General features: G+C 44.9%; 1 protein-coding gene and 2 long non-coding RNA genes across 5 annotated transcripts in view; all 3 read left to right on the top strand.

Moving 5' to 3' along the window:
• The first annotated feature begins 18,753 nt into the window (after positions 1 to 18,753).
• SH3TC2 (SH3 domain and tetratricopeptide repeats 2) lies at positions 18,754 to 74,526 on the top strand. 2 transcript variants are annotated; one of them, XM_033095696.1, is made up of 17 exons: positions 18,754 to 18,902; positions 29,117 to 29,215; positions 32,661 to 32,788; positions 35,694 to 35,799; positions 37,445 to 37,588; positions 38,650 to 38,851; positions 39,626 to 39,699; positions 41,951 to 42,146; positions 49,442 to 49,575; positions 52,212 to 52,253; positions 52,377 to 54,074; positions 54,163 to 54,343; positions 66,474 to 66,624; positions 68,688 to 68,810; positions 69,961 to 70,111; positions 71,872 to 72,068; positions 73,699 to 74,526. In XM_033095696.1, exons 1-17 carry the CDS (start codon positions 18,851 to 18,853, stop codon positions 73,888 to 73,890), a joined length of 3,870 nt encoding a protein of 1,289 aa, XP_032951587.1. In that variant the 5' UTR covers positions 18,754 to 18,850; the 3' UTR covers positions 73,891 to 74,526. The 2 variants fall into 2 exon arrangements, with proteins under 2 accessions (XP_032951587.1, XP_032951588.1); XM_033095697.1 differs by having other exon boundaries at positions 18,768 to 18,902; positions 32,661 to 32,770.
• Positions 74,527 to 97,695: 23,169 nt separating this feature from the next.
• Positions 97,696 to 118,888, top strand: LOC117016516 (uncharacterized). The gene is made up of 5 exons (XR_004421916.1): positions 97,696 to 97,800; positions 102,157 to 102,296; positions 105,954 to 106,040; positions 116,255 to 116,418; positions 118,808 to 118,888. It is a non-coding gene; the product is annotated as an uncharacterized LOC117016516 (long non-coding RNA).
• A 5,521-nt stretch (positions 118,889 to 124,409) lies between these two features.
• Positions 124,410 to 137,602, top strand: part of LOC117016517 (uncharacterized) — a 21,871-nt gene continuing 8,678 nt past the window's right edge. For both annotated transcript variants that reach the window (XR_004421917.1, XR_004421918.1), the window contains exons 1-2: positions 124,410 to 124,480; positions 130,073 to 130,268. This is a non-coding gene — a long non-coding RNA (uncharacterized LOC117016517). The remainder of the gene's footprint in view (positions 124,481 to 130,072; positions 130,269 to 137,602) is intronic.

The raw sequence follows: 137,602 nt of genomic DNA, 5'->3' as shown, positions 1-137,602 counted from the left end.
TCCTTCATTACTGACTTGCTCTACTGTGTTATTAGTTGCCCCTTCCAGACGTTTATTGGGTTTCAGTCAATAAATGTCTGTTTTAATATCTGTACCCTAGAGCTGAATGCGTGGTCCCATCAGCCGGTCCAGAGTACAACAGGATTTGCCATCTTGTTTTCTTACTCAGTAGTTCTCCCTGTGGGGTCTAAATTGCATGGGTGTGTGGTAGCCTCTCTTACGGAATATTCATGCTTGAAACTGGAGGGCTCCTAATACTCTGACATGTTTCTTTTATGCGTTTTTTTTTTTAAAGCCATTTTCCCCACTTGTACTTGTATCATAGTATTTTTGAGTGTATTTTGAGTTAAGCTTTTTGTATTTATTTCATTTGCTTATCTTCCTGAGACATTTCCTTCAAGCTTTTTGAGATCATGGTGAATTCTAATTCTGTTTTTTCATGTGTCCTTTATCCTCCCTCCCCAATAACTTTGATTAGTTTGTGTCCAGGACTCCCTCACCAAGTCCCCTAAACGTCTCTCAATACTCTTCACTTTGCTCTCCCTGCACGACCACAGCTCGTTTGAGCTGCCTTCATGGAATCTTAGCTGGTCCTACATCTATTCCTGTCCTTTCCAGGTTTTTCACTACACCAAAGCCAGGCTAATCTCTACAAAACAGAGAAATCATTGACAACATCCATTGCCTAAACCCATTCAACACTTCTATTGCTTATAGCCCCTATGTGCTCCACCGGCGTCATACATCCTCATTCATTCATTCATTCATTCATTCATTCATTCATTCATTCATTTACTATTTCTCAGTACCTAATATGTGCTAGGCACAGTTCTAGGCACTGGGGATACAGCTGTGGGCAAACTCCTAACAAATTCTGTGTCCTCATGGAGCTTCCATTCCAGCACGTGAACGCGGCTCCTCGTGGCTTCCTGCACGCTCTGCTCGTTGGCCTTTCATTCCCTCACACTAGTCACTGTCCCTCCTGGCACAGGACCGCTGAGGGACATGCTGGTCCCTCTCTCTGGAATTCTTTTTCCTCCTTTCTTTGTCCATATAACTCCGACTTATCTTTCAGAGATTAGCTTAAGAGTCACTTCTGTAGGGAAGCCTTTCCTAATGTCCCTGCCGAGATGAAACTCCTCTTTTATATGCTCTTGTAGTATTTACCGTCCTCCCCGGCACAGCCCTTATTGTACAATCATTTGTATGACACTTTAATTGTGGGTTCTGTGAGGGCAGCAGCTCTGTTTTCACCCAGTCTTACTAGTGCTCAGTACAGAGTAGGTATTCATTCAATATTATTTAAAGGACTGAATTTGTGACTTCATCCAAGACTTTAATAAATATTGACCTGAAATGGAATGAATGCTGAGACTGAGAAGTTGCTCAGAAAATCGCATCCAAGGAAGCATTAAGTAACTTATTAGTGGTCATTATTAGTCATAAATCTGTCTAACCTTATTTGCATTCAGCCCATATTTTTTCCATCTCATTGGCGAGATCTCATGGAAGGCTTTTCTAGGGAGGCTCACTATATCAACTGCATTTCCCTGCTCTGCTGACTGTCCCAAATGGAAAAGAGGCTGGTGTGTGCGACCATTTTTGTGTGCACTTGTAGCCTTATACCTGGTCCTCCACTTTCTCACCTGTAGGACCAAACTGGAATGAAGCTCCTCTGAATCTCCTTTCTGACTAGGCCCCGTGCTTGGGCTCTGTCCGGGGTCCACTTAGTCCAGTTTTAGCAAGAATCCTGCTGAGTCAGTTTAGCAAAAAGCCCCCACTCAGTACCTAATCATCCTTTCTATCGGATCCAATTCTTTCTATCGGACTCTTGCCTGCCTTCAGCACGAATCCTCTTGAGCAGGTCTCGCAACCATCCCTGAAGTTTCCTCTTAGCAATTTTCCATTTACTGACCCCCATTCTGCCCCTTCAATAAAGCTCCACTCGTCCTGGTTATATTCAGAGTTGAGTCTGATCGCTCTCCCCTATTGCAAAACCCCTTTGCAGTCCTATTTGAATAAAATCTTCCTGATCAGGTTTAACAAGTATCATGAATAATTTTTCTTTAAAAAATGATCAAGTCTAAAGACCTCTGACTTCTCATCACAAATCGTGGGGGCCAGAAGACTGTAAAACCACACTTTAATTAAAAGGGAGAGATCGTCAGAGTTGATTTTTAAAACAGTGAGACCCAATGATATACTATTCCCTAGATATATACTTTAAATATTAAGATAGGTTAATATTTTTCACATGGATTGAAAAAGATGTGAAAACTAATGACAAGAAGGCTGCAGTGGCTACAACAGTACACAGAAGACATACAGTCATTCCTGGGTGTGCTGAATAATAGAGCTTTAAAATATACAAAGAAGAAATTGAGAAACAGAAAATTAAAGGGAGAAACAGAAATTCTATAATCACAGCTGGAGATTTTAACACCTCTTAGCAATTAAAAGTACAAAAAAAATCACACACAACTGAAAGAACACAAAAAGTCAGTATAAATAAAGACGATCTGAAGACTCTCAATCATCTTGACATAATCAATATTCATCGAACATGATAGCCTATAATTATGGACATTTTTCCTCTGCTTGTGGTACGTTTACCAAGCTAGACCACGTGTGTGGAAGAATATGACCTGTGTGCAAACTCATACCTCATCTGCCATCTGCTGTCTAGACACCACATCCAAATATATCTTTGTAAGGATGTTAACTTTTACTGTGACATTTACTTGGTTACAAATCTTCCATCACGCTCCATCACTCATTAACCAACCTTGTAGTTAAACTAACTACACGGTTAATTTAAATCTCTGACCACAAAAATGCTTCCTAATCTGGCTGGCATTATTTTCACCACGGCCCATCGTCATGACTCACAATATTATACTCCATATATTATATATTATACTCCAATATTATACTCCATATGGTTTCGGGGGGCCATAATGGACATGGACTCTGTATGATTTGCCAAACATACATTGCATGTTTGACTGCCAAGCCTTCATCCGTTTCTTTCCCACTGCTTTCTATGCCCCCTCCCCACCTCCCACATCTTCAGTATTTTCTGCATCTTCCCAGGTTCAGCTCAGCTATCTTTTCCTTCGTGGTGTAAATCCTCTGATTGCTAAGGCTGAGGATCTCTCTCTCTCTTTCTCTCTCTCTCCTCCTCCTCTCTCCTGAGCTCCACTGAATTGGGTTCCTATGTCACCTATGACATGCTGGTTCTATTAGGTGATTGTTGATAAATGATCTGGCCTGGAGGAGAAAGGACATTTGGACCATGGCTAGTTACAGTCAAACGCAGAAGTTTGGGCAAGCATGGAGCAGGCAGGCAGAGACAACCGCTTCCTAGCTCAGCCAATCTGTGGGATTTGACATGGAGGAATTAATCTGGCTCTAAAAATCGCAAGAATTAAATTCCTGAAGAGGATGTGGAGAGTTGGCTCTTGAAAGATCTTGAATTGCCTGTAAATAAACCTGAAGCAAATGTGAACCATTCCTCTGAACTTCCATGTGAAAATGGGGCTTCTTTGTCCCCAGGGAGACCCTTCTTTATTAGATAACCAGACAAAATTGGTAAACAATTATTGATCACTTACTAAATGCAAGGTACTGAGGTAGATGTACAATTGATGGATTTTAAAAAATAAGAGCAAAGAAGCAGTTCAAATTATAAAAGTCCCAGAGACCCTATGCCACAGCTTTGGGAAGGAGAGAGGGAATTTATCTGCTCACAGCAGGCTCTGGCTGCAGGGTTTATCCAGAGGGATGTTGGGACTCATGCTGTGTACACAGCACAGAACTGCTATTGTGGGAAACGGTTCTCTTACCCTCCCCACGTAGCCTAATTAATTTATCCCATTTTAGCGGGCTTGGTTGTAGGGGATACGCTCTCACCCTGAAGGCCATCAGCCCCTATATTGCAGTGGTGGCATGAGACCTTCTCCTGTTTCCACAGTGTCACCTGAGGGGCCCAATGCACCAGATGGCACACTCGGTAGGAAAGAGGAAAGTGAGCCAGGAGACAGGCAGCGAAGAGGAGAGGAGAGAACTGGCTCATTGCATCCCCACAAAGCACTCTCTAGGTTACAGACATCCCTGAAACACAGCGATCAGGAAAGCCCCAGCCAGCGTGTGGAAGCCCTGGGAATCATTCCTGTGTGCTATGCCGCTGTGTGGCCACTGGGTGTCACTCTTAGCCTATGTTTGTGTGGTGTCAGGTTTCTGAAGATGGTCCAGCACTGGCTGAAGCCTCCATCCTTTTCCCACCGGTTCCCTCCCTGTCTGATGTATCTCCCCTGGAAGGCTTTACTGACTACAGAGGCAGTATATTGAGAATGAAATTATCCCAGAAGCGGACTTCTGACCTGCACGTGGAAAAGTAGCCCGTTTGTCATGGAAGCAAACAGAGGCCAGCTTCAGTAACTAATTGTACAGCAGCAGCGCGAAAACAAGCTCTTAAAACAGAAATATTTCATTGATTTTATCATTCAGCATTGTTATTTCCTTCTTTCTATATTCTTTGTTTTTTATTTTTTAATTTAGGTTCTTATATTTTTATTTAATTATTTCATTCTATAAAATTGAACAGTTAGATGAAATAGAAATTAAATCCAGAAAGGATGAGGAGAAAGACCGGAACAGATAAAATCTTTAAAGAAATAGAAGTTATGTTTGTAAAAAATCTATTATTTTCATTTAGCTTTTTCAGAAGTTGGTGTGCTTTTTTAAAAATGTGAATATTCATATCTTCAATTCTGGAATATTCTTGGTCATATTTCATGTGAATGTTGACGCTCAGTCTCTCCTCCTGGAAGTTCGTATTAGAGTGTGTTGGGCATCTCATTCTATCCTTCATCGTGGTTGGTTAATTCTTGTTTCTCTCTGCTACATTCTGGGTGATTTCTGCACATGTGTGTTCAGGTTCACTGTCTTTCTCTCTGCTATGCTGACTCTTTTGTTTATCCTTCCCAGTGATCCGTAATTGCAGTTGCCTTGTTTTTTGTTTTTAGGAGTTTTATTTGGTTATTTATCAAATTTATCTGTTCCTTTCCCCATGATGCACTATTCCTTCAGTATGGTTCCTAATTTTTTAATTCTTTTAAATCATTTTACCTTGCTTATTCTAGTTCTCTTTCATTTCCAGTTCCTTTATTTTCCATGATTGCAATGCTCATTCACTGGCTGGTTGCATCTGCTGGTTTTCGCTTTTGGTAATTCATTTCGTTGTGTGATCTGTATCTCTTTAAGTATAAACTACTCTGAACTACGCTTCAACATATAAAAATAAATGAGCTTCTCATGAACTGTACACTGTGAAAGTATCCGTATAGAGTAGTTTTTGCAATTGTTTGTCGTCTTTCTAGAGAATTAGTATCACTAACTCCCCTGGCTGGGATTCCCGCAGAGTGCATGGTCAGTGCAGGTCCTATATCTTCTCAAGGGGCCGGCCTAGGTGTCTGACAGACAGATGTGTAGCTTCTTCAGGGTGTCCTTGGAAGGTGGAACGAAGTGTTCTAATTCCTTTTTGCTAGAATGGCAGCACTTCCAGGCTTCAAGCTTTATGCAGGGATCAGCTTTCCAGCTCTATTTCCCATAGGCCCAAGGTCATCTCTAGTAAGAGAGGTGGGGTGAGCATTAGAGGACCAGCTCCAGCTCCAAGGACCAATGTTTTGTCTGAGTTCATGGCATCTGCTCCCATTCACCCATAGAACTTTGATCTCTGTGCTCGTTTCTGGACCCCAGGGATTTCCCTTTCTTTCTTTAAAGCTATTAGATTGGTGCAAAAGTAATTGTGGTTTAGAAGGTTAAAAATAATTGCAAAAACCCAATTACTTTTGCACCAACCTAATAAACATATATTAATATATTTCCCTTTGTCACATTCTTATCCCACCTGGTTTTTGAGTAATTCAGTTTATCTTCTGGTTTTCTGATCAGAGAATTTTCAAACAGGGTCATCTGAGCTGTAAGGAAGAAGGATAAGTGCGAAAGCTACTGATACCGTCCCCACTCCACACCCTGCCCTCTACCCTGCTTCAAACATGTGAGCTCTTGTGTCCTGCTCTATAACAGCCTAGCTATGTGGCAAGGACTTCATCATTTTGTGCCTCAGTTTCTCCATCTGTGAAAAGGGAATAATAACAGTGCTGCCTCCCAGGACTGTTTTGAGGATTAAATGAGATAACATACAGAAAACACTTAGGTCAGTGCCTGGTTTACAATAAGCACTCAGTAAGTGACCTTTGTTGTTAATTACTGAGCTCCAGGTTCAAGTTCTTTAAAAAAACAGAATGGTTCAGATCTGGGGCTAAAGACTATCTAGATACATTCTAGACGGGAGACTTTCTAGAAGAACTTCTAGTTTGAAAATTCTTTACTCCCATGTTAACTCTATGGTAGGAAAGTTAGTTTCAGCCAAGCTTGGGTGGGCATAAAGATCTCTGTTGTTCGTGATCATTTTCTTCCAGCCCTGACATTCCTTCAACCCCACTTCCCACCCCTGAGCAATTCTATTCTTTTCTCAATGATTCAATGAACTTGTTGTCAGTTGTACAAGCTTCCTTCTGACTAGAGTCAGACTTGCTTCATGATTTCTCAATATTGTGTCACCTCTTCTTAGATTTTTCGCTGAAATCACCTAACTATAAAGAAATTTTACTGAATGGTCCCTTCCTAACCTTTACATTTATGGTAACCTCTTCTACATTTCTCTTGAAGTTGGGAAGCATGTTGTCTCAAGGAAAGGATGGGGTGAAGGGAAGGGCCTTGCTTTGTTTAAGGAGAGAAGGTACTGTGGGGAGGGGCATTTTCATCTCTTTTTAGTTCAACCCAGGTCTGTACCAATGAGCAAGTGACAGCTTGTCTTACTTGGGAGAATGGCTACATTATGAGCCAATGAGATTCAGCCATGAGCAATGAGGGTTGATGGTCTCCTACCACGTCCCAGGGTGAAGTGCAGAAAGTGGCAGGTCTAAGGCCTTGCGCAGACACTGTCTGTTCCTAGTATCTTCTAAAGGCTTGTAAGGATCTGAACGAAAGTATTTTCAAAGCAGCATAAAATTCATACACGAAGGCAACAGGGTCTTGAATCCTTTTCCTTTATTCCAGGCTGAGATTAATTTTCTTCTCTATGACCAAACATTTTCCCCAAACAGTTGTGTGAACTGTTTAATGAAACACTCCCAATACCTCCCAGCACCTCACAATTAACAAAATTCTCCCAGGGATACCGTGTTTCCCTGAAAATGAGACTTAGCCGGACAATGAGCTCTAATGCATCATTTGGAGCAAAAATTAGTATAAAACCCGGTCTTATATTATATAAGACCCAGTCTTATTGTACAATAAGACTGGGTCTTATATTAATTTTTGCTCCAAAAGACGTATTAGAGCTGATTGTCCGGCTAGGTCTTATTTTCGGGGAGACACAGTAGTTCTGATTTTTCCCCTGGCAATCATTCTGGAAAGCCTACCAGGCAGGGTTCCATTCCCATTTGATAGCTGATGAGCTCTGCCCTTGGACCAACTGCTCAGCCTCTCAGCCTCACATGGAGGCAGGGGCAGACTCAGGCTTGGAGGTGGGGCCCTCATCTCTCTTTGTCTAAAATTCTTTCCACCTGCACCAGCTGGATGCTGATGAATTAGGTTCTTATGAGAGATCATTGAACCCTGGGCCATTTAAAAGCCCCAGATAACTTCTATTGGGAAAACAATCTTCCTTTCCCTGCGCCATTATAGGACACGATGAAAAGGGTCAGAGAAATAAAATGCTGCACCCCTGAGAATGCCCAGAACAGTTGGTGGCCACCAGGAAGGTGCAAGAGGCAGCCTGAGGGTGTGGGGGGGAATTCTCTGTGGGGTTCATCTGGAAAAGTCGTCAGAAGAAAAGATCTTGGCTCGCTCCTTTCAAGGGAATGGACTGGAGACCTGGGGAGCAGAGGACCTCTTTGTTTACAAGTTGGTTTTGAACTTCACTTAGATTCCAGGAAGAGAGATTAAGAACGCTCACCCAGAAACAGGAAGCATTTTCTAGATATTGGAAAACCACATGGTGACAGCTTTGGGCCACACTTATTCTGCCTTTATCAAGGGGAAAGAGGAAAGGTTTTTGGGCCAACTTCCTCTGTGGCTGTCACCTCACCTGTCCCAGGCTGCCAGGGCTGCCCTCACTAGGGCTCTCTTCTTCCCAAAAGCCCCCATCTTTCTAACTTGAAGATCCAGCCACCCGTCAAGTGAAATGGGCCAAGTCAGAGTTGTCATTCTCACAATGTGTGGCAATTCTTGTGCCGAGAGTGAAGCAGTGAGTAAATTAATATGTGTATAGAGGTCTGACAATTCAGTTCGCGAACTTGTTGCGGCGATGTTGCTAACCTTTTTTGATATCAGAGGGATTATCCATTATGAATTTGTACCAACGGGACAAACAGTCAACCAAGTTTACTATTTGGAACTGCTGAAAAGACTGCATAAATAGTTAGATGACCTGAACTTTTCGCCAACAATTTATGGCTCTTGAATCAGACAATGCACCAGCTCACACGGCACTGTCTGTGAGGGAGTTTTTATCCAGTAAACAAATCACTGTATTGGTACACCCTCCCTATTCACATTGATCTGGCCCCCAATGACTTCTTTCTTTACCCGAAGATAAAGGAAATATTGAAAGGAAGACATTTTGATGACCTTCAGGACATCAAGAGTAATATGACGACAGCTCTGATGGCCATTCCAGAAAGAATTCAAATTCCAAAATTGCTTTGAAGGGTGGACTAGATGCTGGCATCAGTGCATAGCTTCCCAAGGGGAATACTTCGAAGGTGACCGTAGTGATATTCAGCGATGAGGTGTGTAGCACTTTTTCTAGGATGAATCTGCGACCTTAATTGTCTGACCTCATATTCTGTTCTAGCTCATGTTGCTGTGACACAGAGCTCTCTCCTGGGCTTAGCTTGATTTAATAGTTTCTTTTCCCCGATGACTGAGAAACAAGGCAGACGTGGTAAGTGTCGTAGAGTTTGCCTAGATTCCCACCTATCATAACTTGCCCACTCCTTCCCCCTCCTGGAAGCTTTCAGGTGGGCAGCTCTTAGCTGAGTCCTTTTCTGGGGCTCGCCTGGACCTGAAGAGTGCCACCCCCAAGTCATGCTTCCTTCTGGGCCAGACTGCCCTCATGGCTGGTCATTACAGGGAAGTAACCAGTCCAGTGACGGGTTGTTACCTGTTGCCCTTTTGCCAGGACACCTCTGAAGGGCCATGCCCACTGCTGAGCTCCCTGGGAACCAGCTGAGGACTCTCTTGGGTCTGCAGTGCCTCCCACTCCTCCCTCTGCCCAGTCCTAGTTCCCTCCTCCCCACCCAAGTGGATCCTGTGAGCGTCTCCGTAAGCTTCCTGATTACCAATCTTCATCTCAGAGGCTCTTCTTGGGAACTGACCCACTATACAGGCTTTCTGAATTGGGGAAGAAATCTGAAACATGAGTGGGAAAGATCAATATTCAGATTGATTTCATCTGCTTGGAACGTAGAGCCCAGTTTGAGAGGGTAAAGCTTTTTGGATCAATGTAAACTTGGGTTATATAGCTTTAAAAGATTCATTTGTACAAATACAAGACATAAGATAGTTTGGCAGGCATTTATGTGAAAAAGAACTAAGGGATTCCTTAATTTTTTAGTTCGTTCATTCATTCACTCATTCACGTAGGAGTACCTATTGTACATCAGGCACTGTGCCACCCCTTGGGGGGAGGGGACACGGAAACATGAGGAGGGAGATGATAAACAGCCAGACTATGATGGCTGTGAACTAAATAAAGAGGGGGCAGAAACAGGGAATAAAAGGGGCACCTCTCAGCATAGGTGACATTGAAAGTAAGACTGATGAGAGATCTGCACAGTTTTCTTGTACAGAAGCTGGGGTACAGTCAGAAATAAGGGACTCAGAGGTCTGCAGGGTCACTGATCCCAACCCATGCTAACCGGAGGCCTCCAGACATTGAAGGAACGGCGGCCGGGGGAGTCGCTGGCGGCCTCAGTGCTCCAAGTGTAGTTCAAGGACAAGCATGCAGGCACCCCCAGCAGGCTCCCGTGGGAGCGTCTGACCCTTCACCCTACACCCGGGTTAGGAGCTGCGTTTTACTGGTCCCAGGTGTATTTGTTTCCTATGGCTGCTGTAACCAATTACAGATTTACTGGCTTCAAACAACACACATTTATTATTTTATACTTCTGGAAGTCAGTGGCTCTTCCTGGGCTGTGATCAAAGTGTCGGTTGGCAGAGCTGTGTTCCTCTTGGAAATTCTAGGGGAGAATCCATTCATTCCTTGATTTTTCTGGCTTTTAGAGGCTTCCCAAATTGCTTGGCTCATGGTGCCTTCTTCCGTCTAAAGCCAACATTGTAGTAGTATTTTCAAATCTCTGTCTCTGATTCTGACCTCTGCCTCTAGTTCTGTCATCACATCTTCTGACTCAGACCCTCCTACCTCCACTTGTAAGGACCCTTGTGATTATATCTAGATAATCCTGACAATCTCCCCTTCTCAAATTCCTTAACTGAATTATAGCAAGAGTCCCTTTAGCATGTAAAGTAACACATTCACAGGTTCTGGGGGTTAGCACATACTTGGGGGGCCATATTCTGCCTATCTCCCCAGATAATTCCCGTCCATATTACAGTTTGAGAAGCCGTGGCCCACTGTATGTAAATGGTTTTTCTTTCCTACTTTCCCTGGATGCTCATGTCCTGTTGAAACCTCTTAAATTAAGTGCCTGTATGATAAACTTGTTTTGCTCATTTGCTGGACTCCTGCACATATATGATTCTGTGTAGGTTGAAATAATTCTGATCTTTATTATTAGACAGATATTGCTCGAGGGAGGCGTCGGGGGACTGTGTTTATGTATCTATTTCATGTCCTCCTGGATGTCTTAAGTGGGGAAAGTTACTGTGTGTGCCGGTACAGGCTGGAACGTTTGAGGAAATCCATCTCTGCCAATTACTGGCAATAAGACCTTAGGGAAGTCGCTTGATTTCTCTCAGCGACTTACAAAATGGTGGGTACAACGCCTCTGTCATGGATATGGGGTGAAGATGTCGTGGGATAAAGGATTTTATCAACAGGGAACGCCTGTCAAATAATAAGTTGTGACTTGGTTATTTGTGGATGCTGAACCTGGAGGAATGAAAGGGACCCTCTCAGATTCCTTTCACTGAGAAAGCCGGAGTGTCCCTGCATGTGCTTCCCCCTTGGGATTAAGGCTTTTAATTAACGGTATGGATCAGAAGATTAACAAATGAGAGCTGGGCGAATGGACCCCTGAAATCTACACCTGGGCCTGTCCCTCATCCTTGCGAAGGAAACCACGGTGACATTACTTGCTGAAATCTGGATGCGCATTAGAATTATGCAGAAAGGGTCTAAAAGAAGACCTCCAGGGATTCTGCCTCCAGAGATTCTGATTCACTGGGCCTGGGCAAGGTCTCGGTATCTGAATTTTGATAAATCTCTCTAGGTGAATAGTGAGCTATCTCCTGACTCATCAGGCTGGTGGAAGCTTGGGATCCATTAGCAGAGATACCGTAAGTGGAACAAAGGAGGGGACAGAGCCTCAGAGCTGTGAACAGCTCACACAGCTGTGTTGGACAGTTGGATGCAGATCTGGGTACCTCACTTCCAGAGGAACCTGGGCAAAGTCTTCACAGGAGCAAGACCCACGTGGTGTGGGGACTCGACGCTTCATTACATAAGGAAGAGGGGTTGCATCGAAGGGGAAATGGCTCACTTGCTCAAGGTCATCCAGTGACATTTAACAATGAAAATGCCTAGGAAAGAAAAGAGAGAGAGAGACACACACACACACACACAAAACATTTCTTTTTGCTTTAAACAGATTTGTTAGATCACAAAGTCAAATACCATAATGATGAAAACAGTTGAGCACACGATTTTATCTTTCTTTCTTGAGTAAACAGCTTGTAAAACTCATGTCTTTGAAACTGTTGGCCAGTCGAGGAGTAAGGACAGAAATGCAGTTAGGGTGGCCTAGGCAGGATGCCTCGGCCTGAGGTGACCTGAAGGATTCTTGCTGATTATCTCCGAGGACAGGAGGGTCTGGTTTTTCTTGGATGCATTTCCTTGTAGGCTTTCTGGTTGGAACTGAGATTTTTGTCTCTGTCACAGCCAACAGGCACATTCTGTTCGCCTAGGATGCCCCTTCTTCCTCAGAATTCTGCAAGCTTCAGATGTACGGAGAAGACTAGTGGAACAGTGATTGCACGTGCACGCATGTGCACACACATGTGCACACACATTTGCAAGATTTACACAAGTGAAAAACTAACACCTACGAAAACTTTTTAAATCCTCACAACCATTTTGTGACGCAGAACACTTTTGTTATCTTCATTTAATAATGATAATTATTATTGTTATTTACTAAGGAGGAAATAGGTGAAAAAGTATACAATTTGAGAATGGCAGAGCCAAGATTTGAACTCTGATCTTCTGACCACAAATCTACGCCCCAATAGACCACTGAGAGGCAGACATATCAGAGGGGTGCTAAGATTTCTGTTACCCTCTTAGCCAATAGCTTCTGATCCTTTTGCCCAGAGAAAAAGACCAGCCCAAGAACTGGGAGGTGCTGGGGTAGGGAAGGGTGTGTCCTTGGTGTAATCCAGGTGAATAACTGTGCAATCTGCCCTTGGTTTTAGCGTTTGAGCAAACGTGCAGCGTTTTCGAGAAGAGAAGAGGCTTTCTCTGCTACCTTTCTTCCCCCAAAATAAGACCTATCTGGACCATCAGCTCTAATGCGTCTTTTGGAGCAAAAATTAATATAAGACCTGGTCTTATTTTAATATAATAAAAATTAGGTATCTGAATTTTGATACCTAATTATATTATTATATTTTAATATAATAAAAATAAGACTGGGTCTTATATAATATAATATAATACCTGGTATAATATAGTATAATATAATTCTGGGTCTTATATTAATTTTTGCTCCAAAATACGCATTAGAGCTGATGGTCCGGCTAGGTCTTATTTTCGGGGAAACACGGTATTACCCAGGATTCCCAGCAAGAGTGAAGGCCCTCTAAACAGGTCGCTGGTCAGATGGAGACACTTGAGCAGGGGAGGAGAGTATAAAGGCCATGTCTAGAAGGCCACATTCACAGAAGACAGTGCAGCTGTATTCATGGCATCAGCTCAGAAGATGATCCTGCTGGTAAAAAGTACCCTATTCTGACCAGCAGCCTCTTTCAGCTCTAGGCAGTGCCCTCTGAGGGAGGGCCATCAAACACTGTGGGAGCTGTGGGACCTTCTGTTACTGGAGTACACCTTCTTCCTTCTCAGATACTGGGGACATTGTGTCTGACCTTCTCCAGCTGGTAATAGCACGAGACTCATCCTGCGTGTTAGGCCAAGAGTAATAGCTTGAAACCTGCCCGTGGCAACCTCCCACCGGACTCCGACACGTTGTGTTTACATGTACATTTCTCCTCCTTTTTATCTTCTTCCACTTTCTTCTCTTTGTTCACATATTTTTGTATTTATTATGACACCATCACTAAACATTCTAGCTGAAAAACTTGTCATAACACATAAGCACATAAAATAAAAAGACGCCATATCCCTTTTCCCCTTACCCCTGCCCCTACTCCCATTTCTTACCTGTGTCTGCTCTGCTCTCCGCTGATGCCCTCAGCCCAGTGCTGGCAGCCCAGAGAGGGCTCTCATTTTGTGGAGTCAATAAATGGGTCACCATCATCCGGCTGGTGTGATCCTTTTCCTATACATTCAAAGTCATGCACAGTTTACTTTTGTCCATAAATGTGATGCATACATACTGTATGCACTGTATGCAAATTTCTTTAATTTTTGCTTCATAATATGTCTTAGAGCTCTCTCCTTGCTCCGTATGGAGACCAGCTTCATTCTTTTTCACTGCTGGCTAAACACACCATCATTACTTGACCACTCCCATGTTGATGGGCGTTGAAGTTGCTTCCATTTCTCACTATTTCCAGCCATGCTGCTTGCCCAGGCCTCTTGTTGCCCAGGTGAGAGGAAAGAGCGGAGGTGGACTCGCTGGTGGATGGAAGGGTTCCTCCTTCCCATCCCCTTCACTGGGTCAGATGCCTGGAAACCTCAGTTTCTCTGAAAGATAAGCTGGGCCGAGAGAAATTCCTTTCCCTGGGAGTGGTGGGGAGTGTCAGTCCTGGGCTTGCCTCCTGTTCTTGGCAAACACACACACACACACACACACACACACACACACACACACACACACACACACACACACACTATCCCAGGCTCTCACTAGGGAATTTCATTGTGGAACATGAACCGATTAGTGGAAACATGTTTTGAGAAGCACGTGGAACTGAGCGTCCTGAGGTTTGATTTCTAATAGAGGCTTTGCCACAAAATTGGCTAAAAGTGTAGCACAGATGACTTTGTCTGTCTGAGCCTGTTTCTTTACCTTTAAATGGGTCGGGAGGAGAGCGATGTGTGAGGAGTGGACACATCACTTGTTTAAGGACACTTTTACTGCTCACCTTCCCGGCTGAGGCTTCGGCTGCCTGCTCTCGTTCGCAGGTTTGCTGTGGGAGCCAAGAAATGGGAGACTGACATTTTGGAGAGAGCAGTGAGCCTTCTGGGGTGAGGTCAGAGCCAGCAGCTTGGTGATTTCTGCCCTGGTCGGTGGGCAGGTCAGCAGCCCTGCCTTCTCCCCTGGAGCTGCTGGGCCAGTTCCTCAGTGGCCCTTGGCGAGGGCACGTTTCCCGTCCCTTGCAGAGAAAAGTCTGGAGAACACCTCACTCGAGGCCTGGTCCTCTGCACCTTCTCATGGCTGCCAGGTGATACAGCCGCAGGTGCTGACAGAGAGAGCGTCAGGCACTGTCCCGAGTGCTGGGGACCATGGCCCTGGAGTCACCCTGCCCGGGCTGGAACCTGGACTGTCCTGTGTGCTGTCAGCTGAGTGAGTGGGACAAGTCACTCACATTTAGTTTCCGTATCTTTAAGTAGGTGGGTGAAGATTAAATGTAGACTTTTCACATGAGCACATAATCAAAGCTCAGTAAGCATTTATTGTTATTTTATTATAAGTGCTTGAGGGAAAAAATGGACAAATGATGAATGAACCAGAAATTAAGAGGCTTACATTTCTGCTACTGGTTCCATTCAACATTATTCCTACAGCTCATTCAGATGGAATGACTGTGCCCCAAACTTGTTTCCAATGTAATCCTAGCACTTTTGCTAATGGCTCTTCCTCGATCTGGCATGCTCTTCCCAGCCTATTTCTGCCTGTCAAAAGTGCTTCAAGGCCCTTCGTCACATGCCACCTCCTCCATGAAGCTTTCTTTGCTTTTCCCTTTGGGATGTGCTCACTTTCTCCTCATGTTTGCAGTATTAGCTCTATATACTGATGATTCACAAGTTTACGTTTCCAGCAGAAGATGAATAAATGATACGTTGTTCTTGTCTTTCATGGGGTCTGCATTTGTTTCCTAGGTCTGCCCTTACAAGTACTATAAATGGTGTGGCTTGAAACAACAGAAATTTATTGTGTCATAATTTTGGAGGCTGGAAGTCCAAAATCACGGCGTCTTCCTGGCGACGCTCCCTACGACATCTGTAAGGGGAACCCTTCGCTGTGTCTTCCTAGTTTCTGGTGGTTTTCTTGCTAGTCCGTGGCTTGCAAGTGCCCCTCTCTACTCTTTCCCTTCGTTGTCACATGGGCTTCTCCATGTCTCTATTTCTTCACAGGGTGGTTTTCTGTTTGTTTGTTTGTTTATATTAATAAGAACACAAGTTCTGTTGTTTAGGGGCCAACCCTACTCCAGTATGAACTCATCTTAACTTAAATAATTATATCTACAACAATCCTATTTCCAAATAAAGTCATATTCTGAGATACTGGGGGTTAAGTCTTCAATATATCATTTTTGGGGACCACAATTTTACCCATAACATAGTCGTTCAGTTTTTCTCTTGAATTATCATACCCAAACATATCTTATATCCCAATTAGATTATAAATTTTCCAAGAACAACAATTTAATTGTACATCTGAAGGGGCTATCCAGCTGCTTTTGGGCTGGATTTGGTCAGCAGGCATGTTTTTCTGCCCTGGAGCACTGGCCCACAAAGTGCTTGGGAAGATTTCCTGAATTAGTTTGTAAATAGTTAAAAGTTGGGAAACTTCAGCTGGAAATCTGGATGTCTGGTTTCCATGACAACTACGAATGTCTGGCCAGCACTCCAGGGGACATTACACCACGTTCCTCATTGCCTGAAGCCTAGCAGGGCTTCTCCTTAGACGGGACAGTGCCTTCCTTGTACCACATATATAGCCTATCGGTTCTGTGTCTCTGGAGAACCTTGACTAATACACTCTTCATTGAAATATATATATCTAATACCTAAGCCTTTCTTACCACCTCCACCTCTGCCACTCGGGTTCAAGCCATTATCATCTCTCTCCTGGATGTTACAATGGCTGCATACCTGTACTCCCAGCTGACCCTTTAAAACCATAAGTCAGTCGTGTGACTCTTCTCTTTACATCCTCCATTGGCACCCATCTCACTGAGAGTAAAAGATGACGTCCTTACGTGGCTTTCAAGGTTGTACACAATCTGACCTCCTGCTGCTTTCTCTGATCTCATTGCTAGACCCTGCACCGCCTCACTGGACTCCAAGCACACATGCTTTTCCTTTAACATGCCATGCATGTTCCAGCCTCAGGGCTTTTGCACCTATTACTTGTCTCTTGTCCAGAAAGCTCTCTGTTCTGGCTAATTCATCTGAGCTACCCGGAAGCAGAACAGCACTGGTTTCTTGCATCTCAGAAGAGATGACTTTATCCAGGATGGACCATTCATTTCAGATTTGCCAAAATGTGTGTCATCAGGGTGTCATCTATGACCAATGACCTTCCATGGATTGGTCTTGATCATTTACAATGTCTGATCTCTGTTGCTGCACCTGTAAAAGAGCGGTGTGCAGGCAAGTTAGGGACGAATGGTAAATCTGAGCATTTGTTGTCTTGTTGTCGCAAGGTACACCATGGTTTCTCTCCACTGTCTGATTCTCACGTACCTCCCAAAGTTTTGAGTGGCTGCGTTCTAAAGATACCCTTCCCCTTTTATCTTGGGCCCAAGAAAACATCTTAATTCATACTTAAAACACTGTGCTTTGGTGAAGGAAAAGGCAGGGGACACGTTATAGGAAGTGCATACTTTAAACATCCTCCTTGGTGGCACTGCGATCAGAGAGAGTCTGTGCCCCTGGCGTCCCCTGCCCCTGCTCCAGCCCGATCCTTTCTCAGTGTGCTCACGGAAAGAGCCCGTAATCAGAAAAGTGAAGCTCCTGGGCGGTGGCATCAAGTAGACCTGGCGCAAGTCCTGAATCTGACATTCGTAGATGGTAGGGCCTTAGACACGTTATACAACCCTCTTCATTAGTTTCCTCACCTACAAAACAGAGATGATAATGCCTACATTGTGGGATTTAAATGAAGTCATGGGTAAAGAGTGCCTGGCCTGTGGTAAACATTCAGTAACTGGGAATCAAGACGACTCAGGTTTGAAACTGAAGACAGACGTCAGCGACATGGTTGAGAGGCTGTCACCTGGGGCTGAGCTGATGAGGTGTGTGGTGGACACTCCTGACCAGTCCAGTGAGACTGACCCCTGAGCCATCCTTCGCACTGTCACCCCAGTGCTCCTCCCAGCATTTAAACTTCACTAGGCCATTTCCCTCCTTAAAATGCTTGTGAGAGTGACCTCAAGTTCAGCCTCCAAGTAGCCGTCAGGACCCTGCCTTCTCTCGGCCCACACCTCCTCACTCTTTGGACCACTCACCATGGACCTTTGCTCTTGGCATTAAAGAAACGTTAAGTAATTCGCCCTTGAGCTTGGTTGTTAGACAACTCGTGCCTCTGTCTAATTTTGTTGGCATTTAGCCATATTTTCTCCATTTCCTTTGCGAGATGTCATGGGAAGTTTTCTGAAATTCAGCCACGCTGTGTCAACTGTATTTCCCTGCTCTGCTGACTATTCAAAATGGAAAAGAGGTTGGCCTGTGCGACGAGTGTTTTGTGCATACTTGTAGCCTTAACATACCTGGTCCTCCCCCTTCTCACCTGTAAGGTGCTGGGCTACATCAGGCGATTTCCCGGAACCCTTCTGACCGACCTTGGGAGCCAGTGCTGGGGCTTTGCACCTTCCCCAGCAAGAAGGCGGCTCATTGACGCTGGTGGGGTTGAGGTCAGATGCGGCGCTCACAGCTCCAGCTCCAGCTTCCCGGCTTCATGAAGATAGCCAGAGGAGGTGTTTGCAGAGAGAGAGGCTGGGTGGGGATCGCTTTCTCTGCTGCTGCACCCGGACTCAGCGGGGCCAAGTCAGTCAGGGAGGGAGCAAGAACAGCAGTCTGATTCCTGGGATGCTCTCTGCCCTCCTCCTCCGCGCTGGCTGCCCCCACAGGAACCAAACTGTGTCTCTCAATCCTAGAATGCCAGGAATGTGCCACAGCCTGATAGGCATGAAGCAATCTGCAGAGAGGCAGGGAGGAGCTCTGCTCCCAGTCGGAGGCCTGGCCGTGCAAAGGCTATGGGGCCTGAGGGCTGGGCAGCCCCTCCCATCCTCCCTGGGCCTCCCGCTGCAGCCGGGATTTCAAAGGCTGCTTTGTGCATTGCAGCGGGGCCTTGGTCTCTGTGTGCCAGGGAGGAGGCGGGAGGAGGTACACCGTGGGGAGGCTGTCCCCTCCCAGGGCTCTTCTGGCTGGTGTTCCCAGGGCTCTCGGCCCGGGGAGGATGGTGCACACATGGGTGGCTGCTTCTGCATCCCCGGGGAGCTGAGACTGTCCTTGGGCCCAGGTGAGTTTCCTGGGGGGCCCTGGCCTATGTCTTGCCCGATTCGGTAGGTCCAGTGAGGGTTCAGTGGTCTGCTGGTTTGGGGAAAGGGCTCTCCCAAAGATGGGGAGATGGCTGTACTTTCTGGCTCCCTCTTTTCCTATGTTAGCGTTTGTCATTCTGGCTTTGCAAAAAGGGAGTAAAGCCTGGGCAGCATCTACTTTCCTGCAGAGAGCAGCTTAGAGCTGGCTTTGCAAGGAGCAGTGCTGCTCTTGGCTGCCACTCCCAGGGTGTAACTAAGCCCTTCCTTCCTTTTTTCCCAGGATTCCCTAGGTCAGGAAGAAAGCTCAGGCTGTGAGTTCCTCTGGGGCCCATACGTGGTCATAAACTTGGCCTCAGTCCCTAAACCCTATTTTTGTCAGGGTTTCTGTTATTGGAGAAAAACAGGCAGTTTCCTGCCTCCTACCTGTTAACAATGTGATGTATTTTTTTGTACGTCAACTTGAGGCCACAGAGGGTTGTTGCTCTAAGAAATTGTCAAGTCATAGAAACTTGACATTGGGTGACCAACCATCTGGGTTTGCCTGGGACCGACGACTTTCCCAGGATGCAGTCAGTGCTAAAATTGGGCCAGTCCCAGGCAAATCAAGATGGTTGGTCACCCTAATGCAAGCTCCTTGCTTCTTTTCAGAGCAAGACCAAGGTGGGGCCCTGTGGTCACGCAAATGGCATTTATCAGAGTGATTGGCAGCTTTGGGGATTTGGGGGAGAGAGTGGACTGGGGGAGGACTAGTGGAGAGATAGAAGAGCATCACACCAAGGAACCACTCCCAGCCTTTGTTAGCATTCCATGTCTTCCTGGAGTACCGCCACAGTGCCTTGGAGGGGAGCCCAGGAGAACCCGTAGACAAGGCTTCGGCTCTCTGACAGATGACCTCCCCCTGGGAGTCTTGTTACCTGGGCTCAGCAATGTGGAAGCACTAGAGGTCTTCAAAGCAAACTGGAAGCACCCATGTTCTGCTTCCTCCCCTTCAAGTCCCAGCCTGGGCACCTTGGAACGTCCAACAGGGAGAGGCTCCCAGACTGAGGCTACCCTGGACCTAAAATTATAAGTAAACAAACCCCCCAAACAATACCGTGCAACAGGCATCTCCAGCTTAATGACCTGGCCTTTGAGGCCAGCGTGTCTGGGTTTGATCTTGGTTCTTTGACTTGCCTTGAACAATTTATTTAGCCTTTCTAAGTTTCAGTTTCCTCCTCTGTGGATTTTGTGATATAATTGTGTCTTCTTCATAGGATTGTGGTGGGGATTACGATGCATGTGAAACACTTGAAACATCCTGGCACACAGTTAATTAAGCACAAGAAATATTAGCCATATTAAGTACATTTCCATGGCTCTAGCACATTACACACACTCTCTCTCTAGGCCTCTGTTTGCTCATCTATAAAATGAGGGGGTTGTTAACTTGGCCTTTGGAGGTGTCTTGGGACCTCTGCTCCTGCTCCCTGACCCCCAGCTACAAATGGAGCAGCTCTGCTTCTGTTTGACATCTGGCCTTCAGCCCAAGATTTCATGTAAAAGAATTCCATAGCTCAAAACAAACAAACAAACAAACACTGAAGAAGGCATTATTGAAGTTCTTCAACCCTATCACTCAATTATTTTATTGTTTCACCTGACTTTGCTATTAATAATTGGTTGGCATCTGAGATTCACTTTTTCACCAAGAGTTAGCTTGCTGTTTATTTCTACTGAGGCTTTTCATGAGATCCTTCCATTTTGTTCTGCGTACTTGTCAGGCCTTTCCCTAGGGCTGTTGATGTAGGCGGAGTAGGTCTGAGGCTAGGTGACATAAACATCCCCTTCTAAGGGCCCCTATTTATCCTAGAGAAATGGAACAAAGTATGAGATACATCACTTACTAGTTGGGGTCACTTACTAGTTGTGTGACTTTGGGCCTGTCTCTGATATTCTTTGAATCTGTCAACTGAGAGTAAATGCAACAGGAGACTTTGGCTAGAAATAAATGATAAAGATTTATTCAAGGGCCTTCGGGTTTGCAAACTGTAAACACAAGTAGGCAATAGACAGAGGGTTCCAAAGAAGGCAGAAAAGCCAAGTGTTCTTGTAGTAAAGAGGACATTCTTGAGAAGAACCAGGCCTGCGTCCTTAGGCTCGGGTGATCCTCTAGTGGTCTAGACAATGGAAGCCAGGTGACTCGGATGCAGGAAGATTCTTTCCTTAGTACTTCAGGGGATAATCAGGGTGTTATCTGGAGGTTCAGTGGATATTCAGGTAATGATACAAGACTGGGAAGTTCAAGGTGTAAGTTCTCAGGTTCATTAGAACAACAGAATTGTTTCCTCATCCCTCCACCAACTTGATTTTATTAGGTTGGTGCAGAAGTCGTTGCGATTTAAAAGGTTAAAAAAATGGCAAAACTACAATTACTTTTGCACCAACCTAATAGTAATTTAGCAGCTTGACTCTAGTGACTTCATTTTATTTCTTTACTCTATTCCTCAAAACTCAGTTTTCCTGTCTGTAAACTGGATCTAATGGTAGTATCTATTACTTGGAGCGTTTGTAAGGATTAATTCAGATAATTCATCTCATGGGTTCAGCACAGGGTCTGGCTTCCGATAACCCCTCCGTAAATGTGGGCTGTTTTATTGTTAGCAAACAGGGACCATTCTCACATTCCTTTTTCCTAATTCCTGACTCCATTGGAATAGGAGTCTGTGCTCATGTTTCTTTGGCTGCTGCTGTCTGTTTAGGTAGGAGTAAACAGCGAGTATCAACAGTCCTCAGGGGTAAGGGAGGCAGGAAAGGAGAAGGTTCTTGATGAAACTGAGCCTTGGACCGCTCGCTGCCCAGCTGGTTTGCTGCTGTGTGACGCAATGAGTAATGTTGGTTCTGACGACCCCAGGCATGCTGCATTCTTACACATGGAGGCGGCCAGCAGCGTTTGCTCCCTTTGCTAGTTCTTATTTGCTCATGTAACTCTCCCAATTGCTGTACTCCCTATCCTCTGACTATATATATATATATATATATATATATATATATGGCATTAATTATTATTCAGCTTCAGCTTCAGCATGAGGAATAGAGTCAATGGAACTGTAACAGCTACATATGATGTCAGAAGGGTAGTAGATTGGGGGTGGGGGGTTATCACTTTGTGAGGGATATAAATGTCTAACTATTACATTGTTTTGTACACCTGAATCTAATAATAAAAAATAAAATAAAATAAAATAAAATAAATAAAAACCTGAAAGGAATTCAGTAAAAAAGAAAGAGCAGATCACAATTGTTCATTTCCCCTTGGTCAGATTTTGGAACCATGCACACAACTCACTGCAAAGGAAGCTTAGAAATAGACTTTAGCTAGCCAGTCATGTGCCTGGTTAAAATTTGTATTTGGGAAAAAAAGGAAAGGAAAAAGGGGAGAATGGATTTTGGGGGACATGTAGCAATCTCTGCCACACAGACTATACACAAGGCTCTGTAATTTGCTTCTTTCATAATATCCCTCCACATCAATAATTATAGAGCCAATGGGGTTTAATAGCTGCCTAATGTCTCCTTGTATAGTTCTAATGTATTCAACTAGTCCTATATTGGTGGACATTCAGGTTAAGTCCATCTTTGTATTCCCATAAAATTTCTTCAATAAACATGCTTGTTCATAGGAAAAAAAAAGAAAATCTCCCAATTGCACGAGGTGAGATGGTGAATTTCTGGTCAGTTGCCATCATCTCTGACTTCCTGGACCTTAAGTGTTCTTGCCATTGTTTAATAAAGTGTAGTTGCTCACTTACGATTATAGAGTAAGTCATGTCAAAGTTTGTCAGCTTAAAAGCTTCTAGCACTTTCCCTTTATCTTCAATACATTCTTGAAGAAATTTGACAGACTTATACCATTAAACAGAGGATGTGGGAGAGATACTTGTCAAATTGCCTACCTACATCAGTTGTTAGTGTTTGTAACTTCCCTTTCAACCTTTTAGGTAAATATGAATCATTAGTATAATAATAGGAGATTGAAGGTAGGTGCTGACAATAGTAAATGATGCTTCACATTTGAGGCATTTTGAACACACTGATAATAGATAATATTAGAACAAGAAACCCACCATCTAGCATTAGTAAATTTCTATTTTATACCATATTAGCTTCAGAAGTTCTTTATTTTTCTCCCACTTTTTGAAAAAATAAAGCATTACAGATACAATTAGGGTCCCCTGGTAGTTCTTCTCAATTTCGTTTCCTTTTTTCCCTTCCCAAAGTTAATCACTTTCATGAATTCAGTGGTTTTGTGCTTTTATTACCTATTCATCGCAAAAAATTTATCTTGAAAATTTTAAAAATTAAACAAAATCATATCATTATGCAACTTGCTTCTCCCCCAACATTGTTATCTAAGCTATATCCGTGTAGATAAGTGTAGCTATAATTTTTATTCGATATGTGTCCCAGTAAGAACAGCGTTTGGGTTTACATCATACAAACTGTTGGTGGTATGCTTGTCAGGTCAAAGAAGGAAAAAATATGTGGATGGAGGAAAAAAGCATGCAGGGAAAAGTTTACTGTTTAGTTTTCTTCGTAAAGTTGGGGTAGGTGGGTGGGTAGGAGCAAAAAGAAACTGAGAGAGGAGAAATGGGAGTGAATTCTCATTTCCACCAAGTTTCTTTGAATTAGGTGTTTCCTGGATTAAGATTCTAGACCTCAGATTTCTGAGGTCAGGTTAATGTAGTGGAAACAGCAAGGTCTGCATCCAGTGATCTGTATGGCCCCTGAGTCTCTTTCTAACTTTCTGTTTGACTTTGGTAAAAATCATTACTCTTCTCTGGGCCTTAGTTTCTCAACAGTAAAATTAGGAGGGAAAAAAAATGATCTCTTAAATTCCTTCTAACATTCATTTTCTTTGACCATTGCCTCTTATTTTTATCTCTCATATTCAATATGTTGAGATGCCTTCTCTTTTCTTACATTAAAATAGATCATTCACTCCATTCCCTCACCTCTCATTTGCCAAGATCACAGTCCACATGGATCGCCACAAGTTTTTCCATTGGTTTTCTTGCCTTTCTCTGTCCTTCTTCTGCCACTCCAGGTAGAATTTCCACTTTTATTACACTACTCCCAAGCTCAAGAATATTTCATGACTCCCTTTTGCTTGCTGTATCCATTCTAATTTCTCTGCCTTCCTTACGATACTCTCCCTGTCCTGGCTTTACCATATTTATCAAGTTTAGCCCCATGGTCACCCACCTCTTTGGAACATAACAGGCTGGCCTTTGCCATCTTAGATGCATGCAAAACTCATTCACTCCTATCCTACTGATCTCCTTACTGGTAATCCTGCTTTCCCCCACCCATATAAATTTACCAAGAAAAGAAAAAGGGAGCCACAGACTGGGGGATAATATTTGTAAACCATATGTCTGATGCTTTTATACAGAACATTAAAAAAACAAACAAACAACACCTCTTGTAACTCAGTAATGAAAATGTAACAATTAAAATGGGGCAAAATGTACAGACACTTTTATTTAGAAAATATATGAATGACAAATAAGCACATGAAAAAAATGCTCAGCATCATCAGTTATTAAGGAAATGCAAATTGAAGCAATGAGATACAACCGAGCACCTACAGAATGATTAAAATGAGAAGACCGATTCTATCAAGTGTTGGTGAGGATGTGGAGCAACTGGAACTCTCACACATTGCTAATAAGAATGAAAAATGGTACAGCCACGTTGAAAAGTAGTTTGGCAGTTTTTAAATAAATTTCAATGTTTTTTGAATTGAGTGTTAGTAACTTTTTCTGACTACTACTACTACTACTACTACTACTACTACTACTACTAATGAAACTAGCTTCCAGAAAGTAATTTATTGACTCATAAAAGGAAAAGTCCAGGGATTGTTTGCTTCAGGTTGACTAGATCAAGATATTCAAATGATGTTATTATGAAGTTATCTTTCCTAAGCTCTGTTTGTACTGCGTTGGCCTCAACCATAGGTAGGCTTTCTCCCTGTGGTGGGCCCCACAGCCCCGGCTGTCCTATTCATAGTTACACGTGCAGTGGAAAGACTTCTTTTCTTCCTGAAAAGTGCTGATGAGGGTCCTAGGACCAATTTTCATTGGCTTAACATCGTTTGCATGGCTATGGCACAGCCTAACTTGATTGGCGTGTGTCTCAGTCACGTGTCCACGCCTGGAGCTAGGGTTGGAGTTAGCCCAGCTGAACCACATAGACTGGGTTCGCATGGGTCACATGCCTGACAAGGGGTTGAGTCCAGGGCCGTCAGATTGCAAAGTCTTTATTCCTAGCCACTTCTCCACTTGCCTCTAGTGTTAGAAAGCAAAGGCATGACCATTACAGAATATTTGGAAAGTAGACAAAAATATAGGAAAGATAATTAAAAATGGCTAAGCAATAGCCACCATGGACCTTTTGGGTTACTTCCAAAACATCATGTATTTTTCCTACAGTACTTCATTCTGTATGATAGTTTTTTTGTTGCCTTGAATCATCTCTGGTTTTTTTTTCAAGGCCCAGCTTAAGTGTTCAAATTCCATGTCGAAATATAATTCCGTGTGTAAAAATGCTTTGTAAAATGTAAATCCCTGTGCAACTATTAACTGCTCTTCCTATTACAGAGCTCATGCTCATGTTCCAGATTCCTTATTGTTTCTCAGGGAGCTGGTTTCTGGCTCATGGGTCCCAGGACATCTGGTGAATTGGCTCTCTCTATGCCTGAGACTCTCACACTGGAGAGGACATCAGAAATCCCCAAGGTGCTGATTAAAAACATACACCTCTAGGCTCTACTTCTAAGTATTCTGAGGTAGAAGAGGTAGAGAAGGGCACATTTTTATCAAAATTTACCATTCACACAGAATTATGCACTAAATCATATGGGCACAGCTTGGTACAGAATTTTTACAAGATGAAAATGCCCATGTATGATGCTTCCTGTGGCAGCAATTCATTTATTCTCATTGCTGTATTATATGTAATTGTACATACTATCATTTACTTACCCATTCTAGTGTGGATGGACATTTGCATTGTTGCCAGGTTGTGGCTGCTATGAATACTGCTGCTCTGAATGTTTTACTGGATGTATTTTGGTGAATATATGTGTGTACTATTTTGGGTACGTACCTAGGAGGGTAATTGCTGAATCTTATGCATATGTATGTATGTATGCATTTGTTCAGCCTGAATTGATGTGGTCAAACAGTTTTATGAAATGAAAAATTTCAAAACTTATTCTCACACTTGCCATATCTATTATAGGAGTTCTAGTTGCTGTGTATCCTTACAAACACTTGGCTTTCTGTGTCTTTTTCATTTTAGCCAGTCTATGTAATGGTGTTCCATTGTGATTTTAATTTTCATTTCTCTGATGAGCGTGAGAAAATTTTCATAAATTTATTGGCCATTTGAATATTATCTTTGATAAAATGCCTATTCAAGCCTTTTACCCACTTTTGTAGAAGGTTGCCTATCAATTTCTTAAAGACTTTTCGTATTTTTTTCATATAGTTTGGATTTTACTCTTTGATAAATATACATCTTTTTTTACATTTTCTTCTATTCTGTCACCTTTCACTCTCTTAATTGCATCTTTTGATTGACAGGAGTTTTTAATTTTAATGTATTCCAATTTATCCATTTTGTCTTTGTGGGTAGTGTTTTTTCCATTCTGTTTTAAGAAATCACTGGCTACTCCAAGTCATGCAGATGTTATTCTATATTTTTCTATAAGTTCTTTTGTATCGGTATCTTTTACAAAACAAGCACCTACAAGTCAGTAATTCTGATGCAGACAGTCCACAAATCATGTTCTGTGAAACTCTGCGATTTTCTGCTGCAAACCTCACCCATCCTTTCAGGGCTGCGCACCCAACCTCTCCCCGCAATCAGGGTCGTCATCTTGGGCTTCCTTCTTCAAGGTGGACTTACTTCATGGGCCCTCATCATCCTCAGGTTGTTGTCTCTTCTTATGCAGTCCTGCTTCAGAGACACACTCTCAAAACTTGCCAAGGCTGAGTGTAAATGGGTGACCTGTCAGTGTGGGGATCGTGATGGCCAGAGAACATGTGCCCTGTAGAGGGGCAGCAACCATTCAGCCTCCACTGACTGTTGTTGCCACGTGAGAATGAAGGCCCCAGATCTTCTAGTTCTCAAAGTACAGCCAAGCATCCAGGTTATGCAAAATATCCTGATTTCTAAATAATGTCAAGCAATTCAAACTTTAAAACTTCACTGTGTGGGCAAAAAAAAAGAAAAAAAATGTTTGTGAGTTTTTTATGGCCTGTGGCTTCTGGTCTACCAGTTTCCAAATTCTGTGTTGGAGTAGAGGAGCAGGCTGCCACTCCAGGTGTGATCCTGGGACCAGCAGGGATATCGCCTATCCCTTAGAAACGTAGGACGTCAGGCTCAGCTACTGAGGCAGAATCTGCATGTTAATAAATATTTCCAGGTACTGTCCCTGCACATTAAAGTTTGAGAACCACCAATGTAGACATGTGGTTCTTAACGCTGACTAAAATTAGAAGCATTTGGGGAACTTAAAAAAAATCCCTGTGGCTGGGCTGTATTACAAACCTCATAAATCAGCGTTTCTGGAGATGAGCCCTCGGCACTGGTATTTTCAAAAAGCAACCTGGATGATTCAAATAGGCTAGGATTAAGAAGCACTCATTTAGAGCAATCCCTCCTTTATGGGTGGGAAAAGTGAAATCTGAGAAAATGGACACATGAAATGTCTTGCCCAAGGTCGCTTAACTAATGATGTATGGGAGAATCTGATTGTTCTCAAACTCGTATCTCATGATTCCCAAGCCAGTGTCTTTTTGCTACAGTTACTTTTAGTTCCTGGGGGCAGAACTACGAAAAGATCCTGTTCAACTAGAGTTCATTACTGCCAGCTTTCCAGCTAAGCTGCTTAGTTTTCAGCACTGAACCCTAACGAGATTTACTGGATGAAGAGCTGTGAGCTGATGGGCCCCTCCTTCTGCCTATTCAAGCCAAAACCACTTTATTCTCCCTGTTCATCACCAAAAAGTACTGTTTTTGTAATGACGAAATGGGAGGGCTTCCGCTTGGATCTCAAAATCGAGCTGCATAGGCGCAGAGGAGGCGTAGCCACCATGCAACAAGATGAGGATTTGGGTTCAGCATTAACCGGCAGTGACTGCATGGAACATGATTGCTCTGTCACTTAGCACATGCAGCGTGGGCTGCATCAACAGAAGCTCAGGTCCAGAATGCAAACCTGGTGGGCCTACTTGACTTTGACCCACCACCATTGTACAAGCGAAGAAAATGGGAGGATTAAATGAGTGGTTGAGCCAAGATTGCTAACCCCTCTTTTCGGGACCAGGCAATATAATATTCTCACCCCATAGTATAGTCCTTGAGCAGTTTCATAGTCAAAAGAACAGAGTAAGCAAATGTAATGTATTAAGGACTTGCATTCTCTTGTTGTATTTTGAGGATACGATGAAAGAGGCCTACAATCCATAGTAATACTTGTGAAATTCCCTTCTTCTATATCTATTGTCTCATGTTTTATAGTAACCCTCTCCTCTTTTCAACTCTTTGCCATCAAAATCACCTCCTCCCTAATCTTTTTTCTCCTTTTCATTCCAGTTCTACAGGTGCAAAGACAGGAATATTTTGGAAAGCCAGGGATGAGAGAAGTCCCATACAGGACTCTATTTAGTGAGCAGACAGAAGGATAGTCTGGGGACAATCATACAGTTCAGGGTCACTACAACTATGCCCCAGCCATCTCTCTAATGATGCCACTCTCCTTTGCTCTGGTGCAGCACTTCCGATACCCACCCGTTGACCTTAAACCTTGCTGTAGTCAGATCTATAATGACCTTGTAGGCTCAACATGTATTGAGCACCTTCAGTGTACTAAGCCGTGGGACTCCGTCTGATCTCTGGGTAGGAATCTGCTTTTATTTTAATCAAATGGAGACACGTCGACTGCTGCAGGATTGAGATAACATGTATGACAGTTTTTTTTTGATAACAGTTGAGTACTAAATACTTATAAGGCAATGGTGATAACAATTAGAATTCGTCCATGCCACCAGCCGTGGAGAAAAATGATCACTTGACCAAAACTCGCAGTTCTTACTTATAACTTGTTTACACTTTCACCAATGAGTTTTCATTTGATCTCCTCCAGGTAAAGAAACTCCTTCCAAGCATCCAGCCATATCGAGTGAGTTTACATCCTCACCTGAAGAGAAGGAAAAATGTTTCCTGCCACAGAACATGATTCCAGGTATCTAAACCCCAAAGACAAGCTCTATTAAATAATGTTTTCCCGTGTAGGATATTGCAGTAACCCCTTTATCTTTCCCATCTGCAGCCTCCCTCCCCCTGTATCTTTTCTAGGACCATCACCAAATGCATCTTCGGAGGCATGACCTTGACTACGATATTCTCTTGCTCACAAATCTTCCAATGCTCTCCATGGCCTGCGAGATTCATTTAAACCTTCTTAGGCTGACACTCAAAACTCTTCACCATTTGGCACATAGTAGGAGCACCATACATATTTCCTGTATTAGGGAAAGTATATCATAGATTAGATTTTAAGGTACCAGAGGGCAGGGATAAATTTTTTTTGAATGATTGTGTGTTCTATGTAGCACCTAAAAGAATTATTTGTACATAGCTTGTGTTCAGAAAATGTTTGGTAAATAAATACTTACATACATAGTTGAATAAATACACGTATGGAGTATTCACATTTGTATTCTGTATAATACCTAACAGTACCTTGTACATAGTAGGTCTCAACAAATATTTGTTGAATAAGTGAATAAAAGCTTGAATATGTGAGGTGACATTGGCTGAGTAAAAGGGCATCTGTATGAATCTTTCAGAAGCAGAAAAAGATTTTGAAATTAATGTGAAAAAAAATTGTATTCTCAATACACGCCTCTCACAAGGTTTCCCCTTAAGAGACCTCAGTGAAGCTGGCACAGGGAGAGTTGTCATCAGAGAGAGCTACACCTGGGCTGAACCTGGTAACGGAAACTCTGAGAAGACTCAATTTCTGTTGTATAGTAACAGGCACCATTTTCAAGGGCAAACTATGTGCCAAACATATGCTAAGAGGTTCTCATCCTCACGTGCTCACCTCTAGGACGTGGCACTACGCTCCCCATTTCGAAAGTGGCAAACAGAGTCTCAGAGAGGGAGGCGACTTCCCCACTGCCCCACAGGTAATACGTGAGGAGGAAGGGACTCAAACCTCAGTTCTCATTCAGACCACGATGCTCCGTCCAGACTTGGACTTCTCCCCAGCAGATGAAATATAGACGTGTGAAAGAAATGTACATTATGAATGTTTTCAAAGACATACATCATTTAAATAGATATCACATAAATGTCATACGGGGTTCTTTCTTTTCCCAACTTCAAATTCTATCCAACTGCTTGGCTGACAATGAGAAAAACGTTGCCCTTCATTTCTTTCTATTGTGTCAATCTACTTATCTGTCTGTCAGCTTGGGCCAGCCCCGCAAAAAGCTGAATCACCATCTGTTGTTTCGTGAACACAGTGGAGTCAGCATTTTGCTTTATCAGTGCGTGAAGGCCAATGAGCAAGGGGCACGTGGAGGTGAAACTTAATCGACCGAGGCCGAACTTGTTCCTCTTTCAGCGTTTTCCTCCGTGGTGCTGTTTGTTTCCAGGAAGGTCATGCGAGTGAGAAGGGGAGACTCAGCTCCTGCTGCCAACCTCTCCTGTATGCGGAAGAGTCGCAGACGGAATCAATCAGATACATTATCATGATGAAATGACCAGTTTTCAGAAGGATTAAAAAAAAAAAAAAGACAAAATACAGTTTACGCTAAAACTAGAGTGACCTTGATTTATTCCGTCAGGTGATGCAGAGGGCAGAGTGGATCCCTCCGTGAGCCCCGAGGAGGCTTGGCTCTGAGTATTAGCCCTCATTGGTTGAGGTCTCAAAAGAAGTTTTTCTTATGAAATCCAGCTATTTTGAGTTCCACATCCATGGATTCACGTGCGTGGCAATGGGATTTATACCGAAGGGGCTGTCATTCATCAGCGGCTATTCCGAGAGAGATTCTAGAGGGGATTTGGGATCATGTTTTAGAATGGCAGGAGAGGCAAGTTTGGTGAAAAGGAATCACAGACCCAAAGTCAAGGTTAATTACAGTGTGACAAAATGAGGGCAGTGAGAGCAATAATTGCTGGAGTACCGGGGTGGGAGTGGGGAATTTGCAAGGGGCACAGCTAATGTTTATTGAACATTTAGTAGGTACTGGGCAGCAAGCAAAATCTTTCCATGCATAATGTCATTTAGTAAGCCTCTAAAACCCCTGTGGGATAGGTACTGTAAAAGGCATTTTGCTAATGAGCAATGTCAAGCATAGAGAGGCAATTAACTGCTCTGGGTGGCAGAGTTCACAAGGGCAGAGCCAGGCCTTAAGCCCAGGTCTGCGTGACTCCTCCCCCGGGGCTTCCCCTCCTCCTAGAGATCAGCTTGCAGGGAGGCTACCAGATGAGGGTTGGACCCGGACTACTGAACATGGAGGGTTTGGATGCGATTAGAACACTGGCCAGGGAGGAATGGACGGGAACACACATCCAGCCAAAGTTCACACCAACGGCAGGTCAGTTGGGCATGTCCTATGGAGCCGGTCTGCAGCCACAGCATTCTCAGGACTTCTAGGGTAGAGATAGGCCTTTCAAAGGCAGGAGTCCAGAAGTACCTTGTGGGCCCAGGCCAGCGTGAGAGGGGCCGTCTCTAATGTGCTCAGGAGTTTGAGAAGGCCCTGGCAAGTTGGGGCTAGAAGAGAGACTTCTCTGATTATCCATTTCAACACCTTCTTGGTTTATTGTGTTTGGTAATTATTGACAGCATTGCTACTTATTGTCCAAAGAAGACACACGGCAACGTGTGATTATAAGGTGAACCTCCCAAGTGTGGCTTTTCCTGACACACTATCCAAAGTCGTACCCCACCCTCCAGCTGCTCCATCGCTCTTCTCTTTATCGTGTTAGATTTTTTTCACAGCACTTTTCTCCATCTGAAATTATTGTGCTCATGGAACTCGTTACTTGCCGAGAATACAAGCTCCATGAGAACAGGGATCATATCTAGTTTGTTTTCTGCTGTATCCCAGCACTTAAAACAGCTTCCGCTCAAGTGTTGGTTGGAATGAATGTGCATTTTGAAGACATTAAAGATAGACTTTACTGCATTAACCAATAACCCTGACAAAGATTAATAAATGCATTATTAGAAACAGGTTAGAAAAAATATGTGTCTGTATTTATAATGCATAAAGTATACAATACTGATGACATTTCATAAATTTGCCATAAATATATAAATAGTATTCGTTCAAAACTGTCACAAACTATCCACAGGGGGAAATACCTGTCCTAGCTAGTTCTGTGTCGCCACAGTGTCAGGCAGTGTAGGAATAAACCTCGCTCAAGCAGAAATCACCACCCAAGTGCAGCAACTTTTGGGATTCCAGAACATTCCCGAGCTTCAGCTTTTTTGTTTTTTCTCCTGAGGGGATGGTTTAAAGAAGGCTCTTGGATCGTTAAGATCACCTGTAATCTCTAATTCACAAGGACAATCCATTCAGGGTTTAGGTGCGGGAAGCATTGGGGCTTATCTAATTCCTTCTTCCCTTTTATTGCATTTCCAGCCTCATCCTTCTCCCTCTGTTCTCTTTAAGACCTGACACTCTCCTTCAGTGTGAAGAGCCGCTCCAGGAGATGTGTCAATGGCCCCTTGCAGGAAGCAGCCAGGAGGCGGCTCTGGGCGCTGGAGAATCAGGACCAGGAGGTGCGTGCTCTGTTTAAGGTGAGTGTGGGTCGGGCCGTGCAAACGCTGTCCCTGCCTTGTGTCCGGCTGGGGCAGGCTCCATAGCACCGAGGACAGCGCCCGGAACAAAGTAGGCCCTCTGGAAAGCATCGGACTGAACAACTGAGCAAAAGGAAATATACACATTCTCTGCTCAACAGGAACGGGCAGGAACTCGGAATTGGGGCACGCTCTGGAGTGGCAGAGTCAGGGAAAACTTGGGTTCCAATCTGCCACTCCTAGCTGTGTGATCCTCTCCAAGTTACTTAGTCTCCGTAGAATGGGAGTCATTATGATACCTTCCTCATTAATAAGATATGTTTTTTTAACGTGGTGAATTTGAATTTTATTGTTTTTTTTATTGTGATAAAATATACCTAATGTAAAATTACAATTTTAATCATTTTAAGTGTACATCTCACCGGCAGTAAGTGCTTTCACATTGTCGTGCAACCATCACCACGATCTAGTCCAGCACTGTTTCATCATCCCAAACTGAAACTCTGTACACACTAAACAGACACTGGTCATCACTAAGTATACTTTTTTCCCCAAGTACCAAAATTACCAATCAAAAATTAATAACCATACATAGTAGAATGAGAGGAGGAAAAGGCAATAAAGTGAATAAACCAATTCCTCCTCTTTCCTAGTGGGAAGATAGTATCTTCAATTATTAAACCAAGGAAGAAGAGAGTGTAAGCAAACTGTTGACAGTTTAGGAGGTATTTACTAGGAGAACTAAAGTCAAAATTGGTTAAAAGTTGTTGCACCGAGAGGTGGGCGGAGGAGAATATTACTTTGCATAATACACTACTATGTTCTAGTTATTTTTGCAGTCTCGGCATTCATTTGATACACTTGAAAAATAGAAACGTGCTCTATTAATCTGTCATGGGACAGAAAAGCTCACATCTGGTTGGTTGGGAGGAGTAAATGAGACCGTGTCTGTAGAGAGCTTGACACATGCACGGGTGGTGGTATGTGCTCCATACATAGTAGATAAATGATAAATAGGGAAATGTTTTTGTTTTTAAATTTCCAGGATGCAGGACCTGGGCACTGGCTTCTAACTGTCACCACAGGGTTGCATTTAATTTGGGTCACTGTTGGCGTGGGCAGGAGCTGGGTTTGGTTGAGCACGCTGGCCGGCTGGGCTGAGGCTGGAGCCCAGCAAGCTTGTGGGGAAAGCTGAGGCCCAGAAGTCAGCTGGACCTGTGATTCGTCAGCGTGCCGCAGCACGCTCACAGGGGACTCGAGCAATGGCTTAACCTGTCTCTGCGCCAGCCTCTTGATTTTAAAACAAGGATAATGCCGCTTTCTATTAAACCTGAAATGCCATTTGATTACAAATTGCACCATTATTTTTTTTACCTCCAAGAAAGTAAATAAATGCTGCCAATTAAGTGTGATGCCATGTTTCCTTATTTTTTTTTTTTTCAGAAATGGTTAAATGGGGTAAAAGTGCATGTTAGAGTAGATTAAGTACTGTAATGGTACTCTTTTCCTAGGGTTATTGTGAGAGTAAGTGAGTTATTGCTCATAAAAGCTCTTGGTGAAGTGCTCGGCAATTAGTAAATTCTCTGTAAATCAATTTTTGCTTAGAACCCCTTGCCTGATTACCAGAATCTATATTCTCCAAGGAGCTTGGCATCCTGGGACATGGCAGAGCATTCAAGTTCTGACTTCTCCAATGGAAGATCCTTCTACCCTTTTCTTCTTTCCCCAAGGTTCTCCCAGTTCAGGATTCCAGGGGTTGATCTTTGATGGCGAGACCTGGCCTGTGGGGGAGAGGGACTTTCTGATGAAACACTCTTTACAGTCAACTCCAGAGGCTTGGGCAAGCGGCAGAGAAAGATTCTAGGGGAAAACCAAATCTGGGCAGTGACTCAGGCCTGTTTTTCAGGTTTTAAGGAAGAAAAACGTGGGGAGGGCTTGTAAGCCTCCTCTTGCTCTGCTTGTGAACATGTAAATTGGCGCAGCCTTTCTGGAGGGCAGTTTGGCTCCTGCATTTTAGGATTGAAAATGAGATATCCTTGCATTTCCAATTACACTTCTTGGAATTACTTGTGGCAAAACAATCAAAGATGTGTACAAAGATTTAGGTATAGGATATTTATCACAGTACTGTTTAGGGGAGTAAAAAAATTAAAACAACTCAAATATTTAACCACAAAGAAATGTTAAGAATAAATTATGTGACTGCAACAATGGTATATGTCAGCATTAAAAATAATGTAGATCATTTAATGACATGGGAGGGGGATCCCAAAATATTGTTTAGTGACAAAAGATTACAAAACAATTTATGTAGTGTGATGCTATTTATATCAAAACAGTTACATAGAAACTCACATAAAGGAAAAAAGATGCAAAGTTAATTCACAAAAGTGTTAACATTGATCATCTGTAGTAGGAGGAGGGATTGATTTTTACTTTTGTGTGCTTTGGTGTTTCCGTTTTCCAGCTTCATAAAAATAATTACAGACATAGATTCACAGTCAATTTGCCTCCAAGGTGCCTCCTTTGATTTATCTTCCACCCTTCCCCATACACCTTTTTTTCTTTTTTACACAAAAGGTGGCATTCTCTGCACACAGTTCTACACTCTGGTTTCTTTTTGTCACTGCCATTGTTCCATTGAGCAGTGTATATTTGGAGGCTGTGTCAGTGCATAAGGGTTTCTTCATGTTTTACATTTTTATGGCTGCATGATATCAGAATATATCTGATTCATTTTAACCAGACTCCTATTGATGGACATTTAGGTTGTTTCCTTGTTTGGTGGGTGTGATGTAAAATTCAACACCACAATCAAGAAATCTATACAAAGCATTTTGTACCTATGTGAGCTTCTTAACAGGACACTGTCATCCCAGACTGACTCACTGTCCTCTTTCCTCAGGACCTCTCAGCCAGGTTGGTGGGCATCCAGTCCCAGGAGGCCCAGTTCCTCATCACCTTCAAGACCATGGAGGAAATCTGGAGGTTCTCCACCTACCTAAACTTAGGTATGACACGGAGCTGACAGGTGCAAGAGCACCTAGGTCACAGTTCAGCCAATTTGGATGGCTTGACATTAAGGAATTGGTTTGGCTCAGAGAATTAAAAGAAGTAGAGCTCTAACTTGGATAGTTAACTTTGGAAACAGCCCAACCTGCCTGGAACTAAATCTAAAGCAAATAGTAACTATTACTCTAAAATGCCGTGTGCAACACTTTTTTATATTGATGGAGAGACTTCTTTACTAGACAGTCAATCAATTGGCAAATAGTTATTGGTCATCAACTAAATTCAAAGTACTGAGATGGATGTGAACTTGGTTTAAAAAACAATAAGGCATCAGTTTTGAGTAAGATCAAAGTAGCGGCTTAAAATGCTAAAATTCTGGATATTTTATCCCATGTTTTTGGGAAAGAGTCAGAGAGAGTGATGGGGACTTATCTGTTACAGGGGCCCCAGGTTGCAGGGTTTTCTAGAAAGCAAAGGAGGGTATTGGGCACAGCACCAGTACCGCTGTGGTGGGAAATGTTTCACCTACCTTCTCCATGGAGAATAATGTGTGACAGCAAAGGTAAGGTTACTAAGCAAAAGCAGGTAAAGCAAGAGGAGACCACCTGACTTGCTACACTTTGTACACCTCCCAGAAAATGTTGGGCTCCATACAGACTTACATTGGAAGCAACCTGGTGCAAGGGCTCACAGCTAGAACGTACACGTTCTCCTCCTGTCAGCATGGTGGTTTTCTGCTCTCCACACCACACATCTTCTGCTGTGCACATTAGAAACCCTCACTATTCATTGTGTTCCATGCCAGCATCACATGGGGACATGGTAGAAAAATAGAATGCTGGGCCTCCCCCCACATCTACTGAACCAGCATCTGTACTGTAATAAGGTCCTCAAGTGATTTGTGTACATTAAAGTACGAGAAGCACAATTAACGAAGATACACAAGGCCTAATCAGTATAATGGAGAGTCAGAATGGAAAGAGATGGGTTTTTGCCACTTAAGAAGTAGAGGAAGTCTCAAAAGAAGCAAAATTTTAATACGAATACTTTAGATGTATAGGCATGTTTGCAATACTATTCATAATTGTTAAAATTTTGTGGTTTGCATAGTTTGTAGTCTGGTTTTAACAAGGGAGAGCTTACTGGGCATGGGTGAGACAGAGGGTTAGAGTGGGGAGGTTGAAATAAATCCTGACTCCTTTGTGGTCTATGGAGAACCCCTGTCCCAGCCCCTGCGTTATCAGAGGTACAGGAATTTGAGCCTCATGTCAGGAGAACTCTAAGGGGGAGCCAGGAACTCCCAGAATCAAACTGTAATCTTGGAGATTCCTCCATGGATGTATTTTAGAAAAAGGTAATTGGGTTTGGTCATCTCATTATGCATTTATGGAGACCCATAATATGTTAAAAATAGTAAATATCACTTAATATGACTGGCGTTTCCCAACAGATGCTGAGAAGAGTCAGTTCATTCTGGAAATTTTGTAGCTACCCCTTTCGCGTTGGTCTAATTCCAGTTCAGTGGGGACGAGTTGAGGATGGAGATCTGGGAGGGAACGTCAGGAGGGAGTTTGCTCACCTCCTCTGTGCTCAGCTAAGGGCAGCGAGCGTGTCGTTCAGGAAATTGTTGGCTTCCCTTCTTAGGCTTCGTATCTGCATGTCTGGAGCATCTTCTCTTTGACCACAAGTACTGGCTCAACTGCAGATTGGTGGAGGATACAGAGATCCAAGTGTCAGTAGATGATAAACACCTGGAAACAATGTTCCTGGGACTCCTGACACATGAAGGTGAGCATGGAGGAGGGGTGAGGATGGGGGTCTTATCTGGATATTTATTATCGGGGTCCATGAGATAATTAGGATACGAAGAGAGACAAAAGCCATTCAAACATCATAATAGTCACAAATGAACCAAGTTGTTATTACAGTGTTCCAAACTTTTCTCTCAGTTCGACATGGGCATCCTATAAACAGCTATGCTGGCCAGTCTCACTGATGGTCCGATGTGAGAATCACTTGGGGAGTTTGCAGAAGTGTCCGTGCCAGGGCTCCACCCAGGCCAGTTAGACCTCCAGAAGTGGGGGCCCAAGCTTTTGTATTTTCTGAAAGTTGCCCAGGTAATTCCAATGTGCATCCAAGACTGAGAATCACTTTTCTAAACGTCTGATATAACTTGATTGTAATATGAAATTGCAAATCTTGCAAAACCCAAAAGATTTCATGAGATTGAAGAAAGGGATAATGGGGGACTGCTGGAAGCACCCACCAATTTGTTTGCAAGGGAGGATCTGATCAAGTCTACATGTGACCAGTCAATAGCTGACGATGTCATAGACTCAGCAGACAGCCCAATTTGCATAGAATCTTTTGCAGAACGGTTCTCTTTATGACTGCATTGCACAAATCATACATGAAGGAAAGAGTGTCGTACTGTGTGCCTGTAAAATATAGTCGGAGAAATCACATTCACACAAATCAACGTCACTTATCCTTTGTTGGTCCTAAGATTTAAGTGTAAAATTACAATGAGAACTGAAGTTCTGTTAAATATATTTTCATAAGTTTTTGTTTCATTTTTTTCCAAGGTGAAGTCCCAATTAAGCCTTGGTCTCATGAATTACTCAGAACCTTTGGTGTCTATTTTCAGTGACTTCCCTGTCAGTGGCTTTTTTCCTGGTACCGGCTTTCCTGGGATGACAAGCATCTCCTGTAGTGCTTCCCCCTCGTCTGACTGTACTTTACTCCCAGGAAGAAACGTGTCTGGGCTCTGGAGAGCGTTATCATCATTAGATAATCCCTTTTCACTTCCTGCTGCTACTCCTTGGAAGGGCTTTTCTCATTCTCTACAGGCCACTTCTTCTGCCGAGCCACGTGCTCCGTGGCGCAGCCAGCCGAGAAGGAAGGCGAGTGTTTGACCCTTTGTGAGAACGAGTTAATCTCAGTGAAGATAGCTGAAGGCGGGTCGGAGTGGGAAGGCGTGTCTTTGGTGACTGGTCAGCGGGGCCTGGTACAGGTGTCAGCCCTGGAACCCCTGCCGCTCCCTTTCCACCAGTGAGTAGCCACCCGCCTCCTGCGAGAGGGTCCCAGAGCACACTGATATCTGCAGAACAGGATAGCCATGCTTGCAGACACAGGCATCCACGGGCCAGGGAGGGAAGAAAATCTGGGTAGTTTTTTTGCTTTTGTTATTATTTTTTTTATTAGTCAACATTTGCACCATTTGATGAAATGGGAGACAACTCTAAATTTCATTGGATATTGTACCTAAGAGGAAATATACGGCCTGGTCTCCAGTGTAGTATTTATCAGTGTAAGGACTGGGGACCATTTGTATCAGAATCATTGGGGATTTTACTACAAATTTAGATCCCCTGGCCCTTCTCAGACTTTCTTGGAGTTGGAGCCAGGAATTTTATATAAGCTCCCCTTAAACATAAGGGCATTTTTTTCACACTAAAATGTGAGAAATCCTGCTGGAAGACACTGTGAACTCAAACATAGAGAGTAACAACAAAACTTACGCAAGCTGGGGGCCTGTGTGTGGCTCGGGCAGAGAATTTGACAGTGAGAATGGAAGGGATCCTTTGTGAGTTAACTGACAAACTAATGGCAGAGCCAGAAACATGACAGGCCATCTGAACTCCTCCCCTTTTCACAGTGCCCGATATAAAGTAAATTTTCAGTAAATGCCTGCCATCATTAGAATAAGAGTATTAAGAATAATACTTATCATCGTCACCGTAATTGTTATTTAAATGGACTATTCTGCTCACTGTTCTAATTTTTTGAAATCCACGTTTACAAACCCCATGTTTCCATTGACAGATGGTTCCTAAAGAATTATCCAGGAAGCTGTGGCCTTTCCAGGAAGAGGGATGGTACAGGCTCCTATCAGATCGGTATGGCTGAATTGAAGAGTCTGTATTGTCAGGGAGATAACATTGCCCTGCCTCCTCATTTTGTCCACAGGGCTGGAGTCAGTTGATCTGAATTCCTGTCTCACTTCTGGGTTTCCTTGCCTATAAAAGGAGAGGTCTTAATCCAGAGCTATCGATACAAATGCCCAAAGGGGCAGGCAGAACACACAGATGCATGAAGGCCTGGATGGAAGATGTTAGAGATGGGTAGGGAACAGGGATTTAAAGATGTGTGGGTGAAAAAGAAGCCTGGCGTGGGCGTGCAGGCTGCCTGTTTTCAATCTCTGAAAAAAGTGGTTTTAATTTCCCTTAGTGTTTTATGAAATTAACCTTGAATTTAGGAAGAGTAAGAATGCCTGGCACATAGTGGGTACTCAGTAAATATTTGTTGAATAAATGAATGAAATACACACACACACTCACATAGACTTGTAAATATATATGTATCTAGTAGATAATAAATTTCAATATTTTCAAGTCATCTAGAATATACAGTCCTTTCATCTTCATTCTTAGAGCCTCCCAGCACAAAGTACAATTTTGTAAGTTCTAAGCCCAAATAAAACTTAAAAAAATAAACAGAGGGCATTGTGGAGCCCAGACATTACATCTAATTAATAGTCGGCAGTAAGTAAGATTTTAAGCTATCTGAGGCAATGTGGCCTTGTAGATAGGAACATGGAGCTGGGAAATGTGTTCTGGGCCCAGATTCTGACTCCACAACTTAAAACCAGTGTGCGCTCGGCCAATACCCGTGCCTCACTAATGCCAAAACTTCCTCCTTAGTAAGTTTCACCATAAAACCAACGTCAAATATTGTCATGAGAACTAAACTAAATGACATCTGTCAATCACTTAGGACAGTTTTCTCACATTGTAAGTATTTAACACATTGTAGATTCTATTAGCCCACAAAGTGGTGGGAATTTCTGATCTTGAAGACATGATCAATAGAAACTTGATAAATAATGTCAGAAAAACAAGAAAGCCAGTAATTTTAGCAGAGGATCTAAAGCAAATATGGAAACCAAGGCACATTAAACAAACGAACAAACAAACAAACGACCGTTAGCTCAACAAAAGGAGGATTTGTAGAAAGAAGGGATACTTCTAATTCTAGACCCTCTCTGTGCCTCTCCTACTTTTTAATCTATAAAAAGGGGATTCTGATAGCTGCTCTCTCTCCTGAACTTTTGGGGATCCGGGGGAAATCTGAATAAACAAACATACATGTGCTTTGCAAGTTGGACATTACAATGCTCATAAATATGTCATTACTAGATCCTAGCTAGGCAACTTATCAAGCTGGGTAATGACCATAACCGGAAGGGGAGACTTCAAGATCCCTTTGGGTCATCCGCAGTTTTCTGTTCACCAGTGATATGAGGCTAACATTTATTGAGGGTTGACTGGGTACCAGGCATTCTGCACTTTATCTCTTTGACTCTTCCTAACATTTACGAAAGACAAGTGTTCTTATTATCCCCATTTTACAGTTGGGGAGATTGAGGGTCATAGTGGCCAAAGGAGCTGGAAGGAGACGGATAGATCCTACAATGGTTCTCACCCTGGCCTGTGGATTTGTGCAAACCACGATGAAGTGTTTACATGATAATGGCCAGTCAGACTAAGTAGGACAATATACCGTGTTTCCCCGAAAATAAAACCTAGCCGGACCATCAGCTCTAGACCCGGTATTATATTATTATATTATATTATATTATATTATATTATATTATATTATATTATATTATATTATATTATACTATATTATATTATACTCAGTCTTACATTATATTAAAAATGGGTCTTATATTAATTTTTGCTCCAAAAGACGCATTAGAGCTGATGGTCTGGGTAGATCTTATTTTCAGGGAAACATGGGAATGAACTTTCCAGTTTTCCGTAAGCTAAATTTATTCAGTTTTAAGATATATCCAGTATTCTGAGATGATCTTTCCTATATTTGCGAAAACATCTTTTGTTCTATAAAATGATGGTGAAAGTGGATGGTAGTTTGTTTTGTTGGATGTCCTAGTTTGGGAAAATGAAAAGCCAGTGACCCTGTGTCTTCCCTGCCAATTTCTTTTTTGGGGGGAGTAGGGAAATTTTACTGGTCCTTGAGATTCTAAAGTGTGGGTGCCCCTCGTTTTGTATGATATACATTGAAAGCTAGTGGAAGTCTCAGCTCTGTCTGCCTTGTTTAGTTGACCTGTGTGCTATTTCCCCACAGGCAGAGGAAAATGTAAGGCCTGGAAGGAATATGAGAGGGCAGAAATGGATGAACTGAATTTCCACCAGGGAGAAAGCATCGAAATCATCGGCTTTGTCATCCCTGGGCTTCCGTGGTTCATTGGCAAGTCTGCGTGCTCAGGAGAGGTGGGCTTTGTCCCCACCAGGAACGTAGATCCTGATTCTTATTCCCCAATGTGAGTATGCTAGAGAGACCCTCTGAGAAGTCCTGGAGCGGGGCTGCCTTCCCCAGTGCTCCCGCCCCATCTGGGCAGGTTTGCAGATGAACTCCAGGGCTCCCTGGTACCATGGAGCCAGAGGAGCACATTCTGACAAGCAAAGCTGACACACGAGTGATAGGTGCAAGGCAATTCTGTTTGTTTCAAAAGGTGGTTACGGGGCCTTCCTCTGTGTGAGGAGAGAAGCACAGCCCGAGACAGAGGCCTGCTGTTGGGCCCTGAGTATGCAGTGTTGGTGTTTGCGTTCTGCCACTCATCCTATCTGATGAAGGGGCCCATCAAGGCAAGAACACACGCGGAGCCTGTAGGTTACAGCTTAGTCAATGGAGAGTCCCTCCCATTAGGTCTGTCTGCTGCGATCTTAGTGTGTGAAGTCGGTGTTGGCCCGGAGGGTAGAGTGCATCTTTTACTCTTTTCTGCCTTGACTCCAGAAGAGCTGGTTCTGAGGAGCCCAGACGGCCAGCCTGCCCACCCACCCTGTCACGGAGGGCCAGAACTCCCCAGCACTGTGCAGTCTCTCTGGGGTGGGCTTCCTGCACAGGGATTGGAAATGGCAGGAAGCCTGGGCCCAGGAAGTAGTACGAGAGGGAATACAGCGCTGGCTGCTAACACTGGCGCCATAACCCTCCACACCAGGAAAATGGCCCGGGGAATATCTAAGGTTCCCAACACTCAGACTGGAAACCCTTCTCTTGTGGGAAAGAGCCACTGAGGAGAGTGGACCGAGCGCAGAGCTCTAAGCCCTGCCTTTTGTAGGGGGAGGAGACGATAGGTCCTTTTCCCCACAGAAATGTGGGGACCCAAATAACTCTCAACAAGGAAGATCACTCACTGAGCTCCAGGAGGGGGTGGGGTCCTGTAGGAGTTTATAAGGAAAAGGGTATCAAGAGAACTTTCATGAACAAGGTGACATTGGAGTTTGGCTCTGCACCATGTAAGACATTTCAACAGATGTAAATGGGCAGAGGAGGTGACAGGTGGGAAAGTGAGGGAATGGAGAGTAACGACTCATGTTTTTTGAGAAGCAGGGTACCACCAGGAGGACACTGGTGTGGCAAAGTCTCAATGGAGCCATGATATGGAAGACAGGGAAGGCCTGTGCCAGGGCCTGTCCTTCACCTGCAGAGAATGGGGAGCCCCTGAGTGTCTCTGAGCAAGGGTGACATGATGTGGCTGGAACTTCTCTTGGAAGCTGACCCTGGCTTTGGGGGAGGTATGCATGTGAGGGAGAGAACCTGGGGCAGGACAGCAGTGAAAAGGCTAAGACCAAGGGCACTTGAGAAGGGGCAGAAGGAATGCAGAGGAGAGGGCACGGCGGAGGACCAATCGAGGAGAATTTAAAGATTCTGGGAGTTTTGCAAACGTACCTGTGTTCAACCCCTAGATGTTCTATCGCATTGGTCTGGGTGAGGCCTGGGCAGCGGTGGTTATGAAAGCTCCCCAGACGGGGCCAGTGTTTGGCCAAGGTGAGACCACTGCTCAAAGTGGAAGTGGAGTGAGGACACAGGAGTGAAAGGGCTGGACTCAGGGCCTTGGGTCTGGAACCCCAGAATCCTGACCTTAAATCCAATAAGTGCTGCAGCCGAGGTCCTGGAGAAAAAAGGAGACTAAAGAGAACAGAGCCTTGGTGGGCAAGAACCATTTACAGAGAAGAGGAAGAAAGAATGTAGCAAAGGAGACAGGGGAGTCCTCTGAGAGGGAGCGACCAGCACAGGGGAAGAAGGGGGATGCTTAACACTGTCAAAGTCCTTTGGGATTGGCCTCTGGGAGGCCACTGGTCATTGAGAGGTCACTGGTCATTGGGAGGCAGCGCAGCTTAGTAATCAAGAGTGAATTCTAGAGCAACACTGCTGGAAAGGCGTTTCTGGGCATGTGAGCACATCATGTGTCTCCATTAGCTTAGTCGCTGTGTGACTTTGGATAAATGTATTTGTTTCTCTATGTCTCAATTTTCATCTGTAAAATGTATACAATATTCGTATTTGCCCATAGGATTGTTGTGAGTCTCAAGGAGCTAATACATGTAAGGTACTTACAATGGTGCCTGGAACCATGTGTGGGTGTGTCTTTTTGTGATGAATATGTATTGGCTCTTATTAGTGCTGTTACTGCTCTGGGTGGTAATCTTTGAGAGGCCGTTTTAATAGGATATCATGGGTAGGCGTCACATTTCATAAATTATGTTTGGACTTCAGCACCTCATGCCTCGCCCCAAATGACAATAACTCAGCACCACTAAATTAATTTATCCCATTTTAGCGGGCTTGGTTGTAGGGGATGCGCTCTCACCCTGAAGGCCATCAGCCCCTGTATTGCAGTGGTGGCATGAGACCTCCTGTTTCCACAGTGTCACCTGAGGGACCCAATGCACCAGATGGCACACTCGGTAGGAAAGAGGAAAGTGAGCCAGGAGACAGGCAGCGAAGAGGAGAGGAGAGAACTGGCTCATTGCATCCCCACAAAGCACTCTCTAGGTTACAGACATCCCTGAAACACAGCGATCAGGAAAGCCCCAGCCAGCGTGTGGAAGCCCTGGGAATCATTCCTGTGTGCTATGCCGCTGTGTGGCCACTGGGTGTCACTCTTAGCCTATGTTTGTGTGGTGTCAGGTTTCTGAAGATGGTCCAGCACTGGCTGAAGCCTCCATCCTCTTCCCACAGGTTCCCTGTCTGGTATACTACTCCTTAAAGTGTGCGTGTGTGTGTGTGCGTGTGCGTGTGCGTGTGCGTGTGTGTGTGTGTGTGTGTGTGTGTGTGTGTATTCATTCATTCATTCAACCAAACAGGACGTATATTGAGAGTGAAATTCCTCAGAAGCTATTTTCTGATTCAGATTTACTCTGTGCCTCTGACACATGGGAAAGGGATCCTGCTAGTCCACAGAAGCAAATTTGTGGGTTTCCTTTTTTAGAGCACAGATTTCAACATCAGCTAGTTTCACAGCAACAGGATCTGGAAGACCAGCTCTTAAACCTTGAGGCAGGCATTCTCTCTTAACAGGCATCATATTTCTATTTGGCCAAAGTGACTTCAGGGACCCCAGAGCTTTTGAGAAGGACAGAATTCCACACCCTTCGTGTTCAAAAAAAAGTTTTATTTTTTTAAATTGATCAGTGTGTGTGCGTGTGCGTGTGTGTGTATGTGTGTGTGTGTGTGTGTGTGTGTGTTAAAGGAAAAATGTCTTTGGATATAACTGAAGACACTTTTTTCCCTCTTCCTACTCTCATCCTCTGGCCCCGATTCCCACCCCAGAGGCAAACTCTACTTGGGGGTAATATGTATGTTTCCAGTCCTTATTCTGATACATTTAAAAATAGATATTGTTCCATACACAAAAAATACTATGGTTCTGTGTATTTAAATGTTTTCACTGCAACTGGCCTTTTTCTCAGTTGACTTTATAAATTTAGGATTTATTGCCATTGTAGCAGTGGTAGTTCACTTTAATAAAGTGTTTACTTAAAGGAAATTTATATACTTAAATGCCTAAATTTAAGATTGAAAGATTAATGCACTCAAAACCAGAAAAAAGAACATAGGAGAAAAACCAGTATTTCATAGTATTAAACATTAAAAAAATTTATTTCTCTTACATCCCCTCTTTTGTCCTTCATATTGTTTATCAATGTCTTCTTTGTAATTCCTTTCCTTGTGGCATCTAGTTTTGCTGATGAGAAGTTTGCTTCTAGTCTCATAGCATTTCTTGGCAGGTAGGCAGTTTTTTCCTCACCTGTTGATTTTTTTTAAGATTTCTTTTTTGTTATTGGTGTTTTGCAATTTGCTATTCATCTAGATGTGGTATATTCTATTATATATTTATAGTAAGTTGTCCACTTCTTCATGTGGTATGTCTTCTAGTAGTTATTTCAGTGGAGATCTGTGAGTTGTAAATACTCTGTATTTAGTCCTTGTTGGTCTGAAATGTACTTAAAATATACTCTTGAATGATAATTTACCTAGTTGCAGAATCACATCTTCAAAGTGTGGAGGGAAAAATAACTATTAATATAAAATTTCAAATCTATTTTTCCAGGGTTTTGTCTATTAGTCTTTTCAGAGAACCACTTTTTCTTTTGTTGACCACCTTTATTGTTTCTTTCCTATTTCATGAATTTCATATTTACCTTTATTACTTTCTCTGTTTTTACTTCATTAATTTGTGTTCTTATCCTTTATATTTGACTCTTTCATCTCATAAATTGGACAATTAAGTAATTAAGCTAACTGAACTCAGAAAGAAGGATTAAGAGAAGTAGAAAACATGAAAAGACCTATAATCTTAAAGAAATGAAAATCATGTTTAAAAATTATATTGTTTTTATTCATTTTGCTCAGGAGTTGGTGTGGTTCTTCATTTTGAAGACTCATGTCTTTCTCCAATTCTGGAAAATTCTCAGTCATTCTCCCTTTGAATATTGCCTCTCTCTCATTGTGTTTAGTCTCTCTTCTGGAATGCCTACTAGAGGTGTGTTGGACTTGTCATTCTTTCCACAATCTTGCTTCATCAGTTCTTTTATATTTTTCATCTTTTGTTCACTCTAGGCTGCATTCTGAGTGAGTTCCTCAGAACAATCTTTAGTTTCACTAACTTTCCCCTCTGCTGGGACTAAACCCATTGTTTAACTCACTGATGTAGTCCTGAGTTTCCATGCCTTTATTTTTATTTCTAGAATTTGTATTTTGCTCATTTTCACATACGCTTGTTTCCACTCACAATGTTCCATATTTTTATTATAACTTCCACTTGCTCTGTTTATTTCAGCATTTAAACCATACTTTTTTTTATAAATTCATCTTCAGGTTATTATTTTATATAGTTTTTGTCATGTTAATTTACTTATTTGTGCATCTGCTGACTCTCTTTGTCAGTAGTTCATTTTCTTTCATGGTTAGTATTTTTGGTTATGTGAATGAATTTTCAATATTTTAAAAGACGGTCTTTGCGTGAAACCTGGCCTGAAGAAAGCATCCCAGCAGAGCAGTTTTTGGCATTTGCTTTCTCTGAAAACTTAGGCACTGAATGGTCCAAGGCCTTGTGTTTTAATGTTAAGTTTTCTGATTGTCGTATCTACACCGTGCAGTGTAAATTCAGATCCCACACCTTCTAATGGTGTAAGCCTAGGTTTTTAAATTTTTTTCTAGGGACTCAGATAGATACAGTGTGTGTTCTTGGCAGGCAGGTTTTTCAATCCCCTCTTTATGAAAGTTGCAGCCCTTCCAGATTTCAGGCTATAGGGAGCTCTCAGCTTCCCTGTTTCACACAAGTCCACAGTCACATCTGTCCCTGGGTGGCATTACAAGGTCAGCTCTAGCTCTGGTGGCATTACAGGTCCCCGCTGAGAAGCCCGAGGGACTCTGGCCCATCTGTTCTCCTTACCAACTTGTCTTTGTTTTCTTCTTTTGTTTCTGGCTCCCAGGAATTTCCCTCTCTTCTTCAAAGTTAAAGTATCTGTTCAAATATTTATCTTTGTCATATTTTATCCAGTATTTGTCTGTGCATGTGCGTGAGAATAGCCCTGTGGGGGGCACTTCAGCCTGCCATATTTCTGGAAGCCCCACCACACTCCTTTAACCCCGTCCTAAGGCTAGGAAAGCCCTTACGTAATTTGTCAAGCTTCTTGGACTCTTGTCTGACTACCTGGGCCTCAGGATGTTAGCAGAGCAGCTGTGAGGCAGTGGGCGAGAGACAGAAGACCTCGGCTTCAGTCTCAGTGTTACCACTTTCTAGCTGTGCCATTCTGAGCTTATCACTGAAACTTCCTGAATCTTCATTTACGAACGTGGATAAAAATACCACATCATAGGGTTGTTATGAAGAGTAAATGAAATAGTGAATTCCAGACTACTTTGTAAAATTGAAGAGTTCTACAGCACTTTGGGATCGTATAATTCTTTTTACCTCAAATGAGTTTAGTTTTTTACATGCTCTTTTGAGGATGGATGCTTTCATGGAGAATTTGGAGGTCAGGCCAGAGAGGTGGGGGTTCAGTAACTGATGTGGAAAGAACCCTGGGCCAGATGTCAGGGCACAGCTTTAGTGCCATTTCTGCCACTAACTAGTGATGCGACCTTGAGCCATTCATATTAGCTGCTCATTTTCACATCACTGGCTTTCCAACTGCATTTATCTGAGCGGTGGGGACAAAGGGTAGGTGGCAGACCATGGCACTCCATCCGCACCCCTATCTCAACCCTGCTTGAACTAGGGAAGTGCTTCTTATACTCTGCTCTACCACGTCCTAACCACCGACTTCATTTTTCTGTGCCTCACTTTCTTCCTCTGTACAAAGGGGATGAGAATAGTACCCGCCTCATAGGGAAATTATGTATAATAAGTGAGATAAAAGTGTCTGATTCATAATAAGCCCCCCCAAAGTGTTAACTATTAGTAACTCTTGGTCTTCCAAGTTATTTTTGTCTAAAAAATGGATTCCGAGGTTCAAAAGAAACAACTTTATTTACAAGTGAAAGAGATCTTAAAAACTGTTCAGAAAGATACTGGATTGTATACTTTCTAAGGCACTTTTAGTACTTAAATTCGTTGAGTCCATGACAGGTCTCTAGCAAGCAAGTGTGTTTTAACAATTAGTTTATAAAACAGGGTGAATATAAAGATCCTCATTATTTATAGTAATTTCTTTTAGTTCCCTACCCTCCTTCTACCCACTTCCCATCCTTTAGCATGCTGTCTCTCTTGATGCTACATATCACTGCTCTGTTCATGGGACCCGATGTCCCCAGGTATGAAAGGTTCTTTCTGACCATAGTCAAACTTCCTTCATTGTTCCTCTAAATTGTCACTTGTCCTGTGTGTTTTCTTGCAATAACCTGACAAAGAAACTTCTTTTAATGGCACCTTTCCAAAAAAGATAGGAAAAGCCAATTCCTGTCTTTTCCGTTTCAAATGGGCACCACATGCTCTTGAAGGATGGACAGGGGTCAAGTGAAGGGGCTTCGTTTTTCTTGGGAGATGGAGTTTTCTCAGGAGGGCTGTTTTCATCCGCACTTTGACTTATTCGGCAACCGCATAGCTCTGTTCTTCATGGACGGATGAGATGCTAAACGCACTTCTTCCTGACTGTTCTATGATTAATAAGTACATCATGGAACAGTTAGACGAGGAGTCTGAGTTCAGCTGTGGGCACACGGGTTGATGGCTTCTCTATGTCCTTTACTACGTCTTTGGTGGAGGGAGAAGGGGTCGTGTCTGGAATGTTGCACTGATCTGTGTCCGTGTCTTTTGTCTCAATGCAGGAGCAAGAACTCCGCTTTTTTCAGTGATGAGGAAAGATGCTCTCTGTGGGACCTGGGAAATGACAGGAGAGCTGAGAGTGCCACCTTCCTGCACACACTTGCTCATACGGACATAACGTCGGTCTACCGGCTTAGTGAGTGTTTGTCCCTCAGACCCCTTTGAACGCCCGGGCTCCTCACAAGGAAGAGAATGTCCATAGCCAGGAATGGACTACCTCTAACGTCTACTCCCATCCATGAATTGGGGGCTGTGGCCACTATTCAGTTGACGACCTGGATCATATTTGTTGATCAGCACTTTAACTTTAGATTTCAGACACTTCTGGGGTAGTGTGGAACTTGTTGCCTAGAAACTATGAAATATGTTGAAACCATCTCAACTATAGTGTGGGAGCGCCGCCATATTGAGCCTTCTATTCTAATCCTAGACAAGAAAAATGTCCTGAGTTGTGGCTGTGGTCCCTCCTTCTAGGACTGAAGTTCATCTGGGTACCCAGTGATAAAGGTGGGGGCAGAGAATGTTAGAGCTGGAAGGACTCCAAGAGATGATTTCTCTTCCCATTTCACAGATGGGGAAACTGAGGCACAAGTGAATCTGTGCCTGAGCCAGAATAAGAACTGCCCTCCCCCATTTTCTAGTCAGGACAATCCCTACTTTACCACACTGCCCCAACACACAATGACAGTGGACTGTTGGGTACGTAAACTTGGGGGGGTGAGGGTCTCAGTTTTCAGTAGTGTCAAGGTAACGGATAGAGTGAATGAGTGACACTACTTTCCCTTACTTTACGAAGGGCCCATGCTCTGTGTCAGGAAGGACATTCTCCCACTGACAGTGGTTTGAGGAAGGGTTCTTGTTTCTCGTATCTCTTCAGTGATGGTGATATTGTGCCCACTCCTGTGTGGCCAGATTAGATGGGGCACATTTCATGGGTACAGCCAGAGATTCTGCAGGAGGGACCCTCAGGTCAACTCCCGGGAGCCGAGGTGGGAGCTACAGTCTTTCTCCAGCACAAGGAGCATTTGTGAGGAGCACCACATATTCTCAGATATCAGCACCAGCCCTAGAAGAGCTTTCTTACCAGAAGCAGATCATACTGCCCCACCAGGCTGAGCCAGGAAGCCGAAACTATGGGTGCTGCCTGGTAGGTGGGAGCTGAGGTCTGAAAATCCAGGACTACTAGGGGTGTGCCTTGGGGCAAGAGTGGGCTGCAGACTTGGATGTAACATATCTGCCAACTCTTGATCCAGTGGTTGAGGGGATGCAGGAACAGGTCCCAGGCAGCCCGTTGCCTCTTATCTGAAGACCAGGAGTGCAATTCTGCTGGATGCAGAGCTGTGCCTTACGGTTGTGCAGGCTGCCCCTGGCACCAAGGCAACCAGCAGAGGGGGCATCCTATTGGTAAATTCCAGCCCCCCACCCCACCCCCAAGGCCTATGCCCCGGGGAAGCAGGGCCTCTCTGTGATTCTTCCTCCAGAAGGAGCACCATTTTGTAGCTCATGCACTGGCCTGGAGAAACACGGCTGCAGTAAGAATGGCTCATTCCTCAGAGTCGGTGAGGGCCAGGCTCATGAACAGCTCTGCAGAGCCCGCACGCTAGCACGCCTGTGTTTGGCTTCGGGGCCTTCTACCCTTTGGGGGTTGCAGATCTCAGGCATGTGCAATGGCACTCACAGAGAAAGCCTTCCCCAGAGAATAGAGGGCAGGGGCTTCACCGTGAGGGGCTGGCTGTGCTCCAAGGTCACTGGAGAGCCGGGGGGGGGGGGGGGGTGGGAGGGGTGGGGTCGGGGGTGGAAGTGGGGGGGCGGCTGCTGCTTCAGGTCAGAAGAGGTAGGATCTTCTCTGGAGCCGCCGCTGCCCTGTGGAGTATAATCTGGTGGAGCTGGGTCTACTCTAGCCAAGAGGGTTCACTTCTTTGCTGCCAAAGTCGCGGGGTCTTCTTGGTTCTCACCGAGCCTTGTTTCACTCTTGTGACAGGTGGCTGCACCATAAGGCACCCCGGTCTCCGTGTCTCCCCTTTTCTCTCTGACGCTGTCTTTTCAGTCTCCTTCACTGGCTCCCATCTGCCAACTTTCCTCCTGCCGGCACTATTTCATTCTCTGCCTAGAGCTCCTGCAAGTACTGCAAACTCAAAAGGTCTAAAACTGGGCTCAAGACTGTCCTTTCATCTGCCTCATCCCACTAAGTTACTTCAGGGAGCCAAACTAGGACCCTCAGATGCATCCTGACTTTCTTTTCTTCATTATTCACCTTTGGTCACCTTGTCCTGTCAAAACACTTAGTACACACTACATCAGTGTCTGTGGAGTGGATGGATGATGAATGGAAGGAGGAAGGAAGACGGAAGGACCTGGTACACACAGGAATGGGAGGCGATGCCGCCTGCCACAGAGTGCACTGCACTTGGGGTTCTGTTTACGGCTTGGATGTAAAATTGCTGAGAGATTGGGGCCTTCAGATTCCATCATCCACCCACCCCCATGCCTCCTCTTGGCATAGAGCTTATGTTTCTAGCTTTTCTTCTCTGATTCTGGGTCTATTTCAGTTCCCATCTGTAAAGTGAGTGGGTTAAGTAAGGTAATCTTCCGGTTCCTGCACCTCTAAACTGATGGGGACGGAGAATTCTGCCCCATTCCTTAGAGATGGATGATGGTCTGAAACTTAAACACAAAGTCTCCTAAGGGGTCCCTGGCCTGGGGCACACCTGCAGGCATAGGAATGGTGGCCCACAATGATCTAACACAGGTCTGTCCTTCCTCTTTACTCAGGTGGGTTTGAATCCATCCAGAATCTTCCAAACGATCTGAGCGGTGAGTAGCGATCATGCTGCACCTGACCTTCCGTCCTTCAGGACAGCACCCTGTCCTCTTGCCAAGAGCTGCCCACCATAGTTCCAGGTGCTCAGGGTTGCTCAACTCTGCTGTCCCTTACAGAGTCGCAGCCCGAAGGCTTCAGGGAGGCTCGGCCTGGTGGAGCCTGGGAGGAGCCGCAGGCCGGGGGCTCCAGGCACTCCAGCAGCTCCGAGGAGTCCCACCTGGAGGAGGAGCTCCTCTCCGCCGCCTCAGACAGTTATCACCTGCCGGAGCCCGATGACCTCGATGACCCGGAACTGCTCATGGACCTCAACACCGGTCAGGAGGAGGAGGAGGCTGAGAATTTCGCCCCCATATTGGCTTTTCTGGATCACGAGGGTTACGCCGAGCACTTCAAGAGCCTCTACGATTTCTCCTTTTCTTTCCTCACGTCTTCCTTTTATAACTTCTCTGAGGAGGACGAGCTCGTGGCCTACCTGGAGGCCTCGAGGAAATGGGCCAAGCGGAGACACATGACCTGGGCCCATGCCCGGCTCTGCTTCCTCCTGGGCCGGCTGAGTGTCAGGAAGGTCAAGCTCTCTCAGGCCAGGGTGTACTTTGAGGAGGCCATCCGCATTCTCAGTGGGGCATTTGAGGACCTGTCCTTGGTGGCCGCACTGTACATCAATTTGGCTGCCATCTACCTGAGGCAGAGGCTAAGGCACAAAGGCTCGGCCCTGCTGGAGAAGGCAGGAGCCCTGTTGGCCTGCTTGCCTGACCGGGAGTTGAGTGCCAAGTACGAGCTCGACGTGGTGGCCTATGTGCTGCGCCAGGGCATTGCAGCGGGCAGCTGTCCCCTGGAGGCCAGGGCCTGCTTCCTGGCCATTCGATTGCTCCTGAGCCTCGGCCGGTACGAGGAGGTTCTGCCCTTTGCGGAACGTTTGCAGCTTCTGTCTGGACACCCTCCTGCCGTAGACGCTGTGGCCACCATCCTGACTTTTCTGTATGATAAGAAATATCTTCCACACCTTGCAGTGGCCTCTGTCCGGCAGCGTGGTCCCCAGAGTGCCCAAGGGACGTCCCTTCTGATTTGGCAAGTCCACCTTGTCCTCCAGAATGCTGCCAAGCTCCTTGGTGTTTCCTCCCCAAGCTGGAATGAAGTTTCCACCATGGCCTGCCCAGCACTCAGGCAGGCTCTGGCGGCCTGTGAGGAGCAGGCAGATCGACGCACGCAGAGGGCCCTGTGTCTCATCATGTCCAAAGTACACCTCCAACACAGGTCTCCGGACGGGGCCATCCACTACCTGAGCCAAGCCCTGGTGCTCGCGAGGCTGCTGAGTGAGCAGGAAGCCTTGGAGTCTTCCCTCTGCCTGGCCTGGGCCTACCTCTTAGCCAGCCAGGCCAAGAAGGCTTCGGAAATCCTCAGTCCGCTCTTACACTCCCTGAGGGAGACGGAGAGTGTTACCCGAAAGGGGGTGGTGCATAACCTTCTGGGACTGGCACTTCAGGGTGAAGGCCGGGTGCACAGGGCAGCCAAGAACTATCTCCGGGCCTTGCACAGAGCCCGGGAGATGGGGGACGTGCGTAACCAGGCGGTGACTTTGGCCAACCTGGGCCACCTGACCCTTACGTCCTGGGCTCAGCAGCCGACCAGGGACTACCTCCTGCAGGCCGTCCGACTCTACTGTGAACTGCAGGCCAGTGTAGAGACAGACATGGAACTCGTGCAGGTGCTTCTCTGGTTGGCCCAAGTCCTGGTGTCTGGACGCCAGCTGGCCGGTGGCCGTCTTTGCTATGAAGTGGCACTGTTGTATGGCTTAAGGCATCGACACCTAAAGAGTGAGTATGTCCCTTGAGAAGTATTAGAGCACAGTTTGCTCTTGTCCTATCTCAGATCATCTCATTCATGTCCCTGCTTTATGTTCAGGTCAGCTTCAGGTCACCAAATCCCTCTGCCATTTCTACAGCTCCGTGTCCCCAGACCCCGAGGCATGCGTCACCTACCATGAGCACTGGTTGAACCTGGCTCAGCAACTCAGGGACCGGGAGATGGAGGGGCGTCTGCTGGAGTCCCTTGGGCAGCTCTATCGGAACCTAAACACGGCCAGGTGAGTCTGGGCTTAGGGACAGTCCTAGAGACATCTTTTCTTCCTTAAGGAGAAACAATATTCTTTCCCTGAGGAAGTCAAGTCCAAATGCCCGTGGTATGTTTATGACATTATGAAAAAGAGCGCGGGTTTTGCAGCCACCACACAGTGCAAACCCAGCATCATCCATCACCTATTAGCGGTGTGGCTCGGGACAAGTGATTGAATTTCTGCATGCCTCAGCTTCCTTGTCTGCCGAAGGAGGAGCGTAACGGTGGTATCGTGAGGAATAAATGAGTTAATGCACAGGGAACATTTGGAACAGTGCCTGGTGTACAGAAAGGGCTTAGTAATGTTGGTTATGTTACAATGACTTGTGTGTTTCCCTAACAATCCATCACGTGACCGTGGCCAAGGGTGCATAATTCAGAGACGCTGCAGTTACACCGAGAGGACAATTGGTATTAGAGGAAGGACACTTAAAGTGAATCAGTGCACTGAAAGCACAGGTGAAAACTTGCATGGCAAAAAAAGTTTGGGACTTTGACCTTTAAAATGAACTGAAATTATAAAATTAAGTTTATTTTCACTTTTTAGTTTTTAGGTTATAAATTGCAACCATGCACTAAGTCTTGGAATAAACAACAAAAGAAGTGTTGACTTTTTAGCTTAATTGTGTTGGCGAAATGGTACAATGGCACAATGAGACGTTTTTTGTTTTGTTATTGACTTTTCAGCACTCTCTTAAAGAGCCTCAGTCTTTTTGCAAAAATAGACCAAAATCTAATTATTTACCCCAAAGTTTCTTTTAAACCTTTGGTATTTAAATTATTCTCAAAGTCTCCTGCCATTTCCTGCTTATTTTCTCTTCTCTCTCTCTTTACTAGTCTCATCTGCTTGAGCCTCATTTGTCAGTGGCACGGCCTGCAGTTCTGTTCTGTAACAAACCTTTAATTCATTCTATTAAATTCTGCATGGTTTGCAAGATATTCAGTTTCATTTTGCTACAGATTAGCATCGTGGCGTTGAATTCATAATTATGAATGACTTCTAAAATAGAGCAGGGATACTTGCTAGTGTTGAGCAGAGAGGTGATTGAGGAGAAGCTAATTAAATGCCAATTTTGCTTTTCTAGGCAACATGGTAATCTGGTAACCTTAAGCACCTGGACAATCAGGTCATAAATAATCAGAAAATACGTTCTCTCTCTCTCTCTCTCTCTCTCTCTCTCTCTCTCTCTCTCTCTCTCTCTCTCTCTCTCTCTCTCTCTCTCATTGTCTCTACTCCAACTCTGTCTTTCTTTCTCTCACACTTTCCCTCTCTTACAAGAATCAGGTGTCCTGCAAATCTCCCATTATCTTTGCTTTCAGTCCCAGGAGGGGAGTTTTCAATCCTTGCAGCATGTGAGGGGACAGGAGACCTGGTCCCAGCCCCGTCCTTGCTTCCATTCCAGGATACTGTAGGAGCTTGGATGGTTCTGGAGCAGACCCAGAAGGCAGGCTTGAATTAACCTTAGAGATGAAAGAGTCATGTTCCTGGAGAGGCATCATGGGAAAGGGCTTTGAGAAAGTTGGATTTTAAGGGACGGGAGTAAGGGAACCTTCCATGCTCCGAGGGCAAATAATGTGTCAGGTTTATTTGCACCTCTCACTATGTATAAGCTCAGTCTCAGATTAGTCACCGCTCTCACCATCACCTACTTACCCCACGGCCATCCTTTGCTCACCAGCCCTCTTCTCACCTCCAGTTGTTAAACACCACTGAGATCCTAAGGGGAAAGCCAAAGAAAAAGCCCTGGGTGCTGTCAACACAGACCATGGAGGCCTTATTCAAACCAATGTGAAGGATCATGGTACTTTTTAGGTGATGGAGGTGATAGAGAGAAGGTAAGAAGTGAGGCCGCAGTAGGTCCAAGAACTGACTGGAGGAAGTCAAAAGCCACAGAGCTGGTAGAGGAGCAACCAAAACTGGATGAGGAGTCAGGAAGTCTGGTCCTGCCAAGAGCTGGCAACGTGTCCTTAAATCATTTCTCCTCTTGGTTGCCCCATTTATAAAGTTAAATGGAAAGAGGTGCCTTCCAGTTCTAATGTGTTGAGCCTAGGACCAGCCAGCTCTACTATTCTGACACTGGCGGCAACCCTCTTCGTACCAGCTGATCCTCATTGGTCAGAGGCATGGTAGTGCCATTCCTGCTGCTTCCGGAGACTCGTGAATTTGGGGGACAGATTCTTAAAGTTGTGGGCCTTCACAGAGGACCTTTTAGATCAGAGGCCTAAGCTTTTGGGGATTTGAAAGACTGCAGTAGGTTCAGAAGTCTTGATGTAGTGGCCATAAACTCCATGTGGACAGACGTCATTTCTAGCACAGAACTTGGCACAGAGGAGACACAATACATGTTTGTGCAGGTCAGCCCAGTAGTTGATTAATTATAGTAGTTCCCCATTAGCTGCGGTTTTGCTGTCCATAGTTTCCGTTACCTGTGTTCAACTGGGACCTGAAAATATTAAATGGAAGATTCCAGAAATGAATAATTCATCAGTTTGAAATTGTGTGCCATTCCGAGTAGCGTGATGAAATCTCATGCCATCCTGCTCCGTCCTTCCCACGACCTGTGTCATCCTTTGTCCAGCGTATCCATGTAATACATGCTACCTGCCAACTAGTCACTCAGTAGCTGTCTTGGTTACCAGATAGACTGTTGAGGTATCACAGTGTTTCTGTTCAAGTTCTCCTTATTTTACTTAATAATGGCCCCAAAGCACAAAAGTAGTGATGCTGGCAATGTGGATATGCTAAAGAAAACCCATAAGTGCTTCCTTAAAGTGAAAAGGTGTGTACCGTGTTTCCCCAAAAATAAGACCTAGCCAAGACAGTCAGCTCTAATGCGTCTTTTGGAGCAAAAATTAATATATAGTAAAATAAGACCGGGTCTAATATAATATAATATAATAAGACTGGGTCTTATATTAATTTTTGCTCCAAAAGATGCATTAGAGCTGATTGTCCAGCTAGGTCTTATTTTCGGGGTATGTATAGCTCCCTCACCCCAAATGAAATAGTACATATTTATAGGGTTAGGTACTATCCATAGTTTCTGGCATCCACTGGGGGTCTTGGAACTTATCCCCTGTAAAGAAGTGGGGGACTACCATAGTTATTTGGTCCACTACTCTACTAGTTTTAGCCCTTACGTTTAAGTCAATCAGTCATTTTGAGTTAATTTTTGTATATGGTATGAGGTAGGGATCCAGTTTCACTTTTTTTGCATGAATATTCAGTTGTCCAAGTACCACTTGTTGAAAAATTATTTTTCCACATTGAATGTTTTTGGCATCCTTGTTTAAAATCAATTGACTATAAACATAAGTGTTTATTTCTGAACTCTAAATTCTAGTCTATTGATTGATGTATCTAGCCTATGCCAGATTACACCATTGTGTTTATTATAGCTTGTGGTAACTTTTAAATTGGGAAGTGTGAGTCCTTCCAATATGCTTTTCAATATTGTTTTCGTTATTTGGGTCCCTTGCCTTTCCGTATGAAATTTAGCATCAGCTTTTCAACTTCTGCAAAGAAGCCAGCTGGGATGTTGGTAGCGAGGATGTTGAATCTGTAGATCAATTTGGGTGATGTTGCCATTTTAACAATATCATGCCTTCCAATTCATGAACATGGGATGGCTTTCCATTTACTTAGATCTTCTTTAATCCCTTTCGACGTACTGTTGTCATTTTTAGAATATAAATTTTGCACTTTTTTTGTTAAATACATTCTGAAGTAGCTTTTCATGCTGTTACAAATGGAATTGTCTTAATTTCACTTTTAGATTATTCATTAACAGTTTATAGAAATACAGTTAATTTTGCATGTTAATCCTTTATACTGCAACTCTGTTTATTAGTTCTAATTGTGTGTGTGTTTATTCCTCAACACTTTCTATATATAAGATCATGTCACATGCAAATATAGTTTTACTTCTTCCTTTCTTACCCAGATGTATTTTATTTCATTTTTTCCCTAATCACCCTGTACAATATTTTTTTCCAGGAAAATATTTAATACTTACAGAGGTGGTGAGAGTAGACATCCTACTCTTGTTCCTGATAAGACGGGGAAAGCTTTTAGTCTTTCACCATTAAATATAAAATTAGCTGTGAATGTTTCATAAATGCCCTTTATTAGGTTGGAGAATTTCCCTTTTATTTTTAGTTTTTTAAATGTATTTTTATTATTAAAGGGTATTTACTTTTTCAAATATTTTTATGCATCTATTGAGCTGATCACGTGGTTTTTCTTTTATTCTATTAATAAGGTTATTGAATTGTTTAAATTTAGTATGTTAAATTGATCTTGCATTCCTGGGATAAATTCCATTTGGTCGTGGTATATAATCTTTTTTATATGCTGCTGGGTTCAGTGTGCTAGTATTTGGTTGAGTATTTTTACACCTATATTCATAAGAGATATTGGTCTGTATTTTTCTTTTCTGGTGACGTCTTTGTCTAGTTCTGCTATCAGGGTAATACTGGCCTCAAAATCAGTTGGGAAATGTTTCCTCCTCTTTTATCTTTTGAAAGAGTTTATGAAAGATTAGTGTTAATTCTTCTTAAAACATTTGGTAGAATTCACTAGTGAAGCCATCTGGGCTTGGTCTTTTCATTGTAAGGAGAATTTTTTTTTTTTAATTAAAGTTTATTGGGGTGACAATTGTTAGTAAAGTTACGTAGATTTCAGGTGTACAATTCTGTAGTACATCATCTATATATCACACTGAGTGTTCACCACCCAGAGTCAGTTTTCTTTCCATCACCCTACATTAGACCCCGTTTATCCTCATCTGCCATCCACTGTCCCCCTTACCCTCTGGTAACCACCAAACTATTGTCTGTGTCTATGAGTTTTTGTTTCTTCATTTGTTTTTCTTGTTCTTTTGTTGTTTTCAGTTTTATATACCACATTTCAGTGAAATCATATGGTTCTCGATTTTTTCTGATTTATTTCGCTCAGCATAATAATCTCAAGATCCACCCATGTTGTCACAAATGGTCCTATTTCATCTTATACAGAATAGTATTCCATTGTATATATATACCACATCTTCTTTATCCAATCATCTATCGAAGGAGACTTTGGTTGTTTCCATGTCTTGGCCATCATAAATAAAGCTGCAATGAACATTGGAGCACATATATCTTTACGGATAAATGTTTTCAGATTTTGTGGGTAGATACCCAGGAGAGGGATTGCTGGGTCACATGGTAATTCTATTCGTAATTTTTTGAGGAACCTCCACACTGCCTTCCATAGCGGCTGCACCAGTCTGCATTCCCACCAACAGTGTATAAGGGTTCCTTTTTCTCCACAGCCTCTCCAACACTTGTTACTATTTGTCTTGATGATAGCCATTCTGACTGGGGTGAGGTGATCTCATTGTGGTTTTTATTTGCATTTCTCTGATGATTAGTGATGTTGAGCATTTTTTCATATGTCTATTTGCCATTTGTATGTCCTCTTTGGAGAAATGTCTCTTCAGGTCCTCTGCCCATTTTTCAGTTGGGTTGTTTGTTTTTTTGTTGTCGAGTTGCATGAGTTCCTTGTATATTTTGGATATTAGCCCCTTATCGGAGGCACTGTTTGCAAAAATTTTCTCCCATTCAGTTGGTTGCCTCTTTATTTTGTCGATGGTTTCTTTTGCTGTGCAGAAGCTTTTTAGATTGATATAGTCCCATTTATTTATTTTAGCTTTTACTTCCCTTCCCTTTGGAGTCAAATTCATAAAATGCTCTTTGAACCCAAGATCTGTAAGTTTAGTACCTATGTTTTCTTCTATGCATTTTATTGTTTCAGGTCTGATGTTTAGGTCTTTGATCCATTTTGAGTTAATTTTGATACATGGTGGCAGATAGCAGTCTAGTTTCATTCTTTTGCATGTGGCTTTCCAATTCTCCCAGCACCATTTATTGAAGAGGCTGTCTTTTCTCTATTGTATGTTTTGGCTTCTTTGTCAAAAATTATCTGTCCATATTTATGTGGGTTTATTTCTGTATTCTCAATTCTATTCCACTGGTCTGTGTGTCTGTTTTTCTGCAATACCATAATGTTTTGATTATTGTTGCCCTGTAGTACAAGCTAAATTCAGGGAGTGTGATACCTTCAGCATTGTCATTTTCGCTTTGGCTATTTAGGGTCTTTTGTGGTTCCATACAAATCTGATGATTTTTTGTTCAATTTCTTTAAAAAATGCCATTGGGATTTTGATGGGGATTGCATTAAATCTGTATATTGCTTTGGGTAATATGGTCATTTTAACTATGTTGATTCTTCCAATCCATGAACACGGAATGTCTTTCCATTTCTTTGTGTCTTCTTCAATTTCTTTAAAAAATGTCTTATAGTTTTCAGTATATAAGTCTTTCACATCCTTGGTTAAGTTTATTCCTAGGTATTTTACTCTTTTTGTTGCAATTGCAAAAGGAATTTTTTTTAAAATTTCTTTTTCTGAGATTTCATTGTTAGTATATAGGAATGCAATGGACTTTTGTACTGATTTTGTAGCCGGCAACTTTACTGTATTTATTTATTGTTTCTAGTAAGAGCTTTTTGGTGGAGTCTTTAGGGTTTTTTACATATAGCATCATGTCATCTGTAAAAAGTGACAATTTAACTTCTTCATTCCCAATTTGGATGCCTTTTATTTCTTTCTCTTGCCTGATTGCTCTGGCGAGGACTTCCAACACTATGTTGAAAAGCAGAGGTGATAGGGGACAGCCCTGTCGTGTTCCTGAACCTAGAGCAAAGGGCTTCAGTTTTTCACCATTAATTATGATAGTAGCTTAGGGTTTGGCATATATGGCCTTTATTATGTTAAGGTATTTTCCTTCTATACCTATTTTATTAAGTGCTTTAATCACAGATGTATGTTGTATCTTGGCAAACTCTTTTTCTGCATCTATTGATATAATCATATGATTTTTGTCCTTTATTTTGTTTATGTAGTCTATCACATCGATCAATTTGTCTACGTTGGACCATCCTGGTGCCCCTGGGATGAACCCTGCTTGGTCATGATGTATAATCTCTTTAATGCATTGTTGTATTCAATTTGCTAGAATTTTGTTTAGGATTTTTGCATCTGTATTCATCAGAGATATTGGTCTGTAATGTTCTTTTTTTTTGTGTTATCCTTACCAGGTTTTGGTATCAGGGTAAGAGGATTTTTTTTTTAAATTAATAATTCAGTCTCTTTAACTGTTAAAGGTCTATTTAGATTATCTACAAGTATTTCTTCTTGAGCAGTTTGATAGTTTTTATCTTTCTATGAATTTGTCTATTTCATCTAGGTTATCTAATTTGTTGATATACAATTGTTCATACTATTCCTTATAATCCTTTTTATTTCTGTGGTTATTTCTGTTAGTAGTAATGTCCCAACTTTGATTACTAGTTTTCTTCTCGTATTTTTCTTGATCAGACTAACCAAAGATTTGCCTTTTTTAAAAAATCAACTTTTGATATTGTTGATTATTGTTTTTCTATTCTCTATATCATTTATTTCCGATTTAACATTTATTATTTTCTCTGTTCTGCTTGCTTTGGGTTTACTTTGCTCTTCTTTTTCAAGTGTGTTAAAGTGGAATGTTAGTTTATTGATTTGAGATCTTTATTCTTTTTTAATATAAATATTTACGGGTTTAAATTTCTCTTGGAGCACTGCCTACACTCCACTCACTCCAATTTTGGTATGTTATTTTTTTTTCATTCATCTCAAAGTATTTTTTAATATTCTTTGTGATTTTTTTGACCCCTTCGTTGTTTAGGAGTATATTGTTTAATTTTCACATATTTTTTAATTCCCCAAATTTCCTTCCATTACCAATTTCTGATTACATTCCTTTGTGGTGGGAGAACATAGTTTGCATGATTTCATTTCTTTTAAATTTATTGAGAAGGACTAACTTATTAAGAAAGCCCTAACATATGGTTTATTCTGGAGGATGTTCCATATACACTTAAGAAGAATGTGTATTTTGCCATTCATTTTAGTGTACTATAGATGTCTGTTAGGTCTAATTGATTCATACTTAAAGTCTTCTATTTCTTTTTGTTCTTATGTCTAGTTGTTCTATCCATTATAGAAAGTGGGGTATTGAAATCTCCAATTATTGTTGAATTGTCTATTTCTCTTTTTTTTACAATTAAAGTTTATTGAGGTGACAATTGTTAGTAAAGTTACATAAATTTCACGTGTACAATTCTGTGTTACATCATCTATAAATCCCATTGTGTGCTCACCACCCAGAGTCAGTTTTCGTTCCATCACGACATATTTGATGAATTGTCTATTTCTCTCTTCAATTCTATCATCATTTACTTCATGTAGTTTGGGGCTCTCTCTGTTTTTAGGTGCATTATGTTTCTAACTGTTATGTCTTCCTGATGGAATGACTTTTTTGTCATCATAAAATGTTCTTCATTGTCTTTGCTGACAATTTTGACTGTTTTATCTGATATTAGTATAACCACTTCAGTTCTCTATGGATGGTCTATCTTTTTTTATACTTATAATCTATATGTATCTTTGAATCTAAAGTGTATCTCTTGTAGAAAGCATATAGTTCAATCATGGTTTTTTTTGGGTTTTTTTACTTTTTAAAAAAATCCATTCTGCCTTTGTCTGTCTTTTGACCAGAGGATTCAATCCATTTGTATGTAATATAATTACTGGTAAGGTAGGACTTATGTCTGCCATTTGGCTGTTTGTTTTCTATATATCATATCTTTTAAAAATTCCTCCGTTATGGCCTTTTTTTGTGTTAAATAGATATTTTCTTGTGTACCATTTTAACCTCCTTGTCATTTACTATATTGCTTTCAGCTATTTTCTTAAGTGGTTATACTGGGGATTATAATTAACGTCTTAATTTATAACAATCTGTTGTAGGTGTCCTGGGCATACTCAAGTTTTACACTTGCATGTGGCCTTCTAAATTTCTGGGAATATGCTGGAGCTTTTCAGAGCCTCCTAGGGATATCTCGTTCCCCAACTTTCCCATTTATTTATTTATTTATTTATTTATTTATTTATTTATTTATTTATTTATCTATCTATCTTCTTTGTTCCAAATGTTTTCACCACCTCAGGCAGCAACAAAATTAAACAACTGCAGCTGATATATTTGGACAAACACCCCAGGGAAAGGATATTGTACACAGAGTGAACTCTGAGTCAGGTTAAATAAAAACAAGCCCTGAGGGTGGATGCTTTCAGGGAACTTCCAGACAGGTCAAATAGTGACAGTTCCCTGGGGATAGAATGCTGGGGAATTCCAAATTCGGGGTACCCCTTCCAGTGGCTGTTCGGCTGCTGCTTTTCCCAGCAACTGTGGTTGTGAAGCTTTCGGTTTTTAAGGTTACCACAGAGTTGTGGAGAGGAGATGCCTCTAGAGCAGGGGTGTCCAAACTTTTTTCAGCGTTGTTCACCAAGGGCCATGTGCGGTAAAATACACAAACAGCCGGGCCACTCACTCGAGGTGAAGTACGTGTTGCCTCACCTGGTTTATTTAAGTAAACTAAATATAGTTTTGGAATTTGCTGCGGGCCAATAAAAAATGGATCGTGGGCTGCAGTTGGCCTGCGGGCCACAGTTTGGACACCCCTGCTCTAGAGCAAGTTAAAAAGCAACGAAACTCACAATCTTAACACGATTCAGCTGTTTTTCTTGAATAAACTCTCCTGAAATTGTTGAGAGTCTTTGGTTAACTTCCAGAGTTCTGAAAAATTTGACTGTGACAATTTTTGCCAATGTTCTCATTGCTTTTATGGGAGAGTGGATTTCTTGAGGTCCTGATACCATTGTTCTAGAAGTTGATCCAGATCGGGATCTTTTAATTTTAACATTCGATAATTCTATGCTCTGAGATTCTTATTTGTGTAATTGGGAGGAAATAAACAATCTACTTCTCCTGCTTTACCACCAATATGAATGATACAGAAGGAAGATCGTGAAGTACCTTATGTGTCAGAGGAAACCTCTGCAAACATAAGTTCATTATCCCTTTACAGAATGCTCAGTTCATCAAGGAGAACATGCTATAGTACTATATTTATTTAGAATGTGGAAATCACCCACTCCTACAGAGCATTCAGGAAAAAAAAGAACAAAGATCTGCTAACAAACATAGAAAAACAGGTGTTTCCATGCACCTAGGGGTGGTTACTGTAATTTAGCTCTAAGCTTCCTGGTAGCTGAGGTAAAAAGGGGCAAAGTCATATGAGGTTCTCACTGTCTCATAAAATAACAAACAAATGTAACTGTGGGAGCCAATTTTTTTCCTGGCACCGATTTCTAGGAGGAATTTATTAAGTGGGTTTTGATGTAATGGACACATTTCTTCAACCAAGCTTCCCTCAAGGGATCCATTCTCACAAAGCTCAAAGCCACAGCAGGCAAAGGCAGGAAATATTCATGGATGGGATGGCGGACATCTGCAGGGAAAGGTTGGGAGGGGAAGGAAGGAACACCATCAGCTGAAGGATGGGAAGACTTCACGAAGTTGGTAGCATGTAAGGATGTCCTTAGGGATAAGTAAGATTTTGAAAAGTGAAGAGGGGCAAGAAAAAAATAGCATTTTGGGCAGAAGGAAGAACAGTAGTAATGGAAAGGCGGGGAAAGACATTTGAAAGACATTTTGTAGGTTGAACAGACAGGGCTTGGTGTTCATCTGGATATGGGTACTGAGGGAGAGAAAGGACTCCTGTCTGTCCCCTCGGAAGGGATGTGGAGCTTGGCAGGGAGGGGTTTGCTGTGGGGCTCTGAAACTGCCCAGGGAGCATCCATAGTGAAAGTGGTGGTCACCACAGTAACAGAAAGCATTCAGGGAGCTGCACTGCTTACCAAGCAATGTGTCACCTCAGGATATCCATATGAGGTAGAAAGAGTTGTAGGAATTGAGAACTAAAGAAGCCTGGCTTGCAACCATGATGATTCGGATGGAGTCAGTTGGGGGTAGGTAGTTCTGGGAGTCGGCGTCCTTAACAAGCTCTCCAGGTAATGATGATACAGGTGGGTTATGAATCAAGCTTTTATGAATGTGGGTGTTATGGGACGAGTCCTGGACTGGGATGCAGGAGACAGGAGCTCTGGCCTTCCGTCTTCCCCGAATGTACTGTGCAATCTCGTGCAAGTCACTTCCCATCTCTGGGCCTGTTTCCTCTATAAAATAAGGGGATTAGACTCGGTCAGCAAGTCTCAACCCAAGCTGTACAAGAGTCTGCTGGGAAGTTTTGACAAACTGCCGGTGCCCGAGCCATACACTGTGTCCCAGGCTCGCATGGCATGCCAACACACTAAGGTGACTTTGTGTGTGTATGTGTGTTTAAAAAGCTTCCAGGTGATTCTAATTACTGCTGGAGTTGAAAACTACCATCTAGATGATGCCCAGTGTTCCTTCTTGTTCTAGAATTCTGAATCTGGGCAACATTGTATCACCCCTTTCTTCATTAATCCCTGTCATGGGGGAAGAGTATTCTACATAAGACAGTTTTTCCAGATAATTAAAGAGGACTCCATTAAATACTAATCTTTTAAAACTTTCTCTCTTCTTTGATTTTTCTTCTTAAGACAGCAAAATGCTTTTGATGATTTAAAGTCACCACTATAGTCATTCATTTGTGCATTTATTCAATAAATATGCATTTGACCTCTACTGTGTGTTAGATGTTTATTAAAAAAATGTTATAGAGTAGTCAAAAAAATGGATGGATCATGGATTAGTAATAATAATAATCATGGCAACTAAGTAATAATAATAATAACTAACATTTAAATATTCATCAAGTGCTTACTCTATGGTAGGCACTGCTCTAAGCACTCTGGTTTCATTATCATATTTACTCTTCACAGCAGTTCTACGAGACAGGTACAGTTATATCCCCCTATTAGAGATGCGGAAACCAAGGCACAGAGAAGTCCTATACTTTTTCAAGGTCACACAGCTGGTTGGGGCAGCGCTGGGATTCAAACCAGGCCCCAACCAGCCGATGTGATCTGAAACAATGTTGTTCCCTCCCGGAGCCTCAGTTTCCTCTGGTCCCGAGGGACTCAGGCGCCTTGGAGCCCTCACACCTTATGAGTTCATGTCCGCCCCCTCAGGTCCCTCCGAAAGTCTCTCACCTGCATCAAGGAGAGTCTGCGGATCTTCATCGACCTGGGGGAGAGAGACAAAGCCACCGAGGCCTGGCTTGCGGCTGGGCGAGTCCACTACCTCATGCAGGAAGACGAGCTGGTGGAGCTGTACCTGCAGGTAGGCCTCCCGCAGAGCTCATCTGCTGACTCGGGCCATTTGTGGGAGGCAGCTGGACCCTCCACAGTGACCATCTGGAACGAGAGAGAGGGTAGGTCAACACGGGGCTGCTCCCTACACACAGATGGAAACCAGGGCAGCCTGGCAGGCTGAATACAGATGGAAAAGGTACAGTCCCTGAGCCCATATACACCTGTGAGCTCCCAAAGAACCCGGTGGGAGACTCTCTCACTTGTCACGTCAAGTATATCCATCTTTCCAAAGCTGGACATGTAATTCGACTTCGGGGTTTTGCTGCAATTAGAGGTTGATGTATGTAGGGTGTTAATGTTATTGTTCTCTTATGATTTTTTGTTTGCGTACCTTTAATATCTGAGATAGGGCGTAGAGTAGTGACTTAAAACCTGAGCTTTGGAGAAAGACAGTCCTGGAATTAAATCACAGGGCCGTTATCATGAACTGCATGACCTCGGGCTTGCCACGTGAGCTCTCTGGGCCTCAGTTTCTTCCTGAGTGAGCCCTCTCTTAGTAAGGATTGGGAATATCACTTACATAGTAAACACATATGCATAGGAAGCATTACCAAGTGCTTGGGACTTAGTAAATGCTGAAGAAATGGTATTTCATCATCACCATCATCACCACCATTATTATTACTATTATCTGCACAATGCTGATATTATAAGGTATATAAGAGGATTTGTTCCATCAAAAAGATGCACCTTATCTTCCTTCCCATTTCTTGTTTTCTCCCTTGTTATTCCCCAACACTTGCAAAAACTTTCTTCCACTGAGACTGAATAATGGTTGTGTAATGTTGATCAAATGTTTACTATACACAGGAAACTTAGGGAAACACATCACACAGGTAATGTAGTTTAATCCTTGTTACAAATACAGCAGTAGTTTCTACTGAAATTCCCATATTGCATATGAGGCTCAATGAGGACAAGTAACTTGCCCAAGGTGAAATAGCTAGGTAAGTGTTGAAAACTGCCCGCTGGCCGTGAGACTTGAAGCTTTCACCCTCAGACTCTATTCTGCCTTGGGATTTTAGAGCTGGAAGGATTTTTAGAGAGCAGACAATTCCGTTTTGCCTTGACTTTCCGTGAGCTGGAGGCCAGAAGGAGCTGCTTTGGGTTCATGGCTTGTGGCAGAGCCTCCTGTGTCCAGGATTCCATCTCACCGCCTCTCCCGGCGTGTAGCCGCATTTGCAATAACGATAATTGTGGGGTCTTGCACCAATGACTCACTGGCCAGAACTGGTCCCAGGCCCACCCAACCCCAGAGTGCCACCTACCTTGAAATTCTGCAGGTCCTTCCCACTGAAGTGAATCATTCTCTACCTGAGGCTGTTTGAGGTGCTGCAGCTGCACAGTCCATGCTGCGGTGCATTCTGCACTCTTCAACTTCCTCACCACATCTTGTTTTGATGCAATATGAACTAGTTTGCTGGAGAGAATGAGGTCATGGTGGCTAGGAGAAGCAAGGGTGCTAGGCTGGAGGACACTAGCATTGGTTTGCCACTAGCTACCGATGTGAACGTGGAGCAGTTTCTTAATCTTTCTGAGCCTCGGTTTCTCCATCTGGAAAGTGCAGGGGTTGGACTAGACCACTGCTTTCCAAACTTCAGTTATTTGTACGTCAAGTTCACAGTTTTGCCATATCTGTGTACCGGGTACTACTATTTACTTATTTTTGACTCAACTTCAAATCAGCTTAGCTTTTTACACTAAACTAATGCTAGCTGAAATCACAGGTTTTGATGTATTATTAGTCTTTTATTCTTCAAACACATTAAAGTAAATACTTAGCTATAGAAACATAAAATATTCTTGTACTGCTAAAAATCACTCTAGGGCCATACAGTGGAATCTCTCATAACATGCTGGACTAGAGACGCTCAAAGGCTTCTTACCAGCTCTGTGAGTGTGGAGGACAATTCAGGATTCCGGACACTTTAGCAGAGGCTTAAACTAGGTGGTCAGGTCTCTCTCCTGCCGGTCCTGTGAACCTTTGAGGTCCTTCCCTCCATCTTTGACAGCCGTCTCTGTCTCACCCAGGCAGCCATCCAGAAAGCCCTGAAGTCAGAGGAGCCTTCCCTGGCTCTCAAGCTCTACGAAGAAGCAGGTGACGTGTTCTTCAATGGAACCCGCCACAGGCATCGCGCAGTGGAGTATTACCGAGTAAGTCCGAGCTATGCAGCGCGCCCAGCCAGACCCTGGTACAGAAGGGGGCGTGGCCACATAAACTTCATCTTGGACCCCTGTCCCCCTCTCTTATGGGTATTTATTTTTTCCTCTCTTTGTTCAATTTAGCAAGCTCTAAAAGAAGGAGCTGATAAACTCTGTCATTCTCAGGCTGGATAAATTATTCTTCCTGGGAAAACAAACCATAACAAATACATCTTTTGGGTGCCTGGTACTTTACTGTTTGTATCACACTTTTATGTTAACATTTCCGTGTACCACTGATGGCATGGTGGAAGATGACTGGTCCATGGACGAACACTTTTGTTTTGCTAGTTTTTAATAAGTATACATTAGAAAATATTTTTTAAAATGAAAAATGTATAACAACAGCTTAGCAAAGTCATGATTTCACAGATATTATTGCAAAGAATGAGGCAAGATAACAAAAAACTGTTGATTTAAGAAATAATACTAATTAAATAAGTGTCCAGATGATGTTAAGCAGATATGTCAAAAAGTCATAATTATTATCATTGAATTTAGGGAGACATCATTATCTTATCTGATCCTAAAATTTTACTTATTTAGATATTCATTCATTTGCTTGTTCAGTTGTTTATTCAGTCATCAAACATTTTTCAAGCAGCCAGCATGTGCCAGGCACTGAGCTGGGGTGGGGAGAACAAGAAACACGTCCCTGTTGGGATGTGCATTGTCATGTGCGTTTTATAAATGAGAAAAGTAAGGCAAGATGAAGTGACCTGAATTCTATCATAATAAAAACAATAGGAATGACCATTTACTGGACACTCAGACACGCCACATGCTTTGTATATGTGCTTTATAGATTAGCACTGTAAGTGCTGAGGGAGCACATGGATGGAAGGTGAATAACTTTCCTGCTCTTAGTTTCCCCAGTCTTAGAAGTCCTGATGACCTCTAGTTCTTCCCCCACTAAGATCTGGGTGTAGCAACCAAGAGCAAGGACCAGGAAAATGAGCTGAGAAAAACTATGCTTGGAAACATGACCCATCGCCTTAGTTTTCGTCACTACCATCCCCCAACCCATCAGTGGAGTGTGAGCCCCTATGTTAAGTACCAGTGCTTCTTGGGAGACGACGGTTCTTTGTGCCTCTCTTCTCAGGCTGGGGCTGTTCCTTTAGCAAGGAGGATGAAGGCAGTGAGAACCGAGCTCCGGATCTTCAACAAGCTGACGGAGCTGCAGATCAGTCTGGAAGGCTATGACAAGGCTTTGGAATTTGCCACCCTGGCGGCCAGACTCAGCACAGTCACAGGTAGGTGGCCCTGTATTGAACGGGAGTCGTAAACACTCCCCAAGGAGGTACAGCAAAGCCGTCACAGCACAGGTTCTGGAGTCAGACTGCACAGATCCAATTCTGGGTCCAACTACAGGGAGACCTTAATTAAACAAGCTGCTTAAGTCTATCAGCCTCAAGTTTGTCTTCGGCAAATCAGGATTAAAAATAACACCCAACTCATGCAGTTGTTATGAAGACTATTGATTAACCATGTGAAATCTATAGTGCTTAGTACATAGTGAGTCCTTGGTAAGTGTTACCTATGCCCACTGATTATTATATTGCAATTGGTATTCCTCCGAGTACAGGGCAAATAGTGTTTTATCCTGTGCACGGGCGACGCCCCTCACGAAAACACTGTGCCCGAAATTTTTCACGGATTGATTGTTAACCAACTGCACATTTTCCCCATGGAATTAAAATGTAGCTGAAGGTCAGATCCCATTTCATTAACTCACTGTGTATCTGAAATAGTTTGCATTTACTAGAAAAGCTAGTGGGACACAAAACAAGTCATTAAAATAGAAAGAAGGCAGATTTTTAAAAAGATTAAAAAAAAACCTCATCTCGAAAGTTGGCGCTTGAGGGAAAGCAGCTTTGGTTAGAGGAGGCTTGATTAGATGCAGAGGCAAATGGAATCTTCTGTAATGATTCTGGAAGGACTTTTGGGCATTCTCAACGACATGAGATGTGGATGTTCCTGGATTTTATGGTGTCTAATTGCACTTCAGAGCACTCTCCTCTTCCGACCTTTTTCTGTACTGCAAAAAACCTTATCTCTGCGACTGTCTGGCTAATCTCAGGAAAGGCCTTGGGGGCCCCAGGCAGCTTCCTCTCAAGCACTCTTCATCCTTTCCTGGACAGAAGCTGACAGGAGGCTGTATCCACCCTTTCGTGCACTTCCCCCGTGACTGGATTTTTCCATGTCAGAGAATTTTCTTTCCTGTGGATTTTCTCTTTTAATTTGGGCTTTGGCCCTTTGAACCTTAAAAGTGATGTTTTTAGATTGCATCAAGCAGCCACCTTGCAAATAGCCCCCCAAAACTATTGGAAGCCTTTGTTCTCTTTAAAAGACCACTTTGTACTAAAGGAGTTAGTTATTAAAGCAACAAACCCACCAAAACCCGAAACAACATGTCATAGACTCATTAGAACGAAGGTTCCACAGTGTGGGTTAAAAGTAACCAGGCTCTAGCTTATCAGAGACTGTGGGCTGCTAAAGAAGCAGTGATGACGACCCCTGCTGATGGCAGCCCCAGAGTTCTCTGGAGAGAGTCTTTATGTGAAGACATTAGTTATATAGTTATTGATTGTGAAGAATTCTTAGCTACTCCATTAAATTAGTCTTGTCACTATGTCCCATCACAGGGATTTGGAAATAATCATTTCCCAGTTACAGTGACATCTGTAATGAGGAGGAAGTTGTTTTTCAATAATCATCCCAGAAAATCCTGACCAGCACGTGTTCTCTAATTAGTCACTCTCACAGAGCTCTGTTTTCTGTTGTAGCACTTACCACAGGTGTAATTTTACCTTTATTTGTGGGATTCTTTAAGGAATGTCTGTGTCGTATGAGACAGTAAGCCTCACGAGGGTGGGGACCTCTTCTCCCTCGTTTCTATGTCCCAAGCACAATCCCTGGTACCTAACAGACCTTCACAACATTGTCCAGAATGAATGAGTGAATGATGGGAAGCGTTGGCTGCTGGATATCTCTCTCAGTCGTCCTCTCCTAGGAGATCAGAGGCAGCAGCTGGTGGCCTTTCACCGTCTGGCTTCGGTGTACTACTCCCTGAACATGTGTGAGATGGCTGAAGACTGCTACCTGAAGACGCTGTCCCTCTGTCCAGCTTGGCTGCAGAGTCCCAAGGAGGCCCTGTACTATGCGAAGGTGTATTATCGCCTGGGCCAACTCACCTTCCACCAGCTGCAGGTAAGAGCCTTACTTGCAGTGCCATGTGTGTGAGAGGTGCCATCCAACCGTATTCTTCCCTGACCCTGAGCCCTCAGGGTAGAGTTGAGGTGGCCCAGATGGGGAGTCTCGTCTCAGAGGGTGGGGAGTGGCCCCGCTGAGGACCCAGTGACTCTATCCACTTTGCCCCATTGGAGGCCTCCGAGGTGTTCCCAGCTCTGCTGGGAGACAGATCACAGCTCTTCCTGCTCCTTGCTCTGCTCTCATTTCTGTGGCCATTTTATCTATCAGGCGCTATGGGCACGTCGCCTGGTACCTGCGAGCATCTGAAGGGCCTGTGAAAATATATGAGACCCAAAACAAAAGAACTCTGAGCTCCACAATGAACATCAAAAGTAATGCTTAACTGTATGTCTACAGAATGTTATAGATTAACTAGTCACTTGAAACTCACTTATGATGACGTTATATGAAACTGTACTTGAGGAGCAATCTGGGCGTGTGTTAGTATGTTTGAGATAATGAGGTGTGGGGTCTTCGAATGTCAGCACACGCAGCTCCCAGGGCCTTAGCTGTGATCCTCCTGTTTGCTCTGCTGGAGTGGAATCCAGAACGTCGCATTTCCCAGCCCCTTGGAGAACTGTGTTGGTGTGAGATTCGGTTACGATTCTGGCCCTCCAGTCTTATCCCAGGTCTTGGCTTCCTTTTACCAGAGGGCCCTGTCGGCTCCAGCACAAGCCTCCATCTCTTCATTTTGGGGCTTCTGAGGGAGTCACGTCTGTGTCTGGGCCTCAGGGGATCTTCAGAGCAACTGGCTGTCCTTGTCTTATTTGCCAGAATTAATTATTGCTTCTGGCCTGAATTAATTATTGCCTTAGGAGGGTTAATGGGAACCAGACGTTCCTTTTTGAGTCTCGCCCAAAGAAGCATCTGTTCCTCATTTCTGCCACGGAGGGAGGGGCAACGGGTTGGGAAGGACTCCACAGCCATGTTCCCTCTGTCCCACAGCTCCCAGGGAGCCGTTCAGAGACAGCGTGTGTGTGATCGTATTGTATCAAAGAAAGGCTCTAGGGTTGCAAGGAGAACTCAACTCAAACTAGCTTAAGCGAAAAAGGGCCATTGATTGGCTTAACTAACGGGGAAGTTCAGGTGTAAATTTAGTTTCAGGTAGTTCTGGATGCTGGTACTCCAATACCATCAGGCATCTCCCTACCTCGCTCTGCATCTCTCGGGTCTGTGTGCTTGTACTTCTGTTTCTTGGTCTCCTTCCCCTCTCACTGTTGGCAATCTCAAGCCCACCCCTAAAAGGGTACTCTGCTCGGTCACACAGAAAGATTCCTGGGAGGGGCTGGGATAGGTCAGCTTGAGCCATTTCTGCACCCCTGAAGCCCTGTACCCAGGGGGATGCTGCTTCATGACTGGCCGAGCCCGGGTGAGGGGCCACTCCTGTGCCTGGGGACGAGGGCCACTGGGGGTTAGCAATGTCCTGGGGCTGCAGTGGAGCGAGGGAGGAGCTCCCCGGAGAAACCAAGAGAAGGGATGGGAAAATACGTCGGGCAGACAAAAGCTAGGGCTCCCAGCACTGCCACCAGCCTGTCCTGGGAATGTTCGCTAATGCTGTCTCTTCTTTGCCTTCATGCCGCGGCGTTAGGATGCCCACGATGCCACTGAATACTTCTGGCTGGCCCTGGCAGCAGCGGTCCTGCTGGGTGACGAGGAGTTGCAGGAGACCATTAGGAACAGGCTGGACAACATCTGCCAGAGCCCCCTGTGGCACAGCAGCCCCTCCGGACGCTCCTCAGAGAGGTCGCGGTGGCTGAGTGGGGGGGGCCTGGCCCTCTGAGGAAAGCTGCCCCTTCTCTGACCAGTTGGCATGTCCAGGAGCTGCCGCTGCCCTAGGCTTCTAGACTCTAATGGGAGGGTTCAAGTCATCACCTGGCCCGGCCCCCTCATTTTACCGTGGGAAGAACACAGTCCAGAGCGAGAGCAGCTCATTCTGGGCTGGCCACACGAGCCGCGGATGACACAGCAGGCATTGGAAGGCCTGGCTTTGTGTCTGGAGCCTCACCAGCAGACCGTGGCCCTTCCACACAGATGGCCTTGGAAATGCACTTTCTTGACACACAATTCTAGAGAAAACGAGATACCTTGCCGCCGGGGAAACCTAGCTCATCCCGCAATGGGGAAATCAGGAACTGCACTGGAGAGAAGACAGGCAGACCTGACTTTGTTCCGTCACGGACTTTGCTCAGGGAAAGACCCTCCCCTTCCCAGTGAAGACACTGGTAGCTTCCTTCTCTCTTTTCAGCTAGGACCAAAGGAGGGGCCGCTTTTCCTGCTCACAGGGCCTGTGGGCCAAGAGGGGCGGGGAATTCACCATACTCGTACCCCGAAAGACGCAGTCTCAGAATGGCCCGCCGGAAGGCACCGGGCATGAGGTCTGACCTGGAGTCACCGTCTCCATCCTTTCCTGAGGCTCTGCTCCCTCATCATGTCCCAGAAACCCTGGGAAAGCTTCCCAAGGGCTAGGGCATAAAAATGGAGTCCTAAGAAAACTATGATGTGTAAATAGTATATATTATTATATAAACTAATTTCCTATTAGTATATATGGTAATATACATACGTAATAGTAAATTACGTGTAAATAGTATATATTATTAAATATTGCCCATTTGCATCTACACAGACATTTGTCTCCTTTATAACAGGGAGAGACGGGAGGATGGGTATCGTGTTGATTTCAGGGCAGCTCCTTGACAAGGCATTTCTGTTAGTTCTCCATCACTACGTAGCACACACAGTGAATTGGCCCATTTGTTATCTCACGGTTTCTGTAGGAAAGAGGCATCCAAGTGTGACCTAGCTGGTTCCTCCGGCTCAGGGTGGCTCAGAAGGCTGCGATCCAAGTGTCAGCTGTGGCTGCAGTCTTCTCAAGCTCAGCAAGGGAAGGATGCGCTTTCAGACTCACTCACGTCGTGTGGGCAGGGGTCAGTTCCTTGCTCGGCTGTTGGCCGGCGGTTGCCCAAGTTCCCTGCTTCATCAGAATGAGCAAGTGAGACGAGCGAGAGAAAGAAGTCACAGGCTTCTCATCACCCACTCTCAGAAATGACGTCCAATTAGTTTTGCCTCTTCTATTCATTGTAAGTGAGTCACTAGGTCCAGCCCACACAAAAAGGGAGAGTAGTACCAACGGTGTGAAATGGGGGCCATTTCAGAAGCTGCCTATCCCAATAGGTCTGATTCAGTAGGTCTGGGGGACACCCCTGCAACATGCATTTTTAAGGAGCAACTCAAGTGATCCTGATGAAGGCTCAGCCTTGCTCTGAACTGAGAGAAGATACAAGAAGATCTAGCCACAGGACTCGCCACCTGACGCCCTGCGGCTTCAGTTTTACTGTCAGACCCTTAATGTCTAGCTCTAACCTGATGGTTGGCAGCGTGGCGGGGTGGGAAGCGGGCGGTGACTTGCATCACTATTGCGTCTTCTGGGAGTAGTCAGAAGCTGGTCTACACAGCAGTACATCTTGTTTTCTCTTAGGAGCTTGGTTGGTTGTCAAAACCAACTCTACAGAGTATTCTTCTCCAGGAAGGAAGTGAAGTGACCTAATTCACTAGCATGTAAAATAGATGTCATTTTGCTCCCACCACAAACCCTGAAATCCCGAGCAGGGAGAGATGTTGCAGAGTTCTTTCAACAACATTCCTGGGAGGGTCAGGGGCACGTGCGTCCCAGGACAGTTACGCATCTGGTATTTGAAGAAGGCGTGCTTGGCCCTGCAAGCGGTGCCGTGACCCATTCCCCGTTTGACTCAAGTTACAGACCCTCTCCCTCTCCCACTGACCTCTGCCTCTCCTGGACAGACGCCAGTTTCTGTCTCTGACAGTGGTTCCCATGACTGCGCCCGGCTTTCGGTGCTGGCAGGTGGGGGGAGAGGACAGAGGCATGTTACGGTACTTAATGTTGTTTAGTATTGTATTTTAATGTTGCATTACAATCTGTCTTCCTCCCCCACCCGTAGCAGGCTCATCTTACCATCGAGCTCATGCTCCGGCGAAACATCTTCTCACGTGAGCTTCTGTTTGGCCAGATCTTTCTCAGTTGCTACCTATGAATTACATATATATAATTCATAGGTAAATTTTACATGTAAAATTCATATATATGTATATGCACATATACGTCTATACATATATTTTTAAGTGAAGGGCATTATATCTACTCATTTTACATTTCATCAGGAATTTTGTTTAAAGTGTTTTGATTCTGTGCACGTTTCCAAAGACAAAGGTAGGACAAGGTTTTTTAATGAGGAAAAGCGTGGTGCTGTATCCTTGCCATGACTACATCCTATATGCAAATTGATTTGCTAACATAGTCTTTAAAAGTATTTAAAAATCCCATTTAAAAATGTGGGTAACTTCCCCTTGGAATCGTGTTGAAGCTAGTTTTTCATGATCCACAGAAGGTGAAGTGGTGATTGGATCTGGTCTCTATTAAGCAGGTTTTATTATACATGTGTAGCAGCCAAAGACGAATCAGTTAGCCTCTTTATGCTAACCATTCCCCACAGCTTACATGACCTGCCTGGCTCCTGGCCCTTTGTAGCTAACCTAAATAAAGAACAAGGAGCAAATTACAACATTGTGGAAAACCCTGTGACATGTTTTCTCAGCTTGCAGGTATGTTACTTCCTACTTACCATTGTTAATCCTCTGAAATCCAACATTGTCTTTATCCTTTTCTTATTTGCTTTTCCAGTATTTTAAGAGGTCTTTGTGTGTGTGTGTGTGTGTGTGTGTGTGTGTGTGTGTGTGTGTGTTTGCTTGTGCTTTGTAAGGGGGTAGAGGGTTTCAGAATGCAGGGAATAAGCAGATCACCAGGGAGCGGGGAAGCTTGGATTTTGGTCTTGAGTTTGACATTCTTTACATTGCAAAGTGACCTTGCGTAAGTCACAACCTCGATATACCTTAGATCTCCGATATAGAAAGTATGATCACCTCTGGGTTTCTTTTCAGCAAAGTTATTTCCATAGCGTATGAGCAGGAGGAGAGATTTGTATCAGAGAGACGAAATCATATAGTCTGATGGCCCAATTTTGTTCTCATCTTTTTATAGGTGAGTAAACTAAGAAATGGAAGTCATTTTCTCCCAGTCATACAGGTAGTTAGTGGCAAATACAGCAGTACCCTGCATTTCATGACCCCAGGACTTAGCTACAGTAATGACAGGGTTTTTCTCCTGCATACACACCTCCTGAACAGCCATTAAAAAACTTTTTCTGAATTGATTTCCCTTACTCATATAAACTAATTTTATAAAAGATGACTGGTTTGTACAAGCAGGACTTGTATTGCTTTCCCTAAATAGTATTTCATAAATAAATACAATGGAAGCCAAACAATGCACTAAATTCAAGCTAAGTCCTGTTGCCCATGGCAAGTGCCCAGCTTAGGCTTGGTTTGGCGTTATTTGAAAATAGATTTAACAAGTGGCAGGGAGTGTTGAAGACAGACTAACATTGTTCTTGAGCAATCAGAGAATCAGAGAAAGCAAGCTGCAAAAGACTAACCTCCCCACAATGGGAGTCAATGCTATTCAATGCCGTGTCTGGGCACGTGCTTCCTACATCCGTCCGGGAAGTGAGGACTCACTTGTGTGAGAAGGAATGGTGCATTATATAATATGAATCTGATTCAGGATGAGAAGCGCGATGATGGGAGCTGAGTCCAGACAGGGTGTTACGGGAGCTCAGGCATGGGCGTGAGGGCAGCAGGCAGGGCTTCCTGGCAAAAATGCATCTCAGCTGAGTCCTGAGAGAGAGAGATCTACAATTCTATCTGCAGGCCAGGGGGTGTGAAGTTGACATGTGTCAAGCAAAGGTCCAGATGCAGGAGAGGGCCTGGCATTTTCTGAGAACAGCCACACATTCAGCAAAGTTGGAGCAGAGACAAGGAGGCAGGGAGGGGAAGTGAGAGGAGAGGCTGGACGGGGGAGCTGGAAAGAGACCCTGAAGGCTTGGTCTTTACCCGGAGGGTGAGGGGAAGCCACAGAAAGGCAATAAGCAGGAGAGAGAGCCATGGTCAGATTCGTGCCTTGGAAAGATGGTCCAGGAAGCAGCATGAGAATGGATTACAAGGCAGCAGGAGGGAAAATGGGAGACGCATTAGAACCCAGCTATTGCAACAACAGACTACAGGCTTTATTTGGATTTCACCAGTTTCCTCACTAAAGTCCTTTTTGTAATCCAGAACCCCATTGCAGTTAGCTATCTATCACGTTTCCCTAGTCATCTCTGGTCTGTGGTAGTTTCTCAGTCTTCTCTTGGTTTTCATGAACTTAACCATTTTGATCTCTGTCCCTTTTGATAATTGTGTCCATTGGGATGTGTGGACGAGGGGAAGAGGGGAAGGAGAAATTCAAGGGGTGTGCCCTGCACTCACTTAGTAGTAGTTTCAGACAGAGAGTCTGGCAAGGGAATCAGGCATACCTGCGTTAGAATCTGTCTCTTACTAGCTGTGTGACTTTTAGCAAATGAATTAACTTCTCTGAGCCTATTGTCAGAATTATATCAGTCGGCACACGTAAAAAATACCGAGCACAGACAGTGCTTGGCACATAGTTTAAACATTAGACGACCTGATAGACTTGTTTACCTTCTTTCACAGACGAGGAAATGGCTGAAGCATATCTATCTTTAGGGACAGACCTTTACCCAAGGAAGAAAGAAGCCTGGTTCAAGACTCAAAACAAATGAGGCTATTTTTAAAGGGAGCTAATATAATGGTTTACATTCTCCAAAAAACTTAGTATCCCCGCCCATGAGTTTATTTCTTTTAAAGTTAAGATTTAAACTCTTTTTCATGCTGGGTTTTATTTGCCCCTTTGCAATGTAATCACATTTTGTTTGTTTCTTGATGAAAGCCTTGGAGTTAAAAAGTGCAGCCAAACCTAGAGCGATGGGTGGAACGCTGCTGCTGCAGTCAGGGACACTTGGGTCTGAAGCCGGCCTCCGCCTCTCCCCGCTGAGGGACTTGGGCAAGTTACTCTACCCCGTTAGCCTCCAGGTTCACTCTGTTTGGACTTTTACTTGAGACCTCCCAGGTGGATGGCTTGGGCTGGGCAGTCTATTCGTGGTAGGCATCGTAATGAAGCAGCAGTAAGCAGATTCTTAGTGAGTGTATCTGGTCCTGGGCCCTACATCTGTTGACGGGGTGTGTGTTTGCGGTGCTGTTTTCTTTGGGCCTTTACCGCTCGGTGAGACCTCTTGGGTGGGACAGCATATCTTTCTCAGTGTGTGCCTCTTTGCTGCCCCAACCCCAGTCAGTTATTTCAGAACCTGGGGATTAGAGGATGGAGGCTGCAGGCAGTCCTGGCTCTGAGAACATGCAGTTGGTTCGCATTCCTCTAAGGGGTGTAGTCTCCCCAGAGAAACATAGGGGCTGGGGAGGCTCTGCCCAGCTGGGACGTGGGATGGGGTAGAGGTGGGACCAAGGGTAACGAGTGTGGCTGAGACTCGCTCATGGGGCCTCTTAGCTTAGTTTCCCAGGAGAGACTGGGAGGCAGGTGGGAGGGAAGGACGCTGTGCTGGTTCTAAAGGTGAGAACGCCAGCTCCCACTTCTAGGCTGCCTTTGCCTCATTGCTCAGGGCATCCACATAGCTCGAGGGGTGAGTTCCTTTTAGGTGAGCTTCCAGACAGGGGAGGGGAGGATGGCTGAGGTCACCAGGGCAACCAAAAGCAAGGCCTATGCTCATCTATGGCGTCCCTCTCTGTGAGAAATCAAGACTAGGTCCAGTAGGGGGCAGTAATGTCTCTCCTAAAGAATGTATTTAACATCTCGGGATCAGTCTATGGCAGTGACTTTCAAACCCTTTTTTTTTTCCTTACTGTGACAGTAAGAAATGCATTTTACATTGTATCCTAGTATGCATATGCACAAACATACATATACGTTTGACAAAACACCACGTACTTCCTACAACATGAAAGGTACTTTGATTTCCATTCTATTCATTTTTTTACATTCTATTGTAATTTTAAACTACCCAGCTTATGACATGCTAAATTGATTTCTAGATTCACTAAGCTGCAGTTTGAAATGCACTGATCTGGAAGGAGTTCTCTCAAAACGCACAGGAGGGCTCTGGCCTTTGTTCCTTCTTACGTATCATTTGCTGGGAAACTTTGTTGAGACCAGGGAACATGTACGTATCAAAATAAAAATAACGCTTGACGTTGTTGAATGAATATTAAGTAGCAGGCTCTATGCAAAATTTTTCTGAGAAGGACGCTCTTACGTAATCCAACAACATTTTTAGGAAGATAATTATTGTTTTTATTTCCATTGAGGTTTAGAGAATGTACGAGTAAGTTGCTGATTTAAGTCCAGTTAGTAAGTGGAAGAGGTGAGAGTCGGACTTATGTCCCCATGATGTCGGAACTAGAGCACTAACCTGTTATATTATATGTGGGTCTGTCAGGTGACACATCTCTGGGGCAGATATTATCACTAATGTGATCATAGATAGAAGCAAGATTAAAACTTGTTTCAGCAGCCTGGAATATTGGGCTGAAATCAACACTCTGGTTCTGGTGAGTCAAAAGAATTAATTCCTCCAGACAGGACTGGAGAGACCTGATTTTTGTAGGAAGTCTTGAGAAAAACATGGAGGTTATAGTTGACCACAGTCAGGTAACTTAGTCGAGAAGAAATGATAAACATCTTTCCCAAATGGAAACTGAAAGGAGGAACAGAGTGTTTGCATAATGGCATAGTGGTGACACTAAAACAAATTATAAATTAGATTTTGAAAATGCCAGCTGAGGAATGGGGTGTGTAAAGGGAATTTGCAAGAGACCCAGAGCTAATAATAGAGGACTGTGGATACCTGAGCCATTGAGGCAGCCAGGTTGGAGCTCTGTGGGTCTCACTCATCGTAGTACTGTGGCTTGAATGGAGGTCGCAGATGGGAGAGAATTACCTACTTTCGATTTCATGGGAAAGCTGGTAGGGACACCACATCCTCCAGATGTGTCTTGGGAAACAAAGAGCCTGGGAGAAGCCCATGCTTAGGTTGAGATGCCTTAATTCTTTTGCACAAATAGTGTTACAAACAGTTTTTCACTTACAGTATTCAGAAATGCTTATTTATTCTCTGAATCTTCAATTGTATTTTTATTTGGAGTTGCACATTTTTACCGCGATCGATGGAAAGGGTGTTTAAAATAGGTACTCTCTCCTGTTCTTGATTCTAACCTTTCAGATGTAGAATGTGATATTTAAACATGATGGAAACGACTCTCAACTACTTCACCTTTCTTGCATAGGCCAAATATTGTGTGTGAAGGGTTTTTGTTGTTGTTGTTCTTGAATTTTCTTGTAAATTGAGAACTTGTGATGTTTGTTCACCTGGGGATGTATTGGACATCTGCTTCATGGAGATGCTCGTAGGAGTGTCGCTGACTTCCCTGGATGTTGTACCAGACAGTGGTGACATTAGCTACATCTGCTTTCCTCCCAGGGAAGCAGCCGTGGGCCAGACTGAAATAACAGCTGTGTGGTAATCCTGTGATCAAACAGCTACTTATTCATGAAACAAAACAAAATGGGCTTTTGTCTGTCCTAGCACATGTAGCTTTGGGAATCTAGTGGGTGGAGGGAAGGATGGCCAAGCAGAGAGCTGACTGGGAGGATCTGTATTTTTGCTTGTTTGAAACTCCTAAGGGATTGTAGAGGCTGATATTCTCCCTCTCCGCCAAGTCCTGTGGCATTCCTTTCTTTTCTTTCAGCTAATAAAGTCTGTCTTTCTTTCCCTTGGTGTCCTTAGATTAGGGTCTCCCTTTTGCATGTGCTTGCAGGTCCCTGCACTTTTCCTTGAGGGCGCATATCACAGTGTGTAATTATACTATCTGTGTGGCTCTTAAAAAAATAATCTCTGTATACCACCGACATTGGAAGCTCCAGGGGAGCAGGGACCTTGTCTGGGGCACTCACCTCTGTATTTCCAGAGTCGAGCCCAGTGTCTGACACATGGTAGATTTGCAGTAAAGATTTGGCGAATCAGTTCATAGAAAAAACCAAATGAATGAAATTTTGGACTCAGGTTGTGATGTCTTTTATACGTATGGGAGGGAGAAAGTATGCAAACCATACCCTACCTGCGTTTTGCTCACAAGTGACTAGGGAATTGGGTGACAGGGCTATGCTCATTCATTGCAGGTGCTCAGTAAAAGTCTACTAAGAACAACAATAAGCATAATTTTCATTTGTTTAGACTGAGTTGTTAAAGACGCGCTGGCCTCTTCCTGATTTTCAGAGGCAGTAGCAGTGACGACCCCTTATGAGCAGTTAGGACATGGTATTTCACTGAGCGCCTGCCCTACACTGAGCACTGTGCTAAGTGACCTACCTACAGTGCATGACTTGATCCTCCGAACGTCCCTACAAAGAAGGTGTCAGTACCCCCACTTTCCAGATGAAGGAATCGAGGCTCGCAGTAGTTAAGACACTTGCAGAGATTCAAAACCAGGTCTATCTGACCTGAAAAATCAGTGCTTTTAATAGCTATGTAATTCTGGTGTCACACTTTCTCTTTTAGAACTTAGCATCTTGAAGGGAAATATTTACCTTAGAAACATTTGATGGTTCCCCTTTGTCTTAAGGAGGAGGGATGCCCGTGAAACCTAGCGGCAGGAAACTTGGTTTACACAAGCATTATTCCATCATGCATCACAGGAAGTCCCTTCAATGCAGAATGTTCTATGGATTAAAGAGCGCCAGGGGACACGTGACACCTTTAGGGTATTTTAGGGCCTAAGTGGGTAGAGGTACCTGAAAGAGTGTGGGCTTCCTGAAGAGATTCTGCAGGACGTGGGGCCTTTAGGAAGAAGTCGGATCATTCTCTTTTCAGTTCTGACATGAGCTGTCATTCCAGGGCTCTGGGAGGACCCAGGCCAGGCCTTCACAGCATCCCGAGTTCTCTCTCCGCCAAACTGTGTGGCCAATCCCTGTGGAATAAAAGGGACCTTTCTTCCTGTTCTTTGACTTTAAACTGGGGTCAAAGGCCTTAGGCTGGTGTGAAAATAAATAAAGGCCCTGAGCAGACAAAGGCCTTTCTGAAGCCAGCCCTGACTGTAAACACTGGTCTTCCTTTCCTCTGGCCTGCAGCTTCCAGGCACTTCCCTGGGCCCACTGTGACCTTACTTGGCCTGCTGTGCTGCTTCGCAGCAGGCCCTGGTGGTCTTGTGGGGAGAGAGGAGGGGGCTTTTGAGGGAAGCCAGAGGTAAGTGTCTAACTCTTCAGACTCTCTGAAACAGAAAATGTGCACATGTGTCTGCATACTCAAGTTTATCATAAATCTTACTTTTGTACAGGAGGTGTGGCACACAAATTATAAATCACAATACAGTAGAAAGGCTTTTATTGTAAATTCCATATAGCCAATGAATACTCAGACACCGCACTCGTTGATTTATGTAGAACTCTTATGTAAGCGTCACCTGTGGTTACCACTGGGTACCAAGCATAGTTTTGACAGGAATGCTGGTTGGTATTTTTATTAACAAGTGAGATGAAAGTGAAACAGCAAAGAGATTAGAAAAGCTCCCATTTGTCAGTGGTGTCAGTGAGTCTTTTGCTGAATCTGAAAAGAACATTCCCTCGGTTTCCTGTGCTCACCACACTGTAACAGCTCTAAGGAGGGTCAGCGTCATCAGTATCTCTTTCTTAAGTTTGTGTAAGTACCAGAGCCCTACAGTAAGCCCTGACGTACAGCATTTGCAAATTTCTGTGTTGTAAATACCTTCCCCTTGGCTGATTTCAAGCTACTGCTGCGATGTCACGGAGAATGGGGCTGGGGAAGAGAATGGGGCACACCGCTCTGTAGTATTTCCACCGTACAGATATGGGAGGTGTGTACAACCCCAAGAGCACAGAGAATAGCAACCGTTACTAATTAGGAAGGGATGAGTTTCAAGTATTTATTACCTCTTTTTAACGTGATCTATTTCATCCTAAGTTTATATTTTTTATATAATTTAACTTTTAATAATGGCCGTGTTTAACAACCGCTCACAAGGTTCCTGAAATTCACCAGTCGGCTCTCAGGAGTAGCTTCAAAGCAGCTCTAGCACAGCACAGACCCGAGCTCTGCCACAGAAGATGAGGAGGGGAGAGCGGGAGTGGGCATGAGCTCCGAGGTCTGGTGGCTGGGCCAGTGGAGATGACATGGGGCAACCGGAAAGGAAGGCAAAGAGGTAAGAGACCCCTGTTGTTCGAGAAGAAAGAGATTCCCCAGTAACCTTCCTGTGGGTTGGGGAAATTCTTCATTCACCCCACCCGTAACATTTATTTCTTGGTGTGTCACTTGCTGGTTGGCCTTGTAGGGTTAAAGCACACCTAGAGGAACGTGGTCTGTGCTCGTTGCTTGGCTGGCCAAGTGAGCTTTGCAAAGGCAGTGATTATCCCAGTTCGCCTGTCTTGTCAGAGCATCGCCTGGAGATGATTGTCTCCTCACTTACCAAACAGCTATAGAAGGGTTTGCCCTCCCTATACAGCTGCTTCCATTTGGACCCTCCTGTTTAATGTGTCAGACATTTTGGCCTCTGTGGTTTGGCCCCGAGGAAGCTTTGAATCAATCCGTGGTTATAACTACCAACAGGTAAAGCTGAGTTTCTGTCAGGAAAGTGTTTTTCTTAATGAACTCTCATTAAGCCGTTTTAATTTCAAGATCAATGTTCAATATAGTCCAGTGAAACCATTTCTACATTTTGTCATTTCCCTTTTATTTTATCAAAATCATTTTTATAGAGGTTAATGCTTCTGCATGTGAATTTTTATAAGGAAGGCTTATGTATCGATGGGGATTTCTTTATGTCAAATTTAATCCTGTCAATTTTAGCTTCTGCCAGAGTGAATTTTCTATGGTGACTTGATTTCTAAGTCCAATTTTCCTGGTTCCCATTTGGTTGATCTGAACTTTGTCAGGACAATTTGATTCTTCTGTCAAGTGTTTAGTCATTAACACATTTTGCTTTGTGTCGTTTAGCTGTTGTCCGTTTTATTTTGGATCAATTGTTTCAACTCCTAAATAAGATAAAAACACCCAAGCACCTTAAGCATCTATGGAGACCAGGTGTGGGGCCAGGTAAAAGCAGACTGGACCAGAGCTGAGTGAAATGCTGTGAGCTAAGTTTTCATCCATAGCAGACGAACAGACGGGCAGATCAGGGGTAGTTATCAGTGATAAGAACTTTAGAGAAATGGAGAGATGCAAAGGCCCAAGCTTAAATTCAAAGATATACATGACACATGACAATTTTCAAAACCATACCCAAAGCCCGTAAGCTGTGCATGTAATTCATGCACTCCCACTAAACACATGCACAGTGGGAGTTTCACAGTGGGAATCCACTGTGGCATCTCGACCCTGGCAGGCCCTCAGTGCATGTTGGAGAGAACTGAGTTAGACTGGTGAGATGCAGCCAAAGAACCATGGGCCCGGTGATCTGAACCCAGCTCTGTCACTCCTTGCTGTGTGTTCTTGGGCAAGTCCATTTCCCTCCCTCAGTCTCAGTTTTACCAACTGTCAAAAGATGGGTTGGTCTCTAAAAGTTCATAGAACCCTTTGAAAATCTGAAGCAATCTATGAAATCTACGCTCAGAAGTATGTACACAAACCCACATTTTGCAAATAACTTCAGAGTTCATGGACCCTTTAATGTATGCCCAAAGATGATGAGTTCAGAACACCCAGCCCAGGTGATCTGACAGGACCTGTCCGGGATTGACATGCCAGGACTTAGGTAGGTGAAAATGTATATATATGTCAAAAGAATCTGGAACCCTTAGTATGCATGGCTGGTTCATTAGTATTTTCATTAATATTATTAATGGTTAAGAGCATAGGCCTTGGGGTTATGCTGCTTGGCTAATCCCAGTCCCATGCATGATCTTGGGCAAGGCACTTAACCATTCTGGACCTCAGTTTCTGCATCTGTAATATGGGACTATTAATGGTACCAACTTCATAGGGCTGTTGTAGGAAATAGCTAGATGTTCAATTAAGTCACCTCCTCTGACCTCTTAAATGAACAAATGGTCAGAGAATTTTCTACTACATAAGTGGTAGCCAGTGGGTGTTAGAGACCATGTAATTCAGCTCTTTCATCTTAGAAAGAGGGAACCAGAAAAGGGAAGGGCCTTACCTGAGGTCACCCCACTCACCTGTGTCAGGGTTGCCATCTGACTCTTTCCTTAGACACCTGGAAAATCTGGCAACTAGCATGACATCATTGCCATACCTTTTCCCATGCAGGAGGGGGCCCGCCCCCTCGGACCAGGTCCCCCGTGATTATTGGCTGTGTTTGTGGAGTTCTCTGACATCAGCTGTTTCTGTGTGTGAGGATAGAGTGAATCAGGGCAGGTGGGACACCAAGAGGGATTATTCTACAAAACCAATTTGCAAAAGCCTCTGACTGTACCTGGAAATTAGTCACCCCAGTTCTAATTGCAAGGCCTCTGTGACTTCAGCTCCCAAGACTGGCCACCTATCACAGAGCAAGCATTTCATCCCCCCAACTGCAATGTCTGGAGGCTGTTAAATGTCCCCACCACTGAAAGAACTGGAGCCGCTAGGGGAAGCCCTTCTGACACAATTACCTTCTTATCTGACTCAAGGCAAACACTAAGGTGGAAGCCCACTCGAGAAGCTCCTGAATTCTACCAGGTACTGGGGAACAGGATGTCCCCGTAAAGATGGGTTAGCTTTGCTGTTGAAAGAACTGTGGATTTTAGAACGGGTAGAATGGCCTACTGTCTAAAAATAAGAGTAGCGTACAACATGCGATAAATAATAGCTATTATAATTTTTACCCGTGTGCTCTATAGTGACTAACAACAGCTAATCTTCACTAAGCCCTTGCTGCGTACCGGGCATGGGGCTAAGCACCTTGCATGCACTGTCTCATTTCCTGCTCTGAAGAACCCAAAGGGCAGGTACTGTGAACAACTCCATTTTACAGGTGGGGACATCAGGACTTGGAGCAGTTCAACAATTTGCTGAGACCTCATACCTGTGAGTCACAGGTAGGGTTTGGCCTTGGCTGCTCCACTCCAGGGCCCAGGCCCTTCCCCGCAGGCTGCCTGGATCCCTTTTGCCCTTGCCGTGGCTTCTTAAGCAGACTGGTCTCTAGGGAAACCTGATCACACTCATCTCCTCCTTTCAGTCACTCGACAGTAGTGTGTGTGTGTGTGTGTGTGTGTGTGTGTGTGTGTGTGTGTTGACAAGGACCAATCCACTTGTGCGGGGAAGTATGGACATTTACAGGTGAAGAAACTGAGGCTCTGAGAGTCACATGTTTGTATTTCCAAACAGGAGCTGGTGACCATCTTCATGTGAATACAGTTTAAATAAATGGCCAATGTCCTAGAGGGAAAGAGGGATGGCAGGTGTGACTACAGACAGGAATAAGTCAGAGAAAAAGAACAAAGAGAGCAACCCACCCCACCCCTGAGTGTCCTGCCATGAAGTCTCATTTTGAGGCTGTCTCCCTTTCCCCAGGATGGTTCGTCTGTGAGAGAATGCAGAGAAAATGGGTTTAAAGGGGGCACAGATTGAGTGAGAGGAAAGGTTGCTTGGAAATGACTCAGGGAGGAAAAGCAGCCCCTGTTCAATCCAACACACACACACAGGTACCCACACAGCCACCCCGGGAATCCGTTCCTTCCTGTTATGTAGCCCATCTCTCTCCAGTGCACATGGATTGACCCATAGCGACAGTTCCTAAATATCCTGATTGCTACTTCACTCTTCCACTGTAGCCCATTCCAACTGCTTCTGAGTTCCAGATTGTTGAATCTCTTGGGTCTCTGAGACTGCCCGCTGGGGCCCTGCGCAAAGCCCCCTGAAGGGTAATCCCCCGCCTCAACTGGACGGATGACACCAAATCTTATCAGACAGGGAAATCACCAGTGCAACCTGGACAATGCAGAATTATGCCAATGAACCTACTGACAAGAATAAGCAGTCTGAAAACATCAGCACTTTGCAGTCCCCCAAACTCAGAAGTAAGTCCTTCCCTCAGGGTGATGCCCAAGGGTACACAGTTTGTTGACCAAGCTAGGACTCCTACCTAATGATTCAATAATTACGGTGCGACTTCTGGATGTGTGGAAATTCAGAGAGAGTCCCAGCTATGCTTCTGCTGCCTGAGAGGCGGATCTAAGTTCAGATCTCAACTCGGGGCACCGAGTGTCTGTGAGGTGTTAAAAAATGACGTCACTGTGCTGAGCCATGGTTCTTTCGACTGTAAAATGGGGACAATAAATACCTGTATTACAAGGTTGTATAATTAATGAGTGAATATGCCTAAAGCACTCAACACAGTGCCTGGAATACAGGCGATACTTACTACATTATGGCTGTTTTTAAGCCTATGCCTTCATCTGGAAAAAATATATTTTTCATAAAGAGAATTTAGTGACTACGAAAGGAACCCAGAGAAATAGAAGGAAAATAATTTACAAAACAGTAATAAGTCCTTCCATGACCCAAGACATTGTTTTGTTTGTGTGGTTAGGGGTTGTTTTTATTCCCTTATGTTTCACCTCAGTTGGGCACAACTGGACCAGATAAATGAGCAACCCAAACCCAAAGAAGAAAGCAAAGTGACAACCCTTGAAAATTAGTTATAAGGATTATGTTTGTTGAACCATAAAAGGGTACATGTGACCTCACCTAGGACTGAGTATAAATGACTTGTGACAGCAGCTCAGGGTTAGAGAAACTTGTAAAGGAATTGGAGGCAGTGTTCCAGTTATTAATTGTACCTAACAAAACACTGTGTGACTTAAAACAGTACGTTATTATCTCTCTTGGTCTGGTGGGTTGACCGGGTTCATCTGGGCAGTACTCTCTTGGGGTCTCTCATGTGGTTATAGTCAGATGGTGGCTGGGGCTGGAGTCACCCAAAGACTCAACTGGGCCAAGCCTCCAAGATGGCGCCCTCATGGAGCTGGCAGCTGATGCTGGCTGTTAGCTGGAAGCTCAGCTGGGGCTGTGGTCAACTGAAGTGCCAAGACATGTTTGTCTATGTGGCCTGGGCTTCTTACAGCATGGTGGCTGGGATCCAGGAGTGAGCGTTCCAAGAACTCTCATTCCAGGAGATTAAAGAGGAAGCTGTAAAATTTCTTATGACTTAGCTTCAGAAGTCACACAGTGTCACTTCTGCTGCATTCTGTTGGTTACACAGGTCTAACCTAGATTTGGTGTGGGACAGGGCTATTCAGTGGCATGAATATTGGGATGTATGGTTCTGTAGGAGTCATCTTTGAAGACTAGATACCAAATGGGCTTTACGAGACCAGATAGCACTCCCATCTTGGGTAGGATCTTTGAAAATTATTTTCATTTCCATGGAAAAAGAAGAAAGATGCTTTATTGCCTGTTTCTCATAAAATCCAGCTGGTTTTCTTGAACTTTCCACATGTAGCTCCTAGCATGCATGTACAGGTTTATTATCTATTATAGGCAAGTCACCTTCTCTGTCCCCAAATGAGCAGGCCTGACCCTGTCCCTGGCCAGAGGCAGGTGCAATGGCATTCTCAGGCCTTTCTTATGGGCATCTCGAGGAGTGGCAGAAGTGGAGATGGGCTCACCTTTGGGTGCACTCAGTATAAAAACTTACTCTGGGCCACAGAGTGGAGATTTTTGAATGAGAAAACCCATGATCTAGAGAACCCCCTCAAGTTTTGGATGATGTCTAGAGTGAAGACGGAACTCGGTGAGCTTTACACACTAGCTAGGTAGTGTGGAAGCGACCGGAAGTTTGTTCATCTAAGTCTTATCTTGTGATCCTTACCAAATCACTCCACTTCCTTTGCTGTAAGGTTTCCCTTTGTTCCTGGCACCTAGTTATTTTAGTGCTCGTGTACAGTGAGACTCAGAAAAGTAACATAAATTAGCCTGAGACTAGAACACAGGTCTGTTCTGGGGCCGGGCTGAGAACTCTAGGCCCAGTCTGATCTCTCCCTGAATAAGCAAGCCATGGAAAGGTTTCAACTTGGGTAAATAACCCCACATTTATATATGCCCTCAGCAAATAGTTATTAGATTCCTGCTGGGAGCCTAGCACTGCTTGAGGCTCTAGAAATATACCAATGAACACAACTCACGCAGTCCCTGACCTCTAGGAATTTACAGTCCAGTGAGGATATTCCAGAACATCCCCAATGGTGGCAAGTGGAACCAATCTTTGTTCAGAGCAAAGATGGCTGGCAGTCATGTGTTTTTTTCCTCCAGGCAGATGAGTTACAATGATTAAAATTTAATTTAAATTAAATTTAGAGGCATTTGCTTTACACATTTCTTCTAAAAAGTGAGACTAATAAGATGATTATGGAATGGATCTAAAATAAAGAGTTTCGAATTAGAGAATGAAGCATAATGAATTCCCATGAAAGAGATTAGTTACTGAGTTAATTCTTAATTTTCCAAAAATCATTTCGTAAACAATAGCTCCCTGGCGTGGAACTGGAGTCTTTGAAAACTCTGCTTCTCCTCAGAATTCTTGATATGACCTCATCTTATTGCATTGTTAAATAATCTCAACCCTTTTGGGTGTAACTGATTTAACAAGTTAACACTCGATACTGTTTAGACAGCATGTCCTTTAGAGGAGCAAGACAGAGCAGGACTGGGCGATTACAGCATGGGAATGGGGTTTAGGCCCTGGCGCCTGGTGGCCTGAAGCAGTTCTTGTCCTCCGATTTGGCCAGTGACCGTACAAGTCACCCAAACAAATGGATTAAAAAGTTCTCAAAGAAGATATCTGTCGTTTACTCAGGACTGATGTAATCATGAATAATTTGATTAAAGTCCATTTTTCTAATCATTCAAAGAACACTTATTGGGGGCTTATTCAGTACCAGGCAGGGGAGCTAATAGAGGTTGCTACCCTGGCAGAGCTTAACTTCCAATGTGGCAGAGACACACGAGAACAAATGAGTGAAGGCGGGAATTAGTGCTATCAGTCAAGTAAGACAGTGACACATGATAGGGAACGATTGGGGGTTACTTTCAGTTAGGTGCTTATTCCATTGTGGTGGGGACTGGCCTAAAAGTTGGCTGTGTCTGATCGCTATTCAAACCAGCCTCTAGAAGAAGAATGTGCAGGCAAATGAGCACGGGGTACAGGGTCAGAGGTTCTGAGTTCTCTAACTGGCTTTGCCGCTGGTCACTTTGTGTGGTTTTGGACTTTCAGGACCTCGGTTTCCTTAGTAAGGCTATAGTTAAGAGGTAGGACTTGCTGGAAGATTGTGGAGTTTCTTTCAGTTCTAACATTTAATCATCACGTGATCCATGCTTTTAAGAACACCTGGGCTTGGTAAGGTTGCCCATAGAAATTTAATTTCAGTAGCCGTGTTTATAGTCTTATTAATACTTAATGTTTCATTGCTTTCGGATTCCAGAGCTCTTTCCCACACATTGTTCTCGTCATCCTCACAGAAACCTGGTAGAGAGGAAGCAACAGGATTAAATCAGCTAAGTAACGTACCCCATTTCACATGGGCAGTTAAATGGGGTCCATTGAGCGGGGCCTTAAGGAACGACAGGTAATTACAATTGGGTCAAAATAGCCCCACTCGCATGACAAGATTTTCTTCTTTTTTGAGGCTGAATAATATTCCATTGTGTGTTTATACATATGTAACCTCATATTTTCTTTATCCATTCATTTGTCGCTGGACACTTAGGTTGTTTCCATATCTTGGCTATTGTGAATAATGCCTCAATGAACCCAAAGAAACTTCTGCCCTTTGCCATAATGTGGGTGAACCTAGAGGACATTGTGCTAAGTGAAATAAGCCAGACACAGAAAAACAAATATTGCATGATGTCCCTTATAGGTGAAACTTGAAAAAGTTGAACTTTTAAGAGCAGAGAGAACAGTGGTTACTAGGCGCTTGGGGGTTTGGGAAATGAGAAGCTCTTGATCAAAGTGTACCAAGTTTTAGACTTGCAGGATGAATAAGTACAGGAGATCTAATATACAGCATGGTGACTGCAGTTACCAATGCTGTACTGTATGCTTGAAAGTTGCTAAGAAATTAAATCTCAATTGTTTTACTATATGTAAATTATACCTTCCTAACCTGACTGCCTCAGAAAAAAGTCATAATATATGTCGGTGGCTGTTTTGATTTTAAAACATTTAGAGTGTAAGCTTTCTGTCAGAAAAACACCCCATACTTACGCAGTGTCTATTTTTTGCGGATGTCAAGAGGGGTCCAAATTAATCAGAGCCCCATCAAGAAGAATTTCTGTTTTAACCAGGTCAGCTTGCCCACGTCGGGGAATCATGAAAAGTAATAGTTTAGAAATAATCAACGAGTAACCTTTCATGGCTTCCGTCCCTAGGATGCACTTCCTGTCTTCTGTTTTGTAAACTTTTAAATTGCTACCTCTATAATCCATGATGCTTTTAGCATCATCACTCATTTTGAGCACACATAGATTGCAAACTGAGGTCAGAGAAGTGAGTGGAACCCAAAGCACAGCAGGTCACAGAGGAAGCAGGCTTTTCCTTCTGAATGCAAGTTATTTGAGGGCCGGTAGTAGGGTCAAATTTCCTTATGGCACCAAACACAGTTTTTTGAGGACAAGAACACCCATTAAGCCTCTATGCAAACGTGGATATTTACCATTCTGGGACACATGCTGACAAATTCCTTCCCATATCCTGACATGGAGGACCAAGCCTTGGACAAATATGAAACACTGCCCAGTCCAGAGTGAGGCAGAGGACTGAGTCAGAGGTTTGTTTCATCTTAGTCAAAGGGATGCACCAATGTACCCATCTTCTCCTTTTCTCTTTCCTGTCATACCTTCCTCCTGAGTCACGAGCCCAGACAAGACCCCCAAGGTTCTTCCTAACATAGTTTTTCAGGCAGTCACTGTCAGTCCACTGGAGGTGGCGTGTGTATGCAGGTCCTTTTGACCGCAAGACACAGAAGTTGAAATCTAAACTGGCTTAAATAATTACGTGAAAAGAAAAGAAATGGGTTGGTTCCTGTGACTTAAAAATCAAACTGGTTCCAAGAGCAGGTTGACAGTACCTCAAAGTTGTAACCATCTCTTGTCTCTGCTTCCCTCCCTTCCTCCTCCATTCCTAAGCTCGTGCAGTTTCGGCGTGGTGACCAGCAGCTCTGCATCTCACATTCCTCCTCCCCCAGGTTTGCTTATGATAGCAAAGGGAGCATCTTATTTCCTAATGCTTTGCACAAAGGCCCGGAGCCTGATGGTTACTGTGACAGGGTAGATTTCCACTGTTGGGCCAGCCTGGGACACCTGGACCCAGGGATGAAGCACATGGACGGGGGACATTGGGAAGGGTCAGGAAACTCCCCAAATAGGAATGTAGAATGTTGTTACTGGAAAGGGAATGTTCACTTGAGTGAGACGAAACCAGTGTTTGTTACCTCATCTAAAGTCTGCTTACTCAGAGCAATTTAGCTCCCAGGTATGCGGAAGTGGAGGGAAGGGAGCTGCATTTGGTTTCTTGTAACATCCAGCCAGGTAAACTGAGTCCAGGGATTCAGCATGCATCTGAGAGGCCATCCCACCCCAGTGAATTTGTTTCTTGGTACTCCTTGCTCTCTGTCTCTTTTTGCCTCATCTTCCACTCAGGACCTGGCCTGTCTCCTCCACTGTATCCCAGGCTATAGTCGTCGTCATGGCCCAGTTGACCTTTTTCAGCAGAGACAAGATGGGAGCTTCTCAAAAGGAACTCTTACTAAAAAAGATAAGTGGTTGGGCAGCTGGATGGCTCAAGTTGGTTAGAGTGTGAGCTCTGAACAACAGAGTTGCCAGTTCGATTCCCACATGGGCCAGTGAGCTGCGCCCTCCACAACTAGATTGAAGACAACAAGCTCCCACTGAGCTGTTGGAGGGTTGGCCGGATGGCTCGGTTGGTTAGAGCGTGAGCTCTCAACAAGGTTGCTGGTTCAATTCCCACATGGGATGGTGGGCTGTGCCCCTTGCAACCAAAGGTTGAAAACAGCAACTGGACTTGGAGCTGAGCTGCACCCTCCACAACTAGATTGAGGGACAATGACTTGGAGCGGATGGGCCCTGGAGAAACTATTGTTCCCCAATATTCCCTAATAAAATTTTTTAAAAAAAGGTAAGTGGCAATTAAAAAGAGGAAATAAATGAATCAAAACAAAATATAGTACTTGAAATGCTTTAACAGAACATATGTTACAGAGCATGTAGTTTAATTCAAATTAGGTAAAGCCAAGTCATAGATTAGCTCCCAGAGCAGTAAGGAACCTTTAAACAGTCCCCCAGTTCACCCTAATTATCCTGTAGATGGGGGCACGGAGGCCCCGGAAGTGGGCAACTGCCTCAAAGGTAACCTCTGCGTCCGTGTCATGTCAGTGTCAGAGCTGGCCCGGCACCAACATCTTTTCCTGGGCCAGCTGTTTCCAGATGTCATGCTCCAACCTCCTAAAATGTTGAAATAGCTCGTTTTTATTAAAAAAAAATTAAAGCAATTTATATGAACAGATGATGAGTTCTCATGGATCCCAAATCAAAAATTAGACAGGGAATGGTATACAAAGCCTTCCTCTCTCCCCTGGCCCCATTTCCCCCAGCCAGAGGGAATGATTTTGGTTTCTTGTGTATTCTCCCAGGAATATTTTGTGCATATACAAACAATTTAATGATATCCTCTCCACTTTACAAATTAGAGCATACTATATACTCTGCCTTGCATTTTGCTTTTTCACTCGAGTGCTTAGCTTGGAAAACTTTCCATATGAATATATAAAAGCATCCTCGTTCATCTTGACAGCAATTTTGATGATTCCCAATGTTTTGCTATTACAAACACCACTGCAACAAATCACTTGATACAGATGTCATTTCATATGTTTGTGATTATTTATGTAAGATGAATTCCAAAACAATGAAACAGCAGGATCCTAAGGGTATGTGCATTTGTTGCTTTGATAGATGCTGCTGCATTGCCCTCCACAATAGTTGTTTCCTGATCCCCATTAAGACTGCTCCAGAGGCGCTGAGCTAGAGACAGAAAAAAACCATTTCATTTCCCCTAATGGGCCGGTGCTAAAAACCCAAATGTCAGTCAAACTCCCAAGGACATGAGCCGGGACTCAGTTAAGAGGAAATCATCTCCTCCTTTTCATCACACTCAATAAACAACTCATTGTCTATTATAGGGTTAGAAAATCCCATTTGGATTTGGGATCCAGCCCAGTTGCACCACATGGATGGAGCAGTAAGAAGTGTACTGCTCAGAGGACCGGGTCAAGGGAGCGGTGCTTTCGATTCCTGCCCCTTGTGTCCGTGACTTTGGATGGGTCGCTGGGTCGGAAGCACAGAGTCAGCTTGCTGCAGTTCTGACTCTGACCTCAGCCAGGGGTCATGGTGCCCTTTTTAGACGCCAACTAGGTCCCCACCTTGGACTTTGGGGCTGCTATAAGTCTTGTGTCTTTGTATTTAGGTCTCAGCTTCTCTCAGATGGAGACCTTGTTTAGCTCCCCCCCGTCTCTCCTTGAGGCCGTTCGTGGTCCTGTTATCTGCTCTTAGATCTCGCAGAAAATCCTCTGGCCAAAGTGAGCCACCAGGCATGCAGTTCCATGTCCCCAAGACCTGCAGAGTGCTGGACCTCATCTCGAGGGACTTTTATCCGGCTGCCCTCTCCCTGGCTAGCACCCACCACTGCATTTCCTTAAGTGTCCTTCCACCCCCTTCAGCTGCCCCCCCGCCCCGGGAGCATGTCTAGTTTCTATCTTCTTCCGTTGTGGCCTATGCCATGGCCAGAGCGAGGCTGGACGAAGGTTGTGGCTTCCAACCAACTTTAGCAGACGAACTTATTTTACACATGAACGTTGAAGTGTAACCCCTATATAGAAAAAAAAAAAAAAAACTTACTTAAGCTAATTAAATCTTCCTTAAGAGAAGCATATCATTATTTGCTGAATCTAGGAAGCACCAAAGAACCCTAGAATTCCTCAAAATTCGGTTCCAAATTCTGGACTGTGTGGTCTAGCCTGTCCCGTTCTATTTTCTATGCGGCCCAGAACATGAAGTGGCTTGCTAAGGTCACACAGTGAGGCTGACAGAGCACAGTCTCCAGAATGTGCGGCCCCCACATAGAAAGTGAATTGTGCCCTTGAGAGTGTACAGACCTTCACTGCCAGGTGTCACTCCTGTATCCTCAATGTAGTCAAAGGTCTGGCACATTGTAGGTGCTTGGTCAAGAGTGGGGAGCGAATGAACAAGTCTTATTGGAGGAGCTGTTTTTGTACCAGGCTCCCTGCCCTTCTCAGCTCTGGGAAGAGCTGAGAATGAGGCTGACCAATGTGGTTCCTTCTTTTACAGAGCATAGAGATAAACAAGGACTCGGACCCGATACAATGATTACAGGATGTTAATGAAATAATTACCACTCTATGGCCCTTTATAGGCAAGAGGGCAGGAGCCAGGCAGGCCTCAGAGCTGCCTACGGGAGTGAGGTGGTGGCTCAACCCCCAGACCCACCTTTTCCCTCCTAATGCGTTGTCTTGCTTAAGGGTGTGGCTAAGGCCTGTCTGAGGGACAGCCAGTGACCTCAGTTGCTCAGCTGCAGGACTCCTGCCTGGCTCTGTCATACCTACAGTGAAGCTGTTTCTTCCTGGGGCCCTGGGCCAGGCAGGGACGGGCAGGCAGTGAGTCTCCACCCATCAGCTGTCTACCTTGTTCCCTGAACCCTCCCACACTGTCAGCCTCTGCCCAAGATGTTCTTTCTACCTGGCATGGTCACTTCTGCCTTTCATTGCCTGTTAAAATTCTTTCCACCCTTCCAGGTGAAGTTTAAATACCACCTCCTTCAGGGAGCCTGTCCTGATTCCCACCCCAATTGATGTCTCCCTCTTCTGGCCTCACATAGCGCTCAGTCTCTCCCTCCCTTGCTGCCATCGCAGAAGCAAATTATGGGTCCCTTGGGTGTGTTAGATCATGCATCCATTCATTCCATAACTGTTTATTGAGAACCTGCTATGGGCTAGGGGTTGTAGGCAAGGTCTCTGCTTTCATAAATTTGCTTTCTGATAGAAGACTCAGAAAGACAAAGCAAATAAACAAAATGAAATATTTTCAGGTTGGTAAAGACTAATAGGAAAAAAAGAAAAAGCACGCTAGAGATTTTTGGGGTGGAGTGTGTGTACACCAGGTCAGACAGGTCGACCAGGGACAGCCACTGAGGAGGTGAAATTTGAGCTGAGGTATGAATGACAAGAAGCAGCCAGCTATGGAAAGAGCTGGAGGAAGGGCATTCCAGGTCGAGGGGAAGGGCAAGTGCCAAGACCCTGAGGCAAGGAAAAGCTTGGTGTGTTTGAGAAACAGGCAAAATGCCAGTGTTGTTGAAACTAGTGTGTGTGTGTGGGAGGGGGTGGGAAGGGAAGGGTCAGGAGGTGGCAGGAGCCAGGTCAGATCCAGCCTCATGGGCCATGGTGAGCGTCCTGGGGTTCCCTAGATGTAGGAGGTGGCTGGACAGTGCTCAGCAGGGGAGCGGAGAGAACCGGCTGATGTCCATTCATTCATTCATTTAGCGATGACTCGTGCCTCCTTTGTGACAGATGCAGAATTAGGAGCTGGGAACGCAAGGACTGGAGACGTGCCTGCCACCCAGACGTGTATGTGGAGCGGAGGGGCCTGCCCTGAATAGTCATTCCATGTGCAAGGTCTGCTTTTCCTCTTTGCTGATTCAGACATTGATCTGTCAGGTTCCTCTCGCCCCTTGTCTTTGAGAGTGGCCTCTGTGAGCCCCTGCTGCATTACTGGGAGCATGTTAGAAATGCAGACTCTGGGGGCCAACACCAGATGGACAGAATCAGAATCTCTATGCCCAGGTGATTTGTATTCCATTGAAAGTTGGAGGGACTGGCCTGGAAGTAATCAAGGTATGTAGTAACAGACCACCTAACCGATCTGAGAAGACGGCGATGAGTCAGATGCCAGCTCAGCAGTTAATAGCGGGATGTGTTGGGGGGTGGGGGTTTGGGGGGAAGTGGGGTGCGGGGGTGCTAATCACCTCTTACATCAGTGCTTCTTAAAACTTTGACGGGCATGCACGTCACCTGGGAGTCTTGTTAAAATGCAGATTCTGATTCAATAAGCTTGGAGTGGGACCCCAGGTTCGGCAGTTCTACCGAGCGTTCAGCTGATGCCGCTGGCCCAAGATGCACAGACGCTTGCATGGCACTCAGCACATTAGTCCACTGGATTTTCATGATCACGCTGTTGTGAGATGTTTATTTGCATTCCATAGATCAGGAAACAGACTTTATAGAGCTTAAAACCGAGCTGTAGAACCTCAGCGTGTTTTCTTCATCCGTAAAATGAGGCCGCTGGTACTGCTGCCTGCATCAGAGAATTTCTTGGAAGAGTAAATGAAACGAAGCATGTCATGTGCTTAGCATAATGCTTGGCACACAGCGAGGGCTCAAGATTTGGCAGCTTGTAAAACATTTTTCTGGGACTTGCGTCCAGCTTTTCTGACTCGAAAGCTGGGGTTCGGTCCATCAGGTTAGTAGAAACCAGAGTTTGGCGCAGCTAGCAGATGAGGTTAGGATTTAAATTGTTTAGCAATGATTGAATGTGGATGGAGTCGGCTGGTGGCATTCCCAGGGAAGTGTGACAGGTTCACTTCTCTCTGAGGATATTTGTGCATTTGGAGCTGGTTACCTGTTAGAAACGCCCCTTCTTCAGGCTGTGCTACACACATATACATGTCTTTTGGGCTCTTCTTTTTTCCCCTCTAGACCACATGCTCACAGCTTGTCCTGACAACAGCCAAGATCAAACCTGTCCCAGTTCAATTACAAAGATCTCAGCACAGTGTCCTATTCCAGACATGGCTTCTTGAGGAGATGCCCTGATCCCTGGCTGGTCTCAAGCATGTCTTCCGTTGCCATCTCATTTAAACAAAGAGGCTATCTCCAAGAACAGGTCGTGGCTCCATTCACTAACCTCTCAGCTTCAGTTTTAGCTACTGACATTTCGGAAAGTGCTCTAAATCCTGGGGATATAGCCTGCCAGTCATTCCTTAATACAAACAATCTGTACAGCACTCAATAATTTATAGATCTCTTCCTTTTAGTTTATCACCTTGAAAAGGACACAGAACAGATATTACCCAATTTGCAAATGAGAATATTAGAGAGTTTAAGTAATTCATCCATAATCACTTGCGTGGTAACTGCCTTCCAATTCTGAATTCGTTTATTCGACCAATATTTAAAGAGCAGCCAGTATGAATAGGTCCTGTGCCAGGCCTGGGAATCCAATATTGAGGAAAATAGACAACTCCTTGCCTTCACAGAGCTCACATTCTGTGAGGGAGAACCCTGTCACACAGATAATCATGCTGACAAACGCAATACTGCTCTGATGAAAGCTATGGAGGAGAGGTGCATGCCACCGTGAGTGCTTAATAGAAGGGGATCCGACATAAAATGAGAGGCTGCCCTGAAGATGTGGCCCCAGGCTAAGATTTGAAGGATGGGGTCTGACGTGGACCTTGGACTTTATCCTGAGAGTACTATCTAGCCACTGAAGGGTTTGGGGAGCAGTGATAGGTCAGATGTGCGATTTTCATAGCGACTCCTTCAGCACTAATCCTATTCTGCCTTTTTAATCTTGCCTTATTCTCTTACTTCCCTGGGAAGTCCTTGAGGGTAGAGATCAGGTCATTAGTGGAGAGAGACCCAACGAGATTCTGTTTGAGCTGGGTGACTCAGTCAAGATCACGGCCACACACGTCATCCTCAGGGAGTGTTTGCAAAATGTGGGCGGTAGGGGACTAAAGGTAAAATGCCACCATTATAAATAGGCAGGATGGTGGGCTATATTCAGAGCACCCGAGCCCATGCTGGCAAATGGGGACAGCCAAGAACCTGAACACTGCACCTCTACTACCCTTTCATGCAAAGTTGGGAAGCCCTCTCTAGTCCCAGGGAATGGAGGGCAGTAAGGTAAATCATCCTGGCTGGGTTCAAATCCCAGCGGTGCCACGTAGCAGATTCTATGCAAGTCACTTTCCATTCTTTCACAGTCCATTTCTTCACCCGCCAAGTGGAGAAGATGGGGTCTCTCCTAAGGTGGTTGTGAGGGTTAAACAAGAAAATGGCTGTGAAATGCTGAGCCCACAGCCTGGCATCCCGTGAGTATTCAGAAGTCGTAGTGACAGCTTTAATACGGTGCTGGCAGAGCCCGGGCGATTTCACAGCATGAACTCTGGTTCTTTGACTCATCTAGGTGGAAGACACTTTGTGAAATCTGATTAGCTGCCTGCTTCAGGTTTAGTTGATGAGTGAACTCTTCACTGACCTCTAGGAAAAAACATTCCTGAGGGTGTCATCCAAAGGGTCCCTGCTTACTTTTTAAGGGACCCCCCTGCTGATATTCCCACTTCTGCCCACTCCCACTTTCCCCTAATGCTTCATGTCTTTGTTTGGGAAATGCTCACCTGCATAACTGTTCACCTGGCAGCCTCTCCAAGTAATGTCCTTCTGAAGCCCTTCCTGATGGCATTCAAGCAGTCACCAGGTATTTACTATTGACACAGGTAATCTGTGCCAAGTCTGTTCTACACATTGAAGATAGAGGGATGAACACACGGTTCAAAGTCCCTGACCTGGCGGAGATTACTTTTTATTTGGGGGAAACAGACAATAGGCACCATACAAGTGAATAAGCAAGGTAATGTCAGATGGTGACAAATGCATCCAAGGGGAAAGAGGTGATGTGACAGGGACGGTTGGGGTGTGTGTGGGGGGGCGGCTGCAGGAGACCGTAGGAGGGCTGGGGCAGGCCTCTTTGAGGAGGTTGTTGAAGCCGAGGCTGACTGATGGGAGGGGGCTGACCGAGTGAAGAGATGGGGAAAAGGGAAGTGAAGGGCAGCCAGGAATGGAGCAAAGGGCAGGAGGCCAAAGCAGAGGGAGGAGAGTAAGAGAAGAGTGCTGTGAGCCGAGGTGGAAAGGCAGGCAGGGAGTACCTCACGCCGACTCTCTGACTCCCACAGTGCTTTGATAAGAACTCTGTGAAGTCCTTTCCATGCTGGGGTGTAATCGGGGCATCCGGGCCCGGGCTTTTTCATGTCCACAGTCCCTGAACAGTGTCTGGTTCATAGTCAGGACTCACTAACTCTTGATCGAATGAGGCCCAATTTGAGACAGGGATGGAGAGTCTGGGAATGGAGTCTGGGTGACGCAGCACGTCTGAGGCAGTCTGTGATGAATCAGCACCCTCAGTGCACTTTCCCCCGTCTCATTCCGGTAGTAACTGGGCCTACGCCCCCATTTTGAAAACAGCTCCCGAAGAAGCGCTGCCTCTGGTTGAGAGAAACACAAATCACCATCTCTCCCAGCTGGCGGCAGCGCTGAGTAGGAGGAGGTGTTCTGGAGACAAACCTGAGTGGTTGATCAAGACCTAATCAATGTCAAAATAGAAACTGGAACTGAGTACAAGTGACATAAGAGGAAGGACAGAAAATCAGATAGGCTGGCAGACAATGAGCCTTGACAAAGAAGGAATCTGACAGCTGAGCGTGATACAACTGGAAAGAAGTCAGACCCAACCGGGCCGCGCGAGTGCCGAGGAGTGAGGGTCTGAGTCATCATAACGCAGCGTTAGCCACACTCAGCCTTTCCTGCCGGCCGTGTAGAAAACATTTGCTCAAATCCTGTTCTATTTTAGGAAACACCAGCTGCATCATCGGAAGTCCTGCTCTTTCCACATTAGGGACAAGGGACACTTCTCTTTGCTTTTGGGTGCTCACTTGGCAACTGGAGGGCACATGGTTACCGCGCTGCTCACATAAGGTAGATTGGTACCGTGTCCCCTGGGAGCTGAGCAGGCTTCCGTCCTTCAGGCAGGGAAAAGCGGCACTTGATAGTTGTTACCCTAAAACGTAGATTTCAGTCCCTCTGAGGGGTCTGAAGTAAGTGTTCCTGTGCCAGCTTCAAAGGAAAGAGGAAAAAGGGGCCAGATTCCACGAACTGTCACAACCCCTTTCCCTCCCATCTGTCCTGCGATAGGAACTTTGAAACCCTGGCTGCATCTTCTCAGACAAGCGGCATGAGCAAGGCTGCTGGAATGCACCTCCTCTGCAGGCTGACGGCTTCTGTGTGACATCTGGTGACTTCCCTGGGACCACTGCTAAAAGCTGCTCTGCGAGGTACATCGGACACAGGCAAATTGCCGGTGACCTTCTTGGTGGAGAATGTCTTTTCCCCTCCTCTCTCTCCTAGGCCTGATGTAAAGTGCGAACAGTCAATATGTGAACGCTGCTGAGTCCAGGCTGTGCACACTGAGGGTTTTATAGGACAAAGAGTCCTTATGGGGTGGAGCTGGGTATCCCCTACCCCCAATTCCTTATCGTAGCAGGTTGTCTAAGGATCCTATTTCAACTTTTAAATGTTCAGAAGTCTCTACAAACTTTCTAGGTTTTAATCTGAGATCTTGGGGGATATTTCTATTACAAGAACTCCTGTAATACACGCAAAATGGATGGGTCGTGAAAACAGAGAACACACAACATTTCCATCTTTGCTAATGAGAGGGATCACCATGTCTGCGTGTTTGACATGGATTTTGGTTTCTTCATCCAAAATACGGTGGATCAAGACTGGTCTTCAGTCATGGTGTAGAGCAAATACAAGAATGTATTTAGATGATAGTGAGGTCCTCTGCAGCCTACTGCAGCAAAACGTACTCTGGGATTTGGTATCCGCTCTGCCATTCACTTGCTGTGTGTCTCTGGTCAAGTCACCACCTGTCTCTGGGCTCCAGCTGTCGCTGGAAAATGAGAGGGCCGCATTAGATGGTGATTTCCTAAATCCTGTGACTAATTCTCACAACATGAAAAACAATTAAGTCGCACAGTGGAGAATTGTACACAATTGAATCCTTTAATCCTCCTGATTAAAGGAGAATGTCTCAGAGTAGCGTTAAGATGTTTTTAACACCTTTAAACACCTGCTGGTCATCCTTTTTTACAAAGTGAGAGCAGACTTCAGGCTCAGTCTTCCTTAGACTGCATATATCTATCTAGATGAAAAGTTAATCACGTTGTTTTGTGTTCATTTTAGTTATTTTGATGGTTCCTTTTTTATGACAGGTGATTTTGGCTTTCCATTTACAGCAGTGATATAGAGTTTTCCCTTAAAATACATGTGTTTATGTAGATGAGGACATTAAAAGAAATCTATGAAGGTGGTATTGGCATGTGGCAAGAACTGGGCGGTTGGTACATGAATGGCTGCACTTTGGGAAACCCTGGTTTAGATGACCTGACGTGCGTTCCAGCTCTGAGGCTCCATGGCTGTGAATGCCCCAGAGCACACATTGTTGGTCTCCAGCTGTCTCAAATGTAAGCTTTGTGTGGCTTAAATGTAAGCTTTGTGTAAGCGATTGCATGTGGCTTTTTGGCCATTGTATCTGCAACATCTGGTTCAGTGGGTGGACATAGTTGGATTTCAATAAATGATTCTGAAGGAATGGATGTACAGCTCAGGTGGAAAATACTGGGATGTGACATCTTTTTTTCGTTTGGAAGCAAGAGTGGGAAACTTACATTGTAGACCCTGTGGAGTAGCGAAAGGCCCAGATGGACACACACACACACACACACACACACACAAAAGCACACTTTGTTTCGAATGTTAAATCAAGTTGACATTTTGTGATAACATTGACATTTGAAGACTATATGGAATATTGTTTTTTTGTTTTTGTTTTTGTTTTAAATAATTTGACTCTTGACATCTCAGATCCTCCCTGGCAAAAAGGCAAAGTTTAAAGAATGAGTGAGTGAATACATAAATAAATACATTTACCTTTTACTTTCAGTTTTCCTTGTTTCCAAATCTCATTGGCTCTTTTCTTGGAGTATTTTTAAATTGACTGGCTGTTTGGTTCAAATTCTGTTTTAAAAAAGTTTTGGCATGAGCTACAGACCCGGTGTGTTTGCTGGGTTGCAGTTTGGGCGTGCCACCAAGCCTTTGGCTGGGTGACAGTTCAAACACAGCCAAGCAGCTGGTCCTGCTGGGAGAGCCGTTGGTGGGAAGATTCCACAGAAACAATGCCCTGGGCCCTGCAGGAGGATCTGAGGGGTCCAAGGGAGACCACTGGATTAGGGGACCCATAGCTGGCCCTCACCCACCTCTGTTTTCTCTTTGCTTCTCCCCACGGAGTTGCAGTTCACTCTGACTTCCAATAGTCATTAGAAACTGCTGTCTCTGGAACCAGAGTTGGTGGAACAGAGAGACAGGACTTTATCATCAGCCCCATCTCATATTTCAGGTGAAGGCTTGTCTCTGTATGTGGGAAAGACAGAGGGTTTGAGAACATTTTCCTCACAGGGCCATCCCTGCTCTCTCAGCCCAACTCCAGGCTTTTGGTTTCATTAATTAGCCATTTCTGAGGACCAACGAGCATCAAGGGTGATGGAAATGGAAGCACACTTATCGCAATGTACTGAAAAACTTTCTCGTTGCTCAAGAAGCAGAAATAGTTACTACAAAAAATAATGATAAGGTGGTATACTGCACAGGGCTGTGGTGGTGATGAATTGAAACAATGTAGGCAATGCATTGGGACTATGTCTGACTCATCACTGGCACCCCACAAAGAATAGCTACGATTATTATTTAATTCCTCATGCGGTAAGTGGCTCCTAGTGGGTTTTAGAATATGTTTGTGGAGTGAGCAAATGATGGAACTGGCGGTCTTACAGGGAGAAAGCTAGAGGTGTCCAAGCCAAATATGTATGTTACTGCCTTAGGGTATTGATATCCCCATCAAATACCAAAGAAATGACCGTGAGCTCAGAGGAAATGCTTTAGATCTGCCACTCGTCAGTTGAGCTGATGGCCTTCAGGGCAGGGTGGCTTTGATTGGCCAGACAACTTCAGAATGCCTTTCCATGTATTCTCCCCTTTTCTGTATTTAGAAGTTAGAATGTGCCTCAAATTAAGCCAACACGCCTTCAGACACCAGGGTTTTGCAGCTGCCCTTTAACAGAGCAGTAGTTGAAGGCAGTGAAGCAGGTGAGTGTTTCGTGCGTGGTACATGCTTTTAGAGTTTTTGAGGTTTGGCGTGAAGATCCAAAGAGTCTGCTCCTGACTAAGTGAAATGCTAAAGAGGAGAGAGATCTCTGACGCTGTGTCTCTGTTGAGAATTTCTGTTTCTCCTCTCCTGACCTAAGGGTGTGATGAAGCTAAGCTGCCAGAACCCCAAACTTGACTCAGACTGACTGGAGTAGAGGGGGACGGCAGATAGAACCTGATAGGAACAATGAAGAGAAAATCTACGCGAACGTCTCTTTCTGAGCCACAATCTGTCCCACGTGGATATTGTTGGACTCCCAAAGGCGTGGGTTGTACTTGTGGTCAGTAAATCTTCTAAAGTTTCCCAGCTGAATGGTGTTTACACTCAAGGTGCTTTAGAACCATGATTCCCAAGGGGCAGGGGGTCTCAGTTAGAGAGAATTGTTGGACAGGCATGCTGTGCAAGAACGTGAGTCATAATGAAAGGCACTGATGGTTCTGGAGGGCTTACTCTGTGCCAGGCAACATACTTGGCCCTTTATGTGGCTCATCTCTGCCAGTCCTCTGAGTAGCCCTGTGGCAGGTGCGTGGTTGTAAACGTTCATTGTTTATGGTCCCAGGCAGCATTCCCACTTCCCAAGAACCCCTGATTTCCCTTTAGAGTTCCCTCAGTGTCGTTGGAATATTAAATCAGATGTCTTCCTCTGTCACCATGGTGCCTGAAGTTTTCTTCAAATCACGCTGGTGAGGGAAGGGAAAGTCCAACTGGAATTTCTGTCTTCCAGGCCTTGGAATCCCGAGCTTATTGTTGGAGAGCAGAAGAAATCCTCAGGACTTGCTGCTTCCAGCTCCAGTTCCGGGCCAGATGCCAGGTAACTTCTGCCACCTGCTCTCAGTTCGTCCTAAACCTTCTCTTGCCTCTTGTGAGAGCTGTCTCTCACCCTCCAGTGAATTTCCTTTTAGACAGCGCCTTTGAGGGGTTCTGAATTCAGGTCTGTCTGCCTCCAGAGTCCATGGCCTCAACCATCATACAAGGCTGAAGCCTCTCTGTTTCCACCTAGGCGCAAGGTTCTAAGAGGCTCTGCTTCTGAAAGTCTGAGAATATATGATTCTAAAACGATCTGATGGATTCCTTTTCTGTTCTCTCCGAGCTGGTAAGGGTTCACACATGCAAATCCCACAGGTCGAGCTGTTGGCTGAGTCAGCAGTAGGGTGTGTGAGAGCTTTGAGACTTGAGCTCAGCTGACAGACACATCCCTTGACTCACTCTGGCCTCTCCCTGCAGGCTTCACATTGTAAGGTCGTGCCAGCCTAGTCCCCTGGCTTGTCCATAAGACCTACAGTCTACCATCCCCTAGGAGTAATCTGAAGCTGAGCACAAGGTGAAGACACCTCTTTAAGAGTTTCTGACCCCTCGACAATCCCCTGGGAGCTGCCAGGGGTAGCCTATCCAGTAAGCAGTGAAAAGCAGAGCCTCATAGGAGCTTCGAGAAATGCTTCACAATCTACTTATAGTGTGAAAGATTAGAAATGTTCCCCCGTATCGCCACTGGGCAGATATGAACAGATAGTCATCTTTAAGTGGCTAAAAAGTAGTACTCATTTCCTCAATGGTACTCTTCATTCAACAAAGTAGATCATTTGAATTGTGTGAGCACTTTATTCCCAAATGAGACTCAGGAAAGCTATTTTTATTTTGAACAAAAATTTAGTCCAATTGTTCCTGAGTTGCCCTTTGCCAAATCATATTGCTTCCCTGAAGCTGTCCTACAGGAGCTTCCATCTGGGCACAGTGGCTGGCATGAAAGTTTTCAGACTTTTTATTTTTTAGCAGTGGGATGATGTTTTCAATCACAACAGGACGATAATATACAAAAGAGGTAAGATGGAGCTGCTCCTCGAAGTCACCCCTGCCCTGTGGCATTCCCTCCATCCTCCTACCTGAGTCCCCAAGGCGTCTCTGAAGACGCACAGGGGTGAGGGTGGATGGGAAACGTGCTGGCCTGGCATCTCGTTTGAACTGAATTGGATTCAGTGGACGTGGCGCTGAAACGACGCTGAGCTAGAACGTTTGCATTGTTTCTTTTTCTCTCTGTCTCCAAGTCTCTCCTTGCCTCCTCTCATCCCCCACCCTTTTATGGCTGAGAGAATGGAGAGGGTGATTTACAGAGAGGTGAGAACAGGCAGGCCAGTGTATCCTTTAAAGCTGAGGCTGCGGGCAGAGAGCAGGCAGGAGACGGGAAGATGGAGAGCCGAGCTGACCACCAGGCTTGCTCCCGGCAGGTACTTGGGACACCACACAGATTTACAGGAACTGGTGGGGAGAGCAAAACAGTGGGTGAGTCGGTGAGGATGGCAGCTAAAGTAAGGTCAAGGACAGACAGGATGTCACAGGCTGAGCTGTCTGCAGCCCGGGCATTTTGGTGGTGCCTAGGCTTCCTCAGAGTGGTGTCGGGCGGGCCCAGCGAGAGCGCCTTGTACCAGCAGGAACGTCTGTCGACTCATTTTGCTTTGTGTCTGTCCTGCTTGCCATGCTGCGAGGGGTTTTCGACCTCTCTCTCGAGAATATACTCATTACCCGAGGCTTTGAGTTAGTGTTTGGGGCTGTGGCCCAGAAACCAGTCAAGTTGATGTATATGTGGTTTTATGGTTTGCAAAGTGCCTTTCTACATGCGCCCTCAAGGTTCCTCTGAGGCATGAGGGAAGGTCGGCATGAGGGATGTTACCCTGTGCATTATGTCACAGAACACTGCGGATGCCCCCAGTGAGAGGAAGCAGGGCACTGATGAGGTAAGAAGGGAAATGTGGTGCAGACAGGCTATTGCCATATTCGCAGTGCTTGGCCTCCCACATATGCCCGGCCACCCGGCAGGACAGTAGCAGTTATGCATTCCATTCCCAATAGATCAGGCTGGCTTTAAGTTTCCTGGATCGTGTCACTCAGATGTGTCATGTGTACTTGGTTGTCATAGCATGTTGCTCAAGGAGGACGATCTTTAAGGCCAAAGGTCACAAACTGGCTGGCCCCACGTGGGTTTTGTTTGGTCTGCATCGGGTTTACATTTTTGAATTGCTCACTCACATTTAAAAATTGGAAGATATCTGCATTCCTGGTGTTCTTGAAAAAATTGGAGTATTTGACAACACTTGTTTTGTAACTGTCCCGTGTCCGTGAGTCATGTGTTCTCCACGTTGCCACCGACCCCACCCAGCCGGTTTCGCTTCTTTACATCACCTGCACGGCCCCGTGTCCACTTGAGTTTGAGACCCTTGGCCTAGGTTGTTGTCTTATGTAACTTGACATGTGGAACAGGGATTGGCAAACTATGGCCGATGGGCCAAATCTGGTCCGCCACCTGTTTGTATTATATAAATAAAGTTTTATTGGAACACAGCCACTCTTATTTGTTGACAGATTGTCCATGGCTGCTTTCACATTACTTAGAGTGCAGTAGTTGCTAGAGAGATCATATTGTCTGCAAATCCTAAAATATTTACTATCTGGCTCTCTATAGAAAAAGTTGGCAGACCCCTGATGTAGGCCGTGGCCAGAGGGCTGACTTTTCACCACAAAACAGCCCATCAGAGTGTGTTTTAAACAAAAGCTTTTTCCTCTCTGAGGAATTCTACCAGTGTTCTTAAACTAGCTTCATTTTCTTTCTCTCCTGGCTTTATTTATAACCTACCAAACTGAGAGGGGAAGTTGGTGACCAATTGTTCCCTGGGTCTGGGCTATTACAAGGTTGTACAATGTCAGTTTTAGTGGTCAGGGCCAGCAGGCAGTTGGCTTCCTTCCATTTTTCCCTTGCCTGCCAGGTCTGTGGGGAAATATCCAGAATTATTGGCATCCTGCTTTTCTGTAGGCCCTACCTTGAATCCACGGGGATCAGCACTGCTGTTGTCATTTATCGCAATGCAATGTTATTAACATTGTTATTTTTGAGAACAATATCTTACACGTGTGTCATGGAAGTAGTTAAATCTTTCACAGTATCCCTGTATCTTTTCTCACATTTCCTTCTCAAGAATATCCTGCAAGGCAGGTGGATTGCCCGTTCAATAGCTCTTTTTCCTCCCATCTTCCTTGCTGTGAAGCCCAGCTCTAAGTAGTGACTGAAAATGCCAGAATCTTGCTTTTCTAGCCTTTGATAATGGCTAGGTGATCACGTGATCCTATTCTGGCTAATAACAGATAAAAGAAGTCTTCTGGGAGGCTCCTAGGACATATTTTCCTATCTTATAAGAAAGTGGTATGTTCAAGAGAGATTCCTGTGTCCATCCCTTTATGTTTCTGAGGGTGGCTGTGTGAGGTTATGATGCTTGGAGCTGTTACAGCCATCTTGGGACATGAGAGAAAGCATCAGTGTCATGCAGAGGACATTAAGAGAATGGATGAGAAAATCCTGTGTTCCTGGGGATATCCTTGAACCCGGAATCATTACCCTTCAGGTGGTTCTCCTTGTGGAAGATGCTAGTAAAACTTTCTTATTAAAGCCACTTTGGGTTAGGTATTCTGTTATTTTATGGCCCAAAATATCTTAATTCAAAAAATCAGGTACTATTAACTCTAGTTTACATCACTTTCAAAAAGTAGCAAAAATATATACAGTTCTTACTATGTGTTAGTGTTCTGAATGTTTTCAGATAGTTAACTCATTTAGTCTGCATAATGACAGCAGAAAATAGGTACTATTATCCTGATTTTATAGAAGTGAAAAGTGACATGAAATAAATGCTAATCCTGCATGACGTCACACCCCTCGTAAGGCAGAGCTAGGATTTAACCCTGGGCAGTCTGGCTCCAGAGGGCCATGGGCATAATCACTGTTCTGTGTTTCCTCTCTAGAAGAGAGGAAATGGTTTGCCCCACGTCACATGACACAATGTGGCACCACCCTTAGCCTGACAGGCACCGGAAGAGTCTCTACACCCGTCCATCTACCTCCTCACCAGACAGTGAGCTCTCCATCACGCTCCATCTTTGTCACCCTCAAGCTGGTCACAGACCTGGATCTTAGCGGGTGCTCCATCTTAGGACTAGATTTCAAATCTCTTTGTTGCTCACCTGCTGCTCTTCCTTTCTTCGTGCCGGCTGCAGGCATCAAACCATTGCCAGCCTGGGTGAGCTCAAGAGGATGGTGTAGCAGGGCTGGTACCCTGCGCCTTGTATCTTACTGAGGGACATTGCCTGGAGGCCATCGTTACTGGGTTTGTGGTCAGGCAGAGTTAAATTTAATTGTGACTCTGCAACTTCCAGCTTTGTTACCATGGGAAAATCTTTTCCCCGCTCTGAGCCTCAGTGTCCTCTTCTGTAAAATGGAATAATAATGACCTACACAATGAGGTAATTTTGAGTATTAACATGATAGGCATACGAAATGCTTAACAAAATGCCTGTCACCAAGTAATCACCTAGTAAATGGTGAATACATTCTTAGTGAGGTTGCTTTTTTCTTCTTAACTGTCACTATGTTTGGGGCTGTTTGGGGGCTAAAATTTCTTGGGAGATGGACCCGACATCTTGGGGGTAAGAGAGGAGACTCACTGTGAGGGATAGTGACCTAGGAGTCAGGAGGGCAGGATGCCAACCCAACTTTGTGATCTCAGTGGTTCCTTTTCTCCCTCTGGGCTCCCATTTCCGCACCTGTCAAATGCGTGTGTTGGTTGAGATGACCAGCTCAGACAGGCCACAGTGCGAGATGCACCAAACACATGGACCTGCATTCTCTCTAGGACTTTGCACGGCTTGGGAGCAGTTAGCATCCCTGAGGACCCTGGTTCAGTTTCCTCCCAAATCTACCAAGGCTGCCCACGGGTTTCCATCTCCTCAGCCACCAGCAAGCCCAGGGCCCAGTGCCCAGTGCCCAGTGCCCAGTGCCCAGTGCCTGCACGAGGTGCACGGTCAATAATTCTGAGCTGGATGAATGAATGAACTCCATTGAGTGAATGAGTGCTACCTGGGACCCCTGAAGTTTGGGCAGGTTTGGTTTCTTTTAATATAAATATTTAGAATATGACCATGATTATAGTTTTTGGCAAGGGGAATCACTTACTCGTGGTCATGGCCTGGAACTTAACCAAACTGTGAGCCAGCACCAGAATAAACTGCATTGAACTGCCAGCTTCAGCGCCAGAGGGAAACTGATTTTCCATTGACCCATGAGCCAGGTCTGGTTTAAAAAAAATTTTTTTTACAAACAAGCCAGTATCTAGCAAACCTGGTCAAACAAAATGCTTTCTTGCGTTTGCTTTTAAAACCCTGAACTGGAACAAAGTCAGACCCTAAGTAATCCTGGTTTGTAATATTGCACAATACATGCAGATACTAATAACGTGAGCTGACATTGCAGGGCAATCACTTTGTGCTAATTGCATTATCTCATTTATTCCTCAAACAAACCTGTGAAGTAGGTCCTATTTTTATTTCTATTATGCAAGTGGGGAACGATCGACAGACAAGTAACATTTGCCACGGTCACAGGACCACTAGGAGGCAGAGCAGACATTTGAACCCAGGGCCGAGGGATTCCTCAGTATCAACGGCAGCTGCAGTTTACTGAACCTGCATTATGAGGCAGTCACGGGGCTGAGCATTTTATGTGCAAGAACTCAGTTAATCCTGACAGCAGCACTGTCCATAGTGTGCCACCATTATTAGCTCCTTTTGGAGATGAGGAAGCAGAGCTTTGGAGAGAGGATGTAATCTGCCTGCAGTGTGTGGGTGGTGCCAGAGCTCAGGAAACTCTCAAGGGCCACAAAGAGGGAGGGACTTCACCAAGGTCACACAGTGACTCTGCATTGGAACAAGGCTTCACTGAAGACCTTTTCCATTCACTGCTGGGAGGGTATTGTTGCAGCAATAGGGGGAGGGGAGGCCTGCCACGTGGCTGGTCCTCCTTGTCCCTTGTCCTAGTGACAAGAAAAAGAGCTCCGTCAGTTAGAGTACATGCTTTGGAGTCACAGACCTGTGTTCAAATCACAATTCCAAAACTCATTCGCTGGGTGATCTTGGGAAAGGCCCTCCCTCTCCCAGAGCCTCTGTTTCCTCTTCTGTAAAATGGGACAGTAACCATGCCTGCCTCCTGGGGTTGCTGGAGGAGTAAAAGAACACACACAATGACCACAGGACAGCGCAGTTAACATGGAGTAACTGTTATTGCTATTGAAATGATCCACCTAAAGAGGTGGATCTCTTCCAAAAGAGGTTTGAGAACCATTGCTCCATATAGAGAAGCCCTGAAATCTGCTTCACAGTGATGATTTATTATGGTGGGACAGAGGCCCAGAGGCTGAAGAATGTCACTCTGTCAGAGAGACACATGCACTCGAGGGACACGTACCTGCACACCTGGATGTAACACACAGGTGCACACATGCATATGTACACACATATGCACACTTCATATATGTGGCATATATATGGTCACACATGCATGTGCACACAGGCACACACACAAGACATCTATGGCTGTACTCACACATGTTTGTATGTTCCCACACATATGCGCGCGCACACACACACATTTTACGTGCACGCTCCCTCCCCTTCTTTGCCTAGTTAACACGCGCTCTTCCTTCAGCTCTCAACCCAAAGGTCACAGGCTGAGGGCAGCCGCCCTGACCTCCCAGGTGAGGCCAGGCCACTCAGGCTGTGCTCTTTTGGCACCTCGCACTTGTCCTCCTCTGTTTGCTCTCAATTGTTGTTGAATAATCATGTAATAAGTTGCTTAATTCTGCATTTCCTGCTAGAATGTTAGCTCTGCAGAGCTCAGGGTCAAAGCCTGACTATTCTCCCCGATGGAAAGCACCTCACACAGCCAGGCACAAAACAAGCCTTTGATAGGTTTGTGCCATGGTTTGAACAGAACCAGCAGGATCCCCTTTGCGTGCAGGCTGGGGAATAAGCTGATTCATAGTGGGGCTACCTTGTATAGGATTTGGGGCCTTGGGCTCTGTGATGGTTCGTAGGCTCACCCTGAGAGAGCCAAGCCTCAAAATGCTGGGGAACTTGGCAAGAAAGAAAACCCAACTTTCAAATTCATTCCTAGCCACCAGGAAAACAAGTGTTGGTGGTGGATAGAATTTCTAATAAGTCTGAAACGCAGACAGCTCCCTACTGCTTCTCGCTCTGCTTTCCCCAGGGAGGTTAGAGGACACCAGCATCTGCCACGAGTAATAAGGTTGACGAGTCATTGCCTGGTTTGGGACAGAACTGCTTTCTTTCTCTCAGGCCAGATAATAGCAGTAAGCAGGTCCCTTTAGACATAAACAGGGCAGGGGATGATGGAGTGATGGAAATGAGAAATGCAGTGCCGGGCAGTGAAAAACAGGTGATTCGGGTTAGAGAATAGCCGGTCCCCGACTTACAATGGTTCGGCGTATGATGTTTTGACTTCATGATGGTACAAAAGTGATACGCAGTCAGGAGAAACTGTAATTGGAATTTTGATCTTTTCGGAAGCTGACGGTATGCACTACGATGCTCTTTTATGATGCTAGCCGGCGACCGCCACGCGATCAGAAGGGGAAACCACCAATACTCTGCAGTAGACTGTGTTGCCAGTGTTTTCTGGACATTATGTTTTGGTTTTGCATCCCCTCATGTCTACAAAATACCCATCTGTGTCTCCTGCTTTTGGTTAGACCAAGAAGAGGACGGCAATTACAGATGCTTCTCCACTTATGATGGGATTGTGTCCCAATAATGTAAGTGTGCTGAACACGTTTAAGGTAGGCTAGGCTAAAGCTCTGATGTTCGGTGGGTTAGGGGCAGTAAATACATTTTCGACTTACAATGGTTTTCTCGTACTTAACCCCATCGTAAGTCAAAGGGAATCCGTAATTTCTTTTACTTCGTTTATTTATTTAAAGAATAGTTCTGGGCACCTTCTAGCTGCTGGGGATACAGGAGAAAGGAGATCTCCATCGTCCTGGACCTCTGGGTACTCAAGTGTGCTGGAGAGATGGACAAGGAAACAGGCAATCAAAGTGCAGTGAGATCAGTGGGCGTGTGCCTGAGAGCGGATCCTGGGGGACGGCTTCTGGAGAGGAGGATGTCTAAGCTAAGGCTTGGACAATGAGCTGCTGTTGGCCAGGCAAGAAGAAAGGAGAAAGAGGGGTTTGAAGGGAGAGGAGAGTTGGTGTGCAGGCCCCAAAGGGAGAGAGAGCTCAGCACACCAAGAAAGATGGCAGCAGCTGTGGATCTGGGAGGGAGTGGCCTGGACAGCAGGGACCAGCGGGATGCAGAGCTTGTCTTTGTGGACCTCAAAGCCCCACCCCCGGGGTGATGGCAGGTGGAGCCCAGGACGGGAGTACTCGTAGGCTAAGGGAGAATCATTCTGAAGAGTGGTGGGGTCCTTCAAAGAAAGGGGAGCTTTGTCTGAGGTTGGGGGTGGGGTGGAGAGACAGGCAGGCTGGTGCTTCTCAGGACCAGTGAGGTCCTTCACACGTGAGCGTATGGGATTATGGGATGAGGGAGGAGTAGCTGTGTCATTCACCCACATGGCCCTCCATTCTCGTCGACAGGGAGGCCTCGGGGACCTTTTAAGTGCCTTCCCGCAGCTGCCACCTGAACTCTTGTCGGGTTGGATGATCTGTGTGCTTCTGTCTCTCCCACTCTGTGTCTCTGCCCCCAGTTTGTCCCCCGCAGCTCTTTCTATCCTGCAGCATCCACCCTGGCCACCCCGGCCTCGTTTTCTGTATCACTACCCAGGAGCTGTGTCACTATGAGCAACTCATGTCACATCTTTGAGCCTCAGTTTCTACATTAATGAGAAAGTAATGGGGGTGCTAATGCCACGTACTTCTTCAGCCTCTTCTTGTGCCCCTCTTCAAGCCACGCCACCTGGCCTTCTCTCTCCACCTCGAGCTCACAGAGCTTTTTCTTTGTAGAATCCGTTGTCTCTTCCTTCCCTCTCATACCCTCCCCACTTTTGGCTAATTCTTCCTCATCTTTCAGATCCAAGCTTGAGCACGATTTCCTCACAGAAGCCTTCCTAAAGAGGGTCCGCCACTTGTTATATTCTGTATTAATGCTCTGCAGACCTCATTCCTGATGCATGTCGCAGTGTTGTGTGACTGCTGCATGCCCGACTCACCCTCTAAGATATGTGCAGGTCAGGGGACAGATCTGACATGCTCATTACTACACCTTTTCACATAGCACTGTCCCGGGCACATATTAGGCTCTGGGCAGTTAGTTGTTGAACGGCTAAATGACATCTCAATGGATTTAATACATTTCATACATATGTAAGTTATTAAGTATGCTCAAGCCAGGCCTATAAATTTATGTAAGCTGAGTTTTTCAAAGAACATCACAAACCATAGTGACATATGCTGGTCACTAGAGGGCGATGTGAAACCATAAAGCCAGGGGACCTCAGGGACCCCGGCCCCTTATTGAGAAGTGGAAGTCTAATATGGCGTCACTTTCTATTCTATCCGTTCCCTAGACTCATTGAATAAAATTAAAAAATATATATAGAGTGTTGTGAAGGCCTGCCAAGTCTGTTTGGTCCAGTCCCGGACTCTGAGACCTAAGAGAGTGAGTTCCCTCTGTCTTCACTGGCCCCACGGCACAGACTCTTTCCAAGCCCTGGGCAACCTCTCTCTTTTTCAATATTCTTATTTTCCCGTCTGTCCATTCATCCAAAAAGTATTTACTGACTTTCTACGATGGGCTGAGCACTGGGTTAGGTGCTGTCTCATGGAGTCTGCTGTCTGCTTGGGAAGACAAACATGGAGAAATAATGTAGTTACCAACTGTGATTAATGAGGAGAAGGGCCAGGCTGATTGTCTCCTGAGCTCACTCTCAGAGGAAAAGCCGCTTAGCAGAGACCCGGAGGCTGAACAGCAGCCACTGGCAGAGGGATCAGAAGACCAGGGCTTCTGCCCACGTGCCCACCTGGGTGCCAGGTACTGTTGGACAGGTCCTTTTCCCTCGTTGTCTTCTGTTCTCCCATTTGTATAATTGTACAAGCATTTCAAATCTGAGCTTTCGATTAGGAGGGATTTGTGCCTTAGATATCTGGGGTGCTCGTGGGTGTGGCTCTCAGTCGTAGGAGTCTGTGGTCCCCCTTTTAGGTGAAAGGGGGCGTCTGCATTGATGGGCTCCCACTCAGCAGTGGGTCCTGGGCTGAACCTCCAAGATTTACAAGCTCAGGCGGAGGAGGACTGCTGCCTTCAGACCCAGCAGAGGCTCCCACTGTGTGGCCCAGACTGCCTGCTTCCAAGCTTCTGGGAGCTGGGTAAGTATACAGATTCCTGGGCCCCACTCCCAGGGACAGTGATACGGCAGATTTGGAGGAAGTCCCCAGAATCTGCATGCTCAGGAGGTCTCCAGGTGATTTTGATGCACACAAAAGTCTGGAAGTCATTACCCTTGATCTTTCTGTACCAAGGGTTTATGACTTGGGCTTCCGGTTGACCTTGATTTATGTTCTATTATGTGTATTCCAGAAAAGTTGTGGCTAAACTCAATTTTTGTGACTCAAATGATATCCTCAGCACATATAGGGATCTCACTTTAAAGAGTCAACCATTTGGGATGTGAATTTTCACTCCAGTGGAATTCTTTCATGTATGCTAATTTTCCTAAACAAGGGTTACGCCTATTTATGCTTCACAGACCAATTCATTCATTAATCAGAAACACCTAGAATTCAGCTTTGTGGAAGATCGGCAGTCTTAATTTCCAGAAGGTAGGGAAATGGGGAAGATTTGTGGCCAGAGGCACAAAGAATTAAATTTCAAAGCCGAGAGTTAAGCTCCTCCAGGTTAAGCACTTATTTATTGTCAGCTTTATAATCACTCCCCACCTGGGACAGGTGAGCCCTGCCCCAGTGTCCCCTGAATGCAGCTAAAATCCTGATGACCTTGAATTTGCTATTGCTAAAGAAGCTATAGTCCCAAGGCTCCTGCCTGGCACAATCCTCCACGGGGTCAGGGCATGCTCCAGTCCGATCTCATTCCCTCATTCTGGGCTGAGATGCAGCTCAGGCAGAGAAGTCTTGCATCATACGAATGTCTTGGCTCTTGACAAGGAATATTTCAATCAGAACCCTTTCTCTTTGACCTGTCAGTGCAGTCCTGGGCTTGTCCATCATGCTCCCATTTGTGGGGGGCAGTTGCAGCAGGTGGCTAGGCTGTCAAGGGCAGCAGTCATCAGAGCTGCAGCCACCCTCATGTGGCTACTTCATCTGAGATCTTGTGAGCAGAGAGGACTAACGATGGAGAAGTTGACCGATTCAGCTTTCTCCTGTCCCAGGATGGCCAGAAATCTCCGGGGAAAAGATAGAGGGGCTGATGAGGGTCACGACAGTGTAAACAAGACCACAGGCAGCTGGTCTTCTTAAGCTGGTGGCTACTGCAGGTCACGCCCAATCAGCAGCCCAGGCTGTTGGATCAGAGAGGACGATTGGTTGGATTTAGGGCCCAAAGACCTGTAATTTGCATTGATGGAGAGGGTGGAGATGGCATCTGAGGGGCTGGAAAGATGAGATAAAAACAGCACGAACAGGAGAGCAGCATTAGTGGAAGCTAGGATCCATGGAAGGGAGAAAAGGAAGAGGTGGGTTCAAATGCGAGAGAGAAGCGTTGCTTTTAATCGCAATTCTTCACATGGTTTGTTGACATGTACACTTCATGTACACGAGTAGTGTCCGCTGTCTCTCCTTGGGTCTCCCACCAGTGCTGTAAGACAGGCTGGTCATGTCTGTATTACCAACGAGAAGCCTGGGGCCCAGAGACATCTACTTAGTGTCATGGTCAGGAGAAAGGCTGGGTCTCCCAACTCGGGGCCTAAATGCGGTTCTGTTAGTAAGTTTCCCAAGTTTAGCCTCATTCAAATGGCACTTTATGCAGGGAGCAATTATATAACAAAGAGGAAGCCAACCCGCCCTCTCTCAGATGCTTTCTCCTTGAGGCCCTTCCAGGGAACTCCGTTTAGATTTGCTGGTGCTTTGTGGCATAGGTCACCTCTTGGCAAGGGGTGGGGTGCTGGCTTCCTACAATACGCCGAAGGGCTGTGCTTAGGGTACTTTAATCTGCTGATTCGTGCAGGAAGGATCAGAAAGGAGAAGATAGGAAGGGAGACCATGCAAAAGGAAGTTGACAGTTACAAAAGAGATAGGCAAGTGCTGCAGTATCTTATCAGGAATTACACTCAGTGGTCATAGGACGAGCAACAGAACCTATGGGGGGGAGTGGTGGTCCGTTCTGGGCCTGGGGGAGTAGTGACCACGATGCCTCGTTCAGAAACCCCTGCCACTGAGGATGGGAACATGGACCCTGGAGTCAGACAGACTCGAGTTCAAGTCTCTGCCACTTTTCTTCTTGTGTCCTGGGACCAGGCATGTAACCTCACTGAACCTTAATTTCTTCATCTGTAAAATGGGAATGATAATGATTGTGGATTAAATGAAAGTATGCTTAAAAAGCACTTAACCCAATACTAACCACTACATAAATATCCGCTGTGGTCATGATGATTATCTTGAATAACATGAATGGAGAGAATTATGTCATCCAATTGACAAATTCTTCCCTGGAGTTCAACCCTCTGAGCTACCATTTTAAGTCTCTCTGCCTGTCTCATGCAAATTACTTTTAACATTTCTTTCCTTTTTGTTTTTTCAGGTTCCCTTCAGTGAAGAAAACATTAACGTCATTCGGCGGATAAAGAAACCGAGCCTTGGAGATGTGAAGCCGCACTGTTCAGTAAGGTGACCAGGCCGATACGTGTCGCGGTGCCAGCACCACGCTTGACTCTGGTCGTCTGGCACTGCAGCCCATCGGCTCAGCCACTGCCTCTCAGCCAGGAAGACAGACTGATGATAACAGAAAAGTACAGGAAACGCCTGATGGGGGATGGGGATGCACAGAGGGAACCAGCCCGATGCAGGGGATCAGGAAGGCTTCCCTGAGAGTTAGCAATGCTGCAAAGAGTGAAGGACGCTCACTGGCGGAATGCCGGAGCTGGAGGCCAGTGACTTTCAAAGAGAGCATAAGGAATGTTCTCGGGATCTGGCCTGTGAGAATTTACAAAATCTTAATAATTATGTATTCATTATAAGTTATTCATGCAAGGGGCTCTGTGTTCACATTTATGAGGTGGTAGGGGTGTCCTTTTTGAATATGTCAGTACACGTAGAGAAAAATATTAGGTAAACAATAGTGGCCGTGGTGCTTTGGAGTGGCAAAACTCAGGACCCCGGAAGTCTTAGTGCCTGAAGATGGGGAAACTGGTTTTGTATCACTGTTCAGTTTTTTTTAAATAGAAGAGAACACTGAGACTCAGAAATACTAAATGCCTCTCTCCATGTCACCGAATGAGTTAGTGACCAAGTTGAGTTATATGAAAATGTGTTTCATTTCCCCCAAATCCTAAGACAACAGGAAAAGTGATACATCAACTTCGAGTTCTAGGGGACATTTGACAAATGATTCTTAGTTCTGCTGGCGGCCAGATTCTCGTATTAGAATCTTGCTGATGCTTTCCCTGTGTTTTTTTTCCCCCCAAATTAATTTCTCTTTCCAGTCTTCATCTGTCTCCGAGCTCCTCTGCCATAGGCCTTGGCTTCACAGGGAGGGTTTGTGACTGAGTCGTTGGGATCTCCTGGCCCCTGAAACTTTAGGTACGCTCTGGCTGTCAGCTGGGCTTCCTGGTGGTGGGGAGTGACAGACCCTGGATTTCAAGTCTGAATGGGGCTGGAGCCCAGCCTGGCCTCTACTTTGGTGTGTGGCCACGAGTTTAACCCGCCCTCCCTGGGCTGCCTACCTCACGGGGCTGTTAGGAAGGAAAACGAGACAGAGCATCCAGAGTTGAGATGACGGTGCCACTGAAGGGGCTGTTATGACCCTGCCAGAAGCTCCAGGGCCTTGGAGTGGTGACTGTACACCATCCTGGCCGACTCCAGAGTGCTGCCCAGGGCTGACCCTCTGCGGTCATGGAGCCCAGACGCTGCTCACGCTACACGATGCACATGGACGGACGGCTCTTTTGGAGAGTGAAACACTGCCAGTCATAAAATAACGTCACATACAGGGTTTTATGTTGATTTGGGCAATGATCCTCAGCGTAATTCTTCTCCTTATGGTTTTGGTAAAGAGGAACTAAAGCCGGGGCCTGAGAAAGAGACGTGCCCCAGGTCACCCGTCTGGTGTAGTGATGCTGGGACCAGCCCGTAGCATTTCCGGCTCCCAGAACGGGGCACCTGCACTGCCACTACCCATCCTGCACTGAGCTACCGGGGTGGCAAAGGGAGGACCCGACTGTCAGGGCTTTTCTCCATTCATTCCCTCCGTTGTCATGAAGGTGTCTTGAGGCTCTCATTTTATGGACAGGAAACAGGCCTAGAGGGAGAAGAGAATGGGCAGAAGTAGCATTAACATCTAATTAATGTATAACCAAATTAGGAATGTCAGCTCTTTTCATACAATTACAAATGTTTGTAGCAGTTATAGGCTGTGTTCTTCATTAGGAGCTGGATTTCTAGAATTCAAGCAGTTTACATTCTTTCCCTCTAATATAGATCTCCCCAGCTTTTATCTGCTGTCCCGTTATTGTCATTATTGTATGTATCTGCGGTAGTCAGGCTTCTCCTGAGAAACAGAACCGATGGATGTGATACACACACACACAGACACACACACACACACACACACGTGTATAGAAGATGTCAGTATATCTATAGAGAGAGGTTGTGCATTGAGGGGGGGGGGAGAGAGAGAGAGAGAGAGAGAGAGAGAGAGAGAGATTTATTTTAAGAAATTGACTCATGTGATTGTGGAGGTTGCCAAGTCCAAAATCCGCAGGGCAGGCCAAGATGAAGATCCAGGTCAGAGTTGAGTTGCAGCTTGAGTCCGAAGGCCATCTGGAGGCAGAATTCCCTCTCCCTGTGGGAGCTCAGTTTTTCTCTAGTCAGGCCTTCAACTGATTGGATGAGGCCCACCCCATATAATGGAGGGTAATCTGCTTTACTCAAAGTCTACCGATTTAGATGTTAATCCAATCTAAAAAATAACCTTCACAGTAATATCCAGATGTGTCTAACCAAATAGATGGGTACTGAGGCTTAGCCAAGTTGGCACATAAAATTAACCACCACAACGTATAAATATTTCTATAGAATAACAAACTAATGTTTTCTGACCACTTATGGGCCAGGCAACATGATCTCATTGAATGATTCCTAATCCTGATTATAGTACAGTACCTGACACACAGCTAGAAATACATTGTGGTTTCACATTTAGCGAGAATTTAGAGTAGAGGTAATGAAGGAAGGTTTTGGCATCAGGCAGACCAGACTTCAAGTTCTAATGCTGCCAATATTCGACTTGGGTAAATTACTTAATCTTTCCAAGTCTCTTTCCTCATCTGTAAAACAGAATTAAAAATAGCACGTACCTCATCAACATAGCAGGAGCTTGATAAATATTAATCTACAAAATGAATGTTGAAGGAACCTTTAGGTTTGTTACGAGAATGAAAGGAGATCATTTCTCTGAAGCCCCCTGACACAGTCCCTGGCACATGATGAGAACGCAGTGAATTTAGCTGCTTTATCCTATGATTATTTTTCCTCTGACATCTGCACACCCAGAGTCATGGCTGGCAGCTGTTGGGATCCATCTAATAAGACTCGGTAAGGTGTGGCTTCCAGGAAGGTCTTGCCTCTAAAGGCCAGGACAGAACAGAAATCTCTCACCTGACTCAGAGGCTGGTTCCTCTTACTTCCTTGGCAGCGTCCTCAGGGCGGCCAGCTCTCTCCGCTACTCCCAGAACTCCTTTCTCGGAGCTCTGGCCATGATAGGGCTTGGCAGGGCATTCTCTGTAGAACCAGGTGATGGGATGTGGAGCTGGGTGAGCTCCCCATGTTGCTGCCAGCATCCCCTGCTGCTCATTTGCAGCCCTGCATTGCTCCTGTCACACAAATCTTGATTTACTGCCTCTCAGTGGAAAATAGCTGCCTTCTCCTCCTCTAGGCTATGACCTCCCTACAGACACTTTATAGATTAGGCTAATCCTTCCCATTTATTCTCCAACAAATCGCAGTGTTTATATTTGGAGTATAAGGCCATCAGGAATACCACAAACCAGCACGGTGTTAACGAATTCATCATTCACTAAAATATTATGGTATACTAAAGGATGGAATCCCAGCTCTGATACTTAACCAGCTGTGTTAAATCTCTTAATATCTCTTATGCCTCAGTTTCTTCATCTGCAAAAGGGGACTGTATTAAAATCCATTCAAAAGGCTTATTAAGACATTTGAATGAGTTAATGTGTGTAAAGCATGTAAAACATGCCTGACTCACAGCAAGTACTCAGTGAATAGTAGCTCTTACCATTATCATAATCACTACTGCTACTTCTACCTCCAGTTTGTGCCAGGAACACCACCGGGCTTTGAGGAAATGGCAGTGACCACGATGCATTCTGTCCCTGCCCTTGCGAAGTTTACATACTTGTGAGCAGGGGAGAAAAATATTAAACAGATAAAAAATAATGTTTTTAAACCACAGATGTGGTTACAAATTGTGACAGGGATTCTGGAGAAGATCAACACGATGCTTTGACAGACACACAGTGGGCTGAGGGGACTCCTTAGCCGGGCAGGTCCCAGAAGGCATCACTGAGTTGTTAATATTTAGGTTGAACTCTGAAGGATGAGAAGGAGAGGGAAGCAAGGAATAGTGGCAATAAGGAACAGCACGTATGAAGGCCTTGAGGCAGAAACAACTTGGTCCGTTCATGAGAAGGGAAGGGCCGACATGGCTACGTTGAAAAGGGGAAACAGAAGCAGTGAATACTTACAAAGCATTCTCTTGATGTCAGACGCTCTTCTGGGCACTTTGTGTCTGTCTCCTCACCCAGTTCTCACACCCACCCGAGGGAGAGGCTTGGTCACGACCGTCCACACTCTCCCTTAACTTCTTGCTGCCGCAGCAGGAGGCACACACGCTTAGCTTGACATTTCACATGCTTCAAAATAGAGATCTGGCATAACCTTCCAGTTTTATTTCCTTTTGTCATTTTGCCGTTCACTGTAAAATTAATTATTCCTTACGTAAGTAATACAGGGATATATTTTCCTGATGAAAACGTAAAACGATACGAGTAAATGTAACGTTCGTTTTTGCCACTCTATCTCAGCTGCCTCCCACAGGTAATCTGCAGCTGATTTGCTGTGACACCTTTCAGACAGCTCTAAAATCTATAGATGTAGGGATCCACCTAAAGAGTACATAAAACTGTAGGAAATGTAAAGAATCATTTTATATGTCTTTAATAAACACCCCTCTTCATAGTTATCCGAGAGGAAGGGGTGGGCAAACTGGGCGAAGGAGGTCCACTGTACGGTGATGGATGGTATCCAGAATGGTGGTGGTGATCACTCTGCAGTGTATACAGATGTCGAATTATAATGCTATACACCTGAAACATATAATGAAAGAATTTAAAATAAAAAAAATAGAAATAAAAAGTCAACATATGTCACTTCCTCCACAGTCCATTGGCCGGAAACATCACGAGGCTTCCTGAGGCAGCGTGCATGGAGGGGGTGTTATTATTTGCTCCATGTGCCTGGAAAGAGAGGAAGACTGAAAAGGGTGAGCTCTTGACGTTTCTACCACAGATAGTGATAAAAAAAAAACCCAACTCTTTTTAAAAAATAAATTTCTTGAAGGATAAAATGGAGTCATTTAAAGAAAAAGTTTAATGTGAAGAATGGTAGAGCGAGAATATGCTTATGGCAAAAAAGAGAAGGGAGGCCGAGAATGCACTTGCCCATCTGCTCCTCTGAAACTGTCAGGTTTAGTGACAAAGGCTGTAGGTGTTTTTTTGTAGGGATCTCCAAACCCACTGCTGCTGTCAGGTGTCCCCCTGCCCCCAACCCCCACCCCCCAGAAGTTTTCCAGGAGGTTCAGCCTGGAGGGACGCTGGCCTCATCTCCCCTCCGCTCTCTGCTCAGAAACCTCATCCCCCCACCCCGACTCCTTCCCACCTAAGTCTCCCACGGCTTCGGAAAATATGATATGGGACCACGCTTTGGACTGAAGAGGCCTGTGTGTTGTTTTGGCAGGGTTCTGTTTCAAGACGTTTGGGAATACAGCCAGAATGTGGAGCAGCTGCAGGGGGAGGGCGGAGAGTGAAAGAGGGAGGTAGTGGGGGAGAATCCTGGCCTCTTGCTCTCAGTTCCTCATATTTCTTCTCATTCCTCATATTTTAGAATACATGGTCACTTTGGACCAGTGTCTGTCAAGCAGCATGAACAAGGCAGCTTTGCAGGGGCTGAAAGTGTGAGTATCAATGCATGGCTGTTCCATCCAGCTCTTGGCTCCAGACCCACAGAGCTGTCAGCCAGCCTGAGAAGAGGAGCCTGGGGCTGGGGTGGTGAGGGCGCTGCCTGCTGGGGGGGTGGGTCAGGAAGGGCAATGGGTAAGGAGGGGCAGGCGTGAGCTGAGGCTCTGGCCCTGAGCTGGCTCCCGATTACCGTGTTTCCCTGAAAATAAGACGTAGCCGGACCATCAGCTCTAATGCGTCTTTTGGAGCAAAAGTTAATATAAGACCCGGTCTTGTATTATATTGTATTGTATTGTATTGTATTACATTACATTACATTACATTACATTACATTAGACTGGGTCTTATATTATAGTAAAATGAGACCAGATCTTATATTAATTATTGCTCCAAAAGATGCATTAGAGCTGATGGTCCGGCTTGGTCTTATTTTCAGGGAAACACGATATGTTCTAGTGACAAGTAACTTCTTTTCACTTATTTCTGTGTCCCTTCCCATATTTTAAAAAGAACTGTTTATTAGTACAGAGCTCAAACTCAGGGATGTCAGAGGTAGAATAGCCTCAGAAATCAGCTCCAAGCCCACCCCATCCATTTCACAAACAGGTACATGGCGTATTAGTTCCTATTGCTGCTGCTGTACCCTTTACCCCAAACATAGTGGCTTGAAACAACGCGATTTATTATCTTATGGCTCTGTAGCTTAGAAGTCCAACACGGGCCTCGCTGGACCAAAATCAAGATGCCAGAGGGCTGCATTTCTCTCCAGAGGCTGGTCTGCATTCCTTGGCTCGTGGCCTCTTTTTCCATCTTCCAAGTCAGCAAGGCAGGCTGAGTCCTTCTCACGTCGTATCACTCTCATCTCCTTGCCTGTCTCCCATTTTTAAGGAGCTTGTGAACATTGGGTCCAGTTCTGTGGGGATGGACACCCATCCACAAAGTGCTCAGGAAGAACAGGAGAGACAACAAGATGCCAACCCCCTCACCCCAGATTGGCATGGAAATCTGAAAATAACTGCCTCTGGGTCCACTGGCTGAGCCACAAAGCCTGAGCAGAGGCTCGATCTGAGCGCACAAGCGTATCAGTGGCTTCACACCCGCGGGATGGGAAAAGGAAAGGCCCCTTCAATTGTTTCAGGGAGAAGAGGAAGACCAAAGGCCATATTATCTTTCATCAGCTACTCCCTGCGGGGGAATGAGCTTTGCACAGAGTACAGTCTTCTCTTAGCAGGGCAGGGAGGCGCCGCCTCATTCTTCACTGAAAAAGCCTCATTTATCAGGTATCAAATCAGTACCAACTGGAGCTACCTGAGATCAAATCAAAGCCAGAGTCATTGACGTGGCCTTGATTATCCCCTGTCGTGTCTGTGTACAGCGACTGTTTAGATGCACGCTGCGGAGCTTCTCCAGATATGTAAGGACTCCTGGCTTCTGTGCTGTGGGCTGGGGACCTAGACAAGATTCCGAGCCAGTTCCTGTCCCCAAGGGGTCGTGCCCCTAACCCCCGTGCACAGGGTTAAGACAATTCAGCGTAATGGGACAGAGGATTATCTTCCAGGAGCTAATTGTCCAGCAGAGAAGAGAGAAAAAGTCATGGGTGTCAGGGTCCGATGTCAGATTCAAACTGGGAAAGAAATAAGGGATGGAAGAAGGAGATGGGAAGAACGTGTGGGCGTGGCCAAGAATCCTGGCACTCACAGGTTGGGAGAAGACTTAGTGGAGAGTTTCCCAGATATTAAAAGAACAGCTTAAAATGACGAGAATCAATCTTTCTCCCCTTTTAGCAAAGATGGGCAGTACAACGTCCATCCTCTCCCACTCCTCAGGGATGTTAGGCCTCTTATAGTTCCCAAAATAGTGGCTGGTAGCTCCATAAATGCATGTTCGGGTCCTAGAAGTACCCTAAAGTCAAGTACCGGGCCGCTCCCTCTGGCAAATAGTGGCCCTGGCAGCAGGCCCCTCCTGCCTGGGGCCTATGTCTGCCTCTGCAGCCTGCAGCCAGAGCCTTTTGGGAGCCAGTGTGGGGGCAAACTCCCATGACTCATGGCTGGGGAAGCTGTCAGGGTGGGGGTAGGCAGGAGCACAGGAGGACAGGGAAGGGAAAGAGTGGAAGGCGGAAGGAAAGGGGGAGTGGAAGGGAAGAGGGGAGCAGGGTTAGTGACAGGATGGGGGAGAAGGGAGCAAGAGGGAAGCAGGGAGGAAGGAAATATGGGGAAGAGTAACAATGAGAAATACTTTCTGAGTGGTGACAACTGCCTTCAATTGTATGGAATCCTTAGAATGCATTACCATATTTAATCCTGAAAACAACCCTATGGGGTAGGTTCTTTCATCAGGTCCTTTTTATGGATAAAGAATACATACAAGGCACAGAGATCTTATCCACTCTAAGGACACAAAGGTAGCAAGTGGTAGAATCAGACATGGAAAAAGAAGGGAAGAGCAGGTGTGGTGGTTGGGATGGAGACGGAGAGGAGGATGTAGGAAGAAGGCTGGAGATGGGTCTCCAGGAGTAGAAGTGCCAGGGTGTAGGGGGCAGACAGGAGGGTCCTGGAACCTAGCCTGGCTCAGAGAGGCGCAGGCGAGAGCACAGCCTACGGGCCTCGGTGCCTAGGAGCAGCCAGCCCTCGGGGGCTCTGCTTGAATGGGCTTCCCTGACAGATTGTACTGGAGATTCCCTGGTGACAAGTGAGCCCAAGAGAACTGTAGTGCCATTGTTAGATATGGATCCTTCCTTCTGAACACAAAACACACAGGAGCCACACAAGTAATCCAATTTCATCATGCTTGGGGGCAAGGAAAACGTAAAAACAAAGAAAGGAAGTTATTGACATAAATAAATGGCTTCTCTATGTGTTGACATCTACAGGTCACTTTCACATCCGCTATGTCGTCATGTGCTATTCCCGTTTTTGTGATAAAACAGGTTTGGAGGGAGGAAGTTCAATTAATGAGAATCGAGGATCCGAACTCGGGTCTTCTCCAAATCTTCAGCTCTTTCCTGTGCACTGTATTGCAAGTCATGCTCAGCTTCCCTTCAACGCAATGAATTTTTTTCCCAATGAGCTTACCAGAATGAAAAGTTCTGTGGGACAAGACCCTCGCCTGTTACTCGTGACAGAAAGATTAATGCTAGCATCAGTTTCAAGTCATATTGCTCATGCCAAATGTCCCCTCAATACTTGTTTATAGAAGAGCTTATTTAAAACACAAGAAATTCGTTTCCAAAGAAGTAGTGTGTGTCCCGTCCTCATAGGAGCCAATTAGTAGAAGCAAACAGTAGTGTTCTTGGAAATCCCCGGGATAACTCATTTTGTACACGCTGTGCCTTTCAGCTGCACTTCACCTGGGGCTACACCCTTGTTCCTCTCTTGAAACAGACTCTCTTGTTCTCTGCTCTCTGGTTGCCTTTTCTTCCCGCACTCCGCCTCCCACTCCCTCAGCGCCTGTGCTTCTTTCTTTCTGTATAATTCCTGTCGCCCTTCCTATTCATACCCCTTAGAAAGCAAGCTCCGCAAGGAGAGGGACTGGTTTTTCTTCATTGTTGTCGTTCCTCAGTAGGCTGCCTGGTTCATATACTAGTTGCACAATAAATATCTGTTGCATGAATGACTGTCGTCTGGGTCCCCAGCTGCTAAACACAGACTGGCTGGCATTGTTAATTCGAGTTCTCTCTTCCCATACTTGTCTCTTCTATTTGTGTTCCTAACACCAACCCTTGCACACAGAATGGGAGACCTGTAAATTCTCGTCAAATGAATCAAGGAGTGAAAGAAATATTGAAGCACTGTTTTATAAAACACAGCTTTCAGGGGAAACAGAATTTTTCCATCTTGGGAAATAACATCATATCCCCTCCCATGTCCATGAAGACGCAGTGGAGGTGGGATGGTGGGTGGTGAGAATAATTCACCGTCTCGATACGTGGGCGCATGTGTATGATGCATTGACAGGCTCACGGATTCCTACCACTTGGGGCTGACGGACGCCTTACCAACCAAGTGCCAGTAATAGCATAACCATGAGGTTTAACCATGTCTGAGCGCTGACTTTAGTCCAAGTGCTGTGCCAGGGGCTTTTATCTGTATTCATTGGTTTAATTCTTACAACCAGCCCTGTAAAGAGGCTAGTTATTATCTCCATTCAACAGATGAGGAAACTGAGGCACAAAGTTACGAAAGCAAGACTCTGTGACACCTGTTGGGTGTGAGCAGGAGCTTCTAGGCTGCCCTGGGGGTAAGCGGTAGGGGCAAGACCGTGTGAAGTCCAGGAAGGCAATTAGGCACGAGTGTGATATATATGTATATGTGTGAGTGGATATATACATACATATATTAATACATATACATATATCTCCCCTCCTAGATCCAGAGCAGTTATCTGTTAGATATTTTATACGTTGGGCTTCTGCAAAAGATTTCTTAGAGGAACGGGGAAAAGGCTTATTCATTTTTAAAAAATAGATGTTTTAGTTTTACAGATAGGAAGACTAAAGATTGCAAGGATGTGAAATCTTTTGGCAATCGCCATCAGTGGCCAAGCCAAGTCTAGAAATCTCAACTCCAAATAGTCCAGGACTCTACTTTCTATGCCATGTGCCCGAATGCCCTGGTGTCTCCATAATGACACTTGAATTTGGTACACCCATTGACCAAGATTTCTTTGTCCCAAACTTTTATTTCCAGAGGTAGGGCCTGAGCAATACTGAGTAAAAAAAGGTACGTGACAAAATAAATTTAGAAATCTTTGTCTCGCAGAGTTGTTCGAGAGAGGGAACCAGGAAGGCTAAGGCTAGACAAGGCAGGAAGTGGCAAGAGCGCTCAGGGAATTCAGCGATGACCAGGTGTGTGCAGGGGGTGGGGTACAGGTGAGGGTATGCCAACGTAGGTAGGCTTCTGCCCCGGAGTAAAAATGGCAACAGCAATAACACTAACAATGACATTAGTTTTTAAATGCCTAACACGGGGCACGCTCACATAGCTGAATGCTTTATATGCATCACCGCTTTTAATATGGAGGTCCATCCTCTCTCCTTGCTTCCTTGAAGAGGAAACAGAAGCTCCCAGAGCAGCTAAGCAGCAGAGAGAAACTCAACCTGTCTGGCATCAAAGTACATGCTCTGAACCCCTCAGCACCCTCCAACCCAAAGCCCGACAATCACAGGGACCCAGACATTCTTACAGTAGCATCTCTTGGGACTAGGTTTGGCTCAGAGCGAGGGCCCCTAACCTCGAATCGTGGGCACTGTGGAAGGCTTGAAGTAGACACCTTGACGGCCGGCTGAGCCAGACGAGGGTGATTCAGCCACCCGCTGCCTGGGTGCCTCAGATGCCTTGATCTGGGCTGAGTTTTCTGATTAGTCAGTAAGCAAGCAGGAAACAATGGCCAAAAGTAATCCCTGCCTTTGTATAGCCCTTTCAACTTTTCCAAATAGTTCCCCTCTGTGTTTCTTCAAGCTCATTCGAGCAGATGTCATAACTCCTATTTGACAGAACCTAAACCTCGGATCAGAACGAAGGAAACATTTATGGAAGATTACACACATCTCAGAAGCGGCTGACCTAGAACTAGGTCTCTTGTCTTTTCAGGTGCTTTCCTCTTTGCAAGGTCCTAGAACTCGGAAGGGGTAAGAGAGGATTAGAAGTCTGACCAGTAGGAGAGAAGCTCCACTGAAGGGCCCAGAGTGCAAAGGAAAACCTGGCCACGGACGATCCAGAAGGCACAGCGCTGGCCGGCCCTGCTCCCCCTCATCTGGGTGGGGGCCCAGAGGAGCTGTGCCCAGAGGTATTTTTGTCTTGTTGCTTCAACCCAGGCAGCTCCACTTGGAATGATTTATGAGGATTTGGGTTTATTTTGTAAACACAGCTCCTACCATGGGAGGGAGTTACATTCCCAGGGTCTTCCTTCATGGGTGGGATTGCTCTAAAATTATGTTGTAGCTGATGCTACACTCTCAGTGTTCTCCAGTTGTTGAACCTAGAACATTGGCACGGTGAGAGGTCTCGGAGGTTACCCAGCCCTCTGCCTGCTCTTATAGTTGGTGAAGCTGAGGCCTAGAGATTGGGAGCAATTAGCTGGAGGCGTATAGCCAGCTAGACCCGATGTGTGAGCCAGAATGCCCCCATACCCTCAAATATTTCTTCCATGATTGTACAGCTCTGGGGAAATAGCAGTGGACACAGCAGATACAGTCTGCAGCTTCATGGAGCTTTGAGTCTATCCGGGGAGATGGATTTTAAACAAATAATTAAAAATGTGCACTGAAGGAGTAGAGGTGCTTTCAGGGTTTATAACAATGGGCATAGCCTGGCCGAGGGTTGAGGGATGGCTGTCTTGAGGGCCTGAGATTTACAAAGAGGAGGAGACTTCGTGCCTGGAGCAGTAGGAGAGAACTTATGGGGGCAGAAGGAGCAACATGTACTGGAGACAGGCGAGGCTCTGCAAATTGGCCACTGCAGGAACGAGGGGCACGGTGAGGCTGGGGCGGGGGCAGGAGCTATGGCAGGCCTGGTGGGGGTTTAGTGCACATTCTAAACACAGTGGAGAGGCAATGAAGGTTTCACGCGGAGTGGGGAAGTCCTGAGGGACGGTTTGCTTTGTAAGTCAGATCCCTCCTCTGCATTAGAGGGAACGGGCTGGCGAGCTCTGGTCGCTTGATAGAGAGACCAACTCCCTACCCTGTGCGAAGTGGGCTCCATGCCCCAGAACCGCCATTAGTGTTTGCACAGCTGGGATAGGAGATTTGTTTCAGGGTAAGTGTTAAACACAAAGCCGGGCACAGGACACATGCCCTGTAAACCCCTTGTAGCCTGAATGGGACAAAAGCCAGACAATGGTGTCCTTGCTGGTGTTCAAGAGACACAGTGGAAGCTGGCAGAGCCTGGAGGAAATGCCTGTGGTGGAGGAGGGGCTGCCAAGGTCCAGGGTGCAAGCTGGTGGACTTGGGTGGCTGGCCAGCCTAGGACTCTTGACCTGGATGGGGGCAAAGCTGGGCTTGCCAACCTGAAGCTAGAGAAAGAGATGCGTGTCTTCAAGTGCCTGTGAAGGCAGGGAGCTCCAGACTGCCCCAGACAGTCTCTGCATGCCAAGCAGGCACATCAGAATCTGGAATTTTCCACCCTGATTTCTAGTTTGTAAACCTGGGTGTGACTAGATGAGAGAGGGCCCTTCTCTCACACTGATCCCAGCGCTTCCTTTCACAGAGTTTTATGATTCACAAAGCTATTTTACACGCTCTTTCTTTTTCCTGTCTCTGTTTCTTCTTATCTGCTTGCCTATCTGTCTGTCTTTTCTTTTTTCCCTCAGGAGGCAATATGATGCAGTGAAAAGTATGGGCTTTAGAGATAAGCAAGTTTGGGTTTGAATCGTGGCTTTCTCACTTGCCAGTCGAGTAACTTTGGGCAAGTTTAACTTAGAGTCTCAGTTTCCTCATCTGTGAAATGAGTATATTAATATTTTAATCATGGAGTTGTAAGGTTTAAATCAGGCAACATGTTTAATACACATAAGAACATGGTACATAGTAAGTATGCAATAAACTACTATTGTTCATTCATTTGTTCGGTGTTTATCTGGTAGCTACTGTGGGCCAGGCCCTGGGCTTGGCACTGGGGTCATAATGCTGATCCCTAAAAACAGCTCTTTCAAGTGTAGAGCAGGGATCAGTGTCCCCTGACCCCAACTACAGCATGTGGGAAAAGTGGTTCCTCCCAGGGAGGGTCTGAAAAATGGCCCCAGATTTAGAGATGGATCTAGATGCTGTCTACGCAATGCTTCCAAGGGCCAGGCTCTCAGTTTTTGCTTTCTTTTCCTCTTGCACTTTTCTTGTTCAGTTCCATTCAAATAATCGATCAGAGTGTGCCTACGACCGTGTGGCAGGCCCTGAGCCAGGTCCTCCACAGGACACCCACGTGAGTGAGTGAGGTGTGAGCCTGGGCCAGTCTAGTAACGCTGACAGGATAGTAACTTAGATGGTGATGGGATAAGACCTGTCCCACGAGGAATGTCTGCAGGAGCCAGTCTCTTTAGCTTGGTGGCAAAAGACTCAGTGCATCTCCTAATTTCCAAAGCCTGTCACAGGAAAGGTTTCCCTGGAGGCAGAACCAGGGCCCGAGGTAGAAATCACCATGAGGCATATTTGGTCTCATTTAAAGAAACAGAGCTTTGTAATATCTTTGGATGTCCAGCAATAGAAAAGGCTGTCTGATAAGCAAAGCAAGCTCCAACTCTGGGAATGCTCAGGCCAGGCTGGATAAACACCCACCAGGCCGTTGTAAAAGAAATGCCTGCTTTGGGTGGGAGGTGTGATGAGATGACCTCTAGGCTTAGAAGTAGCCTGGAGATGCAAGGATGCTAAGTGTCCGTGGTCAGGCTCATACCACCTTCTCTTGGATGCTTGCCAGCTTCCTCCCTCTGGGGCTCTCCCTGCAGCTTACTTTACTCCTTCCTGAACCTAGCTCCGGAATCTCCCCTCCACCATGGCAGCCTACCAACGCCCGGTCCAACACGTCAGGCTGCTGGGGCATGTGCAATATGGTTTCCAGACTGTGCTCTGGCTAGACAATTTACTTTTGTTACCATATCAGCTCCTTTTAGAAATCTTCCGCCTGTAAGTATTTATATTTTCTTTCTTAAATTTATCTTTCACACACATTTCATGTGACAAAAAGATACACACACAAGCATCTGTTACTATATGATTAAGCTTGATATTTTGGAAAATCCACCAGCTCTAGAGTCTGGATTCAAATCCGCTCTCCATTACTTAGTATCAATGTTGTCCTGGCTAAGCTCTTACTGTCTGCAAGACATTCATATCTTAATATCTGTAAAGCAAGGTAATGACAACATCTTGTTCACAGGGTTGCTATAAGACTAGACAGATAATAACATGCAAAAAACTCAGAATAATGCCCGACACGCTATTTCCAATAATTCATTTATCCAATGAATTTTGGATAAATCATTTATCCAATGAAGTTTATCCAATGAAAATGAATAAAATAAATAATCATTACATGATTGTTTTGTTCTGTTGTAGAACAAAACTCAACCGAGTAAATTTGCAGATCTAATTGGCTTTATTTAGAGAGTCATGAATCGGGCAGCATCCCATCTAGCAACTAGAAGGGTGCTCCAAGGGGTTGTACAACATGGATCATTTTTATAAGCAGAAGGGTGGGGCAGGGGAGTTATTAGGAAAAAAAGGATTATTTTGAGGCCAGGTCATCTTTTGGGGGGAAGGGAATGGCAAGGGCTTTTAGCATGCAGATTATGTCACCAGTATAGGTCAGAAGGCTCCAGAGTAATTGAAAATTCCACTCCTGGCTGAAACTGTAATTAAGTTAGTTAATTAGGTTAATTATTAAGTTTTGGTTTGGTGACTTGGCTTAGCAAAAATCACTCCATTTTGGCCTCCCTTTTTTTTTAAGTGTTCTCAATCCTTCATTTCCTTTTTATGTATTGATTTTAGAATTATTTCTTGCACCCTTTAGAAATCAGAATCATGTTGGCATCGAAAAGTTTCTAGACGCTTCTTAATCCAATCTAACTTTATGCTGTGCTAAGGAAATTGAGCGTCAGAGGGGTGAAGCTATTTGCTCATTTAGTGGCAGAGCCAAGAGGATACAGGGGTTTTTGCTCTTGACTGATTCCCTTGCACACGTCATGATTTCCCTAACGAGGATTAATTCAGGGTGACCATATTTTTCTGGCAGGTGGCTTTTAAAAAATAACAAACTGCAAGCACGTAATTAAATAAATAACCACTGAACGAACACCTTTTCCATGAAATTTGTTATTTGAATAATTGGAAAGAGGAAAATGGGATGGTGGACGAAAAAGGGGGCCACCCACGAAACCTGACGAGCTCAGAGGCGGCCAATGTGGTGGACCCTACAAACTGAGAGACTGAAATGAACCCCGTAGGATGCTCTGAACATAGAAATCCCTAACTTAAAAGTGGGTCATGGCAGGTAGTCACATCCTGGGCCTGTAGCTTCCTTGACAAAGGTCAATCTTACCTTAGGTGAGCCTGTCTATTGTCTTTTTTACATCTCAGATAACATACCTTTGAAATGTCAAAGTACTCTTCTTTTGCAGCCTGCTCAAGGCACAGTGGTAGGCGGACAGGACACTGCAGAGCCTCTCATGGTTATCTTGATGCTCACAAGCCATCTCTGTGTGCTGTCAATGCTAATTATCCTGTACCCACCAGTTGAAAAGAAGGGTGTGTTACTCTATTTGGCCTTTGTATCCAATCCCAGAGATTACCCCTCCCACCCACTTTGCTTTCTCCCAGCCCCCTTCATCTACCACCAATGGATTTCATGTGACCCTCCGTGCGTCTCCTCCTTTAATTCTAATGTATAAAACAAGAGGCAAAACTGGCATTCTCCAGAGCATTTTCTCAATCCATTGAGATTTTGCTTCCAGGCAATTGTCATCCGTTTGGCTCAAAATAAACTCATAAAAATTCTCTACAGGTTTGGACAGGCTTTATATGCTATTTTCTGTGTCTGTGTTCAGAGGGCTTCGGGGGGCTTCTAGGGGTCCAGCAGGCCCCCCCCCGCCCACTCCCTAGCCCTACATGCCTCTTGAGAAGCCATGGCTGGCTGGAGATAACCTCCTATGAATGCCTCTTCCCGACAGTCCTCCTAGCTTGCTTCTTGGAATACCAGTTCCAAAGCCAGTGCCCTCAGCCTGTGTGACTTCAGTCATTAACGGATGTGCTGCCAAACCTTTTTCAGTGTATGTAAAATTTATTTTTGCTGCAGCTGCGCATCCCACTATTGTAAGGATGCCTGGTGGGGAGAACGCTGAGCTAAGTGGATGGGGGTGATGTCCTGCAGAGCGGGGTCAACTGGCTGCAAAGAAGGTGTGGTGTGATGCCAAGGCATTTCAAGGAAGACTTTTCTGAAATACGTGGCGACTTGGTTTGGGGACTATAAGAAAGCATGATCAGGGCAAAGCCAAGTTCAAGCCAACCTTCCACTCAGGACTGAAGGGCACTGAGTGAGCCATGCAATCTTGACTGTCCCATGGGAAGACCTTTGGAAACACTAGACCCGCCCATGTACATTGCCCGTGTTACTGATTTCAAGTGTGCTGCCCCAGATTCCAGAATTGGAAAGTGTACTGTGAACAAAACAGCCTGAGAGCCATTGTCCTAAGTGTGACATGGAACAAAGTGTTCCCTGGTGACATAATTTTGTGCAATAGTGTTGAACAGAGTTCGACCTGATTCCTTGCTGCAGGATTTCTCAGCGCCTTAGTGTGCTAATATCTATGGTAACTCCCCCAGAACAGGTTTAGAATGCAGCATTTACCCATCCTTCCTGGTCACAGAGCCATGTTTTTCTTTCCAAGAGCATCTGTAGGGAGCAGGGTTCTGAGGAGACTTTGGTAGGTATTCTTCCAGAAGGATTTCACCTTCTCTCTTTTTATCTGAGCAGTTTAAAGGCTGTGTATACAAAGGGTTAATCCAAAAACTGACCCTTTTTAGTCCCCGATACATAACTCATCCACTCACCTGGACACCTAACTCTACTTTTGGTGCTTTCTGAACATATCTAAGAAGGTTCACAGGGCCACTCACTCTCCTTGGGGAGCAGATGGGGCCCCTCCTTAATGCAAGAAGGAAAGCCAGTGTCTTATATACCCTACCTTAGAGGGAGAGCGTTTTCTCAGGACTTACCTCCTTTGCCAGATACTCTTATAAATCCCTTTTGCTTACAAGGCTGTTTCCAAAAGTTAGCTGCCAGGCTTCTGCAGCACAGGACACACTGCTTGTTGGGACTCTTTTCTCTCCGTCTCACTGGACACTGCGGAAAGCCTTCATGCTTTGGCCTGAACACCGGCTGGAGCTAAACCTTTGGCCAGTACGGCATTAGTGTGAGCAAGTTAATAGCTTAGAATGTCTCTCCAGCTTTTTGGACTCAATTTTTTTTTTTCCCATTGGTGAAACAAGCGGGTAAGACCGGGTGCATCACATCACTGATCTACCCTGAGCTAGATGTCATGCTTTGGTAATGCAACAGGATGAAATAAGGGTTTTGTGGTTTTTTTGATAGATGCATGCCAATAAATTATAGCATGCTCTCTGTAAGAAGTGCTACAGAGACAGGGCGGAGGAAGTGATGAATTCTGTCTATACAGTATTAGAGATTTCCTCCAGCGCTGGTATTCTTACATACTGTGCCTTCAGGATCTTTTCTTCTTGTTTCAGTTGGCCCAAAGCCATCTGATTCTCAAAACTGCAGAGAAGGTCCGATCCCACCGTCACTGGGTGCTGGCTGACTGTCAGCTGACTAAGCTTGATCTGACGTAGACCTCGCCTTAGCGCAGCGTCTGCCCCACACCCCCAAGGAGGAAGTGAGGCACCTCCTGAGCACAAGTCTACCACAGACGTGTGGCCACGGTGGAGTAGACACTCTGTGCGCGTCTTTCATTCTCCTGAGCCAGCCTCCAACTATAAGAGGAAAAAGATGCCTCCCCTCGTGGAAACCTCAGGCTCCTAGCACTTCTCAACACCTAACGACAGTAACTCAAATTCTTCACCCAGGAGCCTAAATCCTCCCTGTCGTTTGGCTGCAGGACACTCATTCTGCTTCATCACCTATCCTCTTTACCGTGTTCTGAAATCTGGAGACTCACCTTCTCCTTCCTTGTTCTCCTTTCTCTCCTCCTTTTTTTCCTCCTCCGAAAGGTGTCCTTTCACATTCCGGGTACCATTTGCTGAGGACGAGCAGCAATGATGCCACCATCAGTCCTGATGAGTGGCTGGTTACGGTCTCCGACAGAAAAATCAGGACACGTGGCCTGATAATCCCCAGCTGACCCAGGGTGTGAGGAAAGACTTTTTGGCTCAGAGAACCTTCAGGCACTTCTAGTGTACTCTGGAGAACCTCGACCATTCTCTCTCCCTTAACAACAAAAAAGTCCTATTCCACCAGGGACAAAATACACGGAAGCAGCATTGTTAGTCGCTGTAGCCACAGGCCACCCACCCTCTGCCCTTCCTCACCTTCACATCCCCAGGGACACTATAGAAAACAAAGAGTTGTGGCTGAGAGAGCCAAGGGTGGGCTGGCACAAGGAAGCCTGGAAACCTGGAACAG

This window comes from Rhinolophus ferrumequinum, chromosome 24 (genome assembly GCF_004115265.2).
Source record: "Rhinolophus ferrumequinum isolate MPI-CBG mRhiFer1 chromosome 24, mRhiFer1_v1.p, whole genome shotgun sequence".
NCBI lineage: Eukaryota > Metazoa > Chordata > Mammalia > Chiroptera > Rhinolophidae > Rhinolophus > Rhinolophus ferrumequinum.
This window is presented reverse-complemented; position numbering and strand designations above follow the sequence as displayed.

Excerpts from the sequence above, each read along its gene's own strand:
- SH3TC2 (XM_033095696.1), top strand. The coding sequence starts at position 18,851 with ATGGGTGGCTGCTTCTGCATCCCCGGGGAGCTGAGACTGTCCTTGGGC. Across the intron at positions 66,625-68,687 it reads TGGTGGAGCTGTACCTGCAG|GCAGCCATCCAGAAAGCCCT; the intron begins GTAGGCCTCCCG and ends TGTCTCACCCAG. Across the intron at positions 72,069-73,698 it reads TCACCTTCCACCAGCTGCAG|GATGCCCACGATGCCACTGA; the intron begins GTAAGAGCCTTA and ends CCGCGGCGTTAG.